Here is a 144179-nt window from a genome sequence, read left to right on the forward strand (position 1 = left end):
GACAGATCAACTTCCAATTCATTACGCGCCCGCTGCGGCGTTCCCCCCGCCGAGCAGCGTGAAATTGATAAACAGATTTCGGATTTCAAAACATACTTTCGTTTTAGATCCTTTACATATTAACAAATATATATCGGAAATTCTATTTGAGATAATCGAAAGTTTAAGCTTACTTTTATAAAATTGCTCTTACAGTCTGCAAAAAATAATAAGCCAGATCCAATTCGAAAATTAAGGAACAACGCAATCATCAACATTAACTGAAATAGATAATTTTAGCTTATACGTCCATTATACATAAAACGCGCACGCGAAAACGTATTCTGCACTTGCGCACACTCATGCGCAGTCGTAAAAGGTCTTACGCGCACGCGTAAGCGCCTATGCGCATGTGTCAACGCGGCGCATGCGCAGAAAGTTTTTAGTTTTGAGGTCCGGATTATAGATCATTCCGAATTAACGACTTTTGACTGTATATGTGAAAATTCGCTTGAGCTTAAAGTGCATCGTTTCTAATATATTCTATTCTCAGGTCTTTGTGGACAACAAAACGTTTTATATGTTAAGAACTGTAGAATTGCATGACCCTAGGTGGTAGAACTATATAAGCCATTTTAGCATAGACTTGTAAAATGAACTAACTCTCGCAAGTGGTTTTACATTAAAACTCTCCACTAAATTTATTTGACAGAGTTTGCTTTGCCAGACGAGAAGTGGTCTCATGTTGCAGAGAGTACTGTTGAACGTTTCCTTATGTGGGTGCAGAAAATGAGTTTGCCATCCAGGGGGACTTCAAGTTAAGTAGTTATACTGGAAGTTTCCAAATTTATAGTACAAACTGAGGAAAGGTACTGAACAAAGATACGACTAATATTCATATAGAAAACCTAAGTCGCAATCCATTTATTTAGTCATAAATACAAATTAAACTGCATTTACATTAAGAAAACTTTACAATGAGATTGAGATCACATCACATCTCGCATGAATTGCCTCATACGAAGAATAGCACCCACAGAACCTTTTATCACTCATTTAAAAAGATCTTGCTTCGAACTATGTCACAAAACGTATTTTCATATTAGTAATTTGCGTAAAAAAACACCGTTTCCGGTAGAGGGCAGTAGATGTGCATCTTAGTAGGGAAAGACGCCATTCGCGATTGTGCTGTCGTCAGTGGGTGGGAGACTTTATGTATGCCGAAGAAACAGGAATGCTTTACATGCAAGGCCACGAAACGGTAACCTCAGAGCTGCGCTATGAATGTATTCCGAGCAGTTTCCGGATAGACGAATGCCGAATCACAGAAGGTTTCAGTGGTTACATAGTGAACTTTGTGAAACACATTATTTTCACGTCACTAGATAGGATGCTGATTGATGATGAACTGTACGCAATCCAAGATTTGAAGAAAGCATCTTGAACATTGTGGTTGATAGACCTGCGTCAAGTAGTACAACAGCTGTTACACATCAGATTTGAGTCATGCCGTCTGAAGAGTGTTACACGAAAATCGCTCACACCTCTTCCATTTTCAGCGAGTACAAGCTTTGAATCCGCAAAACCACTCTGCGTTTAGATTTCTGCCAGTGGCTTTTGCCGCCGGCTTTCACAATTCATGTGTTACTTACAGATGAGGTGACGTTTCCCGCGAGGCTGTATTTAATACACATCTGCGTGCAACTGAGAATGCAAACGCAACGCGACCACATGCATCTCAATAACAAACCAGTGTCAATGTCTGAGCGAGTATCTTCCACGACTTTTTAATTGGCTCATACCTACTGCCGAAGTGGGCCGATGTTATCTTAATTTTTTGGACCAGGTGTTACCAGTGCAAGATCTTCCGATCTCCATTCGTAACCGAATGTAGTACCAGCGTGAAGGGGAGCCAGCTCGCTGTATCAGGTTCTGTGTTCCGCCTTACTTGCTTGGGGAACATTCATGAACCTGACTCGGAACAGGGAGCTTACTAAAGCTATGTTCAATAAATGTGGGAAGTAGACAAGATACACAGTGTTGTGAAACTGATTAGCTGTATCTAACAAATATTAAAAACAAATCTCTTCATTTTGATGTACGAGACACAGATGACGTTGGCTGTCATTGAAGTAGGAAGAAAAAAAGGGTTTTTCCCCTTTTGACCTCGTGACGTGAACTGATTAAGTGTGTAATAACTTTCGGGGCCAGAAAAATTTCCCGACAATTGTTAAAAAATGTATATATTTTGTAGTATAGAGAGAATATAATTAAATAAATCAACATATTAGAGTTTTTATTACAGATTCAACATCACACTACCCAGGTAAGTGAGCAAGTTTTGTCTTTAGTTTTTCTGGATTGCTCGGTATCTGGGATGAGTGAAGGAAGTATTTTTATTTTAATGATATTTAATGATAAGACTATGTTTTAGTAATAACAAAAATTGGCGTCCCGTGACAGGACTCTAAGAAATAAACTTTAAAAAAATTATTTTAATGGTTATAGATAGTTTTTGATGTATTAAAGTATAATTAAGTTTAAATTCGAAACTAATTTTTGTAAAGCAGTTTGTTTTATTTTGAAAGTTAACTATGGAAGCTTTAAAGGCTCTGAAACTTAAAAGGGCAGGTTTACGCACTTCTTTTGCAAAAACTGCTAATATTTTAAAAACGGAGTTAGTAAAAGAAGATTTTTCTGTAGATTTAGTACGAGATAAACTTACTAAACTACAAAATGTATATTCAGATATAAAAAATGTAGATGATAAAATTCTTGATTTGTTAGCTAAAGACGGGAAAACTTTAGAGGATGATGTTACTAAAGAAATCGAAAGTCGCGAGGTGTATTCTGATGATTTCATAACACTAACTCGGCAAATTAATGAAAAATTGCAATTTTCAGATGAAATCAATTTAGAAACAAGACCAAATGATGGTGCTGGTATTTGTTGTAGTAAGATTAAACAGTATAGACTTCCGAAAATCGAACTTAAGAAGTTTGATGGGGAATTGATAAATTGGTTACCGTTTTGGTCGCAGTTTGAGAAAATTCACACTGACCCTGATTTATATGAAAGTGACAAATTTTCCTATTTAATTCAGTGTATGAAGCCCGGATCACGTGCTAAAGAATTCATTGAAAGCTATCCGGTGACTTCGGAAAATTATGATAAAGCTGTTTTAGCTTTGAAGGAACGTTTTGGGAAACCTGAATTATTAGTAGAAGTGTATGTTAGGGAACTAATTAAATTGATTGTTTCTAATGTGAAGGCAGATCAAAAGGATAAATTACCTCTTGATAAACTGTATGATAAAATTGAAGCTCAGTTGAGAGCCTTAGAGTCTTTAGGTCTTAAATCGAGCGAAAACACATCGTGGTTATTTCCGATGGTGGAATCGTGTCTCACAGAGGATGTTTTAAAGGCGTGGCAAAAGAGTTCGCTCTTTAACCAGCCTGAAGGAACTGATCTTTCTCGCCTTACCAACTTAATGAAATTTTTAAAGTCTGAAGTGGAGGGTGAGGAGAGATTAAAATTGGCGCGTAATGGACTCGATGGTGTTAGTCGTAAAGAAGGATATCATGATAAAGCAAAGAGGGAAACAAAAGGTAAATTTAAATTTAAGAAACAGGGAAATGTTCCCACTGCCACAGGTTTTCTTACAACCAGAGAACATGCATGTATTTTTTGTGGTAAAATGCATGATAGTAAAAATTGTTACGATGCGCGTTCATTATCTCTTAATGAAAGGATTCTAAAGTTAAGGAGAAAAAATGCTGTTTAAAATGCTTGGAACCAAATCATATGGCAAAGTTCTGTAAACAGTTTGTTAGGTGTTTTGCTTATGGTAAATCACAATCAGTTATTTTGTGTCCGGACATTAATAATGAAACTGAACTTTCTACAGAAAAGTCAGAAATAGACAACATACATACGGCTACAGCCAGGCAAACTTGTACCGCTGACGTAGCTTTAATGACTTTACGCGTAGGAGTAGCTGGTGTCAAAAAGCATAAAGATGTTAGAGTACTCTTAGATTGTGGTTCCCAGAAATCGTATATTTTGAAATCATTAGCCACTGAATTGGGGTTACCAATTATTTCCAAAGAAAATGTTGCTCTTACTTTATTTGGAGGTGCCAGAACAGAGGCAAAGATGCATAACAAATATTTGGTAAAATTATGTTCAGCCAGTCCGCGTAAGTATTCAGATCTAGAATTTGAATTTTTAGATCAAGACATAATATGTGGGGATATACCTCGGGTACCCAAGTGTCCGATATTAAAAGAATGAAAACGAAACAACATTTGGTTGTCGGATCTGGGAGCAGATTGTCCAAAAATAGAAATGCTCATCGGTAGTGATATTTATGGAAAAATTCTCACGGGATCAGTAAAACAATTAAAAGGAGGACTAACAGCAGTTTGTACAAAACTTGGTTGGACAGTTTGTGGTGTATCGGAGGAATTTGTTAATCACAAAGATAAAGATGCTTCCATTTTGTATGCAAGTTTAGTGGATCACGACTTTAAAATCTCCGATCTTTGGAGTTTAGAAACGATCGGAATATTAGATGCTCACCAGAATTCAACTAACGCTGCTGAGGAAGAAATTGCCCACGAACAATTTTTAAACTCTCTTTCCAGAAACGAAGATGGTCGTTATTGTGTCGGATTACCTTGGTTAGTATATAACGCAGAATTGCCATCAAATCGTCATGTATCAGAAAAAAGATTGTTCAGTGTCACCCGAAAACTCAAGTCTTTACATAAATATGAAGAATATGATAGAATTTTTAATGAATGGATGGAGGAGGGTGTAATTGAAATAGTACCAGACAATGAACTGAATTATAAAGGGCACTACTTACCGCATCACCCAGTATTTAAACCAGACAGTGTCTCAACTAAGATAAGACCTGTTTTTGACGCATCATGTAAAGTTAATAGATCGCCCTCCCTTAATGATTACTTAGTAAAAGGACCAAATTTAATAGAAGAAATCCCTTCAATTTTGTTAAGATTTAGAGAAAAATGCATTGGCGTAACCGCTGATATCCGGCGTGCATTTTTACAGATTGAATTACGGAAAGAAGATAGGGACTTTTTAAGATTTTTATGGTGGGAGAAAGATAATGTACTGAAGGTTTTCCGCCATACGAGGGTAGTTTTTGGAGTAAAGTCTAGCCCTTTTCTATTAGGAGCGGTTATTTCAGTTCATTTGGCACAAGTACCAAAGGAACAAAGTTCTATTGCTCAGAAATTAAATAAATCCTTTTATATTGATAATTGTGTGACTTCTGTTGATAACGAAAAGGAGCTTGTGAATTTTGTGAAATCTTCTACTGAAATATTAGCTGAAGCAAAAATCGACTTACGTATGTGGACCTATGGCCCAGTAGAAAAAGATGTGGAACTAACCCAAAGTACTTTGTGCACTGAGTCCACAATGGAGAATTCTGTACCAGTTTTAGGAATTATGTGCGACAGAATAGAAGATAACCTTTATATTGAAATTAAGACTGTATTGGTTTCGGATAATTTGTCTAAAAGAGAGGTTCTGTCAGTAACGCAGACTATGTTTGATCCTTTGGGTTTCTTGACACCTGTTTTATTGCCTGCAAAGTTACTGCTACAGGAAATTTGGGCGATAAAAGCAGACTGGGATACTCCATTACCAGATAGTATCAAAAGTAAATTTTCGAGGTGGTATAATAAATTACAAATTTTGAATAAGTTGAGAATACCGCGACGTATAGGTTTTGGAGATAGAAGTTCCTGGACACTTCATGTATTTTGTGATGCTAGCCAGCATGCTTATGTCACGGTAATATTTTTGAGATGCGAACGTATAGTGGTAATTTACCTATGCACTTACATCTTTCTCCCTGCGCAGCTAACACTGTCGTATTATCCGAATTATATATGCGGTATTTCCGAAAATACTTCCTAAAAAAATCTTCTGCCACACAGGAACACTGCGCGCCTGTATCCAGGAGTGCGGTGGCTGGGATGTTATTCACCAACACTTCAATCTTCGGAAGAGTCAAATTTTTCACCATTACTGTATTTAACTTGAAGGAAGAGGGGTTTTCTTGGCCTTCGGATTTCCGCACCCTCCCGTCAGCAGAAATCCGTTTTAGTTTAAATCCTTTTTTCTTTCCATGCTTTCCTTCTTTTTCCACTGGCCTTGAGACTTTTTTCCTGGATTGCTATTGAACTGTCGACGTTCGCCGGCTGTTTTTGGATGCTCGGGTTTCCTTGCCCACTGATTCGCTTTGCTTCCGTAGCCGTGTGCTTGACTTTGCTGTGGTCTTGGCTCACCAAATTGGTTTCGTTGTTGATATTGGCGTCTTCTTTCAATGTCCGCCGTTCTTCTACTTTCAAACTGGATTGCTAGCTCAAATAACTTTTCCAGTGTAGTCGGATTCCTTAATTGAATAAAGTCTTGTACTTGGGCAAGTAACCTCGGCAAAATCACTTGAATTATCTCAAGATCCGGACGGTTTCCATACAAGAGTTTGAAGACGTGAATTTTTCTTAAAATAAAGGTGGAAAGATTTTCGATTCTTTGCTGATATATGCTGAAAAGTTCCGTTTCTAATTTCGCACGATCCCTTACGACAGGGAAGGCTTTTACTAGGGCAGTCTTGAAATTTTCGTAAGTATAGGCGGGACTTCCTGCTTGACCCAAGAGACTTCTGCCTATGCATTTGAACCAGTTAAGCGCTTGGCCCCTCAAAGCGCTGGTAGCTAAGGTAACTTTCTGGAACTCGTGCACGGGATACATCATGAAGTGGTCCTCCAATTTTTCCAAAAAAACTGGTTACCGGTGAGTTTCCATTAAATGTTGCTTCTGGTTTCATCGCTGCGCGCATGGTCTGGACGATGTAACCAAATCCTTCCAGGGCGGCAGCTGGCATTTCTGGATTCTGAGCCGCTTCTGCAGGCAGCACAGGTTCTTCTTGAAACTCGGCCATGGTTATTCTTCTTCGTCGGGCGTCACTATCAGGTTCTGTGTTCCGCCTTACTTGCTTGGGGAACATTCATGAACCTGACTCGGAACAGGGAGCTTACTAAAGCTATGTTCAATAAATGTGGGAAGTAGACAAGATACACAGGAAGGGTATACGAAACCCTTTATTTTTCACTCTTTACAATGATTTCCGTACTTCGGAATACAGAGATCAACCACTTGTGGTCTGAACGTAAGAATATAAAAATATTAACTAAACTCTAACTTAACTTTGGAATAATAAACAAGGGCCTACGTGGAAGATTGGCCGTATATTAACAGGAAGCCGTATGTATTACAGAGAACTGTTAACACTACAATACGTTTAAAATTATTAAGAGGATTAAACCTCTGGCCTGGAAGGCAACCAGCAACCGAGTAAACTGCTAAGGCACGCGGCCTGCTTCTACTAACTCCTTCCTCTCTCTCGCTTGGCAAAAAGCCACAACTTAAGTACTTGGCGTTCGCCAGACAAATTTGCATAAATAAGTTAAAGCTTTCAATTCTGTCCGGAAGTAGAAAATAAGAAGTGATAGTAAAGATTTAAAATTAAATAAACGTTAGTAAAACTTAAGATCCTTACAACTTCAGCACTGAAGCAATTACCTGAATGCCACGTTTGGGACACAATGAATTAACCATGGTAGACTAGTCCCTTGGCCACCCCGATCTTCCGATTTATCGAGCTTCGATTTCTTTCTCTGGGGATATCTGAAGAGTCTTGTTTATGAGACTCCATTTGACTCAGCTGAGGATCTCGTTGCTCAAATATTAGTAGCTGCTGCATATGTGCATGAAATACCTGTCATCTTTGCCAGTATAACGCCAGTCGCTCCATCGACGCCGTCAAGCATGTATCGCTGTTGGCGGACAGAATTTTGAACAGTTCTTCTAAACATCTTGTTTCAGATGAAGAGAGACACCCTGTATTTATGACTAAATAAATGGATTGCGACCTGTGTTTCCTATGTGAATATTTATTCGCAGCTTTGTTATGTACCTTCTCTCCAAGTTAGTACTATGAATCTGCAATCACCGTGCTATGTTTAACTAATTTGGGTGGTCTTGAACTATTTATTAGCTTATCTAAGTTTGTTACCATTACCTTTAAGTACCTCATCATTGGATGGTGAAATTGTAAGCACTTAAGACCGTTCTGTCTGTAAACATTACTGTCCAATAAAAGAGTCTTTTACACACTCTCTCTCTCTTATAATTATTTTGTCTTAGCGAGAAGACTAGAAGATGACTAAAAAGACTTTCAAGTAGGTTTAGTAGCAGTGTATGTTAGCCAAGAGGACTAGATCTCACATTGGCGCCCGAAATAAATCCGAACCAGTGCTCCAGGATAATCCCACTAAAGTCGCAGACCCAACCGACTCCAGTAAACCCTATAGAAGGGTTTGGTATCCTAGTGGATACAAGGCTGACCTCCATGATAACCGCAATGACATTTGAGGGTAGAACATGGGTCACCAAATTTTTGAAACAGCTGGAGAACCATTGTTTACTGTACTCGGTTTTCTAGAAGTTCAAAGAATAGCTACAGCTACCACTGCCCTACGAGCTGTGTACTTTAATAGAAATTTACCTATCCCTTGGTACCCTTTAAACTGGTACAAAGGGATCGGTAAATTTCTATTAGGAGAAATAGGCAGCGAGACATACACATTTGAAGGGTTTAAAACCGTCCTGGTAAAAGCATTCTCAGTGGTCAAAGATACAGCAAAGCTAGAAGCCGAGTTATTCAGTAAGTACCAAAGGAGAGTCGAAGAGCTAACCGAGTTTACTTTAAGAAAAAGTAAAACTATTTATTTATTGTACGGTAAAAGGCTCAGTAACGAAGGAATTCAGATTATTTTGCCCCAACTATTGCCACAGGGCTTTGTTGGGTTCAAGCTGTATTCAGGGCTTTGTTGAACTGAGAAACTCCAACACTTTGGAATAGTTGTTTGAGCTGGCGGTCAAATTTGAAAGCAGGAAGGAAGGCGAAAGAACGCGTGAGGTATATTACATGTAGAGATCGAACAAACATCTCGTAGCGGAAAATAGCAAAGATTCAGTGACAAGAAAGACTCTAGAAATAAAAGTTCTGGCGATCGTCCCCAAGGTAAGCCGCAAGATTTAAAAAACAAGTGGCTGAGCAGCAGGAGTTAAAATAATCCAGGGTATTAATGATATGAGGGTGCAGTTACCCCGCTCGTATAGAAATACTTTTAAAATATGATTAAATAGAGGGGTCATAAAATATTTGACCTTGCCGGTCATTCAGGTTTTATATTATCACAGATTTTATATTATGCCCAAAGAGGCCTCTTTTTTTTTTACTGTTTTGTGTGTTACATTTACTTAATGATGTTCTTCTCACTTAAACCATAAAATTCAATTCAACAACAATATCAGAATATAATTTAAAAAGAGCATATCTTTAGAATATCCGATAAACATGCTCTCACGCCAGAGATAAAAATGTTTTTTTCGTACAGTATTGCCATTGCTGGCTTTGAAATCGTTGAGTTTCATAATCAAAAACTCATAACTGGTTTACAAAATGCGAAATGCATAATAAAACAAATTCTAAATTCGTGCTTCCAGATGCCCATATTCGGGTGGAGGATTACGTTATTTAGAATTTGATGGCTCTAGAGGATCCGTGACACTTAGCTGACGGGACATTTAGCCGACACGGACACTTAGCCGACAGGACATTACGCCCACAATGAGTCTCGCTCTTCCCAATGCTTTCAGATTTCTAATACTTTTGCATTTCATTACTACTTTGCTCAACACATCACACTACAACAAATTCAGCAGAAATTTAATCTTATGAGGGGAGTTGTTTTGGATGGGGCCATGAAAGAGTCCTTTATAGTGTAACAATAATTTATTAACAGGTTCAAGTTGCACACGGACATTACATTTAACTTACAGGGCAAGAGTACAATTATTATTACAGGGCAAAATTACAGGGCAAGAGTCTGATACAACCTAGCAGGTTCATCAGTTGGCTTCTCACGAGAGGGCACCCTCGTTGCTACAGTTAGTCCAATAGCTTATATTAGCAGCAGAGTTTATATTAAAGGATTGGTTACAATCTTGAAAATTTTATTTTTAACAATAAAAGCGTATAAAAATCGATTCTAAATTCTGAATGCATGCCTCTTTTTCTTTAGGGAACAAACCCTTAGACGTACTAGGTCGAGACTTTTAAAGAAAAAAAAAAAATGCTTTTACTGCTATGTCAAATACTTATTCTTCAGAAAGTACAATAAATTTATAAAAACGGGTAAATTTTTCGTTCCATCGATAGTTTCTTTCCGTGAAAAAGAGCACCTGCAGACTTCTTGAAAAGGTGTAACCAAAGATGAGAGATGAAAATTTTCACTTGTTGCTTTTTTCTCAGCTAACCCTCGGATTCACAGAAAATGAGTTCTCCTTTCACATTCAGCTTAACTGTTAGAAATATACTGACAAAAGATCGTGGTCAAAATATGTTAGTTTGTTTCTACGCATCATCTATTAAAATATTCTCTTTAGAGCGTTCTCTCTAGTCTCGTTAAGGTTGCTTTAATCATTTTAATATTTTTCATTGGTGTGCCGGAAAAAGAATGATCTTTATTTCTATCATCTCTTGATGTAGTACATTTTAACCAGAAATTAAATTCAACCGGAGACTATTTCGTGTGAAATTTAAATTTTAGTCGGAATGCTAAATAAATCAAGGTTCAGTACTTTATTTCATTATCTATTTAACTGTTTATTTAATACCTTATTAAATTTTTTATTTATTTTTTACCTTTTATTAAATTTTAATTGTATTTATTTAATTTTTTTAATTATTAATTATTTCATTACTCATTTTATTTATTTATTTTATTGTTCTTGTTACCTGACGATCTTCCATAGCGCTTTGGCACTTCTAATTTTAAAAATTAAGGCCTGCCTGTGCTACACACATCAAATTTTACTACAGAATTTCTTAACGCAAACTGATGCTTCCGATTTAAGGATGGGCAACGTATTAACGCAGTTGGATGAAGACAAAGCTAAACACAATCTTACACTTAAGCAAGAAGATTTCAGCGACGGAAGAAAAACACAGTGCAAATGAAAAGGAATGCGCATGCATCATTTTTGTTGTTAAAAAAAATGCACTATTGTTTGGACGGTCCAAAACTTAAGGTAATGACTGATCATAACCCTTTACTTTGTCTAAAAACTAATACAGGCTGTAATCCGCGAGTAATGCAGTGGGCTTTAGCACTGCAGCCATATAATTTTCAAGTTATTCATCGAGCAGGGAAAAACAACAAAAATGTTGAGTCTAAGTACTTCTGCTACTTAATAAAATTTGGCTATTTCTTAAAATTGAAAAGAATGATTAGTATTTTTATAGAATAAAACGGTATAAAATTATATTTTGTCATACCATATAATTTTGTATACTTTTGTTATGTTATCAAACAGACAGACAAAGTAGACAGATGTCTTGTTTTGCACTCGCTAAGTCTTTCTGCTCCGATGGGCGAAAAATCAAGCTTAGGTGCGAAGGAAAGGTAGATAGAAAACGGGCAATTTCATGTTTCAGAGGAGAGAACAAAGGATTTTCGTACTCTTTATACGAGTTCAAAAGGCCAGGAAGAAAAAATGGGACAAAATAAAATTAAAATAAATGACCCAGAGTAATATAGGAAAAAAAATTAAAAAGGGCCTATAGAAAGAAAAGGAAAAGAAGTAGAAAATTTCCTAAAAATACAATTTAGTCCATGCGTGTAGTCAAAAGGGGAGGAGGATGTGTACTGTTATGTTATCATTGTTGTATGTTTGTGCCGCTAAGTTACGGTAAGCGTCAAGAATCGACTGATATTCCAGAAATTTATTTCCGTCTTTCTGTATTGGTTTTTAACTGTAATAAGCTTTGACTTTTACATATTTTATTGTCACTGGCTTTTGTGTAATATCACGGTATTTCTGTATGATTTTTTTAACACGTTCATGCCGGCGCAGGACACCAGTGGCCTGCACTAGTCTGTCTCATCGGGTGGCGCGTACACCGGTGGCCCGCACTAGTCTGTCTCATCGGGCGGCACGTACCACCGGTGGCCCGCACTAGTCTGTCGTATCGGGCGGCGTGTGCCACCGATGATACGCATTTGATTGTGTTATTAGATGCTGAAAATTTAAATAATGAAAAATTAATGTTTATTTATTATAAAAACTTTTTAATAACAGTTATAATCAATAACAATTAGCAAAGCGTACAACTTGTATATAGGTCTGAACAGGTAGTAATCGCGCGCTGCCAGATGAAAAGAAGTCCGTTACAATTATGCGACTACAAACGCTGACGGTTTACGGAAGTTAGCGGGTCTCACGTGACTGGTGGCAACAATACGTCACAATCTATTTGTCTGGGTTACTATATTGGCTGTTTTCCACTTTTTTATGTGAATTTGGAGAAGTTTAGTTTATAGAAAATCCTTAATACCGTGATGTAAACAAACACCGATGGCAAAAAATTATTTGGTAACTACATCTATTATGTATTGATAAATGTTTCTACATGATTACATATAACTGCATTAATAACCAAATAAAACAAACTTAGATTACAAATGTTGGTATTCGGGAGGGCGCTGCGATCACGAAAGCTGGAGGCAGTGTCTAAACATAGCTCCGAAATTTTTTAAATAACTGTTTCAGTAAATATTTTCAACTCTCTAAAAAAGTTTAATTCACCTTTCCTATGCAATGTCTCATTCATCAAATTGAAAAAAGGAAACTTCGCTTCTTCGAAACTTCAGATGTTTTGTTAGCTGCTTACTATCAACACGAGAAATCCAAAAGAGGCCCTGACACGGAATATTCAGATAAGTAACATTCTGTTCTTTATACAATATATGTTTCTCTGTCACTAGAGTGCAATTAAATTTCTTTATTTATTATTTTTCATAAGATTCTAGCATTATACAATAGTTAGTAATAGTAGCAAGTCATGTGGTTCTTTTCTTCGTAACTATTCCGTAGAGACGCCACATTCCTTATCAGTACTCCGTTCTTATCAGCAATTCACACCCTTCGGAGGCCCCCCTCTTCGTGCTTAGGAATTTCTTGAGAGGGAAAAAATGGAGATCTCTTGACCATCGATGAGTATAGATTGTGATTTTTGTAACTAAGATCCCCGACCTTTTTTTTTTTCAGGTATCAAACTTGGAATTATGATCAAATATAAATACAGGGTGACGGAATTTATTAAACTTGTACTATAATAAATTACAACTGTTAAATTAATAAATTAATTTTATATTTAACTAATATTTAAGAAAAATAAACTGTATAATTTATTTTTGTTGATATGCTCTCACACTGTGTATGGATTTATGATTTTGTCAATTACTGTTTTTCTGAAATATACATGAATTTTTTGGGAACGGCAATAGTTAATGTTACTTTAGTTAAAATATTATGTACATCTCTGTGATGATATATGTCTTTTCTAGTTAGGTCTCAAGATTAGGGCATACACATTACCATGTAGGAATTCATTCATTTATTATTTTTTTTATTAAACTTAGCTAAAGTTTGCTTCTTAAAGACACTAAATTTTGCAGATGAACTCCTTAACTACACTCATGGACACATGGACACAATCGTATTTTAGGATATTTTCTACTTCTTTTCCTTTTCTTTCTTTAGGCCCTTTCTTTCTTTTTTTTTTTTTTTTTTTTTCCTATATTATTTCTGGGCCATTTATTTTAAATTTTATTTTGTCCCATCTTTTCTTTCTGGCCTTTTGAACTCGTAAAAAATGTACGAAGTTTCTTTTTACTCTCCTCAAATACGAAATTGCCCCCCTTTCTATATATCTTTCCTTCGCACCTATGCTTGATTTTTCGCCCATCGGTGCAGAAAGACTTAGCGGGTGCAAAACAAGACATCTGTCTACTTTGTCTGTCTGTCTGTCTGTCTGTCAGATTACAAATGCGTTGTGTAATGGAGTATGTAACTAAAACTTCAGAATTGTAGAATCCGGAAGATTTTTTTTTTCCGAGTTAGAAGTATAACAAAATACGAGCAGTGTTCTAATAAATTTTTAAATCTTCATATTCTTTAATATTACTGCTGTTTTTGATAACATGATCATAACATAACTGATAATTAATTATACTGCTGTTTTTGATAACATTAACAACTTTCGTTGGTGTTAAAATAAAATCTAGTAATTCTGCTGAATACTGCTTTTCATGAAAACACGAGAATATTTTAATGGGATTATTAAAGTATCTGTAATAAAGAAAAAAAAAAAGTAGGTTAGGAATAAACAGTAAGTAAAAGGAAGATAACTAATAATATATATTAACAATTGTATATATGTGTAATTTTGTGAATTGTGAAATAATGATATTTGTTCATTTTATAATTTAATAAATAAAAATTGTGAAAAAATTATATTTGTTCATTTTATAATTTAATAAATATTATGAAAAAGCTACGTATTTTTTAAAAAATCATTTGCACTTGTTTTTCATTATTGCATTTAAGTTTTATTCATTATTTGAATCAATATATATAAGAATATAAGAGACTCGTATACATTTTACAAGTAAAATATTATACGCAGTATGAATGGAGATATGTTACTGTAAGATCCTAAAGTCTGGTAAATCCTAGGTTTTACCAGTAAAACCTAGCTTTTACCAAAGTAGCTTGTTAAAAGCTCGAAGTATCCTTTAATATGATTCCACTTCAGCCTTTTAGGTAAAACCGAGGAGTTACCAATGCCTTCTGGTAAAATCCTGAAACGAGGGATTTAAATCAACCTTGAATAAGCCTCCGCACACAAATTCCATCATGACACATTTCTGTTCCTGCCTCTCCTTATTTGCACCATTCACAGTCTAACTTGGACATAATTTTTACAAGTGTAAGCAGCTACGATCTAAAAAAGAAGTTTGGGCGCAAGTGCAGAATCGCCCACTTATCGATGTGCACATGGACAAAGTCAAGGGAGTGCGTAGTGCCAAGTTTGTGTAATTCTCTGATGTTATTTTAAGCAAAAATAGGTCGTTGTGTACATGGACACTGAGTTTGTGCAATTCTTAGACTTGTTATTTTCAAGTTGGCGATTTTGAGAAATGCGCTAAGCAGGGGTGATTCTGCACTTTCCCTGAAGTTTGTTTCCATTTTTACATACTTTGCTTTTTTTATTTTGCTGATGGGAAATGAGTGATGTTATGCGGAAAAAGATTATGACATTTTGTCTGAATTTGTAAAAAATAAGCCTGATAACTGCTTTTATTTAACAAGTGAGAAATGTGTGATGGAGAAACAAACAGTTCATTACAGAAGGTTGAAACGCTGTCGTATTCTAAGTGGAGGAAAGGACAAACTTATAATATCACTATTTTCAAAAATCCTATATTATGTTACAACTGATGAAGTCTTCAACACAGCACTCATATTGCAATTGGCCATGGTGAAAGAACTTGCATGATTAAAGAACTGAATCGTAAGTACAAGAATGTAACAGTAGAACCTATCTTCACATATTTAAGACTATGCGAACCATGTCAGAAGAAACAAAAAACTGTGAAAGAGGAGATTGTAATTAAATCAGTTGTGCATAGTGAAATGAATTCTCGATGCCAACTCAACCTAATAGATATGCAGTCCAATACTGATCGTGATAAGAAATTCATTTGAGTGCATCAAGATCATCTTACACAATTTGCCCTACTCCAAAGTTTACACAGTAAAAGAATTGTTGAAGTAGCATATCACTTTCTGGATATTTTCATAGCTTTTGGAGCCCTGAACATTCTTCATTCTGATAACAGGAGGGAATTTTGCAACCAAATCAAATCGTAAACAGTTTATGTGAAATGTAGAGTGATATAAATATAGCTCACTGAAAATCAAGACACAGTCAGTCACAAAGTTCTGTCGAACGGGTGAACCAAGATGTTGAGAACATGTTGGAAACAAATAAGATAGGAAATTGGTCAGAAGGATTAAAATTTGTTCAAAAATAAAAAAAAACAAAGCATATCAGGAGGGATTCAAATGTTCATCTTAATGAAGCTATCCTGTGATGTCCTGCAAAGTTGTCCTATGAAGCTAGGACTTGCTAACTCAGTTTTGCCACATAATTTGATTAGTAATATGACCACTGAACAGGATTTAGAAAAAAGTTATAAGTATGTATTACTAATGAATGTGTGGTTAATACAGAAAATGGGAAAACTAATCTCGAATCAACAGTTGATTTAGAATCGCAAGATAATAATAATGCATATGAAAAATAATCAGGCATAACAATGGAAGAAGATACTGAAGTTTGAATTGAAATGAAAGAACCAGATATATGCTCTGACACAACGGGTGCAATTATCAAGAAAACTCAAAATGTGAAAGTGTTTCGAGAGACAGTTAAGGAAGGACTTCAGAACCAAGCAAAGAAGCTGAAGACTGTGTCTACTAAAAACTTTCCGAAACCTACATTTGGACAAATACTTTTGGAAAAATGTTAAAATAAAAGTACCTGATATTGATAGATCAAAATTGGATCCAAAATCAATAATAGTCGTTATTAGAGATATTTAAGATGATGAGTTTTTATGTTTTTGATAGTAAGTTTGGTAAATTAAAATCGTTGTAAACAGGAAAGCAGTTTATTTTTTGTAAAGAAAAATTTTTTGAACATTGAAGTTGGTATAGAAGAAGTAAGTGTATGTGAAATAGTAAAAAAAAAAAAAAAAATTTCTTTAGTTGGGGGACAAGGATTTAGAAAATGCAGCTGTTAAAAAAAGTGTACTACGAACATCTGTTTGTGCAAATCAGCTGATCTACTTTGTAAATCCAAATGCCATAACAATCAAACTTGTTGTAACAGGTAATAAAGTGTATTAACACTTTAAAACAAATATAATAATAGAGATACAAGACTGAAATAATGATTTTGTTTCTTACCTGCTTTAAAATGAACACACTGTATGTGAGTGTTAGACTAATATCAAATTATATGGAACTAGAAGCATATCTTCTGTCCTTCATTTCTTTCCAAATTCAGTACCAAGCATCATTTCATCATGTGGTGGAATATGCGAATTAAACTGTTGGTCATACAGGTATAATTCCACTGTGCTAATGCTGCAGCCATTCAAATTTTGATAGGGAACACCCCTGGGGATACATCTGAGTGTCTTCCATTTCTCGTTCCCTGCCACCAAACCACTCAAGAGGACTTTTGGCTCACTAGTCTTTTTAAATGGCCGCATATCACACACATACTATTACACTAACAAACATCCATGCACTCTCTGGAATTTGAACCCAGGCCCAAAGTAGTATACTTTTAATGAAAACATAATTATAAGGTGGCAGATGAAATTTTGGTAGTTTGAATTTATTTGACATTTCCTATGTTATTAATTTTATGTGTTCAATTGTTATTATTTTCACTTCTATGTGCGGTTTTTATTGTTTCTTTTTTGTGCCGAAGAATTCAATGAGTTCATAGTACAACATCAGTAGTGATGCAATGACTTTTTTTTTTTTTTTTTTTCTCACAGTTTACATAAATGCAACTTTACAATGTTTGTAAATAATGCTTTTATATTCAATTATCTGGATTTAGTATTTAAAGTAACAATACTTTTCCATTATGTGCCTGCCACCCTTTTTGACACCTGTGAAAGAGAAGCTAAACACATGTTGAGACCTAATGGTAGCATTATTGGTGGACTGTGTGTATGAACAAGAATAATTAAATACCCACATACTATTACAATAATACCTATAAGATATGTGGCAGATGCATAATGGAAAAGTACTAAAGTAACTTCAATTGAGAAGAAGAGCTATCAAAAGCTCAACATTGGCTGGGAAATTTGTGAAAAGTATGTAATATTGAGAGAAAAATTGTGAGATTTTGCATAAATAACTAAAATAAAATAAATTGATATAGTTCAAGAAAAATAACTGAAAAGGCTGGAGGTAAAAATCCTGAGTTCATGACAGTTACTTCTGACTATGATCCTAGTATAAAGTGACCACATTTTCATTGAGACAAACCGGGACAAATGGAATGAAATGAAAATTGTAATTTAGTTATGAAAGCAGACCAATAATTCAAAAAATATATTTTATTGTATACATTCATATACTTTTCTATAAATATACAAAAATATATTTATTATTAACTATTGATAACTATAAAATATTTGCAAAAAACAATAATTTGAATATTATATTTTTTAATTAATTTAAAATTATATTTAAAAAAAATTGATTTTCATTCACAGTTATATTTTTTATCTGATTGAATACTTTGCAATAGATTCGGATCATTTATTGAAATGTCGTGAAATTTCTCACATGAATTGGTCAAATTATATTTTATCCTTAATACAGATTTTAGAGTTTTAATGTTCAACTGCATTTTTTCAATTGTCCATATTTTATTGATACTAGAAAACACACGTTCTGTTGCTGCATTTGTTTCTGAAAGAGCGCGTGTTCTAAAGTTTTCAAAATATTTTCATAAGGAATATTATTCTGTTCAAAATGAAGGAATAACTCCGTCCATTTTTTATCTGTTTCCGCATTTGCAGACAACCAACATTTCATTTTTTCTTCAGTAACATATCTTTTTACCAATGACACCTCATCAAAAAGACCATTTTCGCAAATATTATTTTTCAGAAAATGGTTACTACTATATTAAAAAGATTTTTCCACATATTCCCATAAAATCTCCTTTTTTAATGTCACCCAATTCTTTTATATTCAATTTCTACGCTTTCACAAAAATCCTTCAATCTTTCAACATGTGCAGTATATATATAAAAATATGAATAAATTTTTACAATAATATTTTCAAGATCCACTGGAAGTAATTCAGATGCTGTTTGAATAGTACAGTCAAAAGTCTTTAATCCGGACTCGTCGGGACTTCGGCGATTCCGGATTATCGATTTTTCCGGATTATAGATCATCAGTTTAAATCTGGTAAGATCGCATGCAGAAATTATAAAATTAAAAATATGAAACCATAATTTATAAAATAATGAGCAATTATGATCGAAAGGGTATCAAAATTTACAAAAAAAAGAAGCTTAATATTTATTTGTTTACTTTATTAAACATTTCTTTCAACGCACGCATGTGTAAAGCATACATTACGCATAGTCGAAATTAGAAAATTGCTACCAGAAAACTATTTGATTTGTATTCGTGATATTTATAATGACGAGGAATTTGATTTAAATCATATCAAAGATGGAGTAGATCGAGATGTAATACAACATTTAGTAAGGAATTATAAGCCGACTAAAATAAAAACATCTGCCCTGAAGATAACGATAGTGCTGACAGATCAACTTCCAGTTCATTGCTCGCCGCGACGTCCCCCCCCCCACGCAGAGCAGCGTGAAATTGATAAACAGATTTCGGAACGGTTAGATAAACAAAGGATATGCCTTTATCCATTTTTTGTAGCAATTCCACTTTTTGTTTGATGGACATTGAAACATACTTTCATTTTGTAGATCCTTTGGGAGCTCCAGCATCGGAAATTCTATTTGACATAATCGAAAGTTCAAGCTTACTTTTATAAAATTGCTCTTACAGTCTGCAAAAAATAATAAGCCGGATCCAATCCGAAGATTAAGGAACAACGCAATCATCAACATTAACTGTAATAGATAATTAGATAATATTAGCTTATACCGTCCGTTTTTAAACGCGCACGCGAAAACGTATTCTACGCTTGCACAGACGCATATGCAAGTCGTAAAGGTCTTGCGCGCACGCGTAAACGCCTATGCGCATGCGTCAACGCGGCCCATGTGCAGAAAGATTTTAGCTTTGAGGTTCAGATTATAGATCATTCCGGATTATGGGTGTCCGAATTAACGACTTTTGACTGTATTGTGTAGAATGTGTGCTGGACAAGCTACTCTAATAATTTTGTGGTTCAAATGTTCGTTAAGTTCGTAAAAACGTTATTGATGCTTCTTCTAGCTTTTCCACCAAAATTTGCATTAGTGTTATCCTCACAATAGGCAATGATTTTATAGTTCAAATTATTATTTTTTAAAATAGTACTTATTGAATCAAAAATTATTTCTGAAGTTTCACCCGGCAGTGAAATAAAATCTAATATTCTAATTTTAATTTCTGTTTCTAGATCAAAAAGTTTAACAATTGTGGAAAATAATTTAAAATTTTTGTGGTTTCAAACATCATAATATATGGATATAAATGTGCATTTAAAATCTAATTGTTTCTGCAATTGTGAAAAGAATATAGTGAAAAAATATTACAAATAATTGCTTCAGTTTTTGTCGTTGCATCTGCAAATTTTTTGTCGTACAATGTTTTGATCATTTACGATGTACAATCAATTGATCTGAAACTTTGATTGTGGTTTATAGTGTGGAAAGCAAATAGCCCTTCAGCTAATGCTAGCTGTTCCTCCATTAACAATAGATATTCCTTGACGAGACGTAACAACAATGATCGAACATCACCGAGTAAATCTAACTCGTTACATCACCTATTTTAGTGTACTCTGCATACATTTTATGTGTTTTTTTATTTATGTATTTTTATTTCTTTATATTTACTATAATAATTAATAAATAATAGGTAATATATTTTAACAGTACATTTAAAATAAGAAATGCAGATGTTTTCTAAAAAAGCGGGACATTTTTAAAAATCTGTATGGCACGGGACAGTCCTCCAAAAAGCAGGACTGTCCCGTCAAAATCAGGACGTGTTATCCTAGTAATTTTGACATTAGTAATAATGAGAGCAATAATTGAATTGCTTTAGCATTTTTCTCTTCATAAAAGAAATTGAGTAATGTACTTCAACATTGATGTGATAAAATAGAATCCTTCTATAAGTGATGGCAAAGAACTGAAAGATCTGCTAGAGAAAGGAGATAATTATTTTATTTTAGAAAATATTCACCAAATCATTGCAACGGGGACTTGAACAATGGAGATCATAATTAATTAATCATAGTGAAGAAAAAAACCATGCATTTTGCTTCTGTTTTAGCTGTTTTTCAGTAATAAAAAATCACTCTCTTATGATGGATATAAGGACTTGGAGCATTTACATCTGCCTCTGAAATGAAATAAAAGATGTCTAAAAACCACCTGAAACCTCATGAGAGCTGGCACTAGAATCTGTTCGGTCACACCAGATGACATTATTTAGAAATAGGAGCCCACCAGCGGCCGAGCGGTAAAGTCGCCGAACACTGGTAGTTCGGTCCGAGGTTCGAATCCTGCAAACGGGCTGGCTGCATGGCCGTTTTCGTGGTTTTACCCATGTGTAACGTGTATCAGTTTCCCTTAGAAAGTCCTCCACAAAGGCATCCCTCCCCTTAGGCAGATAGCCCTCAAGGCTTTGCCATAGTTAAATAACCTAACCTAACATTTAGAAATAGTTGAGATTACAACAAGTGGAAAAAAAATCTAGTGTTGAAAAGGCCTAATCGTGAATCCCATAAGAAATGATTCACTTGTAATCTAAAATAAGAGACAGTAGATTCGATGCAATAAAATTATTAAATGTAGGCTTTAGTGTACAAAAGCATAGCAAAACATGTAATGGCCACTTCCCAAAGTTCAGCAGAACTTTTATATCCAAATTGTTACTGAAAATATCTAAAAGACTACTTTAAATTATTTCAGAAAAAAACATTAAAGTAAGTTGGTTTATTTCATTTCTGGGACTAAATAAAAGAAAATAATTTATGCAGAAAAGCATTAAAATATAATGATTTATTTTGTTTCTGGGAAGATAAAACAGAAGAAAAGTTATGCAGTCTGGAATGCTAAGTATAGCGACATATTTTTAGATAATAGTCATTAAATGATATAAGCAAAATACATTATAAGGTTTCTTAATGTGGATGAAGGTATGTTCCATGTATAAAAATTTCTGAAAATTTCACATATGAAAATATATTCTGAAAATTCAATTTAAACTGAATGTTTATATTAACAAACATTTATCAGATGCAAATATTCTTGTCCCAAACATGTGTGCTCAAAGTCATGACAATAGATACCACATGAAAAGAATACATTTAGGAGTTCCATAAATAATGCATTAGGGATTTGAAGCACAGAGCTGATTTTTATATTATCTCTTTACATTCTCTGAATCATAAGAACTGATTGAATTAAAAATAATGCCTCAACGTTTTCTGGTGAAAGGTCTAGAAATTATGTGTTTTTATAATTATAAATATCAATACATATTTTTGAAGTTACACTGAGGAATTTTTAAAACATATATTGCAATGCTGACTCTAACTAAGTAGAGCATTACGTAGATATTTTTTTGCCTTAAGCAGAGGCATACCCCTATGTTTATTGAAATTAATGATATTTATACGCTTTCATATTCATTGAAGATAAATATTTCAAATCACAACATTCTAACACTTATAATATGTTTAATCATAGCTTTATATATTCAGAAAAATTATGTTACGAATAATGATCTATATTTATAAACTGAGAAATGTTTAAAAAATAGCAAATATCAAAGAAACAATAGCAATGTAAAAAATGCTGTACTAATTATGTAATTTTATATACAGTCAAAAGTCGTTAATTCGGACACCCATAATCCGAAATGATCTATAATCCGGACCTCAAATCTACAAACTTTCTGCGCATGCGTCGCTTTGACGCATGCGCGTAAGACCTTTACGGCTGCGAATATGCGTGTGCGCATGCGCATAATACGTTTACGCAAGCGCGTTTAATGTATAACGGACGGTATAAGCTAAGCTGAAATTATCTAATTCAGGTAATGTTGCAGATTGCGTTGTTTCTTAATCTTCGAATTGGATCCGGCTTATTATTTTTTGCAGACTGTTACAGCAATTTTATAAAAGTAAGCTTGAACTTTCGATTATGTCAAATAGAATTTCCGATATATATTTACTAACATGTAAAGGATCTACAAAGCGAAAGTATGTTTCGAAGTCCATTAAACCAAAAGTGGAATTGCTGCAAAAAATGGATAAAGGCATATCCTTTGATTATCTAATCATTCCGAAATATGTTTATCAATTTCACGCTGCTCTGCGGGGGAAGGGAAACGACACGGCGCGCAATGAATTGGAAGTTGATCTGTCAGCACTATCCTTATCTTCAGGGCAGATGTTTTTATTTTATTTGGCTTATAATTCCTTACTAAATGTAGTATTTCATCTCGATCTCCGTCTTTGATATGATTTCAATCAAATTCCTCCTCATTATAATTCGCTTCCGATAGTGAAGAAAGTGACACAGAGGTTATTGAAAACGAAAAAATTTCGATTGACAAATTAGTCGGTATTCTCGACACAGCAATTATAGGACTTGAACAGCGGAACTTTGTAACTGAAGAAGAAATTATGTCTGTTTATAGAATTAAAGAGAAAGTATTATCACATAAAACAAAGCAACTTGAAGAACTTACATTGAAAGAAATGTTTAATAAAAAAAAAAAAAAAAAAAAAAACAAATAAATATTAAGCTTTTTTTTTTTTTTTTTTTTTTTTTTTTTGTGTGTGTGTGTGTGTGTGTGTAAATTTTGATATCGTTTAGATCATAATTGTTCTTTATTTCATAAATTACGGTTTCATATTTTTAATTTTATAACTTCTGCATGCCATCTTACCAGATATAAACTGATGATCTATAATCCGGAATCGCCGAAGTCCCGACGAGTCCGGATTAACGACTTTTAACTGTATATAATTTAATTCTCCTTACCTTTATAGAACAAAATCATCAATATTTTTTCCAGAAGGAATTTGATAGCTTAATTCATATCCTATACAAAGAATAGATGAAGATGTTTCATAATTTTTTATTATTTTAAGATTATAGAAGCTTCTCTTACCATCAGCAACAGTAACTGGGAATATTAGCCTTATTTCAGCTTCAAATTTCATTATGATTGAACTGGGCTGTAATTAGAGAATTATCTTCAAACGATTTAAAGCAGTCTTACTGTTCAAATAACTGGTTTTTAAAGCTAGAAAGTTGTGATGAAATTTTTATTTGTATATCATTTAGGTATTTAAATGCTAAATTATAAGCTTCTTCATTTGGATAGCTTAAATTTTATTAATGTTAATTTTTCACTGATTAGAAAATGAAAGTCAAAAGATAACTCGTTAAATTTACATATCTCAGTTTTTTTTTTTTTTTTTTTTTTTGTTGTTGTTGTTGTTGTTGTTGTTGTTGTAAGATTAAAACGTATATTACTTCTTTCATTTCTACTACGAGAATTCCCCCCCCCTACAAAATTAGTTCTTTTATCAATTTATTACATTTTCACCTTCTCTTCAGATTAGGTTACTTATATTTAAAGCTAAATATCAAATTTCTAAAAAATGTTTTCAGAAATAATTTTATGTCTTCATTCTAATCAATGACAATCCCTCTTTTTTATATTTATATAAATAATTCAATTCAGTTGTAGATTGTCAGGATTTCTTTGCTATGGGAGATGTGAAAAATTAGCAATGCCTTCTCCGGGACTCGAACCTAGACCTCTCGAATACGCACCGAGTATTCGAGGTTACATGAACACCACGAAAGCATGCAGAAAGGAGGGGGAAAATATCTTAGGGAACCCAATCGCCAAATCCTGATGGCGAAGAATCATCATCCACCATCTTTTAGGTCGGGGCCACTGTAGAGTCATTAGGTTATTTTCGAGCAAGAGGATATGGGAAATGAGAAATACCCTCGTCTGGACTCGAACCTCGTCCTTTCGAATACGAAACGGATGTGCTAACAGTTACATCACGAAGGCATGCTGAAAGGAGGGAGAATAACAAAGCAAAATAAAGGAAATTTTCTCCTGGGAAATTCGAAATAAAATTTAGAATGCAAAAGTGGGCTATTGTGGTAATAATTGGCAATTAAGAAAGCATTTTTAGATTTGAATATAAGCTACCCGATAATAAATAAAGGTACAGCAGTGTAAATAAAAACTAAATAGTAGAGTAAAGCAGAAGAATTATTGCTGATTCCATGGACAGATCCCGACTTTTTAAGGGGAATCGTAATAACATACATATATATTGGGTTTTAACGAAACTTTCCCGCCACCTCAAATATCGTCTTCGCAAACATAATACGCTGGCGTGTTTAATTATATTTTGTCAAATGGTTTTTGGCATTTGAAAAAAAGAGATTTATTTTAGAACACTCATAGAGATATTAGGTATTTTTTGGAAGCAGGTCACTAGTTACCAATCGACGGCAAATAGCTCTGGTCAATATTGGAGCATGCAGGGTGTCTTGAACATGCTGCAGAAAGGAGGTAGAAATGACATGCGAGTGCACCACCTCCTGTCGTCGAATGCGTCGGTCCATACGTGCTGACGTCACTCTGGCTGCACCGGTACCCGTCGAACTTGGCACATTTTCTTGTTCCAATCATCGTTGCCACAGTTGGTACACTGTGGACGCATCAAGATGTGTGTCAGCTGAGGTTTGCCGTATGGACCAACCTGCCTTTCTCAGTCCGATCATCATGCCTCTCTTAAATTCTGCTGTAACTGCCTCCGTTGACGGCCTGGCATTCTCTGCTATTAGACGCGTCCTCTAAGATAAGAACAGATTTTGTACGATGATTTCCCTAGCAGAAATAACGGCACTAAAGTTGAATATTCTGCAGGTTCCTTCCCTTATATCTTTTTCAACGTGCGTTGGAGAGCTGCACATCTCACATCATTCGCATAATTCGGTGAGGTGCGTCTACCCTGAAATTTGCGTAATTTTTAGGCCTGTCCTGCTTGGTGTTGCATTTTCCAATGTTGGGTAGTGTATTTTCTCTCATATCCTTGTTTTAAACAGTGCAGAATTTTTGTACCGTTAGATAGGACGAAAAATAATATTCCAAATTAAGAGTTTTTGGAACTTCTAAAGTAATTTACCAAATTTGTACTTAAAAAAAAAAATCATTCAGTTTTTTTTATGGCGTTATTCTTGATTGTGACGAATTTATGATTCGAAATATTTGATCCTTCGTTTTCAGCAACGTACAGTTTCAAGTGATGGGCATTTAATTTGCACACAAATGTAGATTTCAGCAGGTAAATTAGGTACTAATTATGTTAACAGATGCGGGCTTAGAAGAGTTTTCCGCGTTTTAAAATATTTTGAATTTTTGGAGAGAGATTATGTTGCAATAAGACATTTTTAATCATCAAAGCGTTCCCTCAAAGCTATCGGCAAATAATGTTTACTTCTTAAATTTTATTTGAAATAAAACAGAGCCTGGTATATAACGCAATTCGAAAAGGAAGAATTTCCATATTAAAAATTAAAGGACCTGAAATAAAAATAGAATTTTTATCTTATACAAACATACACATATACAAAGTGGTTAAAATATATCAGCCAAAAATGAAAGGCAGATAGAGGGGATGAAATAAAGAGATTTTGTAATGGAATATGTGCGCTTAGAGGGGATACAGGCCGTTGTTGAGCGGTAAATAAAAGCGTTTAGCTGGCGAAAATCATCGTTACTCTTGCAGATTTGGAGCGGCATGCATCCCTAAAAAAACATGAAATTCGGCGGTAAAGCTCAGAACCAAGGATACTGCCTTGCGGGATACTGGATCTTATAGGTCTTGGAGTTGACTTTTCATTTCCTTGTGCAACGAAGAATGTACAGTTTTGCAAAAAAAGAGAAGATCAGAAGAATAAGTTCTCTAGGATCTAGTTTGATAAGCTTGAAGATGAGCCTCTCACGGCAGAGGCGGTCAAATGCTTTTGCCACGTCCAGCATAAGGAGCGCAACACTTATTGTGAAATGCAGATCCGACGAATTCAACAATTCTCACGAGTTGGCAAGTCATGCTAAGATTTTTTCTGAAGCCTTATTGATCGTTAGGTAAAAGATGAAAATATGGCTCGATTCTTGTAAGTATAATTCGTTCCTAAATTTTTCCTAGGCTGGATAACAGACTGATAGGTCGATATCCGTCAGGTTTGTGAGAAGAAAGGTCTTTGCTTGATAACAAGGATCAGGAAAATAATTTAGTGTGAAACAGGCGTTAAGTATGCTGGCAAATTTACTGATAATATTTCTGGGCAAGTTACGAAGCATTTTGTTGGTATCTTATAATGTCGTGAAAGAAAGGAGTGGCACTTAAAAACAAAGGCCATAAATTATTGATAATAATTATTGGGTAATTTCTTTTCATCCCCCAAACTTTTTTTTAATTTATTAAATGAAAATAAAACAAATGCATATTGAACTATTATTATGTATAGGAAGCATATCCAAAATGATATAAGGGAAAAATTGTCTGAATAGAGGAGAAACGAACAGTGCGTTTCACAAATGGGATGACAACTCTACGCTGGAAAAATAAGCTTGATATTTTCACGTTGATTCATATGCATAATCTAGTGGTTATACACTGACTACCAATAAGTATTTGGACACCTATGCAAATGATGATATCTGCGGTCCTAAGGTACGTCACGGACTCCGCCGGTATATATCGTGTAGGAAACAGCATCGGCTTTAGTCGCGGGCAAGATGCCTCGCAGTTCGGAGCTCTCTGATTTCGAGAAAGGTATAATTATCGGGTATCACAAATGTGGCCGATCCTTAAGGGACATATCTAATGATCTGAAGTACCCAAAATCGACAGTGGCCTATGTGATTAAGAAGTGCAAGGTGTGCGATGATTGTCGGAATGTGCCCCGAGTCGGCAGACCAAAGAAACTGAAAGATAGAGACCAAAGAGAGCTGTTCAGAGAAATTCGGAAGAACCACACCCAACCAATGTCCCTCATCCGCGAGGAGTTTCTACAGGTAGGCGGGAGTATTGTTTCAATGAATACCATCCGTAAGGAAGCACATTTGCTTGGTTTTCATGGTCGTGATGCTGCCCATAAGCCTTTGATCACAAAGTCCAACCGCGCTGTTCGGTTAATGTGGTGCAAAGCACATCGAAATTGGAGCGTAGATCAGTGGAAACGGGTTCTTTGGAGAGACGAATCAAGGTTCATCCTTTACCGTTCGGATGGCAGGGTCTGGGTCTGGCGTCTACCTGGAGAACGTCTCCTGCCAGAATGCATTGTGCCAACAGTCAAGTTCGGCGGAGGTGGAATTATGGTCTGGGGGTGTTTCTCCTGGTATGGGCTGAGACCCTCAGTCCCCATTCATGGTAAGCTCAACTCCGATGCCTACTGCACTATTTTGGATGATAACGTGCTTCCTACGTTGTGGCAGTTTTACGGGTTGGACCCGTGTTACTTTCAGGACGACAATGCCAGTTGTCATGTTTCGACGTTAACCAAGGCTTGGTATGGTGCCAATGGAGTTCATCTAATGGACTAGCCTGCCAAGAGTCCAGACCTGAACCCTATCGAAAACCTCTGGGACGAGTTGCATCGCCGAATTCAGGGGTGCAATACCCGTGCAAATTTGGCGAAGGAACTTCGATGTCTTCTCCAAGCCGAGTGGAAGAATACACCACTAGCTGTCATACAAAGACTTGTGAAAAGTATGGCCTGGAGGGTCCACGCTGTAATTACCTCTCGTGGAGGCTCTACCAATTATTGATTTTGAATAAAATTATTTTTTCTTTTCTATCACAGGTGTCCAAATACTTATTGGTAGTCAGTGTAGCTGCTGGGAAGTCAAAACTCGAAATTGCAGCTTGTTGCTTTTTCCTCGTGTCTAACGTGATTTATAAGCCGCTTTCTCTCGAAGTCTTCGACGAACTTAAAAGTTAAATTAATTAATTAAAGAAATTCGAGGACTATCTGTGTGGGAAGAGATGCCGTCGTAGAAGACTTCCTAAGGAAAGCAGGCACACATTCACGTTTTATATGAGAAAGCCATGAAATCTTTCATGTTCGCCTGAATTTTAACCCCGGTTGACCTACCAGTGTTCAGCGATCTTACCACTCTTTCGCTGGTGGGTTCCTCCACAAAAGTATCCATATTTTAGGCAACTAGCAATGAACTTCTGAAAACTAATGAGCAGATTTTAACGAAATTTGCTATGAATATACATTTATAACAGAGAGAGATGTACTATTCAAAAATCATTTCATACATGCGCTATTGTCAATAAAGTTCACGATGCAAGGATTTCGAAAATCCACGTTGTGATATCGAACTAAAAATAAGTGTAATATGGGCTATGTGTCCCTCTCACAGCCAGACAGGTCGCGCAAGGTGACGCCATACTGGACATGAGGCAGTTAAGGAATCCCTGTGTCAGGCGATCCCACTTCTACAGCAAGGCAGTTTTCAACTTCGCTTTAGTTCTTGGAGGGGGAAATGGCGAGATTAAACTGGACTACCAAAAGCGTCGTCGAAGACATGTTTTATAGGATTAAGGTGAGGACATCTAGCTGGCCAGTCCATGTTGACAAATACACTTTACTTTACAAGTAATGGTTGACTAGCTGAGCCCTTTATAGACAACCGTTATCGTTTATTAACAGGAACCCACCACCAACTGCGCTCCTGGAAAGTCGAAAAGAGAGCTCTAAGATCTCTCTATACCTTGTAATAGTCTGGAAGCATTTGTCAAACACATGCAGGGTGTGTGGCTATTCAACATAATGCCTGTTCAAACCATTACACTTCCACAACCATAATGATCTTTTTTCTGATGAAGAGGGGGTGGTATCTTGTTGCATACTCTCTCCAGATAACAGAGGCGTAGCTAGGTTTTCAGCGCCCGGGGACAAATGAAGATTTTGCGCCCCTTTCTCTGTGCCAAGAACTGAAACATTTCATTCTAAAATTTCGTAACATCAATTTGGCGCCCCCTGAATGCTGCGCCCGGGGACAGATGTCCCCCCTTGCCCCACCCTAGCTACGCCACTGCCAGATAAAGATACGCTAAGAATCAGTGCCCCAGGATGAATCGCGGCTCACCTGTGAAAAAGCACGCTGCTCCGCTGAAATCTGGCTCAAGGCATGTGTCATCTATACTATGCTAAACATGCTCTCTTCCGTGCTGCAGTGAGCAGAACGCAACCAGAGATTTTCCTGGCATACAGCCCTATCTCACGAAGCTTTGAGGCAGACCGTAAAACTCGAGTTACATTGACAGCACACATCTCACGTAACAGCTGTAGCGGTCCTGTGTCGCCGCCCTGAATGTGCTAAATTATGATTCTTTCATCATTTTAAATGTTTGTGGACCTTGTCCAGGTCTTCTTGATATAGATCCATTGTGTACTTCTCGGAAGTGCATATAAAATAGGAACGCTATAGATCCATTGTACTGAAACTACTTCCGGAAATTGCAAATGACACTGGACTTTACATTGCAGCCATCTGCGCTTTTGACTGTCCTATCTCCAATCTACTGACAATCCCCCCTTATTCCATCATCTATACATTCTTGGCTACTAATTTTACCTGATACGTCATAAAATTTACCCCCACTCTTGCGAGAAACACAGCAAATGTTGTGAAGAAGTACAAGTACACAAATCACCGAAAACTCTTCGTGCGGCCTAGATCCCCTCCGCAGATATGCGTACGCTTTATATTCGACATGTTTCATCATAATTCTTTAGAGCCATAATTGGTATCTTTGGTTCAATACTTTTTGTAAAAATAGACATAATTTGCAAATTTTCTTTATTTTGCACTTCAGTGTAGTTATGCCAAGGCCATCTTAACGCATGTGTCCGCTGAGGAACACATGCGTAACCTCAAGTGCATACGCCCTATAGCCCCAAGTGCGTACGGGCCCTATGCTTATGCGTTTATATTTCACTTACATTTCATTTTTCTGAGCAGTGGCTAGCTACATATCTCTTCAGGTGTCAAACTGATGTTACGAAATTTTAGAATGTTTTTCATTCTGTAAATTTTACTACTTTCATGGGGAAGGCACAAATAACCACTATAATGGTTTGGTTTATTAGATTACGGCAAAGCACTCGAGGGCTATCTGCCTTAAGGGAGGGATGCCTTCATGGAGTACTTTTTATGGGAAACTAGTTCGTATAAACGTTACACATGGGGAAAACCACGAAAACGCCCATGCAGCCAGCCCGTTCGCGGGATTCGAACCTCGGACCGAACTACCAGTGTTCAGCGGCGTTACCGCTCGGCCGCTGGTGAGCCCCTATAATGACTCTTCTCATTAGGTAACGGTAATAAAGGAGGGCAGAAAAGTGATTTGGATCGTGCCTTTCTAAAGGGCTTTACAACCTTTTTTTCGCTGTTCTAAAGGATGTTTTCCGCGAAAAAGCGCGAATTAGGGAACTCAACAACATGTTTCAGCTGTTTTTAGAATGATGTCTGTTTGTGTGTGAAAATTTTTTCATCCACAATAACGCTTGCTGGAACTTCCAAAAATTCCCATTTTCCATATTTAAGCTTTCTACATTCGTACATAAAGAGTTGATTAGATTTTGGGCAAAATTGGACAACTAGAAGTGGTACTTTGCTTGAAGCTCATAAGGCCTGTTTACACTACTTATACTCCAACCTAGAGCAAAACTTGTCAGCAGTCAATGTGTGAATGACATTTTTACAAATTTGAAAATGTGCATATAAAGCATATTTTTATTACCCATTTATTAATTTTTAATTAAATCATTAATTGTAATCCATTTAATTAGATTAGCTTAAAATATCTCTCTATATAAAATTGAATAAATAAAAATCTTATAAATTATATGCATATTTTATTAGAAATTTTCCTTTTATTAAAGCAGAAATATCAAAATTTACTAAAACATTATTGATGCAAATATTTTAAATCACAAATAATCATAGAGAAAATTAGAATCCATAAATCATATATATTTAGGTTTCTGAATTCTGATTTCTACAGAAAAATAAAGTTTAAAAAAATTGAATTTTAGATACAGAAGAATAGTACATATAATGATAATAAAATTACTTATAATTTCTTTACAAATAATGAATATAAATATTTATAGGTAGCATGCTTAGTAAGATTAAGCTCTAAATTATGGAATTTTTTAAATAAAGTTTCTTTTCTCATTATATTTAACTTTTCAATTAGAACTGCTTCAAGTTTCATGCCTAAATATAGTTAAAATCTGGTCTTATCTTTTTTTCTTTTAATGGAAAAAAATTCTTTTGCAAGCTGTATTGGAACTTAGTATAAAAAAAAGATATAAAGTAAAAAAAAAAATATATGAATGGGTGCATTAAATACCAAGTAATGCTTTTTGCTTTAATAATAAGCAAAAACCACTACTTTGTATTTAATGCACCCATTCATATCTTTTTTAATTTTACAGTTTTTCTCCATACTATATCAAATCTGCATCTCCTTACTTTCCAGTTTTGGCATTTAAGACTTTTATATCAATGGGAACAACTAGATTTTTCTTAATATTAATACACTGGAAGTGATACTTTTAACACTTGGAACAGGCTTTTGTAAAAAGACAAGAGAAACTTCTGAAATTTGGTATTTAAAATAGGTACATGATTGAGAACAACATATTTATAATTATAAGCGTTAAATGTATTTTGGAATTGTGCTGAATGCTATGAGAATAAATTCATTATGAAGCAATTAAATGTATTAGCCTTAGTCCATAATTTCATATTTATTTCACTTTTCCAATAAAAGAATGCTTCCACCAAATGTTACTGTTATGTGTTATTTTTAAGGATACAATTTAGCCACTATACAAAGAAATGGACTGACATAGTTGACACTATATTGAGAATACTAAATATTAAAAAAAATATATGATTAAGTCATTGATTTGTGAATCCGAAACCATATATGACCACAGGATGACTTCCGCGAAAGTCATCCTGTGGTCATATATGGTTCGAGTCCACAGGATGACTTTTCATGTATCATTATTTTTTTTTTATAATTGATAGGAGGAATGAATACTAAAAAATGACTAGTGTTTATAATTAAGACTGAGCCATAAAGTTAACAAATTAATTAGATTTCATTTATAAATGATCAACTAGATGCTGATAGTTCACTTAAAGCTCGTTACTATTCTGTCAATTCCACGTCTCAAAATGGTTAGAGATGTGCTGGCCACATTTCTTAAATCTGAGGAATATTTAGTTGCAATATTTGAAAATAACAGAAATCTGGAATAAAAACAAGTGAAACATATCATCCATCTTCTGTGAAATATACCATCTGCTTTCTTAACAATTAAGTGGAATTCAAATGTAACTTTACCAGATGTCCTTTAAATTCTATATGGGGAACATATTTTTATATGTCCTAAAAGCAATTATTTTCTGAAAGCTTTATAAATATATTGCACAGTCAATCACAAAAACAATTGCCATTGGGACTTAATCTCTTGTTATACTGGCATGACATCCATCCATATAAGAGATCATTCAGCTACCATGCAACTAAAAAACTTATTTCAACAAAAAAGTGTTTTAAAGCATAAAAAAATATGTTACATAAAGACAATAAAACTTAAATTTATAATTTCACTTTTAATGTTACACAAAATTTAGATCCTTAATAACAGCACAATCAAGATTAAATATCCTGTTACATTAAAAACTTCATTAATATCTAATTCATCAATCATCTGTATATTTTGTATGTAATCAGCCTTTATGAAACCAGTCATACAAGAAGAAATTCCCAATAAGTTATCGAAAAATAGAAATCTGGTTTTCATATAAAAAGCAGGAAATTATGCTTCATTCTTTTCAGTCATTTCCTAAAATATATTTGAAAATTCGAGAACAAGTTAAAATGGGTTCCCGGATAAAAGACCACTGGACAAATCCCATTGTGATACTTGCCGTGCAACAAATACCTATGTGGATAGCAGCCAGTGACACACTTATGAATATAATTTACTTAAATATTTATTAAATACAGCAGTATTATATATCCATAACATTTAAATGTTAAAATACAGTAAAAGCTGGACTATCAACTAACTGGAAAATTTTTAATTTCAGAAAATTTAAGTGACATATAAAGCAGGGACAGGCCTCCAGAAACCCTGCTGATAACTTCTAAATTGTGAACAGATTTACATTTACACACCTTTCTTACATTCCCTCTGATGATGGATATAGCAGTGGGGACACTGCTATATCCATCATACTGTTCTAAGAATTCCTCCAGAGAATAGGCCTCACCCAAGGCTAACAGTAACTATAATAGTCCTTATTGTTGGCTCTGATTCTTCTCACCAGTTGTGGGAAGTTACACAGTTTAGTTCCCATTAGAAGTCCTTTGTTACTACTAGAGGGGAACATAGATTTCTTGTGGTGAGCAAACAGGACCAAGGTCACTGCATAGAGTGGAAATTTGGAAGTGCACTTGAACACAGGTGTTCTACCAGAAATTGTTTTCACCTGTTTTACTAACAGATTTTTCATTAAATTGGTCCTCAAGTTGAATAGGCTATAGGTAACAATTTCTAAACATCTTTTAGTGTGACAGGAAATTAATATTGTAGCTATTTTGATTAATTATCTATCTACTGACTGAAAATCTTTGCCAGAACTTGACTGCAAAAATGGAAGATTCTTCAACATATAAAAAAACAAAATAATTAAGTTTTGAAAAAGGTGAAAACAAGCAAAATTTAATGAAAGACTTTAGCATCGGATTAATTATAATTTATGACATTAAACTAGGAAAAAATGAATGAACAATGGTGATACAAAGTGAAAAATTATCATACAAAATTTAAGTTTTTGATATGCTATATCCTTAACTTGAATCATGATATTAAATAAAAATTGGCCATTTTCTTTAAGCTCCCACTAGAATGAATGGTGCAAATTTGGCAACATCTCCTTTAATTTTCATGATGACATTTAATAAGAAGATATTTTAATTTTATATGCCAAAAGCCTAGCAAATACATACAAATTTATGTGTGAAGTTTTTTTTAAACGTTACATAATTAATTGTAGGCTTTTGATTAGAAGCTGATAACAAATAAGAAGACAGTTTTTATAGTATTAGACCTGAAATTTCTTTCTCCATTAACAGGACTTTTCTGCCAATTGCATTTTATATATTATTATCCGGAAATTTTATTTATCAAGAATTTGCATATCCCAAGCATTTCATAGTCCATCTCTTACTGTGTAATATATACGAGAGTCAAAATATGTATTATTATTGCAGTAAATGTGTTAATGAAATAGCAATAAAATCATACAAACTTAATTACTGCAGTTAAACCGAATTTTACCATTTCATTGAAATTTTATTATCATTTTCACATATTCCTTTAGTTAGGGATAGATAAAAGAGAAATCTTAAAAATTGCATCCCTGACGCTTACTGAATATACAAATTTTTAGTAAATGTGCAAATAAAATAGCAATAAAATCATACAAACTTAATTACTGCAGATAAACCAATTTTTAACATTTAATTGAAATTTAATTATTTTCACATATTCCCTTAGTTAGGGTTAGATTTTTTTTGTTGCCTACATAAAAGAGAAAGCTTAAAAATTGCATCCCTGATGCTTACTGAATATACAAATTTTATTTCATTTATGCAATGAATTTTTTGATATTTCAATCTTTACTTAAGTTACATGCTCAGATTTATTTTGAAAGGAAGAATGCCTGGAAGTAAATAATTTTACATTTTATTCAAGTTGGCTCAATCTTGAAGGAAATAATTCTTAATATTTCTTCTTTATTACCTATTGCTATGTAACACTTTAAGAAGCGTTTTTTTGTGATTCTTATTTTAAAGTTATTTTGGAAAATGCTTTCAGTTTACTTACACAGAGCATATTTCTTCATACCCTATGTATACATGAACTGATTTATTAGCTTAAAAACTGATCCAATATACATTCTTCCACTTATGGAATTTTTCAAAATAAGATGAAGACTGACTCCAAGACATTGAGGATTTTGATTAAAAAAATAACTTTTTCTATAGCTCCCAGAGAGAAAAATCTCCAATCAGCAAAATATGCACTGATCTGTTAAAAAAAATTCTACCTATGTTCGAACTTTGCAAAAGTTAATGTTTAATTGATTAACAGAACAGGGCATTGTAAGGGCTTAAGCTATATCGAAACATTCTGAGAAAAAGAATGGCGGCTTTGAAAGTTCCCACGGACAGAGCATTTCTTAACGAATTCTCAGAAAGAAAGTGACCAGCAGCCACAAAACAAACTCAAGTTTTTGTTCCTCTTATAGTTGTCTGAAGGGAGACATTGTTCTGTTCCCTTTCATCAGTTTATAGGTGCGTTGTCTCAGACCACCTGGTTTGAGTCCCCAGCATGGAGGTAGGAAAGGGAGGAGGGGCCATTCCGCGCTAGAAGTGAAGCACTGCTTTGAAGCTTGGGTCACCAGACGGGGTGTTTTTTTGTTTACATTCAGAAGCTCGCTTGACAAAATTCTGATAGTATTTCGACACACGACAGTTCCATAGAAATCGAAAAAGGGACACTCGCATGAAAGAAACATTCATAGTGTGATGGATAATAGCAATTAATATAGTTTACTGACATTTACGCAAAAATCACATCTTGGTTATTTTTCGATAACTAACAACAGCGATTTTGATTATGAATTTATTTTATAAAATTCTAAGCTGTTGCACTTCAAAAATATAGATTTTAAGAAAATTGCTAAAAGAGATCTGCCAAAATTTATTTTCTAGAAGATTTGAAAACTTTGAAACTTGATGGCTGAATGTAAATATAAAATTATGTATGTTAAAATATTTGTAATTAGGCACATAGGTCAGATTAAGTTTTTATTAAATAGAGTAACGCATGCAAGGGCTATCTGCCTAAAGAGAGAGATGCCATCGTGGAGGAATTTTGAAGAAAAACTGACCTTTGAGTGGGATTAAAAATAATGCTTATAATTTTCATTCAAATTATACTCATATATATTTTTTATGTAAAGCTTTCGGGTGTATGCTAAATTAGTGTAAATTACTTACACGAAAAATATAGTGAATGCACAGAAATTAAAGATTTGCACATGCCGGAAATGATAAATAGGAAATATGTATGGGTATTTATGCATGTGCTTGCAAAAAGCATGTATCTGCCTTTGACAAAGTACTTAAATATTCATTAAATTATTTATAAATGTATTTGAAATGAAGAATTTATTCACTTATAAACAACTGTGAAGAAATCTAACGATTAAATGTATCTAATTTATAATGATTATAAATTTTACCTAAATATATAATAACCTTAATATTGAATTGTAAACATAAATTAAAATCCTGTTGACAAATACGTTATAAAACTATTTAAGCAAGAATTGTTCGTATTGGAAAGCAATCTGTTAAAAGGTATTGTAACGCAAATGCTATGAAATGTGCACTTAAGAACGTAATAAAGAGTTTTGGAATATGTATTGTTGAAATGAAGGGTAAAAAAAAAATCTGATAAGTATAATTAAAAGAATTATTCCCTTTACATTTTATAATAACTCAGTTACAAGTTTTTAATAATACTTAAAAAAAAAAAAAAAAAACTTATTTTATTCCCTTTCAGAAATGTTCAGAGTCAAATACTATTTAATTCCTAATAATTCTCTAATTTAAAATGAACCAAATAGAGCATTAATTATAAATTGACTTACATTTTTCGAATTAAAAGAAGCCAAAAAATCATGTCATATTTAAGAAAGTATTTTAAGAAGAAACTGTATAAATAGAAAAGAAATAATGCATAATTTTAATATTAAATACAATAAACTTTGCTCTTAATTTCTGTACCTTAACCGAATAAAATCGAATTACCTTAATTTTTTTTTCTAATGTAATTAACGAAAACTTGTGAAAATATTTCATTCAAATTAAACCATTCTGAGAAAACTGTCCTGTGAAAAATATAGCATTTAATTCCGTTCAGAATGAAATGTTGTTTAAAAATATGTTGTTTTCACATACTTAGGACTCTGAAGTGTTGTAGAAAAAGAAAATATATACATTTATATGTATATTTGCGACGTAATTACAAAATATTTACACCCGAACGCGTCAAATCCCATAGAACTCAATGGTAAATGACCCAATGTTTCGGTCACCACGTAGGGATCGCCGGTGCTTCAGAGCAGGGTACGGAGAAACTTGTTTAGGGCGACTCCATCTTACTTCCTACCTCCATGGTCCCCAGGCTGTCTTCATTATATCCGGTTTTTAATCAAGGTTCTCTTGCCAGTCAAGAGGCACTCTTAAAATTACGAACAAATGAGGATCCTCAATATTTTTTCAACATGCCCAGGACAACTTGAACAAAATCATGGAATGCAGTTTTAGAGAAGGAGTGAGAGTGAGTTACAGTAAGTGAAGAGAGAAACCTTCTCTTGGTTTTTCCAAGGCCCAAGGCGATGTTTTCCGGAGTACCTTTGCAACTTAATGCAATTACCTCCACAACTTCGTTAAGGAAAAATGAGGTGATTAAGACAAAGCACTGGCTGAAGGGTAATGAAGGAGACCATTATGGGCTTACGGGGAAGGAAGTGAATAAGGAGTCCATTCTATGGACGATAAATTCTTTCTGCTTTCAACCTGTTTTACTAGGTTGAAAGAGAGAGAGGTGACGGATAAGGGCGGATTCCTGAATGCATTGCATTAATGGAATCGCAAAGATTGAAAGACAATTAGCCGGGAATCATAATTTTCCAGGGCTCGGGAAAGGTGTATTAGGTAATACGGAAAACCGCAGTAATCGCTAATGCCTTGGGGGTGGGCTGGGGGGGAGAGAGTCTTACGACTAAAGCAGAGCAAGGGAAGGTGGAACGAAAAGAAGGGGGAAAAGGATTCAAGAGTAGAAAAAGTTCTCCTACCGCCCGTGGCGAGAGAAGAATAGGAGCAACTTTTGGAGCGGAAAGAACCGTGAAAAAGTTAACTGTAGAAAAGACGGAGAAGTTTTAGGATAGTTAAACTTGGTTTTTCCAGCTTAGCCATGCACAAATTTTATTTCGCTCTGCGTAGAGTGACATTAATATCTCTGCAAGAGTTTACAGTGAGGTAGCCAGGCTCGCGTTACCTTACCAGACAGCATCCAACTCAGTCCGGGAACCACTGACTTGGAGAGACGATTAATTCTAAACAGCCTCGTCTTGAATTATTTTGAAACAAGAGCTTTTATCTAGAATCAGTGCTAAATGGAAACTTTATTCACAATGTCTGGTTGTTATAGTTCCCCCTCACCCTACAGTGAGTTTATTTATTTTTGCATATAGCCTAGAAAGAACTCCAATAAATTTATTTACACTACCTCTTGCCTTCTGAATTCGTCACAGCATGGAGGACTTTATAAAGACTGGCTCATATTTACATACACAGTATGAGCAAAGCTATAAAAGCAGTGTGAAACTAGCCTCTTCGCCAGCATTCAAACCTTTGTTAAGTGATAAAAGTTTAGAGCTGTTTTATTCACTTAGCCACAGGTGAAACTGATAGGGTCAACTACCCTCAGGATGTTTGTGACAGCAGTCGTATGCTTTTTTTTAAAATCAATTAACTGAATATTAAGAAGTTTTTATTGTGAAAACAGTACTTATTACAAACTAAGAGTCATCCTTTTTGAAAGTCGAATTCCTTGAACTAAAATTTTTGGTAAGCTGGCCCTTTCTTGAATTGCTTTATAACTGTTTTCTTACCTTCCTTTCTTGCTAAGTCAAAATCAGACAATATCCTTTTGCATTAGAGGTCATATAATGTCCTTTGTGAAATTTTGAAATACGAAATACCGTATTTATGCGAGTCTAATGCGCCATCGAATCTAATGCGCATCCCCATTTTAAAACTTTAAATAATAAAAAAATTGTTTGTCGGCGAATGTAATGCGCATCAATGATATGAGGAATTTATTGAATCTTATTTTATACAACAGTGGATTTGTATATAAACTATCAATTAATGGTATGATAATTTTATTTAAATTTAGATACCATATTTTATACAACAATGGATTTATACATAAAGTAGTAGAACATAGAATTAACCTATTAGTGGGCAATTGTTATGTGAAACAATCACTGTTAATTACCACTACCGTATATACGGTACCTATCGTAAAATACGAACATGAAATAAATCGTAACATTTCTATCTAGCTAACAGTTTCTACAATTAGTGATTAATAGTAAACGTCTTTATTCACTGTTTTCATCACTGGAATCCTCGCAGCTCTTTTCGTCAGACGCAGATTCATTTCTTCTTTCCTCATCATCATCATCGTCATCCTCGGCGTTCCAGAGCACGTCATCTTCACTGCCATTCAATGAATTTGAAATGCAGCATTTCTTGAAAGATTTCACAATCTTTGGTGCTTCGATGCTTTTCCAGGCAACAGAAATTCAGTGCAACAATGTGCGGTGCAGCACGCTTAATTTTTCCTGTCGGGGTCAATTCTCGGTCATCGGCGAACTTTGCACTCGAATCTAATGCGCACCCCAATTTTGAATACTACATTTGGCCAAAAACGATGCGCATTAGATTCGCGTAAATACGGTAGTTTATCTTGTGATCTTTTAAGAGAAGCTGCATGCCTTCTGGTGGCAATTCAAAAATGTATTAAAAGGTAGTTTTATAAATACAATCTACATTTCCTCCATTTGGAACACCATGAAAATTAACTATTTCAAATCTGCATTTTTATCCTAAGCTCTAAAACATTAATGCCCTAATTGCCAAATTTTTTATCTTAATGATAATTTCCAACTCTATGCAAATACGAATACCTTATTGTATTTTATTAAAATTAAAACATTTAAAAGTTGTGTTTTAGCTTCACACTGCTGGCAGTTGTTTCACTCTATAGATAGCTACTGATAAACATATATTCGATTACTTGCTGGGTTTTAATGGTTCATAAAAAAAAAAAAAAATAATAATAAATAAATAAATAAAATAAAATTAAAAAAAAATTGAAACTAGTATATGCATTTCTGATATATAACTAGAAATAATAGATTTGATTAACAACTTGTCTTAATTTAAAAATGTCAACGAAATAACATCTGCTAATGAGTAAAGAAAGTATATCTGACAAGTGAAAAATTAAGACTACTCAGTCAGTTTAGGACCACCGTTGTCTCTCCCAATATTAGTAATAATAAAAATTAAATTGAGATATTACGAATTTTCTCAGGGGGATTATTGAATACATTTTCTTCTTTGAAAAATAAAAATAGTTAGAATTCTATTAAAAGGAATGAATTTACTCATTAACATATTTAAAATGGAATTAAAAGCGAAGTGCAATCAACAAACCAAGTAATTATTGTCCTGACCAGAAATTAGTTGACTTTTATAATTAATAGATGCAAAAGAGTTTCGTCTTTTTCTCCAGTAAGAATCAAGATTTAAAAAGCTGTTTCGTAAAATTATTCAAATTGCTCATAAAAAACAGAAACTGGTCATTCTATCAAACTTGAAATGCAATCTTTAAATTACAAACCCGAACACTGGAAACTAAAGAACGTTTCACAACATCTGAAAAGAGTGGTTTGGAAACAGAAGCACCAAGATTACTACCCAAATGAGTACTCAGAACAGAAGGAATACTGGTTAATGCTGGGAAACTGCTAAGGGATGTAGAACAAAATGGTGCACTTACCTCTGCAACAGTCAAACTTCTCCTGATATCTTTTACAAAAATTTTGCCTAGCTGCTGATTACCTCTCCGATTTAGGTGTAAACCGTCTCTGGATAAACAAGTACTCCAAGAATAATCAAAAGAGCTGCGAAAGAAAAACCCATCTTTACCTTCGTATGTTGAGAGAAGTCTTGAATTTATGTTTAGTATCTTCCTATTAAGTTCTTGTAGGTGATACGTGTTACAATCTCGATATAAATCCGGGCATCGTGGGAGAACACCTGAAAACAGAATGACCTTCGGGTTTAATCGTTCAATTCCCTTATATAGACAACCATATTTACGATGAATTTCATCTAAATCGTCATTTAAATTATTGGTACCAACGTGGACCAAAACTAAATGAAAATGGTTGTTCATAAAGGCAATCTCACGTGTCAACCTTTCAATCTTAGCTCCTGGAAAGCAACGAAAATCAACTTCGTAATCAAGTAAATTCGCAGACAAATATTCTTGTAAATATTTAATCATAGAATCCTCGATTATGAGTATTTTCATCTTTTCAGATTGCTTAGACAAACACATAACTAAAATAAGATAAAACTCAAAATATCAGCGCTAATACTACGTACCTTATTACCACAGCAGCACGTGCAAGAAAAATGGCGAAAACCTGTATTGCTTACTTCCAAAAATTACATTTGGCTTCATTTTTCAATTTTGGCGCAAATTACGGTAACCTCTTAGTGTTGCCATCGGTCACGTGAGACCCGCTAACTTCCGTAAACTCTCAGCGTTTGTCGTCGCATATATCTGCAAACCTCGATGAAAAGCGGCAAAAATTCGATCGCCGTCTCACGACGAAGAACACAAAAATTGACTCTGGTGTGAACGTGTTAATCTATGTATCCAAACATAGAGTGATCGTAATTAAACTTGGCCGGTTTAGAACACTCTGTAGCTGTAAGCTAAAATGCGGATTGATTCAAAAATTTGTTTCAAAGGCTGCACAGAAAGATTAAAAAAAAAAAAAGTTTAAAACAATTCCTCCAGGAAGCGCATTACAGATAAAATACTTGAAATAACATTCAGTAAATAACTGTGCGCTAGTTTAACATTTTCGAAATCAAGCGAGTAGCATTCTTTCAATTACGATGACTATCACTTAGCCAGAACATGCATTACGGAAAACAAAGAAATGCTGTAGCAGGTCTTCGTGAATTAGGTCGAAAGAAGTTACGCCAAGAGCCAACGTTTCTAAGGCGTGAAAGACATGATATCTCGATTAGGAAAACCTGGAGCGATATGCCTTCAAGTTGAACATTTTATCCTTGGACCATTCTTCTTTGAGGAAAATTACGATAATGGCACTGTAACATGCTCTGTTACGACTCTCAGATATCGTGACATGCTCAACAGTTTCGTCTTACCTCAATTTCAGCAGTAAAAATGCCTTGCGTCAACCACTTTTATGCAGGATTATGTACTCCTCCATGTAATACCATTCTTTGAGGAAAATTACGATAATGGCACTGTAACATGCTCTGTTACGTCCCTCAGATATCATGACATGCTCACCAGTTTCATCTCACTTCAATTTCAGCAGTAACACTGCCTTGCATCTACCACTTTTATGCAGGATTATGTACTCCTCCACGTAATAGACTCTGTGTGCAGATGTTTTTGAGGCAGCATTTTACCGATGACAGGCTGATAGTCGTTCATTTCCCACTCCTTTGCCAGCTCGTTCGTGCGATTTTTGGTTATGGGACCATTTAAAGAGCGTAGTTTATCGGGGAAATTTTGACCGACTTGAAGATCCATATATCGCTGCAGATCAGCTGTTAAAAACCCTGTTTATTGCCTGCACATTTTACACTTTAATGAGGGGGAACAATATGTTTCACATTGCTTAAACAGTCTGTAACTGATAAACGATTTTGTACTGGTTTGGTTTATTTAATTACGCCAAAGCACTCGCCGGCTATCTACCTAAGGGGGCAGAGGCCTTCGTAGATGTCTAAGGGAAACTGGTTCATATACATGTTATACATGGGAAAAATCACGAAAATGCCCATGCAGCCAACACGTTCCCTGGAATTTGAACCCTCAAAATGAACTACCAGTGTTTAGCAAGATTACTAACATGTTTATATTGGAATTCGTAACTTGTTTACATTTCGATACAATGCGCCTCTTAGCGAAAATTTTTTGAATTTCTTTTTCGGAATCTTTCAATGTATCCTTTGAATTATCTATTAACAAACTTTTAAATCACTCCGCATTTTAATTACATCTACTGAGTGCTCTGAATAGAATCGTCCTGTATATGCAAAACATTCTGAAGGAGCAAAATTTTTTCCTTCGAAGGGCGAAGACAGACTGAAGCGTAGCCAAACAATCAAGACAGAATTTCCATTTCTAGGCTGAATAAATTTAATAATATATAAAAGAATGTCTTCTGAAATAAAGAAACAAACAGTTGGTACATTCGTTAAAACCAATGAACTGTGACAAGGTCATGGTTAATCCCCTTGAATATATTGATATCAAATACCACCTAGATATATACGATTTGGAAAAGAAAAACATTCCTGATGCAATATTAAAATCGAACACATTATGTATGTTATATGTAAATAATACCCTGAACCTAAATGGATTAGAGCAGGGGTTCTCAACCGCTGGTACGCAAGAGAAAAATGTGGTATGCAAAGAAGCAAAGTATTTTTAACTATTTAAATTCAAAAATTAAAACCCCCAACATCCTGATCGAGTTTTTTCCTTAACACTCGTAAATTTATGCGATCTGAGCTTTGTTTAAGAGTGGTGGTGGTAGTAGTACTTTCTAGTGGTGGTATTAAAGGTTTTAAATGTTTGTTTAGATGGTGCATGTTAGTCAAAAGATTGAATTAGAAGAGGCTGGTGGCTCTAAAATACAAAACAACACTGGGGCTGGTGTATACAGTAAACTTTTTTCCCGATGTACTCCCGTGGGACACTTCATGTCAAATTTTGATACGAAGATCCTTGCAATCTCACTGGCTCTGGAAAACCTCAAGATAAAGATTGATTGTTTCTCTAAAGCAGTTATTCCAGTCGAAAGCAGCCATCCAGGATGCAGTTATAAATCATAATACAGATATCCAGTTTACCTCATAAATAAGACAAACCTTGAACTTTCTTTATAAATACAACAAAACAATTGTTTTTCAATGGATCCCTTCACATGTGGGTATTGGAGGTAATGAAAAGGCAGACTCACTAGCCAAGAGAGGAAAACTTGTACCACAAGACAGCAAACCACTTCCTCCAGAGTCACTTAAAAAGCATATTTTTGAGAAATTAATGGCAATCCTCTTAAATCTGACCAGGCAGCAAAATCAATAGGCAAATCCGGGGCTAACATTCAAGACACATAAAAAATGTTTTGTCAAAAACCCTGTTAAGAGACTGTGGCAAACAGGTCAAGATTGCATGGCATATCATCTTCATAAAATTGGCATCCTTCCATCTAGTTTTGCTAAATTTGCAATTCGGGCATCATCAATGCTGAGCATTTTCTTATATGCCCAGAACTAGATTAAAAAAAAAAAAAAAAAGTCTCAGAAACGTGTGGTGAAATAAGTAAACTATATTGGAATGCCAGAGCTTTCATGAACTCCTTGTAAAGACTACATCTCTTATATTCCTTTCCTTGTTGTTTAAATTTTTAACTTTTTACTTTTGTTCCCATGTTCATTTATTCTGATTCTTACTTTATAAATGTTTATACTTTATTATTTATCATTGCACTTGTGAGACACTTGAGTTTGTTGTATACATTTGAATTGATCTTTCCAATAAAGCCGTATGTATTTACACAACATATAAAACTATGTACATTAGTTACATGTACGAAATTTTAAAATACATTTTCTCTACAACGGAGCTAGTGAAGCCTTGCATTCGTGTCTTTTTGTTGGAATCAACAATCTTCCCACCTATGAACTAGGAGAAAAGCCCTCACCCTTCTGGCAGAGGCCTCATTTTGCTTAGATTTTTTAAGGAATGAGTTTTACAGTAGTATGTACTATTCTTTCAAGATATTAAGTATATTCATACTTTTTTTTTGTAAATTTCTTTGAAGACAAATAACACTGATACAAAATGTATGATATTCAAATGTATGAAATTCAAAATGTATGATATTCAAATGTATGAAATTCAAAATGTATGATATTTAAAAGGGAATTTTAAATATATTTTTCTATAAAATATTTACCTCTTTTAAATGTAATCTAAACTATTGAAAACATTGTGGGTCACATGTGAAACAACAAAAGTCACCAAAATCAGTTTTCAGCTACACCTGTATGCTATTAGACATTTGCACACGCACAGTGTATATGTGTACTATATGAAGAAAACTGTATGAAAGAAAAAAAAAAAAGAAAGAAAGAAAGAAAAAACTCAAATTTAAGGCGCCAATTACTTAACCCTCCAAGTGTTCAAGTCATATTTTATTATTATCAAGTCATATTATATTTTATTAGTTATTATATATACATTGTTATGTTTATATTGGTTCATAATGGATTGAATGCACACAGAACTAATGAAAACTGATAAATTTTATTTTTTCAAAAACACTTTATTTTTGGAACTTCTCACACAAATGTAATTGTACAGCTCTTGTCAATATCACAGAGCACAACCAGTAGTTAACACCTCAAACTACTAAGAATGTTGAACACGAGGCAATGCAAAAAGCCTCAAATGCATAAGCTTGCACAATAATTCCTCAATATTTTGACCTAAACTGAAAACATGCTCTGTTTGGTCTGTTAGTTTTCCCCCATCTGCCGGGATATTTCCTGTACCTTCGAATTCTCAGAATTGCTGGAAGGCTTACATGGTTACAGTGTATTACAAGGTTTAGCAACACAGTTACATAGGAATTTTGCCAGCTTGGGGCTATCTCACAAATTTGGCGAGATAACCATCTACCTCAATGTTAAATAGACTTATCCTTGTAACCTGATTTTCCGGCAATGCTTCACATTCTGACGCTTTTCATACTACTTATACAAGTAAGACTACAATTTACATATAATTTTTATAAAATCATTTACCTATATACTAAATTCATAACATTGCTCCCCTTCCCAATACTACACATCCCGAAAAGTACAACCCCCATACAGGAAGCCACACTTAAAATTAAGAAAAATCAATAACTGGTCACTAAATGCAATATTAAAATAATAACTTCCATAAATAATATAAAACAAATCCAAATACTAAATAAATAAATGCATACATTTAGTAAGGGGCAAGCCTGTTGCAATCAATGACTTTAGGTTTAAAATTTGATGACTTACAGGTCCAAACTATGCTGCTGTTTAGCTTGTTTAGTACTGTGTAAGGACCATCCCAGGATATCTGTAGTTTAGGAGTCATTTCCATTTAATTAGATTCCATAACCACACCTTGTCACCATCATTGAATCGCATAATTTTTATGTCATATCGTCTCATCTTCTCTGTTGTCAAACTGACTCATTCTTCTGCACAGTTGTGCATCACTTCAAACTGCGCCTAGAGATTTTGAACGTATTCTTCAGGTGATGAAGGCGCATCTGGAGGGTGACCAAACAAGAGATCACAAGGCAGATGAAGATCCTGGCTAAAGCAAATCTGGGATTGTGATAGGCCAGTAAGAACAAAGGTAACTTCTGGCCCCAGTTCTGCTAGTTTCTAGAAACCATCAGTGAGATTTTATTAAGGATGGTGCTGTCTGACTGTTAATATAATGGTGTCATTCAGGCTTTGTCTCTTCTGAGTAGTTTACAGTGTTCTCTAATTAAAGCTGAGATAAAATTCTTTCCTTGATCAGAACAACTGAAGAAGCACTCAAAACCTGGAAGGCCATTATTATCCCAAGTATGATGAAAGCCTCTTAATTAGAGACTAAGCTTTAGTCCCTTTTGTAAAGTAATCATTATTTTGATTACACTAATGCACGTAATGCATCAGAAAATCTATAAATGAAGCTAATTTACAATGTGATATAAATTTTATTCAAAGATATGAAGATACAGATTTTATTAACTTGTCAAAAATTAATAGGTTAATTTAAGAATTTTTGCACTAAGATTATCTCTTTGTTGGGAATACATTTATATATGAACAGCATTTTTTCACGGTTAAAAATAAATTAAAAAAAAACTTGATTGACTGATGAGCATCTATAATCTGTGCTGAATGTAAGTTCTACTAATTTCTCTCCCATGCTACAAACTTTTATCAAAATTGAAACCCTTTTTGTGAGAAAATTTCCCTTTTTTGGGAGAGAATTGGATATAGTGAACCAAACTTCTAGTCTCATGAAGTTTGTTACAGCTAAATTAATTATATTTTTAAATTAAAAAAAAAAAAAAACTGAAATGTTTCAGATTTTAAATTATGTCCAAAGGGGAGTTTTTTTAACGTTTTGAGTGTTACTTTTATTTATTAAATATCATGTTCTTTGCACTTAAACCATAAAATTCAGTTCAAGAGCAATATCGCAAAATAATGTTAAATTAAGCATATCTTTAAAATTTCCGATATACACAGTCTCGCGAGCTGGAGATAAAGTATTTTTTTTCTATATAACGTTGCCATTTCTCGCTTTTAAAGCATTGAGTTTGTAAATCAAAAATTCGTTAAAGTTTTACAAAATATAAAATCTATAATAAAACAAATTCCAAATTTGGGATTTCAGATGCCCATATTCGCAATAGGAATTCGTCATTCAAAATTCGATGGCTCTATGTACCATTGTTTTATCACAATGCGAGAAATAGACAATCATTTATGCAGATTTTTCATTATTTAATTTCTTCAAATATAATGCAAGACTCTAACATTTTGTGGCAACAGTTTGAAAAGTGAACCGACGTTTATGAGTCCGACGCAAAATCGCAAAACGAAAACAATAGTCCTTCAGGGACAAAGCCCCTTTGGACTAAAAAAAAATCAAATTTTTTTATTTATTATTTTTATTGTGGCTATAGATAAAAAAATGATCAATGAAAACAATTTTTAATGCCTACTGATGGCATCAAAAATATGAACAATTCATTTTTTAAAAATAAATATTAAAATAACAGGCAAAATCAAAAAAGCTCTATTTTTGCCAGTTAAGACAAAGTCTATTGTACTTATTAGTTGTTTTGAAAGTTTACTTAAAATGTTTAATTTGTGACACTTTAATACCGCTAAATTAAAAATAGAAATCCTAGCTTTCTGAAGTCAGACAAATAAAACTTAAAATAGAAATTAATTCTACAACTAAAATTTAAAAAGGCTTTGATTTTATCAGCGGCCGAGTGGTCATTTATAATTGATAGTTCAGTCAGGGGTTTAGTTCAGTCCCACCTATGTATTACTATTCATTTATAATTGATAGTTAGTCAGGGGTGCCATGGGTGTTTTTGTGGTTTTCCCAATGTGTAACCTATATATGACCTAGTTCCCTTAGAAAGTCCTCCACAAAGGCATTTTTCTCTTAGGCAGATAGCGCTCATGTACTTTGCGATAATTATATAACCCAAACCATAAAAAAGCTATGAAAAATTTTAAATTGTACAGCTTATTTGCTTTCAACATCACTTAGCATAAAATACATAATTAATAAAATAACGAAATTCCATAATAAAAGTTCATGAACATTACAATTTATCACATAAATTAAATATGTCTGTATGAAATCAGTTTTGTAGATCTCTTCAGCCTTATAACAATGAATGTCATTAAATTTTCAGGTAAAAAAATTTTGCAACATAAAATTTAATTTCAACATCTATAAATTTATTTAAATAAAATTGTTTTATTGGATATAAATAAATATTTGAGGTACTTTCAAAAAGCATGTATTTACAATCCATGAACATGTAAAAATGAAATAACTGCACTTTTTCTTTCATTTATACACATTTGGTATTTACAAGTTTAAAATCTGAGACTTTACGCTGAAAAAACAAACACACCAAAATCTTTCCTTGGAAAAAAATCATTTCGGGAAATATTATTATTTGTTGTCATTGCTCTAATTTCTTGCCTGCAATAAAAAAAGAAAAATACTTATTATAGTTATCAGGAAAAAACTATATATATATATAAAACAATGAATCAGTTATCCTCAATATGACAGTTTACATATATAACAAAAAGCAGGACTTTACAATTAAATTTAAAGATTTAGGTAATATATATGTATCCAATTTATTTCACATTGGTCAATAAAACAGCTTATAGTCCATATAAAGATTATTTATATATACCCATAAATCTTACTGAAGACTTTTCCATATCATATTGTAAAAATAATTAAAAGTATTTACGTGATTACTAATTTAAAAATTGATTTAGAAAATTTTTGCAAATAGAAAAAAGTAAAAATAATTAGACACTTTATAAGAATATGAGAATTCTAACAGATATTCTAAGCTTACAGCTAAGGAATACCATATTTACTTGGGCATTTCTCCCCTTTTCTTTGCTACTGGAAAACCAGGAGGGGAAAAATATAGTATTTTTTAAGAGATGGCTTATATATATAATTATTATTAAAAATTGCACACATAAATTATTATACTGTGTATTTAAAAGGATTATTATATTATGCATTTCAAAGAACTTATCAAATTTAAATTACCATATATTCCCACATATAATTTTTATTTTAATTTCTCCTGCCAACTTAACTTCAATTATTAGGCACAGAGTATTCTACATCCAACTTTAAACAATTATTCTTATATACAAAATAAATTAATAATAATAAAAATGCAAAGTTTTCTTAGAACCACAGGACTGATGTCTTATCATAAAGCAATTGATATGAGAGTCATTATGAAATGGCATTCACATCATCATGCTTTAACTGCAAATTCCAATCTCTTAACAAACTCCTGTATCCCGACGAAGTACATGCTCATCATAGTGCATTCTCAAAATAAGGCACAGAGTTTTATGAAAGTAGTTTCAACATTAGAGGAAGGAGAGTTCCATAAATATAAAAATCTAATATTTTTGTGGCTCTCGTAAAATAAAATTTCTACTCAGTAAAATATTTGCTATGATTTCATAAATTCAAAAAGTTGTTTTATCTTATGTCCAAAATCAGCAGATATATGCATAATTTGCTATTTTTATAAGGTCAGTTGCAAATTTTGTTACAAAATTAGTAACGAGCATAATCAAATTCTGAATTGTCAATAAAAGTAATTTTAGTTTTGTAGTTGCTCTCTATATTTGGTAAAAAATCTTAAAACTTTGAATACAACAGATTTGGTAGATTTTAAAAGAATATTATTTTCTTAATGTTTATATTAAATTTCATAATTACATATTTATTGAACCCTTTATGTGTATTTATTTTTTAAACATTTCCTTTGTAACTTGCATATTAAAAAATATTAAAAACATATTTATTAAATTTAATTTAAATATGCATACATTTAATTTCATATTTTTTAATACTTACATCAAAAATCTAGGAAGGCGATTGATATTCAGTTGAAAGTCTATTATTTTCAACTGGCACAACGTTTTCAATGATGGAACTGTAATTAAATTTTGAATTATCCATCAATTAAAATACACAACTTTAAATCAGTATTAACCATGTTTAACTACCTTTCACTTAATTTACCTTTTACTTAATTTACTTAATTTTGCTGAATAAAATATATGTGTTGTATTTACAACATGCTAAAATGCTTATTCTCTAATTACAACCAAATTAAGGAATTTCGAAAAGTATTGCTAATTTAAGAAATCTCATGTGGACACCACGACTTCCTTGCAACAGCCTATTAAATAATACACATTTTTTGCTGCATTTCATTTAAACTTATTTCCTTGAATTTCATTAGAGATAGATTTCTCATTAATTTAATTCAGTTCTCAAATTGCGGCAAAGCAAACATACATACAAACTCTAAACATCTTCCTTAAAAATTGTAAAATACGGAAAAACATAAACACAAAACATGGTTAAAACAGTTAAAAAAAAGCAATTTTTACAATTAAAACTAGAGTTTCTACACAAAAACACGCAATTTGGCCAGCAGGCAAGAAGGCAGATTTTTTGGTGCACAAAACTGAAAATTTATTTTTCGTCCAACTCGGCAGAAAGACACTAAGGGTGCAGAAACTGACTTGAAACTCACTATTCTACTGTTTTAAATGTAAAAAAATTGGCGGTTCATTAGGCTTAACTCGCCACTTAAAGTTCTAAATTGTTGATAATTCTACAACAATTGCATGCAGCTTAACTAAAAGCATAAAAACCTTAATCAGAACATAAAAACTACATAATTCAATCACTTTTAAAGCAAAAAACACACAATTTACCAATTCAACGAGCCAAGTAACACAGTGGGTGTATATATATAACATCCAGACGTGAGTGGTTGATATTTTCATTGAAATATGATACCCGAAATTTTTTACAATTACAATACTTCCTTTACTTTATACAAAGAAGTAAAAAGACAAAAAAAAAAAAAAAAAAAAAAAAAAAATCTACGATTTGGGCACAATTTTAACATTTCACTTATTTAATTTAAATATACAGCCATATAGCTATACCAATAAATGAATTTGCTAGAAGATACCCATTTATTTTCACTTAAATGCCTTAACAAATATATATATATATATATATATATATATATATATATATACATATATTATGTAAAATGAAATCTGTTGATTCTATATGTTAGTGCAAGCTAGCTTTCAGTACATTGTGATTGAGAATAATTTATCCCAGCATCATTTAATAATGAGAAAACTATCATTTAGGTTATATTTGCAAAGTTTTACATTAGTGGAGTTTGATGAAAAATGTGTGAAAGATTCTAAATTCAATAAAGAATAGGCTGGTTGTTTTATTTTGTGAATATGCTGCATCTAGGGTTCACACACTTTGCACTTTTGTTATTGAGAAATATATAAAATCTTTATAATAATATTATAGTATAAGGTATTTCTCCCGCCTTCGTAGTGTGGTGGTCTGCACACTGGGCGCGTATTCCAGAGGTCCACGGTTCGATTCCAAGCGAAGGTATTGCTTATTTTTCAAGTCTCCTGCTTCCAAAAAATACCTTATGTTTCTACAGTGAAGCCCGACTAAAAGGGTGGTTGATGATGATTCTCCACATCCAGGATTTGGTGATTAGGTCTCCTAAAAAACTCCACTCACCCTTTAAAAGGAGTATATATGGTATTTCTCCCACCTTCTTAGCATGCCTTTGTAGTGTGGTGGTCTGCATGCTGGGTGCATATTCAGAGCTCCGTAGTTCGATTCCCAGTGAAGGCATTGCTCATTTTTCAATTCTCCTGCTTCCAAAAAATACCTAATGTCTCTACGATACATTTAAGGGTCTTGTTGCTTTGCCTATAACTTATACAACACAATCAAATCTTTGGATGACTGTAGAGCTACTTGAAAAACGTTTTTCCCAACATTTTGTACATAGTTGTTAAAACAAATTCTGAAATGCTTGGCCATTTAAAGGACATTAAAGCCGTTCTGAATATGGTCAATTGTAGGGCATTATGGCTTCTAAATTGTGAAACATTACTGGGTCATATCTTCCACCTAAAGTAATAGTTTTGATCTAACTTGAGGTGTTGTTTAAGGCTTTAAATGCAACTGCAGGATTTCATTTATGCAAAATTTATTAAATTCTAAATGCAGCATTAATAACTTTCAAACTCAGTTCAATTAAAAAAGATGCAATTTGCCTGGCTTACAAAGATTAAACAGTAAAATGTCATTAAATGCATAGTGAAAATTATGGCCAAATGCCCTGAATCAAAATTAAATCAATGAAGGTAAAAAAAAGTGAGGATTTAATGATTGAACATTCTAAGTTACTGAGGAGAAGTGAAAATCTTTTCTTTGAATAATTAATTAATAATACTGAATGAAATTACTGAATATATTGAAAGTGATAAAAATTACCCAAAAGCTGGGTGAAACATCAAAATTCAAAGCTGGCTGAACCTGTAGCTATCAAAGGAATGGAAAATGATGAAGAAAATTCAACCACGTCTATTTGGTAAAAGATTGGGGAGATGTTATATATATTTCTAAAATTCATTAAAAAAATACATAATTATAATAGAGAAATAATGAAAATTAGCATTCTATAGAAAAAATTTTTAAGAAAAAGAGTGAGATTTAATCCAAATTGCAGAAACTTGTTATTTTGCTTATAATCCCAGGGTATAATGGCAATCATCTGCTTGGACATTAGAAGGTTCACTGCAGCCACAAAAACTTATATTTCATATATCTTGAGTAAAGACCATGTTAATGACTTTGTTTGACTGCAAAGGGATAATAGGAATTTATTACTTCTGAGGATAGAGGGTGAATTCCACGTTTCATAAAAATATAGCAGAATGATAAACATCTCATTCAGTAACACCCCAATGAATGAACCACAAGATAACATGAAGGAAAGCATTATATATGAATTTAGTCAGGTATTCAGGTATCTTGCCCCCAGTGCTTACTTCCATAGGCATCTCAGCACTTTGTTCTTAAAGACACAGACACATATAAAAGTTTTGTTATTGGTGACAAATATCAGAATAAAATTTCCTTATTGTTATATTTGTTTTGTTACCAATGTGTTTATACAAACATAACCATTCAAAGAATATAATATTTCTAAAAATATCTATTCTTAAAAAGTAATTGCATGAACATAGTCCATTCCAAGGCTTTTTTTAAAAAACCAATCAAATTCCTTTCATGGTATAACATTTGTTTGTTGTAAAAGTTTAACAGTATAATCAAATGCACGAAGAAAAATGGGCATAATATAATTGGGAAAATTAGGTTTATATCATGCTATGATAATTTGGCATATATTTTTCATGTATAAGCTGAGAATTTTCAGAAAATGTTTTATTGCTGAAGTTTGAGAGTTGGTTTAAGTACAAGTTCAAAATGATTTACATATCATTCAATCGTAAAAACAATACACTCAAAAGTCGTTAATCCGGACACCCATAATCCGGAATGATCTATAATCCGGATCTCAAAGCTACAAACATTTTGTGCATGCGTCAACGCATAATGCGTTCACGCATGCGCATAGGCGTTTACGCATGTGCGTAATACTTTTGCGCATGCACATAATATGTTTACACATGCGCGTTTAATGTATAACGGACGGTATAAGCTAATCTAAAATGATCTAAATATCTATTTCAGTTAATGTAGCAGATTGCGTTGTTCCTTAACCTATAAATTGGATCTGGCTTATTATTTTTTACAGACCTCTACGGCTGCGAATTTGCGTGTGCGCGTGCGCAAAATACGTTTACGAATGCGCGTTATGGCGGCATAAGCTAAGCTAAAATTTTCTAATTATCTATTTCAGTTAATGTTGCAGATTGTGTTGTTCCTTAATCTTCGAATTGGATCCAGCTTATTATTTTTTGCAGACTGTTAGAGCAATTTTATAAAATTAAGCTTGAACTTTCGATTATGTCAAATAGAATTTCCGATTTATATTTACTAATATGTAACAGATCTACAAAGCGAAAGTATGTTTCGGAGTCCATTAAACAAAAAGTGGAATTGCTGCAAAAAATGGAAAAAGGCATATCCTTTGTTTATCTAAACTTTAACGTTTGTTTATCTTTAACGCTGTGGCTGGCGCGCAATGAATTGGAAGTTGATCTGTCAGCACTATCCTTATCTTCAGGGCAGATGTTTTTATTTTATTTGGCTTATAATTGCTTACTAAATGTAGTATTTCATTTCGATGTACTCTGTCTTTGATATGATTAAAATCAAATGCCTCGTCATTATAATTCGCTTCCGATAGCGAAGAAAGTAACAGAGGTTATTGAAAACGAAAAAAATTCGATTGACAAATTAGTCGGTATTCTCGACACAGCAATTATAGGACTTCAACAGCGGAACTTTGTAACTGAACAAGAAATTATGTCTGTTTATAGAATTAAAGAGAATGTATTAGCACATAAAAAATGAAACAACTTACATTGAAAGAAATGTTTGATAAAGTAAACAAATAAATATTAAGCTTTTTCTTTTGTAAATTTTGATACACTTTAGATCATAATTGTTCTTTATTTCGTAAATTACGGTTTCATATTTTTAATTTTATCATTTCTGCATGCCATTTTACCAGATTTAAACTGATGATCTATAATCCGGAATCGCTGAAGTCCTGACGAGTCCGGATTAACGACTTTTGACTGTATAAACATAATCTTTTTAATGTAAGCCTATATTCAGTAATGAACAGATAACTCAATCTGGGAAAAAAATATATATATATAATGCACACAAGATAGATTTGTTAGATCTCCACAATACACAGAAATCTACTCTTCCACTACTTAGATAAGTTTAAATTGACTAATATGATTAACGCAAATCCACAAAAAATATACTATGTCTGTGAGAACAGTTAATATCCTCTACTGCAAGTAGAAAGTAAAAATCTAAAGTTAATATGCAAGCATAAAGTAAGGCTTATGTTTATAAACTTATAATAACTATACTGGTTATCATAAATTAAGGAAAAATCACAAAAATAGCAATAACTCCCTCAAAAATAAGGCAAACCGTGTAAAATTTGAATATGTTGCCAAGTAAGAGTAGCTGAGTAAAACTCCAAAATGCAAATTAGTGGCGCTGTACTTGGAATACGTCATCTGTGAGGAGCATAAAAGTCCACGTTTGACAGCAAGTCCACATATTTCACTGTGATAGTGACATCAGAAATCTGAGATAGCCAATTCGTAACAATGATCTCCAAGCATCATTTGCCTGCAGAACTACGACAAAAAGCCATTGGGAAACTAGAGGCAGGCCAAAGTCAAACAGAAGTAGCCAGATGGGCTAAATGTGAGTCCTTCTGTGGTTCATAGACTTCATAGACATATGGAGAGGACAGCTCGATCCCCGGACTTGAATCCTATCGAGCACTTTTGGGATGCTTTAGGGAGACGTCTAGCTGCTCCCAATCCATCCCCTTAGACCCTTGCCGCGCTTGCAACTGCTTTGCAAGAGCAATGGCTCTCGCTTCCTATGGAACTGATAGACCGCATAATTGAAAGCATCACACATCGCTGAATGTGCTGTATTGCTTCTAGAGGCAATTATATTCCATATTGAAGGTACTTTTACTATAACAAACTGACATCTTTGATTTGTTCATTTTATACATGTGCTAATTTCTATACTACCATAATTGTCTGGTAATTTCTTTTTATATTATTTGACACCTTACTATGTGTTGTATATTGTGGGTAAGTTTCATAAAATTCTACATGTAACTTTTTCTGTAATCGTGATTTTTCCTTAATTTATGATAACCAGTGTACATAACATCACATTCTATAAATATAAAATAAAGTCAGCAGTAATTTCATTTTTATGTTTCATTTATGTTCTGACAAAATAATTTTTATAAATAATTAAAAATTATAATTCTGACAAAAACACAAACCAAAAATATATTATTTTCAATGTACACTAATGAATTCAGCAGATACTTACAGAAATCCAGCACATATAAATCAGAATGATCAATTAATTTTTGGAAACCTTCACTTATATCTAAAAAGATTGATTCATCACTGGGAGGACTTCAGTTAAAAAGAAAGAAAAGAAAAATATAAAAGTACATATAAACAAAACACTGAAAATATAATTTAAAGCAATATTTCTACTACTGATTATACCATCACTATGTAATTGATAATTTAAATTTTCAATTTATTGGAATATTCACATTTATATTAATTATTACACTCAAATTTACAGTTATTTTGGCACTATTCTTAATTGCTAGAATTCTATGCTTCATGAACTTGCAAATATTTTCTGAATCGTTGTGAATAATTCAACCAGTTTTTCAAAATCCTTTGATTCAGCTTTGGAAAATTAAAAATAAATAAATAAATAAATAAATAAATAAACCACTAAAAACACAAAGCTAAGTATTCACTATAAATTAACAAACAAAAAGAATACTTTATGAAATGTTTTCCAATAACTGAATTGTTTACTTCATAAACTATCAAATAACAGTCTAAAAATTGTTTCTTGTCTAGTTATAGCCATTTTCTAACACAAACAGCATATGTTACTGGCATTCTCAATTTCAATAAAAACCTGCCAAACCACAAAAAAAAAAAAAAAAAAAGTGTGCAGATGACCTTCATAAGTAATGTATCTGCAAAAGCCTGATATGAACCTCTAAAAAATAAGTAAGAAAATTTCCATTTAAAGTTCTAATTTACCTGCATGTTACTCAAATCAAAAGTAATTTATGATTGTTAGAGTATATTGCAGCTAAACCATAACATATGAGTACTCAAATAAAAAGTCTGGGGTTCAAATTTTATAACATGTATTATTTTAAGTTTGTTCATTTTGCATAAAAATATGACAGGAAAAAACTAAGAATACTTGACTCCCTTTTTCTTTTTTAAGTTTATCTCTTGATGCCAACTTTGTAAAACATAGTTTAGTTTTATAGCAGGGAAAAAAATAAAGAGTATTAATGAATATATTACTTCAAAAAAGAATGCAATGAGGATATGAAGATTTATTCTTTAATAAATCCTGATTAAGTAAATCCCCTTCTTCAGGAAGATTAAACATACATAGCTCACTCACATCAGGATTAGTAGCAGAAGTGGACTGGATTACAAACTTCTGTAATTCTTTTGTGAAGGGACTACATTGCTTGGAATTACAGCAAACCATTCTAAGGTTGCTTAGGATGCTTTCGTATACACCATTTAAAAAAAACTGGGTCATATTCAAACTATACACGAGGAAAATATTTAAAAAATGCCTGGTTATTCTTTGGATTATGGTAACTTGGCGATTTTTTGGCGAAAATTTGGTGACCAACCCTGCTACAGCAACCTGCTAGTTTTTGTTTGGACGCCATTTTGTTTTCACAAAGTAAAAGCTTCTTTTTTTTTTTTTTTTTTTTTTTTCCCCCCCCTCAACATTTCCAACATTTTTATCCAACAATCTGCTAGCCGAATTACGCTTATGCTACAACTTTTATGGAACAAAAGTGCTTAATCATGACGAAGATTAGGTGCGAAATTGGGACAGTGCAGAATCGCCCACTGCTTGCCGCGTTTTTACGAATTGCACATACACGGTATCATCCATGTACACGTCGACCTATTTTCACTTAAAAAAACATCCCAGAATTGCACAAAAATGGCATTGCGCACACTCTTGACTATATCCATGTACACTGCTAAAGTCCTAGCTAGTAACCTTTATCGCCTTACCAAAATGTCACCAAACTACCTGTTACCATATTCCAAAGATTAGGCAAATGTCCATGCACATAACTTGTTTGCCATGATTAACAGCAGATAGATGTTTATGGATTTTAAATCAAAATCATCCAAAGAGATATTTAAACAAGTTGAATGTATTCATTCTTAGATTAGATGCCATTCCTACTATTCTTTGAAATTCTGTTAAAGTGTCAATATAAATCTTATATAGACATTTCACTATTTTATTATTAATCAAATATGAGCAAGATGATTATGATAGCTAAATTTTTTTAAGTTTATTATTTAGTATATTTATCCCTTTAATGGCTGCAATATTAAAGGATTCTTTTTTCCCAAATATATGCAATATCCATCAGTTATAAACTTGTAATGTGAACTGTGTTTGCTCGCACCCACTGCAACAATTATTAATGATTACTGCATATATTATTAATGATTCCTTTAAATAAGCATGGAAGTTAATCCTTTTAATACAAAATACAACAAAATACATGGTATCAACTTTCTTTTAAGGTTTTCTAATCAGTCTGATGAAATACGAGGACGTTCAATTCACTTAAATTTCAATTTTGTTTGGAAACCCAATTTCATCATAACTTAAAATGAGCTATTAAAAATCCATGCATAAAAAAATTATATATATTAATAAGAACAGCCAGTTTGTGTTTTGATGCAGGCATGAAGTGTTTTACAGATAGCATTTTTGAAAAAGATTGCAAAATTTATCAATATGATGTTTTCATGCTATTGATTGCTTATCACAAATGCAGCCTTCTGAAACGGCATTGCTTGAAAATATTTGCCAGGCTAACTAAAGCTCACACTTATAATCTCTTTTAGGAGGATTTTGATAAATCACAGAATTATCCCCAGACATTGGTCAGCGGCATCTGTGATTTTCCTGCCAACACATCAACAGAAAGATAATCTCAACTGGGTTTTGATCTTTAGTGGTGCAGCAGTTCCTTTCAACGATGGATACAAAAAAAGATATGGATTCAAATGACAGGACTGATAATTTAAGACATGACGTGGATTTACTTGAAGCCGAATTTAATGACATCAATTCAGAAAAACTCGGTAATATCATTAATGGAATATATATATATATATGATTGGTGCAATAAATTGCAAAGAAAGAAGAAGGTGTACAACTAATCTTATAGCAGTCCCATATATAAAATTTCAACCTTCTATGACTACTCGTTTTTGAGTTTCGTAACATCAGTACATATGAAAAAAATCTTTTCTAAATCCATTTTAAATTCATTTCACAATCCGTTTTCGAAAAAAGAGTCTTTTATTCTGTTTGTACATATAGATATCATACAAAAATATCATTCAAAGGGATTCAAGCGTGGTTAAAATGTAAATTTTCCTTGAAATATGATACCCACAATTTTTCGCAATTACTATACTTCCTTTACTTCATACAAGGAAGTAAAAAAACATAGCTAAATTTCAGCTATGTGTGTGTGTAAAGAATTTATTATAATAAGGAATTTTTTATCGAAAAGATTATCCTACTCTATAAAATATTGTTTAGGATAATAATTTAAACTATTGTTAACTGGAGAAATTTTTTTTAAAAGGGGAATTAAAGTTAGAACATTACACTTATGGGAGAAACAAACTAAAAACTATTAATTACCTTCAGTTTAATGTTTCAAATACAATTTTCAAAAGCTAGTAAACACTAAAGCCTGATGATCAATGAATGCCAAACACATGTTTTATTCTTCATGCCACTATCAGTTTTAAATTGTTGCTAATTGTCCATAACTGCAAATTAAAATTTCTAAAAATCTCATATTAACAAGAACTATTCTTACATGCACTTGGGACTCTACTAGTTTAAAACAAACAATAAAGTAAATCTATACTCAAATTAAATGCAACATGTATTCTTCCCTAAATAGGAAATTCAAGGAAGAAGAAAAGCAAATTTAATAAATACTAACCTGCTGCCCCCAAATAAAAATAATCGGTTTCCAACAACGCACGAACAGTGCCGCCTGCGAGGACAAGGTCCATCACCTTTAGCATGCATTTCAATCCAAGCATTCTTTTCTAATAAAAGATATAATTAAATGCAGAATATAAATGATTACAGTTCATGAAGTGTGAATCAGTTAGAACTGTAAATAAACTTCAGCTCCTTATCAAAATATTAAATGTGAAATACTAAACAAATTTAAATACCTTTAATTGGTAAATGGTGAAAAGTTGTAGTAAAATACTTTTGGCAGATTTTTTTATTACAGAAGGAGAAGATATATTTTTCCCCAATGCACAATGCCTCTTACTTGCTCAGAGAATAAAAGCCATCATTGTCCTGTGTGTTGATCCTCGTTTAGAATTATTCCACATACAGCAGAATTTTTAAATTGGAATTAAATTACTTACAGATAATTATTGCTTAATTTTCTTTAAACTTCATATCTGTAATTTTGTTTTCCTGTGGATAATATTTGTTTTCATATGTATAGTTATAATTTTAGTATTTCACATATTTCATTGATGTAATATTCTTTATATTATTACACATTTAGAATTAATGTATTAAATACTTAACTTCAAATACTGAGGTCATTATATTAAAATGCTGATTTTATCTGAATTTTTTTGTAAGATTAGGCTTAACTGCTGAAAATATGCGGGCTCATGGCAACACTCCATTTCGGGGGTCCCATGACTGCGCTTCATTCTCCATGTTCTGGTCCTCGAGGGGATAAGAGCTAATGTAAACACATGTTGCTTCTGAGCAATCATGCCAAATAAAGGGATATGTAAAGTTCTAAACAAAACAAATGTAGAGAAATAACATATAAAAATTCACTTTTCATTTGAAAAAAATTACATGTGCATAAAAAACAACCACTGAGTAATGCATGACCCTGTAACTGTCTAATGCTTATCTGCTTTCAAGACAATTGTACAAACTATATTTATGTGGTATTTAAATACAGAATTTATTTTGCTCTGGGAAAAAAATTCAACACACAGACTTTAGCATAATGTTGAAGGATGTTATGGATCTCATAGGCAAAAATAATTATAAACAAAATAAAAATCAATAGGTTTTATTTTCTACTTTAGTCATTATTTTATATATAATAAACAACTAGGTTATGGCTATTTATATTTTAAATAAAGAATATCAACAGGGTTCATTCAATACTTTCATATAGGATATCACTTCATAAAAAAAATCTACTATAAACACAGTTTTCCAGAATACATATAGCAACAATTACTGCAACAAGTTGTAAGCCAAAATTACCCATTTAAAAAATTAAAGCATTGCTCAATTGAAAATAAAATTCCTGTATAACATTATAAGCAGTACAAAAACAGGAACTGAACATAAATATGTAAAAAATATCTCCCACATCGGTAATATCTTTCTGAAATTCTCCTCCTGAAAAAATGGCCCTCTTTCTTGAGTATACAGCTTATTAAGAGTAATTATGTCGACATAGTGTTCTGTTAATGCAGTTTATCTATTATGCTTTTATAATTCCATCACTTACATCCAGATCCATTCTGAACAATACACGAACAGAGGTAATATTCTCTCTTATGTTTCAGAATTTCAAAATATTTATATAGATAATAATACTAACATTAAAAACAGCACCATGTAATTGTTAAGTGCTATGCAACATCTACAAAGCACCAATCATAGATGTTATAGATGCTGATATGCAGATGTATTCCAGTGAGATCAGAACAACTCAAAATGGACATTTTAGCACAATAACTAAGGTTAAATCAGCATAACAAATGATAGGAAAAATCATCACCAATAAATGCATGAAAATATATCTTGCAAGAGAAGGTTGTTCAAATATCAACATGTTATTCCAAAAAAGAATTGAAAGCTATTAATATATAATTAAATGAATTTTTTCAGTGATGACCATAAAAACCATTACAATTAAAACTCCATATAAGAAACCAGGGACAACTGGATTATTATATTTTGGATACCTAATGCAATCTTTTGATTCTTTGTATCAATAGAAATTTTGGTACTATTCCGTTTTGAGGACCGTAAAAAAATTGCAGCGAAAATGTATGCACAAAAGTGCCAAATCTAGCAAATGTGGCCATTTAACAGCGCGCCAAATCTAGCACACACGCTGATTTCAGATTGCGTAAGTTTATATAGTTCTATGTTTCTCAAGAGGCCATTGAAATACTAGTTTAATTTTAAATCCTTTTTTGATATCGTATGGATTTTACAATTTGGGAATTGCCCATGACGAAAAGTCTGCAATAGAATTTTTGGTAAAGTGCAGAATCACCCACTGCTTGACGCATTTTTAAGAATTGCACATACTCGGTATACATGGATACATCGACCTATTTTCACTTAAAAAAAAAAAAATATCCCAGAATTGCACAAAAATGGCACTGCACACACCCTTGACTTTATTTATGTACACCTCGACCTATTTTCCCTTAAAATGTAAAAGAAAATTGACAAAAATCCAATTGTTTTACCCTTGTAAAAAGCGGCAAACAAATAAGTGGGCAATTCTGCACTTTGCCGAGAATTTTTTCAAAGAAAAGGCATAATTCCTTATAGAAAATTATGTTTGAACAACAAACGAGATGAAACTATGCTTTAGCGATAACTTGGTAGTGAAATAGCGATGCAGGCATCCATTCAGTTATGTTTAGCAATTTTTATATAAATTATAATAATGATCTGAAATAATTATTTACTCTTATGCTTCCATTCAGTCATGTTTAGCCTTTTTTATATAAATTATAATAATAAAAAAGTATTATATGAAATTAGCCTTTATCTAAATTAAAACATCAATCTTAGATAGTTATTTACTATTATACTTCCTTTCTTGCGTTAGGGTTGCCGCAATTATTTTTGGCAGCACTGGCATCAACAATAGTTAGCAATTTTATACAGCCCTCAAAACCGAATAGTACCAAAATTTTTATCTATAATAATAAAAGCAAGTGTAATGTGTCTGTCTCTCTGTCTGTCTGTCTGACCGAGCTCTCCAGCCAAATCTATCGCACGCAGGGACCTGGAATTTTTTATACGGAAGCACAAAGGGGCTGGCCACCAGACCTCGAAGCCCGATTTTCAATTTTTGAATTAGAAAAATTTTTTAAAAATTATTTATAATTAATTAATCACGGTTTTTTTGACTCACTGATATTATTATTTGTTTTCAAATAACGTTCGATTGTAACAATTGATTTCTTTATTCTAGCGTTAGTTTGCTGTTTTGACGATACATTAAATCGATTAATTACAATTCATTTCTTTTTTGTAGCTTGTGGGGGGGGGGAAGAGAGAGAGACAGTCTACATGTCCTACACTACTATTCCTGCATTTTCACATTTATCTGCATTTTCTAAATGCACGGGCAACGCCGGGCGGGTACAGCTAGTATCCAATAATGTCAAAATAAGAACAGCCAACAGATTACACAAGAAAAGAAAGAAGTCATGAGATGGATTATCATTCTGTTTTATGCCAGTGAAACTTGTTTTTGTGAATAAATCACACAAACAAGGATTCACTGTAAACAATGCTGCCTACAAGCAAAAATAGCACATGTAGCCACTAAGGATAACACATTTTTTAGGTTATCAATGAAGCTGTTCTCACATATAATCATTAAATAAAGGTATATTTGCTTTCAATTATTAATATGCTTCATTTATACACAGCATCAACTCTGCTAATTGCCCAGGAGGTTAAAAATGTTGGAGACAGGCCTGAATGAAATTTTAGCAGTAGTATGCTTTACTGAATATGAACGATTTTGCAGTTCTGTAATGACCTGACCTACCATACTCAACTGATATTACTGGAAGGAATACTGGATGCTACATGTTATCTTTCAGTCACCAGGATTACATCTAATACGCTTTTTTTTGCAATGCATGCAATCTTCCCATACACCGAAAATGTACAACACAGGGCTTACAAAAGTAAGTTAAATAAACATTAAATATTACGTGTATAAATAAAACGATCAAAAACAGAGAACAGCAGTCTGGACTTCACGAAAAGAGATAAATTCTCTGGCCAAATCAAGCTGATCATTTTCAAATCATTCTGCACGTATAATCTAGGGCCATCAAAGGCAGGAAAAGTCAAATGTTTTAGCAGAATAATGCTACCATTTAGCAAATGAGATCATCCAGTACTTTGTGTCAATGAGTCAGACACTGGTGACTATCTTTTATGTCCATCCTAACTTACAAGTATAAATGTTAATATGAGAAGTAGGTACTTTTTTGCCGGCACAAATTTCGCCAAGCAGACTTTATTGGCAACAACATACAGTACACACATAAAAGTGTTAACAAATGTTAGTTCTACGATTTTTTTTTTTTATTTTGAAGGCACAAACATTTTAACATCATTTAAAATTTTGTAAAAGAACCAGTAAATAAAGACAATAAATTTGTAAAAAGACAAGAATTTACTATGCTTTCATGGCTCGACATACTGATTCGCCGGTTCATATCACGTGAGCCCAAGTGATCTCAGCTCACGTAAACTACGCTACAAAAATCTAATTCTCTCAATAATTATCTAGATTAATTTCAAGTTGAATCTTAATTTGGAATACAAGTTTAAATGCAAGAATTATTTCAATTTGTACGAATAGCATATTCAGAAATTGTGTAAAACTGCAGTACTTTACTTCGTTAGTGCATTCTCATTAGAACTGATGAGTTGACTTTGCTTTTTTGCCCTTGACTTTGCTTTTCTATATTTTCGCCTTCGGGTGAGCGGTGTGATTGCATCCTAATTGACTTAATTACCGTGAATGGCTTTAGGGCATAAAATTGAACTATCTAGTAAAAATTCTATGTAATTGTAGGCCAGCATTGAAAAAAACAATCAATCTGGTAAAAAAACGGCTGCGACTTGTTTTGAAAATATGGCGTAAAAGGTTACCAGCGAGGATATTCTGTTTGGCATCAGCTGTACCATTATTGGCGACTTGATCGCCTGCACCGGCAAAATGGAAAAGTACCGAGAAGTATCCTCTTTTCTATGACCATCTCAAATGATAAATGTTAATCTCATAAGGTATAATTTTTCTCACTTTCACGGATCGAAAGCATGTTGATCCAATTTCTATCAGACGAATAATATATAATTCCTAATTAGTTCTCAGGAATGATAGGTTTATCTTCTAAGAAGACAGTCAGTAATAGATACTCCTACTTAACCAATGTCATATTGATAAAATAATCATGCTTTTGTGCCCATTATATGTGCATGGTATTAGTAACTTTAACTGATCAAGAAAAGATAGCTTTATTGCCAGATAATACTGAAACACAAATTATAAATAACAATTTGCTATTCCATAAATTTTCAATGAAAATCTCTATTTTCAAGAAAAACTTTGTACTTACTGTATAACATTGTACTTACCAGGACTGAATTTATAAATGTCATTATGATGTTCCTGGGTAAGAGCATTATAACCACCAATGATGTATAATTCATTTTCATATACAGCTGTAAATTAAAAAAGGAAAAATAATCAAATGGAGAAAACTATCCAATGAATAGCAATTGATGTTTTTAATATTTATGACTAAAAATGGATAAAAACACATATTTTTTCAATAACTCATAATTTTATATAACTCGTATCAAAAAATAAATTATACATCATTATAAACACCAGAAAGAACCAGAATCTTAACCAGAAAGAGCATTATAAACACCAATGATGTATAATTCATTTTCATACATAGCTGTAAATTAGAAAAGGGAAAATAATCAAATGGGGAAAAACTATCCAATGAATAGCAATTGATGTTTTTAATATTTATGACCAAAAATGGATAAAACCACACATTTTGAAATAACTCATATAATAAAATAAGACAGCAATAATTTAACATAATTAAAACCTCAAACTCTTTTAAACTAAATCACTTTTGTAAAACATTTACAAACATATCATAGATAGTTTAAGCATTTTTCAATTTTTAACTGGCAAAGAAATTACAGAAACTATAACAAAAAGATGTTTACGTATGCTAAATCTACTGAATGAGGTTAAATGAAAGATAGTTGGCAGCTCCAGATCAACATTATCTTGTAATCCAGTGGGATTCACCTTCACACACAGAAATACACACATTTTTTACCTTTTCTTTTCATACATGCGAAAGAGTGAAAAGAGGTGCTTTAGATTCTAGTTTTAAGAACTGTGTGAACAGCTGGATAAAATTTTCACAAGTGGAAGATGGAACATGTTGCTTAGAAGGCATCTGACAGATTGTGAGAAATGGCATGAAAATATGGAAATGGAAGCAGGACAGACACTATCACAGGTCTATAATGACCTAAAAGTAGCCAAAAGCATATGCCAGGAAACTGAAAATACTTTAAAGAAACTTCTGATGTATGCAGACAACCAGATAAAGGTTGAAAATGAACCACAACAAATTCTCAGAATTGTTATTAGAGATGCTGAAGCAACAAGTGTAGGTTGCCTAAATTTGTAGAACTAATTTCGAAGGCTTGAACAGAACTTTCTTCTTCAGCTGCAGTCTTTGAAATTTTGCATTAAAGAGCATAAGCCATCTGTTAAGAAAAACAAAATACATAAACCTTTAACTGATGGTTAATAAATCTCACCTTCCATTTTCCTGAAGCAAAATTATTCAAAAAACATTGCCTGTTTGCGAATTAGATTTCATATTCATAAAAATCTTTCAGTTTTTGTTATTGATCCCAATTCTAATCTACCTTTGGCTTTTAAGTAAATTGTGTCATTTTTAACTTTTTGTTAACAGATGGTATCAGTCTCTTTATTTCTTTCCTTAAGTGAAGCTTTCTTGAATTTCCTGGTCTTTGTTTTCGCATGAGCACAGGCTTGCTTCTCTGCCATTTTCACTCTTGCAGCTGAAGAAGTATGTTCTATTCAAACCTTTGAAACTAGTCTTAGAAATTTTTGCAACCTAACTTTCACAGGTTATTTTGGATAATCTCAGTTATTATTTGGCAACAATTTCTAAAAGAAATAAACAACTGATATCAGCTGATATCGCAAGGGAATCGCTGCAGTTATAAGAACTTGACTATTCAGATATACCATGAGTGACATGGTTCATAAAAGAGGGCTGTATGTAAGGAAATTCATGATTTCCACTCCATTAACTCCATTAAAATGTTGCACGGTTTCAGAAGAGCAGAGGTCACTGTGATTGGAGACCACAGCCTGGAGTTGAAATCAGTTTGCTGATGAATCTTGTTTTTGTTTGAAAAGTGATTTCAGACATGTTACAATTTAGAGAGAGTAAAACTTGTGCAATCGGTCTGTAAACATTCACGAAAGACACTGACAGAAAGATGGCAGAATTATGATACAGGTGGGACTCATTGTGAATGGATGCACAGGCTTACATATTTTTACCAGTGCAACTATGAATGCTAAAATATACGGATATGAGATTTTTTATCCTTATATTAGGTTGTTTAGGAGTACAATCTGTAAGAACTTTCTCCTAATACAGAATAATGTTCTTTCTTATCATACTGCACTAGTGGCCAATTATCTTAAGAGCAAATGGATCCAGAAGACAGAGAGGCCCACATACTTTCTGGATTTAAATCTGACTAACATCACTGCGCTCCTCCCCCCAAATCACACTCTGCAGCAGCTTCAAGGCACTACCACCATCATAAATGCACTTTGTTAACATAGGAACTCCTGATCAATGTACAACAAAGCATGGTAAATTGCTAAAAACTTGCACTTTGGTCAGAGGTGACCGTGCATCCTATCATTTCTTTCTATGTACATATCTAAAAAGGTGTAATATCGATTTTTCCCTACCCAAGACCTACATCACGCTGCCCATGTTCTTATTTATTTATTTATTTTATTTTTTCAGAACTAGGCAATTTTGCATTTTGAATACATGTCAAGCATAGTGAAATGAAGACTTTTTAAGTGTTCCCTGTTCATAGCTGCAAAATCATTAAAGTTAGGCGAGTTTTTACAGTTGTTCTTTTCATTTTTTCCATCAAAATCTCAAAGATCATACAGAAAAATTTTCATCAATGGTTAATTTTTTAGAATAATTAGAAGAATGGATGGTAATCTAATCTAAATTTTTTTGTAAGTTAAAATTCTTTTTTTTTTTTTTTTTTTTTTTTTTTTTGAGAGAGAGATTCAGCTTCATTAAAAATCTCCCTTCAAAAGTTAAATATGTTTGTTTTTTACTGTGCTGCTGACAAAAGTAATATTTAAAGTTAGAAAATCTGAAAATATACAAAAAGCAAAGTGAAACTAATTTAAAACCACGCGAAAGTGAAAAAAACCCAATAAACGCTAAGCTGTGTAAGCAAAAATGCGAGGAATAGTTTTTTAGTATAATTTTGAAATGCTCCCCAACTGACTACTTTTGAATATGAAGCAGGAAATTCCTTTGCAGTGACAGAACAAGTGTTCAGTTAATCAAGTTCATCATTTTCTTTGATTGTGTTGAAACTTCTAAAACAGAGCAAATTCTCTTTAAGGCAATCACCCACAGAGAGACATGGTTTGGATCTTCTCTGGATATGACTGTCTCAGAAAGATGATGCTCAATACTAATACTTTTTAAGATATACTGATCCCTTTCAGATATGGTCTTCTCAAGGAGGTAATCGCCACTGTGTTTTTAGACATAGTATAGAAAATTTTGATATTATATGATAAAAATGCATCAAATTGGAGTTTTACTAGTTAAAAGTACTGCAAAAACTTATACTGAATTCTAGAGCAGATTACTGAACCTTACTGTGTTATATCATGCGAGATGAGGGAAAATAAAAAATGTAGAAATATATATAAAAAAAAAAAAAGGTTTCATTGTAATTCATGTATGTCAAACTCGAAGCCACTGACTCATTTTTTTGTGGCCTTTAGTTCACCCCAGAAAATAACAGATAATGTACAGTTATAATATATTAATAAAAATTGGAATTCCAACAAAAATTGAGGCATATATATAACATTAAATGCTAAGAAGGATAGTCTTTTTACAAAAATATTTTATCAACCAGCCCTGAGAATGTGCCAACTAATTTACAAATGGAATCAATGGAATTTCTGTACAACTAAAACAAAAATTCAGTGAAGTGGGTATCTACGAATTTTGCAAGTACTTTTGCATTATGCATATGTTCAATATTAAGTATCAGTATGAACAACTTTCCTTCCTTATGGAAGGGACCAAGTCCCCAGCAAATTCAGGTTCACAGACATACAGACTTCTGTATGTATTCTTATTCTATTTTCGGACTTCTGTTCTGAAAATCAATAATATGAGCAGTATATCTCCAGACACTTGAAAGCTGGCTGCAAGAAAAAAGATCCCAAGTGTTGGTAATGAAACAATATTAATTCAGTTACCAGAATTTCTCATGTTTCTTCCATTTCTTACAGAACTACAATATGTATTAGATAAGATTTCATACACTTTTTAAATTCTTAGTTAAATATGAAAATGGTTTTTGCTTTCCTTGCAGCCTGCATTGTTGTACCCTCATGACTATTTGGCCTACTTGAAATACTGAATTTGACATGCCAGCGGTAATTACATAAAACTAAAAAGCAATCTTTGCACAAGACTTGTGAAAGCTCCTGTTTAAGAATAACGAATTAAATAAAATTATTGCAATAGTATAATATATCAGTAAACTTTATCACAAAATTTGATTTTGTGATCATTTGGCTTCTTTGGTTTTAATTACAATTAAATTTTCACACTGTTGATCGCCAGGTTAATTTGAAAAACCAAACAATATTTATGCTTTGGAACTTTTGACAAATCTCAACACCTTTTATAAAAAAAGATCTTGTTCTATCATTATTATAATTAATCTCTACAAAAAGTTAAAATCTTACCAGCTGAATGACTTCTCCTGCCACACGGTGGGATACCATAAACTTCTGGAGTCACCCATTTCATTGACTGAGTATTTAAATATACAATCTTATTGCAATAAAATTCGGGTTCAATCTGGCCATTCAACATGTTTTCTGAGCTTCTGCCTCCAAATATATATATACAATTTCCAATAGCCGAAGCAGTATGGAAATCACGGCTCGACGGAGGATCACCCTAAAATGGTACATTTAAGATCAACTAGATAAAACTTTGAAAAAATTATAGCTTGTAAAAATTCTAATATGCAAAGCCTATATTAAAATTACAAAATAAAGCCAATAAGAGCTACCGTTCAGTTCATTCTCTTATTTCTAGCAAATTAATAAAGATTAGAACTACTTTTCATCATGAATATTTTTATGTTTCTGCTGTATATAAGTTGTGCAAATGCAATGCCTTTATATAGTAAAATAATTTTATAAATTTTTGTTAAATTCTTCATTTATACTCTGTGCATTTTGTAACAATCTACACTTCTCTCCTCCCACAATATTTTAATTTTTTAATAAGAAGAGTGTGTATCAGGTTCTTACAAAATATATACAGTATTCCTCTAAAATACATGGCTGCCTATTAAAACTGCAGCACCATGAAGGAACATACAATAAATCTGAAATTTGCATGAAAGGTATAATATGCTGGGCTACTCAAATAATTAGCATTTCCCAGCATGCACACAGTACAGACAAAAGTAATGACACCTTGAAATAGCATTAAAAAGGCAGACTAAAATGCTAAATTATTAATCAAAAACCTCCTTTATTTGTTTTGTGTAGGAGATTACCTTGTGTTAGAAGAAGGAACTCCTACCAGTACATCTCAGAATTCAATCAGGGAAGAATTGCACTCTACTGCGTCTGTGAATTATCACATAACACAACTCCTTTTATGTTGTTTGAGATCCAATGATTGATACGAGCATTTGTAAGTGATGGATCCTGGAGAGCCGCACAAAATGAAGGACAGGTTTTCAACAGCTCCCACTTAGCAATGCCGAGACAATAAACATCTTGTCTGTATTACTGTTAGACATCAAACAGCCATATCACATGTGGTCGAGAAAATGATATGCTGCACAACACCAAATATTCACATACTTCAGCAACATTAACAATACACGGACTTTAGTGACTACTACTTAATGAAAGAGATAACAGACATTTCATCTATATAATTATTAGGCATCACAAAACTATGTCACAGATAGTCAGGAAAGTGGATGCATTGCACTATGCTAAGCATTCACATGGTATGATGATGTCTGCAACACTGAAGATTGTCAGCATTGCTCCAGCTTCCTTTAATGCTACAGCATAAAAATCTGTATCTACAATAGTACATTCAATGATGCACGTGGATGTATCAATGACAAGCCTGTATTTCTAATGAATTCTGGTTTTATTTACAGCATCATGGTGGATGTATTCATTAGAGTTATCAAAAAGAATAAATAAATCAAAAGAAAAGTTATCAAAAGAATAAAGCTTGCATTCTTCATAATCACGCTAATCCAGTATTTGGATGATGGTAAGGCTCCCGTTCTACACACATACCATTCAGCTCTAGTCTACATATCTGATATTTTGACCAGCCACTGTTACATTATTAAAGTTTTAACACTCATGCTGCACCACAGTTTCAAAACCTCTATTGTTTTAATAATAGCTCTAAAATAAACTTTTTAATTGTTATAATCATATTTGTTTTGATTTTTTAGCAGACTTAAAAAAAGTGCATGTCCTTTTACTTTTCTAGCAAATTCTAAACAACTTTCTTTCGAATTAAAATATACAAATAATTTAGTTTTTATAAAGTTCTACCACTATTTCATTCATTAGCTGACATGGCACTAAATATGCTTTCAAGGTATGCTGATGTTGCAGGAATTGAAAAAGCATACAAAACTATTTTAAAAATATTCATACATTTATAAACAGCACCTATAAAAACTTTGTGTCATACGCTACTTGATGTTTTGGATCTTATAAAATGTTCAGAAATTCTCAGCACTGCACGTGGTTATAACCGGATTTTTAATCAGAGTTACACTGGCCGCCTACTTTTACTGAGCCAGGCTATCTGATCAAACATGTAACACAAAGGACAAGAAAAATTAGTGAAGTTAAAAATAGGGAGCGAGGGGCAACTGCACCTTCACGCTCAAAATCTGAACTTTGAATAATGATTTTGATTGTCACATTAGCGTGTTTCTCTTCTAGTCTACAGCAAAATATACTTGCCCAATTTTTGGCATGTGATTTTTTGCTGGGGGAAAAAACAAAGAAACTCCTTTTTTGAAACAGCTCATTGTTGGAGATGAAAGGTGGATACTATACAATAATGCTACATGAAAAAGATGACGGGGTAAACCAAATGAACCTCCTTTAGTAATATTGAGAAAAGGACTGCATCTCAAAAAAAAAAAAAAAAAAAAAGTGCACTGTGGGCTTGTAAATGAATTGTGTGCTATGAATCATTGTCAACAAATTAGACAATAAATTTGGAAAAAATACTGTTCCCTAATGCCAGTTTTAAAAGCAGAAATTGAAACAAAGTGCCCAAAACTGACCAGTCATCAAGTTGTTATGTTTCATCATGACAATGCTCGGCCCTACAACTTAATGAATATCAGACAAAAATTTATTCTGTCTTAAACATTTTGTATCACTCCTCATATTAGACCTTGCTCTCTTGGGTATCCATTTCATAAGGTCACTTCAAAACTCTCTTCAAAACATTCACACATTCATTTCAGCATACAAACAATTTTATGAAGAATAATAAATTAATTGAATTGAAACTTCCATATAAAAATATACAATTAACAACAGCGAAGTTACATTACTGTGCAAATAATCCTAGAAGTATAAATAATTTGATATGAAAAGAAAAGATATTTATTTACTCACAAATGTTATAACTTCCTCCCAGTTAAATGTGTTAAAGTTCAGCCTATACAGTGTCTGTACTAATTTCTCTGCTTCTTCTTCATAACCACCAAAAATATACATGTAATCTCCAATTACACATGCTGAATGGCCATCTACTGATTTGGGAATATTACCACCAGTGACAGGTATTGACCATGAACGATCATCTGAGTAAAATATATATAAATACATAGTAATTTAAATATGTGTACATTGAAAGCTCAACTATCCGGAAAGCTTGGGGAATATCAAATGACAGATAAGTGAAGAATTCCGGATAGTTGAACATATTGAAAATTAAATTCATAGTAGAACATTTATATGAATAGGAAAAGAAATGTCCAGGCTAAAACTATAAAAACAGAATTCTTATCTGTTATCAGCTTGAATATCAAAGGCCTTACATTTAATATTACAATGATTTAAAAAAATTCGGACATAAAATCTAACAAATTTTTGTATGCTTTAAATAAAAAAAAAAAAAAAAAAAAAAAAATGCATTCAACATCTACAGATGTCATTTGAAAATGAAAGTCCATCTCATGCTACTGTATTTAGATGGTTTACAGAACTTCACAGAAACTGTTTGCGCAAATGATATTGTGCTATTGTGGTGGCAGGAAACTTTCGTTATAATCCAATATTCCGAAAGGTTTGTTGAAACATTTAACAATGAATCAAGAGGAATCAATATGAGCCAAGGTCAGTGCAAAGATATATTCAATTAAAGAAGAGTTACATGAGCACAATCAAGAATGTTGGGTACGTGCTCAGTGATGATTACAAGATGTACACAAACATCGTTTATTCTACATTACTCATCTACTATTCTATATTACAGTTATGGTTAAAGATAATAATAGATACAGTTACAGTTACATATATAACATCTCCCTTTTTTATAAAAAATAATAATAGTAGTAAAATTAAACATATTCTTTTAAATAATAAGGTTTCTTAACAGTCCTACCAGATAGAGTGACGTAGTTATGTCCATTTGAAAAATTTGATGATACTATACCTCTTTCACTATTTGGTGACACAACACTTCTGTTAGATTTTGAAGGACTTACAGGCACATCTAAATTTGTAGTGCTCCTACTATTTTCATGTATTTCGGGTTCATCTATAACTTCATTCTCATAGTTGTTTTGTATTGCAAACTCTTCTTGATTAGTTCCTTTAAGAAGGTCTCTTCTGTTCCTTTCTACAATTCTTCCATCTGTTCTTATAATCCTATATGAACGTGGTCTTTCTGCTTCTTCTATAATTTTCCCTCTTTCATTTAGTTTTTTCCCTTTCTCTTTTATGTAAACATGATCTCCTGTTTTCAGTGGTTTTAATGGTCTTGCATTCCTATCATAATAACTTTTTTGTAAGGTTTGTCTCTTCAGTAAATGTTGTTTATGGTCTTCATATCGTTTAGCCCGGACAAAATTCTCTTTTATAGGCATCAATCCATTTACTTTTCTTCCAAACATCAATTCTGAAGGTGACTTAATTTCATCTGAAATAGGAGAGTTATGATATTCCAGTAAAACTAAATATGGATCTTTGTTGTCAACTACAGCTTTTTCTAACATTCGCTTGACAGTTTGAATATGTCTTTCAACCATTCCATTAGACTGTGGGTATTTTGGACTTGAAGTTCTGGTTTCAAAATTCCATCTTCTTGCAAAATTTTTATATTTCCTGCAATTATATTGTGGACCATTATCCGAATATACTATTTTCGGAATACCATGTCTTGCAAAAATTGATTTCAATTGCTTTATCACTGCTACACTTGACAAATCTTCCAAATGTCCAATTTCAACATATTTGCTAAAATAATCTATAACTACTAGATAATCCCTTCCTTGAAAGTAAAAGAGGTCTGTTCCCAATACTTCCCATGGACCATTAGGTATTTCTTTAGATATCATTGGTTCTTTAGTATTAGCTTTTTGTAAACTTAAACATGTTTGACAATTCAGTACCAAATCTTCAATTTCTTTGGACATTCCTGGCCAATATAATATTTCTCTTGCTTTGATCTTGCATTTTACTACTCCTAAATGACCATAATGAATTCTGCTTAACGTATCTTTTCGTAAACTTCTTGGTACAACAACACAGGAATTTTTAAATATTAATCCATTTGCTTCTATAGTTCTTCTCTGAAGTTAAAATATGGTTTTGCCAGTTCTGGAACCATACATTTTTCATCTGGCCATCCAGTTTTAATTAATTTTCTTAAAACTTGTAGTTCTTCATCTTTTTCTGTCTCCAGTTGAAAAACTTCCATTTTACCATTAGACATTGGTATACATTCTACAACTAATCCAACATGAGCTTCTATTTCTCCTTCAAAGAAATCAGATCCTTTATCAGTGAATGATCTTGATAATGCATCCGCTATAAAAAGTTCTTTTCCTGGTTTATATTTTACCTTAAACTGATATGGCTGTAATCTTATACGCATTCTTTGTAGTCTTACAGGGCATTTATTTAATGGCTTTTTAAAAATTGATTCCAGTGGTTTATGATCACTTTCCACAGTAATATTTTCTCCAAATATATACTGGTGAAATTTCTCACATGCAAATACAATAGCTAAAGTTTCCTTTTCAATTTGAGCATAATTCTTCTGTGTATCTGTTAATGCCTTAGATGCATATGCCACTGGTAAATTATTCTGCAGTAAGACTGCTCCTAGTCCTTCTTGAGATGCATCTACAGATAAAACTACTGGCATGTTTATAACATAATTCTGTAAAACTGGTTTATTTACCAAGACATCTTTTAGTCTTCTAAACGCTTTTTCATGTGTTGCATTCCAGTTCCAGATAACTTGTTCTTTCAACAAATCTCTTAAACATGATGTCAATTCTGATACATTAAGTATAAATCTAGAAACATATGTAATCATTCCTAGGAAAGTTTCTAATTCTTTCACATTCTATTTCATTCGACAGAAAAATATATGTCTATCAACACTTTCGTTTGCTTTCGGTATGCAAAAATTTTCGAAAGCTTCAATTACTTTGTCAACATCCTTCTTATCTTCTTCACTTAAATTAAAAGTATTAAATTTTTCAAGTGCTTCTTCACCAATAATATGCAACAAAATAGCTACTTTAATTTCAGGTGATTTAGTAATACCACCAGACGCTAACATATAAATTTGGAATTTTTGTTTCCATTTCTTCCAATTTTCGCTTAAATTTCCTTCGAAACTTAGATTACTTGGTGGCTTTAATCCATCCATATTTAATTTAGGACTTTAAATAGTTTATATATACGTATTTTTAGCCACTTCCAATAAAAATAAACAACGCACTTACCAGGGATATAAGTTTCGATTTCACAGTAAACAACTTCCCATGATGTTTTTGTTTAGAACATCTTTACGGAGGCTGCGTGGTTCTTCAAAAAAGATTTTCTTTTTTAATCAAGGACGAGCTGCGCCATGTGTTGTATTTTATATGTGTTGGGTACGTGCTCAGTGATGATTACAAGATGTACACAAACATCGTTTATTCTACATTACTCATCTACTATTCTATATTACAGTTATGGTTAAAGATAATAATAGATACAGTTACAGTTACATATATAACAGTGGGGAGATTGAGAATTTTTTGGGGGTCACATTAAATGTTTGCTGTGACATGTATATGACATGCGACATTCACATCTGCATCACAAAGTGACATCTCTGTGACACTGTATCATGATCACAAATAGAACATGAAGAAAATGTAACACTGGAATGTTACTGTAATGTCACAGCTACTAAGTGTGCTGTATGAAACACTAATGCTATTTTGGAAGAAATTCAAGACAAAACCCTGCACAAAAGTGATTAAACTTATGTGGGAACAATGGAATTTACCAACATTGAAGGCTTGCTGGCATCAACTCTTACTAGAAGTTGTCAACAATTTTAAAGGCTTTCTAATGATTCAAAATGAAGCCAATGAATTCTACAAACTGCAAAAGCATTTGGTGCCAAAAGATTTTCAGATATGGAAGAAAGAGAAGTCAAAGAATTAATCAAGAAATGATGAATGAGAATTGAATGATCTCTTACAACATCAACCGACAGTGAAAGAAGCAATAATGAATAAGATAGAATGCCTTTAATTTTCTAGTTAAATGAATTGTTAAAAAAAGGGGCAGGGTCTGTCTGGTTTAGCCCAAGACCCAAGTGAAGAAAGAAGACGGTGCTTTATGAGAGAAGCTGAAAAACTAGGCACTCCTTACCACGCATTTTTAAAAGAACTACATGTAAAAATCACCAGCTTAAAATTATTGTATCAAGTACCAACTTATTACAGTCATAGAAGTCCTTTCAATTAACATTTGTTTTGTTTTACTCATTTAAATACAACAATATTTAGGTTTGTTTAGAGCATACATGCTTTCTTAATCTGAATTAAATCTAAAATCTTTTCCCTATAGTTAACTTTGAAGAATGCAATTCTGTTATGCATGCAGTGTATTGATGATGTAACCCCTGCATTCAGCAAGGGTTTACTGTATTTAATTTACTTAAAATTTACTTAAAACTTTTATAATTTCATCTGTGTTGGCTACTATTTGGTTTTATTGTTTTTCAGGGTAACTTTACAGCTGTTCGAGTATCACTTGCTTACACTGCTACAAAGCTAAATATGATGCTCTAGCTAATTTGTTTTTACATTTCTGGAAGATACAGCTAAGGTACTACCGGCAATATAAGGGTTCACCAAGTAACACACAGCATTCATCCATTGTGCTAATTTTTGAACTTAATGCTCTGAACTCACTATACTAGGTTTCGAACTCATCTGCAATTCTATATCTTATTAATTAAGCATTTGAGATCTGGCAGAAAGAAACTTGTTAATCTTTTTTCACTAGATGACATGGTTGCAAAGATAGGCAGAAATTTATGAGCACATTATTGCCATTTTAGCAGGACTTAAATTGCACCAGAGGCCACTGGAACCCCACTCTGGTACTTATTAGTTCTTAGGATAAATTCTAATTCTATTCTGGGTGCACCGGAACCCTAAATAAGAAAGCTCAGGCACTTCTTTTAAGTAACTGAACAGCAATTTCAGTAGAAATTTGATGTCGCAAATTTTATTTTTAGCAATAAACTTGTATTCAAAATTGCTTTCTAAATTTTATTTAATTACTTTAGTAGTTAACAGTTAATTAATTATGCATTAATTAAACACTAATTATCAATTACATAATTATTAATTAATCTGATAACAATTAACTATTTAATTTTAAAATTATTATTGATTTTAATAGTCATTTTATTTATTTATTTTCATTTGTTCCTCTTTTCTGATGGTCTTCCATACAGCTCCACTTTTAGAAATTAAGCCCTGCATTTTAGATACATTTGGGATCAGTATAATTAAACATCATTCAAATGCCAGTCACTTATTATCCAGTTAGATTATATATGATTCTCTTATAAAAAGACAACATGATAAGAGAACTATGTCACCTAGTATCTTGTCTTAAGTAAATATCACAGCTTAATGAGCTAATAATAAATAAAACTATAATAAAAGCTATAATAAAAACTATCAAAATCGTGAAACATGAAGTTCAAAACTTTTATCATTAAATTATTGTTCAAACGATAAAATTCATTCCTTTCTATGAAGAATAATTCTTGATCAGATTGGCAAACATTTCTCTGTAATTATTTTCTCTACATTTATCTCTGTATTTCTCCACATTTTGTTTTCATTATAGATGGCACTATTTCTATAATTCCTAATATCTGAATACTAATACTTATTTTCAGTGCTGACATGCTAGCACAACCACCTTGGTAGAAGTCACCAAATTTTCATATTATGCCAAACATTGGCAACCAACTGTGTAACAATTTTTCACTTTTAATAAGCAATACTATTATTTTCCTGTGTGCTTTTTTTGTTATATTCTAAGTGTCCATGGCTTATTCACTTGTCAGTACTTGTTAATTGATTGAAGTTTAGGATAAATACTAATTTAAAATGTAAAATATGCAAATTTTCTTTTATAACTTATCATTATTTTGTAAATAATAACCAAACTGCACCAGAAAGGTTGCTTCTACTATGTAAGTACCTTACTTTTATAAAAGAAAGATTTAAAAATATGTAATTATACATAAATAAAAACAGATATGAAGCATAGCTATATTTTAAAAGAATTCCTTACCAACATCAAAACAGTGCAAAATATTAGATGCATTGAGATCATTCCTTCCACCCCAGAGATAAATTTTTCCTTTGTATTCAACAACTGCATGTCCATAACGTTTGAAAGGTGCTGCTTGTGCTTCAGTATAGTGAACTGGACACCACCTAAGAGTATCTAAAAAATAAAACAAACAAAAACAAAAAAATGGATACACTATTTTTCAATAAAATAGCACATTTTGATATAACTTGTAATGATTACCAGATTAAAATATTTAATATAACATCATTATTAATCCAAAAGAAAACATTTATTTGAATAAACATAACTTTCACCTAAATAAAATTCTCTTTTCATACACAGATTAATATGGACATTTATATGAAAATTTTTCACTCACTATTAAATTTTAGAGCACAATGTTTTAACAGTAAAACAAATTCTCAAGACAATCACAATTTTTTAAAATTAAATGGAAAAAATGCAATTATTAAAATTATTTATAAAAATGAAACCATCTGCTGCTTTATTCAAGAATTTCATTTTGTAATTAAACGAGGGCAGAAAAAAAAAAGGTGAAATGTGCAAAATATTAGGCTTCTTAACATTTCATGCATTCTAATACATATCTTATCATTTGCTGATTTCACAAGAAATTTATTTGAAATTCAATTTATTTTTAGAAAGGTTTGGATTTCCATGTTAATTCAAGTATACTATTTAGATATCAATAATCATATGAAATACACTGACCACTTTTGGGGCAGATATCTGCTAATCTTTAGAAATGATGAGCTAATCAAAACATCATAAATTTTATGGCAAATACCAACAAATATATAAAAAGAAAGATTCTCAGTTTTCAGGTTCAAAAATCAAAATAGAATGAAATACAGAAATAAAAAATATGAATTTTATATTTATTTAATGCTTTATGTGCTTATCTTACATATTTCTCATTCATTCATTCGTAAATATACATATTAATTTCTAACACTTTTATATTTAATATTTTAAAAAATTACACTCTAGTCAGCTCGATTTTAAAATGTGCTTGATTTAATATGTTTCTTTATTTTCAGAATACAGCCTATTTCTTTCAATGTTACACTGTTTGTTTCATCATACAGAAAATAAGTAGTACTATTGTATTTAATAACATGATTTTTAAGACTTTTCACTGTAAAAAGCACATTTATTTTATGAATTTTATTTAGCCTTATTTTTTTATTCCTCTTTCCTTAGCTTTGTTAATGAGAAATATCATGTAAACCCAAGTTTCCATGTGGCTTCCAAAAAACATTTGGTGGATTAGGTCTCTCAACTGAAGCAGCTGTTACTTCTTCCACGTTATTTTATTATGTTTCCAATTTTATATTTCTTTGTTTCATACTTTGGAAAGAATACTAGTCTCCAGTCAATAATGTTAAATATTACAAAAGATAAATCAAACAGAAAGTAAAAGTTAAAAATACTCTATATCTTAAATTGCAAGAAGAAATTTTATTTTTACTGCAGCAATCAAATGATAATGAAAGGATTTTAGATGGTGATGCTTTGTGGATTTCTTTTCTGAATGAAATGAAGTAAACTGCCCTAGTGATGGCCCGGGTTTGAATTCCAGAGAAGCAATGGATGTAACTGTCCGTCCCTTCATAGGAGGCAACGATGGCCACCTTTTAGGTGTTTTCATAATGAAATGGCCATCACTTTTCGCCCTTGTAGCAGAACAAGGCCTATTAAATAAAGTGCCCAGCCACACACACACAAAAAAAAAAATAATAAGCAATTTAATTTTCTGAAATCTTCCAACTTTAGCCATTGGAAATATGGAAAACTATATACTTACATTAATAATTAGAATATTTAAGCTCTAAAAAAGAAATAATTATTACACATTTCAAAATGATGAATTTTTAATTTTCTAGAAATTAAGCTTAGCAAAAAAATTCTCTCATCCTTTGGATTGAACATGTGGCAGTGTCTATTCCAATAGTTACATAAGTGAAACTATTTTCCTTGTCTGCAAAAGGTTAACAGAATGAGAGATTACTTAGATCTCAGATATATATACAGTCGATTCTGGTTAATCAGACCACATAGGGAAGCGATTGTTTTGGTCCTAATAACCGGCTGGTCTGATTACACAAACATGTCCTATATTGTAAGACGGTGCGTGCTATATGTAGCAAACAGTAAATGTACATGCAAATCATGTAGTAAAATTTAATTATTAATTTTATGATGTGGTACACACGTACGGCGAACATACATGTACAAATAAAAAATACAGTTGAACCATTTTCCATTGAGAGAATTACTTTAGAAACAAATTCTAAGAAACAATCTCCACGATACTCAACATGCGAAGCACAATAAAAACAATTTCTAACCTAGTTCCAGTCAACATTTGAAGAATTTATCCAGTGTGATCTGACTCTTTCTCTTGACGGATTGCACGCAAACAAAATCGCCACAAACATCTAATGCAGCAATGGGACTGCCTTCATTTCCCTCCTGCATGAAATACCAATGCAAAGTTTCAATGCATTTCCTCGTATCCTGTGTTGTCACTTGCACCAACTCATTAACGGCATCAATATCATCACTTTCTTGGTCTTCCGATGCTGTTGTGTGTTTTACTGCAACTCGAGCAACGATTGCAGCATCGTAATCTTCATTTTCATCGTAGCATTGAAGTTCGTTGTCAGTAAATAAAATTTTGGCTAATCTTTGGAATATGGTAACAGGTAGTTTGGCGACATTTTGGTAAGGCGATAAAGATTACTAGCTAGGACTTTAGCAGTGTACATGGATAAAGTCAAGAGTGTGCGCAATGCCATTTTTGTGCAATTCTGGGATTTTTTTTAAGTGAAAATAGGTCGACGTGTACATGGAAACCGTGTATGTACAATTCTTAGAAACGCGGCAAGCAGTGGGCGATTCTGCACTCTCTCCCAATTTTGCACCTAATCTTCGTCATGATTAAGCACTTTTGTTCCAAAAAAGTTCTAGCATAAGCGTAATTCGGCTAGCAGATTGTTGGAAAAAAATTTTGAGTAAAAAAAAAAAAAAAAAAGCCTTTACTTCGTGAAAACAAAATGGCGTCCAAAAAAAAAAAAAAAAAATAGCAGGTTGCTGTAGCAGGGTTGGTCGCCAAATTTTCGCCAAGTTACCGTAATCTGAAGATTAAGCAAAAATTCTTCACAATTTGGTACCTGTTGAAATTCCATGTGCAACTCATAATTTTCCTTTTCACATCCATCTCCAAAACCTGCCATCCTTTGGAAATAAGTGCTTAAAGCCACATTGAGAAAAACAGTTCTGAACTGTCTTACTGCTCACTTTTCGCCAGCTGTCAGCCACAAATGTAACTTGCCTGTAAGATGTTGACCTTTGCACTGACTTTGCTGCCTTTTGACGATAAGGTCAGCAAACTTTCTTCAATTGTTTCAAGCATGTAATTAACCAACCTTGCACGATAAAGGGTCTTCAAATTTTTTATGATGCCTATGTCCATTGGCTGGACCAAAGCTATGGTCCTGGTAGGTAGAAATTCCAGTTGGACGTTCATCAAGCAATTTGAATGAGGATGTGCTGCACAATTGTCAAGAAGAAGCAGCACTTTTTTCGACTGGCGTTGTAGCTCTCTGTTTCAATCCTTCAGCCATTCTTTAAAAAGTTCAGAGGTCATCCCCACATTTCTGTTCTCACGATACACAACTGTAATTTCCTCTTGTCCGTTCCTGATGTGTTTGAGCAGCACAAGACAGTTACGCGATCCATCGCTTTTTTTGGACTCAGAGAATGCAAAAAGTTTGTAACTTAACGAGCCGTCCGGTGTAGCAGGATAATACAGCCCAGTCTCATAAGCATTGTAGATGTCATCTGCTGAAAAATTTTCAAGAAGCTAGGAGAGTTTTGCTGATTTCCATTCTTCAGCATTTGCACTATCAGCACTTTCTTTATCGCCATGTGCTTTATTGAATTTTATGTCATGTCTAGATTTCCATCGAGACAACCAACCGTCCATACAGTGTTATTCCTAGGATTTTTTTGGAAGAGTAAAAATACTCCTTGAGTTTTTTAGGAGGAGTGAAATACGGAAATAGCATAAAGTACATATACAGAAACAAATTTTCTATTTAAAAAAAACACTTTTTAATGGACAAAATGAAATAGAAAAAAAAGGAGGCAATTTGACAATTATAGCATATGTTAAGTATTAGTAGAAAATATTAAACATTATAAATAAAAGAATTTATTTTACATTAAACATTCTAAATGAAATATTTAATATTACAAATTTAATATCCTTTTTGTCTGATTTTTCCACAATTTTGCAGCTGATTTCCTTACAATATCAAAACTCTTTCAAAATTAAAAGTTACAAAAAACATTTATTCTTGGTTACATTACAATTTTAATCTCTCTTTTCCCTTATTTCCTTACAATATCACAGCTCTTTCAAAATTAAAGTAGCAAAAAACATTTTTTCTTGGTTACATTACAATTATAATCTCCTTTTCCTCTGATTTTTTCCACAAGGTTAATGCTCTTTCAAAATTAAAATCACCAAAAACTTTTCACCTTTGTTCTTTGAAATCTGGGCTTTGCTCAGATATTCTCCTTGGACTATCCAGTTGTTTTTCCTCCAATCTATTTCTCCTACTTGATTTGATCCTATTTTGAGTAGAAAACCCTCTTTCACAAATAGCCGTCGACAAAAGTATAGTCATAACTATTTGTGCCAGGGCTGTAAATCCTGGATATAAGAGTTCAACATCTAGACTCGATGAGAACAACAAAGTGGCAAACTGTTTAAATTTGAATTCTCTGTAGCGTGCATAAAAACACTCTATTTCAAGGTGCTCTTGCTTTAACTCTTCTGCTGAAACACCCAAAACCGAAATACAATCTGTCCTATCATAATGTTTAATAACATTACTAGGGACTCCAATCTTGATGATTCTGTTGTAACACAAAAGGGATTCAACAAAACATCAAAATCCTGCAAAAGATGCATCTGCTGCAAATTAAATCTTTCTTGCAGATTCTCTATCAGTGCACTCAAAAAAGCATTTTAGCACTCATGAAATCATTTAAAGATTTAGTAGAAACAGATAATTTAATATCTTGAACTCGATAATACCCATTATTAAGAGCAGACTCAAAAATTTCCTTTAGATGAGTGCCATGACCTTCCTCCTTTTCCATTTCCTGCATGCGATTAATAGTTGATTCTAGACTGTTAACCAACACAGAGAAGTCTACATCATTGCTCTGAAAAATTCTACTGACTTTGTTCATAATCAGTAACACATCTCTCAAAAATGACACGATGGCTGCAAATGAAAATTGTGAGCATTGTTTAACCCTTAGCCTGTCGAGTGATTTTCTACAAATACCTTTAAAACTGTCACTAATTTTAGACCGAGCTTCCCTTAAAATGTCGGGAAAATAACCCTAAACCTCTGAAAAATGCCAGCTACTGCTATTGTTATTTCTTTCCCCTCCCGGAATACTAGATCAAGGGTTCCGACTGTAAGTGAGATGGATTACTACCATAAATATTAGTACCTGTAGATGTGAGTTGTCAGAAAGTTGCAAATGACTATAATAGCTTCTCCGTGATGACCGTCTGAATGCCGCAGGGTACAGGTGCAAATACTATCTTAAAAGTTTTCTTTCCTAAAAGACTCTTATTTTGAAATAACTTGGTTTTAAAATTTACCCGCTCTTCTTTTATTATTATTATTATTCATGTTTAATCTAAAATTCCTCAATCTCTGGGTCATTGATTATCATCTGAATTTCAATGCAGATTGGTTAAACTGCTATTAATAAAATCCATATTAAAAAATATCTGGTGCAATATTCATTCCTTCTGTGAGATTGCTGAAACATTTGAAAAGCAATGTTTATAGTTCGACTGCATTTGATATTATTTCTGATTTTCCATATTTCTGTCATAAATTAGAAATGCATTTATTTACATGCAGAAAATAATTATTTTAAATAATTTCTTTTTACTTAAATATTACCTATAATTCAAGATATGTAGCATAATATTTGAATAATTATTATGAAAAATATCTGTTTTATTATTTCTGCCAATTTAAATCAACTTAACTTGATGTTACTTTTAAAGTTGCTTTTTAAAGAATCTCTAGTTAAATATTAAGGAGATTTCAAAATTTTAACTTTTAAGGCATATTTAATGCTGAAATTTACTTAGTTTTTAAAACGGATGTTATTTTCTGAAAAGATTTTGTTTTTTGAATGAACATTATATACTTAATATTTACCAAATATGTTCTTTTAAGTTAATTATTCAGCGAGATAAGATTTGGTAACTGAATATCTTAATTTCAAGAGTAGAACAAGGTTTTCATGATTATACCTGGACAGCTAGCTGATTTGAAAAAGGGATGGGTTTCAAATGTGACTTTTTCATCTGATTTATGAAAACAAAAAATTAGGTAATTTCAGGATATAGCATAAACATTTGTTTTAAATATCTTCTCGATCTCAAAGAAATTAAATTTGCCCTAGGTATATATAAATAATAATGCCTCTATTTCTGCTTTTTCTTTAGCAATAAATTCAAGATTTTTTTAATACAAACATTATGGTATTAACTTTTAAACACCTGATCTGTTTTAAGAGCAATAAACGAAACATTTAGGAGTTATTTAAGGACTGAAATGGTGATAATATCAATGTTAAATTTGCATTTCACTTTTTTTTCACAAGCACTTCTGAAAGAGAATTTTAACCTGAAATAGTTTTTCTTTATGAATTTTCAGTTGATCATGAATTTATTGACTGAATTTAAAATTTCTTGCCTTCCTGTCTTTGAAACACCAGTACACTTTGCTGAAATAGGATTAAAAACATTATCCTATAACAGAAAGCTGAAAAGAAAAGATGACACATAGTTAAGAAGAAACAATGCAATGTTGTCATTTTATTACCTTACAGCAGGGGTGTTTGCGGGACCCCAAAAAATTCCCTGAAACTTTTACGGACTTACTACCGACATTTTGGAGTTTCGAGAAGGGGGGGGGAGAGAAATGAAAAATTACAATTATGAAGTATTGAATGGTATGTGGTGTATTTAATTATGGCAAAGCACACCAGGGCTATCTGCCTAAGGGGAGAGATGCCTTCGTGGAGGACTTTCTAAGGGAAACTGGCTCGTATACACGTAACACATGGGGAAAACCACGAAAACACCCATGCAGCCAGCCCGTTCGCGGGATTCGAACCTCGGACCGAACTACCAGTGTTCAGCGACTTTACCGCTCGGCCGCTGGTGGGCTGAAGTATTGAATGACCTAATTATAAAAGTTCAATGAATTACTTTTTTTGCAAAATTAATAACCATAAATTTTCAAACAAACTACTACATTTTATGTAAATATTTTAAATTACCTGAATTAATTCTTTAAAAAAAATTATCTAATTTCTGCTGCTTTTTTTTTATTTTCTGATGTTTGTGGGCTTGTCTTTCTTTTGTGGTGAACTTCATAATTGCAGGAAGGTTGACTTTTATTTTCCTCATTTACAGTTGAAGAAATTTCCTCGAGAACTGCACATGCAGAGGTAGAAGCAGTTTGCTTTTCTGCTAATGTAGAAGGTTTTTCAGAGACTTTTATAGGTGACTCATCTGAAATACATGTTTTAAAGTCCTCTTGATATGTTTTCCAACTTCTGTTCATATTCTGTAAGAGATCTTTGTGAATTGGATCAGTCATTGGATTTTTTTAGCCATATTTTTCACATGAGGTTTCTTTAGAAGCCATTAAATCATATTTAATAGTCTGCACTGCATCTAGGGAATCAATCTTAAGAGAGGTTCTATAGTCAGTGACAAGTGTATCCATTAAACTAGACTAGAAGAGAAACACGCTAATGTGACAATCAAAATCGTTAAAAAAAAAAAAAAAAAACAAGGTTGCTAAATACAAGGTTGTTTTTTTTTACGATTTTGATTGTATCCATTAAGTTGAATGCACTTTACACTAATGGGCCATGGAAGCAGCTAAGGCAGGCTTTGACCAATTTAGCCAATGTAGGACACTTATAATCATTTGTGAAATCATCTTTTAAATTAAAAACTTTAGACCAATATTTATCAATTGTACACTTGACTTGATTTCCACTTTCATCAGATGTGTAGAGAATTTCTTTGGTGATATCAATATCACTCTGGTATAACCTTATTTTAGCTTCTACTTTTGACTTTTCATTATCACTAAAAATATGGGACATAAAAGATGATAATTTTTCAAAAGCTAATATTGTACTGGTTTTACCTCTTAGCTCTGGATCTAATGCTGTAAAACTAATTAGATATGAATTTTTAAGGGGTAATTTCTGTTTCATATGCTGTGCTGTATTAGTATAAGCTTTCATCAGAGAAATTTGGAATTCTTTTGCTATTGGATGATTTTTTGATAATTTCTTCAGGAGAGTGGAAGCTTCTGCACCAGTAAATATTACTTTGCTAGGTAGATGGAACTCTGGATTTGTGACATCAACCTTTAATAAATCATTAAAAGATGTGCACTCTATATTTTCTGGCTTCATAAAAAAAGAGAAAAAATTTGCCGTCAATTTATAAATACTGGAATGCATTAAATGAAGCATTGGTTTTTTTGTTTCAAATAATTTAATATATGTGTTGAACTCTGGTTATACTGTTGAATATAATGCCATATGCAATAAAGTTTTGTTTTGCATAACAAATAACCCATTTAGTATCCTTTTTTTCCGAGCTAAAGCATCCTTTGTGAGTTGGGAATGCAAGCAAGAATACACCCCTTCAACAATTTTTTTCTGAGCTGCAGAAATATTTCTTTTATTGTATACAGTTTCAACATAAGAAAAATAATCCCCTTTATCAGTTTTATCCAAGTAGTGAAAATAAAATGCAATAAGAGCATCTCACAGATCTTTGAATCTTTCTAAAACACATAAAATGTACACCCACCTATGGTCTGGTCTCTTCAAGGGCTTAAGTTTTTTAATGGCAAGGGATTCACAGATTTTGAAAAAATTTTCTCTTCTACTGCAGCTTTTCATATCAAAATAGATGTCATCAAACAAATCTTCTAAGTATCTATCAAAACATGAAGCAAATTTTTTTGCACAGTTATTAGCTGTGTGACATGTGTCACCATCAATATCTAATAAGTGGGGTGCTTTGTTTGATCGTAGTCTGGTTTCAACACCCTTTTTTTTCCACGCATGGTGTTACACGAGTCCATTAATACACTAATTAAGTTTGCCCATGGAATATTATTATCTTCAATAGTATTAACAACTGCTTTAAAAACAGCTTCTGAATAGCAAGATTCCATCTTTAGAGATGCAAAATGATGAACTACAACTTCATTTTGATTGTTGTCATAAAACTGCACCAATATTGCCAGTATACTTTCTTGAGCATTGCTAGTACTTTCATCCAAATTTAGAGAAAATGGAGTCTCCTTTAAAGTTTTAATGATATTTTCCTTAATAAATTTTGCGAGCCCATATTTCATCTTATAACATGCAGTAGTCCTGGACATTTCCAACGAGTTTAGTGCCGTCTGATCGCGGCTCAACTGTTTGCAGAGTTCAATTAAATTGGGAGCTACATTGAAAGAAAGAGAATTCTCGGTGATAAACGAAGTTATTAATACCTCTTGGCGTGCTTTTCTTGTCACTATATCCAATGGCCAAGCATCAGTATTTTTTTAATTAGCATAATTACTTTAAGTCATTGAATGTCTAATGCACTTTGAATATTTTATGTGCGTCACAGTTTTAGAATGATTTGTGAAAGCCTTGAATCCTTCCCCACCATACTTCAGCAGTGAGTTACAAAAAACACAATATGTTTGTCCAGCAACATTTATTTTCTTGCACCATGTGCCGATGGTATCCCCATTACCACCTCTCCGTTCAATCCAATTCCACCTAAATGCATTCCAGGCACCTTCTTCTAATTGTATAATATCACTATTTATATCGAGAAATTTCATAGTGAAATTCTCTTGCGTACATAAATAAAAAAATATTTCAATAAACGAAACGAAAAATTTACACGTGCATCAATAAATGAAACGAAAATTTTACACAGCGGAGAAAAAAAAGTTGAGAAGCGATCAATGACAAATAGCTAATACGGTGAAAAATCCCCCTTCTCTACTTATTCGCGCCATGCCAGGAGAGATAAGACCTTTGAACCAAGAGTCACGTGATCGCACATCTGGTCGAACGAAGTCTCTCCCTTTTTTTTCTGCCGCGCCTACTTGCCGAAAAGAATGCAGAAGAGAATGTCTGAGAACCGGGGGAATGAGTCATAACTCGCAATAAGGAAAGAACAAAAAAAGAAGTTTTTGCCCCCTTTTCACGCATTATCACTGCCTTTGGAGAAAGAAAGGAAAAGTTTTCACCACACATACTGACCTAGCGTTTTCTGCTTTCAAAGCAAACAAAATTACCCAGATCAAAATAAATAATTCATTATTATTCCTACTTCCTTTTGAATGATGATAGCCGGATACCCCGGAGCACAAACACCCCTGTTACAGTATAGTTGTTAAATATGGTATTTTTGTAAATAAAGGGTATTATTGCACATTTTGTAAAAATTAAGTAATCATTATATTTAATAATTATAACAATCATTAATTATTTAAGAAGTCGTTGTAAGAATATAATTCAATATTTTTTGTGTAATATATTTTTTGAGGATATTTTCTTCCCTAGGAATCCCAGCATTCAATTGTTTGAAGCATTAAATTCTAAGAAATTGTCTTGCTTCAATGCAGAATTAATTATTCACATGAAGTCCCTAACCAAAGAAAATGCCTTACAAGGGTATATTATTAAACAACAATTTTTATTAAAATAAATATTTTTATTTTAATGCTACTAATAATATACAAACAAATATTTCACTTAGTGTATAAGAGTACTGGATGTTGATGTTTAATCTGGATTTGTCGCTAGCAACCAAACAAGTTAGCGGCTTGGTAATTTTCCCCATGTGTTATGTTGTTATAATTATTAAATATAATGCTTACTTATTTTTTACAAAATGTACAATAATACCCTTTATTTACAAAAATACCATATTGAACAACTATATTGTATGCTAATAAAATAACAACATTGCATTGTTTCTTATTAACTATGTGTCATCTTTCCTTCCTACTATGTGCTGACACACCTTAACTATGTGTCAGCTTTCTGTTATAGGATATTGTTTTTAATCCTATTTCAGACAAAGTGTACTGGTGTTTCAAGGATGGGAAGGCAAGAATTTTTAGATTCAGTCAATAAATTCATGATCAACTGAAAATTCATAAAGAAAAACTATTTCAGGTTAAATTTCCCTTTCTGAATATCTTGAATGCATATAAAAAAGTGAAATGCAAATTTGACATTGATATTATCACCGTTTCAGCCCTTAAATAACTCCTAAATGTTTCGTTTATTGCTCTTAAAAACAGATCAGGTTTTTAAGTCAAAAGTTAATATCATAATGCTTGTATTAAAAAAAATCTCAAAATTATTGCTAAAGAAAAAGCAGAAACAGAGGCATTATTATTTATTTATTCAAGCCAATTTTATTTTGAAACTTTTCCAAGAAAGTATTCTCTTAAAACAGATATTCCAGGTCTATTTTAACAACTGTAAAAAATAATCTATGAATATTTTTTGTTATACGGCAACACGAGCAAAATGATTTTCTCTGCAAAAGCATATGTACTGCTTATCGGCCGCCGTTAAGTCAACTATATCATTCTTATTCTTTGCAATACTATTTTTTTTCAAAGAAATTTTCGTCATTAAAATGCACTATTTATAATCTGTCATTTTATTTTGTTTTTCTGTTATGTAAATAACCAACTTAAAATACATATTTAGTAAGCTGAGAAAGCCCAATAGCGCCCGAGCGGTAAGATAGTTGAGCATGGTAAATCCTAGCAGCTGCTTGGGAGTGTATCGCGAATTACCAGCCTCTTTCCCTCAAAAAGTCTCTTTCTTTAGGCAAGTAACCCCTGTTTGCTTTTCCATAATGAAAAATCGTAAGCTTAGAAACCTTTTATCCTATACGAAAGTTGACGATAATAAATTTTCTGTTTGATGTATGGAGTTAGCATCCTCGTTTGTTTCTTTCTATTCAAAACTGTTTAGCGCATGTTACCTTATTATAAAATAGCGTACAAATTGGTTTTTAGCTTAAACATTATTTTCAGTATTAAATATAACACCAATGACGTCAATAGTATTCAATATTAATCATAGGTTTGTATTCATAAATATAATGTACACAAAAGGGGCAGTACAATAAATTTATATGAAATTTTATATCATAAAAATTTAGATTAGAATTGTTCACAGCACTTGAAAATTATATGCCTAAAAGGAGTTGCGTCTCATAAAGGGCGTTTAAAGGGAAAGAATTCGTATTACGTTCACATGAAGGAAAACCAAGAAACCCCCCTGCAATAAACCCATTTGCCAAGATTTGAATTCCTTCAAATTACCAGTCTTTAGCGAGCTTACCAATCTTAGTGCTCAGGGGTTACTCATATTTAAAAAATTGCTTATGTGTTATAAGAAAAGAGGAACAGAAAAATTTAGAAAAATGTAATAAGAGCACAATAAAAATTTAATTCACTTAAAACAGCTTTTTTTTTTTTTTTTTTTTTTTTTTTTTTTTAATGCACAAATGATAGAAATGTGTTTTCAGCTGAGTTCATTTATCAGAGAAAAACTTTCCATATAAAGCTGTTTTTTGAAATGTTTCACTATACAAGTAATACAAAATGCAGGATAGAAGTTTTCACATGCACCCAAATGCACATATTACCCTTTCCTGGATTTGAAGAACTCACAGAGAGAGAGTATAAATATTGAAAACTATGAGGGGCAGGGGGCTCCCGACCTGAGGTACTGTGCCAAACGGGATTAGTGCCACCCTACCCACGAAACAATCTACCATGTTGCGACCCCACAGAGCATGGGCAGACAAATTTTATTGGTGTCTGACTGATTGCTTTGAGAATAAATAGTCTTTCAGTCACTCAAGCTCTGACACATTCAAATGCGAATGGTTCTCCGAAGCTATTCGAGCAAACAGGGCCAACGGGTTTAGTTATACTACATTACAAAGCAGAAGATAAAAGTGATGTCCACTATGTTAGATGAAAGGCCTTTTTGTGGTAAAATCTATCAATACCTACATCAAGGGTTGGCCTCTTATCTGTTGATCTACGTCTGTAAAGAAACACCACTGAAACATGTGTTCAAAAAGACCAGTTTTGTACTTCTAAATACTTTCGGTCTGACAGCAAGGTTAAAAAAAATTAAGTTGTTTTTAATAAAGAAAAAAAAAAAAGTAATAAGCTAATTTAAATTGTTTTTCACAGAATCAAGTAGAAAGATAAAATATTATTTTCTTAATACAGTCAAAAGTCGTTAATTCGGACACCCATAATCCGGAATGATCTATTATCCGGACCTCAAAGCTACAAACTTTCTGCGCATGCTTAGCGTTGATGCATGCGCGTAGGACCTTTATGGCTGTGCATAATAAGTTTACGCATGCGCGTTTAATGTATAACAGATGGTATACGTCTAATGTATAACAGAACCTTTACGGCTGCGAATATGCGTGTGAATATACTGCGAATATGTGCGCAAAATACGTTTACGAATGCACGTTTAATGTATAACGGACGGTATAAGCTAAGCTAAAATTATCTAATTCAGTTAATGTTGCAGATTGCGTTGTTCCTTAATCTTCGAATTAGATTCGACTTATTAATTTTGCAGACTGTTAGAGCAATTTTATAAAAGTAAGCTTGAACTTTCAATTATGTCAAATAGAATTTCTGATATATATTTACTAATGTGTAAAGGATCTACAAAGCGAAAGTATGTTTCGAAGTCCATTAAACAAAAGGTGGAATTGCTGCAAAAAAAGTGGATAAAGGCATATCCTTTGTTTATCTAAACTTTAACGTTTGTTTATCTTTAACGCAGCGGCGCGCGCGCAATGAATTGGAAGTTGATCTGTCAGCACTATCCTTATCTTCAGGGCAGATGTTTTTATTTTATTCGGCTTAGAATGCCTTACTAAATGTAGTATTTCATCTCGATGTACTCAGTCTTTGATCTGATTTAAATCAAATTCCTCGTCATTATAATTCGCTTCCAATAGCGAAAGAAGTGACAGAGGTTATTGAAAACGAAAAAATTTCGATTGGCAAATTAGTCGGTATTCTCGACACAGCAATTACAGGACTTGAACAGCAGAACTTTGTAACTGAACAAGAAATTATGTCTGTTTATAGAATTAAAGAGAATGTATTATCACATAAAAAATGAAGCAACTTAAAACAACTTACATTGAAAGAAATGTTTAATAAAGTAAACAAATTAATATTAAGCTTTTTTTTTTTTTTTTTTTTTTTTTTTGTAAATTTTGATACCCTTTAGATCATAATTGTTCTTTATTTCATAAATTACGGTTTCATATTTTTAATTTTTTAATTTCTGCATGCCATCTTACCAGATTTAAACTGATGATCTATAATCCGGAAAAATCGATAATCTGGAATCGCCGAAGTCCCGACGAGTCCGGATTAACGACTTTTGACTGTATATATATTTCCTCAGAGATAATTTTTCGAGTAATGTTTTTCAAGTTGCGAAAATCTCACCTTAGTGCATGCATTTTCAAATCAGATTTATTTAATGTACATGGATATACTAAACAATCGCACTTTCGAACATATAAAATATACATTAATACATACATAAAAATGAAATAAAATTTGAAAATAATGCAATTTAGGAATTAGTGAATTAAAAATAATTTAAAATTTATTGTGATCTTACTTTTTACGTTATATACATTTAGTTTAGTTTTGTAATATGCATTTATTTTATTTTATTTCGGTATATGCATTTATTAGCCTTTGTTGTCAAATTTTGTCCGATTATTTGAATATGGCAAAACCAACAGGATCTGTCTGTCTAAGGATAGACAAGTCCCCGGGGTAGGCTATATAAGTAAAACTCGCTCATATCCATGTTACACATTGAGAAAAACTTTGAAACCCAACCATGCAGCCAATTTGTTCATTTTGGTTTCAGTGCGAGTGGAATTAGTAGTAATCAGCGGTCTTAGCCGGGTGGGCCATTGGTGGAGTCTGATAGAATTTAAAAACCTGATAAATCGTATTTAATAAACATAATATTAGTAAACGAACCAGATTTATAAAACAAAAATAAAATGCTTATATCGGACATAGCTAACTCGATATAACACATAATTACACTGTTAAAGTGGAGTGTTATATCACTGAATTCAAATCCTAAACAAATATACATTAATTCTATATATAGAAAAATTTTAGTAAATTTTGCTGGAAATGTCTGTTGGCAAAATGCTTATTATTTACATCCTTATTTTAAATTCATCGCATATCTCGTATTTTTACGCTTACCTCAAAACGCATTTAATTTACAAATAACTTTATTTCCCTATAGAAATTTCTCGTGATCTTTTCAGTTATAGGATAACACACACGAAACAATTTTCTCTATACAAATATATGCGCTAGTAAAAAATGCAATTTGACAGCAACTCATTTCGATGATGGTAAAATTTTTCTAAATATAAGAAATTTGTTACTTAGATTCATTTTTTCATTAAACAAAAAACGAAACAGAATGAGACATTATTAAAAATGTTTCATTGACATTTCATATTCTGAAAACAAGAACACTGCTATAAAAGCAAAGGAAAAAAAACAGCATATTTCATTTAACGGGGACAAACTTTGATGCATAAACTTTTTAATCACAAAACATTTTAAGTATGTTATGCTATAATCGTTTGGTTTATTTGATTATGACAAAGCACTCGAGGGTTATTTACATAAGAAGAAGGACGCCTTCATGGGACTTTCTAAGGGTAACCGGCTCATGCACACGTTACACACGAGAAAGACATGAAAGCATCTATGTAGCTAGCCCTTTTGCCGGGATTCAAACCCCGGATAGAACTACCAGTATTCTATTTTGGGTAGCTCGGATAACGGAAAAGATCGAAATCTCATAACAGGCAAAATGATAGCCTGCATAATACGAAGTTATTGCCATTTCAATAGCATAAAGTGACTTTCGCGATATTGTATTTTATTTTATTTAGCTCGTGACAAAATACACGAGGACTATTTGTTGTATCTTTATATTTTGTTGTATCTTTATAAAAAATATTTGCAAAGTAATCGCAAACACATAGTTATTAGTTTTCAATTTGGTTTAGTTTTATGTGATTACGGCAAAGCCTCGAGGGCCATCTGCCTAAGAGGAGGGATGCCTTCGTGGAGGACTTTCTAAGGGGTACTGGCTCGTATACACGTTACACTTGAGGAGAATCCCGAAAACGCCCTTGTAGCCAGCCTGTTCGAGGCCTCCCGAATTGCCAGTGTTCAGCGACATTTACTGATCGGCCACTGGTAGGCCACAATTATTGAGTACCAACAGATTAATTAAGTTAGGAATTTAATAACTTTCATTCGTAGTGTTGTTATCAGCATTGACATTTGGAGAGGTTATTTTCTAACGAAATTATTTTAATGTAATTAATTTAATTTGTTAACTAATTGTTCCTCTAACTAATTTTTGTGTGCAGTATATGTAACGCTTCCATACATTAATTGTTTTACTTAACTTACACTCCATTAATTTTAAGTGATTTTATACCGGTAAATTACTTTCCAAAAAAAGTTCCAAGAAATGCATACGAGTATTTTTCCCCTAGATTTTAAAACTAATTTGTATTTCAAATCTTAATAATAAAATTTTTAAAAACAAATATTTCTAGAAATTCCTTTGGCATATGAATTTATTCGATTTAATTGAAGTTTTCGAGTAGAATATCTTCCTTTCGACATCCAAGAAATTTTTATATGTCAGTTCGCGTTTATAAGGAACACACAGCCACATATATGAGTACAAAAATCAGGCATGCTGAAAGCACAGTTTTCATATTTCAAAGTGTAAAGAGGAAGAATATACCATTAAAAACTCCGGCACTTGAAATACGAGGGCAAACAAGATAGTTTGCAGCATTTTATATTTTTTCCTGTTCTTGACGAATCAGAAATTCTAATCAACTTTTAAAACAAAAATAAAGAATTTGATTGTATAATTTATTAAAAATGCGTCTTAATTACAATTATTATTTTTTCCTGTTTCTTCTAAATTTCCGTAATGTACTGTAACAACGAGCATTCTGTTTGACTTTCATTTGTATAAATAACCACAAGGCAAACTGTTGTAAAACAATTTATCTTCATTTACAAGCATGCAGTCGTCAGAAAGATAACACACACCTGCTGTCTGACAGTGATACTTCACTCTCAGAACTCTTCCGTAAAGTGTTCTTTTCAAGCAGACTTCACACCCTATTAAGAGCTTTGTGTCAACTGACAGCCGCCTGCAGAAAAGTACGGGAAAGAAGACCAGATTGCATCGTCTAAACACGTCTTAAAGAATTTTGGCGAAATTTCGGCTTCGTGTATACACGTCTTAAACATTTTTCGAGCGATTTGAAAGTTGCGTAAACATGTCTAAAGCATTTTTAAAGGAAACTCTGAAAACGTTTATACACGTCTTAAGCAGTTAAAGGGTTAAGTAGTCCTGAGCCTTTTTCCATAGGATTTCTTGTTTTCCTGTTTGCAATTATGTCTGTCAGGGCAAGGATCACAGCATCATAACTGATATAACATGCATCAATTGCATTCCCAAGTGACAACCACCGAACAGCATTTATGTCTTTGAGAGTTATGTTTGGCTCATTTAACACATCTTGCATCAATTTCAGCTTTTGAATCCTAATACTGGACGTGTGAAAATAAGCATACAATGAACCTAAAATTCTCTCGCAGCTTTGAAATAGGGATATTCCATCAGCAGCTTGGGAAACAGCTAAAGCTAAACGGTGAGCTATGCAGTGATAGTGCAACAAACCAGGTATCACATCCTGAACTTTTTTGCTAAGTCTGTTATTTTTTCCTATCATAACAGCAGCACCATCTGTTGAAAGACCAAAAGCTTTTGACAACGGTACTTTTTTTTCGTTGAGAAACTTTATTATTATTTCTTTCAGTGCATCTGCACTGCATTCACCCGATAGTTTTAAATTTGCCCAAAGACTGTTCTAACTTTCATTGTTTTTCAAGTATTTTACATATATAATTAATTTATAGTCAACTGAAATATCTGTTGACTCATCTATCATTAAAGAAATATAGGGCTATGTAAAACATCCTCATCCAAATTTGATTCTAATACTTCCGAATTAGCTCTAGTTATGTCTGTAACTGAATTTTGAGATAAATTCAAGTGAGTCTCTTTCACAGTCTCATTTCCACAGGATTTCATAAGCATCATTAAAGGCTTACATGTCGTTAAAGGAAATTCTTTTCCAATAGTGTAAACAATTTTGAACACTGCCAAATCGCCATCTGTTGCTGTATATTTTTCCTTTTTGATGATATTTTCAAGAGCTTTAGTAACTTTCTTGGCAATTAAAGAAAGCCTGTGTTCTGTAGTTTTTTCGTGGCGAGACAGAGTACTTCTTTGGAAACATGATGAACCCATCACACCCACGCCATTCTTCATATTGGCAGAGTGACATGTTTTACAAAACATTTTATTTTCCTCTTTATTGAAGAGGACAAGGAAATTCTTTAAGCTACTTACTTAAAAACTTATCATGTTTAGAAGTAGTTTCTTCTGGCTGTTCATGAATCTTTGGTTTCTTAGCTGACGGTTCTGACCTGGTTGACACTTGGCTTGACAGTTTTTTATAAAAAACTCTTTGACGGATTTAGAACTCATATTTAAATATTTAAATTAATATTTTTCTAGGAATAATTACTTTGGTCTCAAGGGGACCATCCTATTAAAAATAGTTTTAAAAAATCAGTTAGATAGAAATTAAAAAAATATTTTTGATGTGCTTCTCTTAAAAGCTGATCAATTGTAGAAACTTTCGTTTCGTTTTGCAGACTGTATGGAATTTCTTAAATTTAAAATTTTCTTCATATGCGATCTTAATTTTCTTAAAATATTAATTTTTATATGGAAAGAATTTATCTTATAAGCACGAATACAAATTACAGTCGTTTTAAGAGCAACATTTATTTAAAATCAGTAATGAGTTTGGCGATCTTGTGCCATCAAATTAAAACAATAATAATAATTCAAATTATACTTCTCTCCTACAGAATTATTCAAAAAGGCAAGAGTATTTACAGCAGGGTTTGTACAATTCGAACCCAAAATTGGTAAAAATCTCAAAATTTACGCAAAATACTTATTTTTGAATAGATAGATGTGAGCTAAATATTGATTTTCATATGAGGTGACTCTTAGACGAATTAATTTCATATAACCAGGACGTTAAGTCCCGATTTGCCCACTAGAAAATCACAAGGAGATGTCTTTCTATCAAAGCTGACAATTATCGATGCGATTCCAATTTTTGTACCGAAAAACGTGATAAAATTGCAATTTTTTTAACGAAATAGCAATAAAACACCCAGATTTGCACTGTAAGACTAGTGAAGATCACGACTTTTTAAAAAGAAGATTGGAATTAAAATTTTATTTTTGTACTGGTAGTTTTCGGTAAAATTTCAACTTTTTTCCTGACTAGTGCAGAATAATGAAAGAATTAAAAATGCAAACACTATAAACATAAAAATAATTTAAAGGCATATTAGAAATCATGCTAGAAAAATTTGAAAAAACTTAAATTACCTTTATTTATGCTTTTACTTCACCTTCAATTTTCTGAAAAGAGTGCAAAAGATTTTTCCAGATCGTAATGTGAAATTTCACCGAGCTCCCAAACCATGTGTGTTGATAACCAATTCTACTATTCGAATGACCATTCAGTAACATGGAACGTGTGACGAAATCAGTGCTCGAAAATATACAATGAAACTTCAATTTCATTAGTCAGCTTCTTTCTTTTACCCTCTGACCGTGATCGCTGAGTCAGCATGGCAACGTGCAGTGCCGCGCCTATATTCCTTGTCGCGGAAAAGTCAGGCGATAATATCAGTGGTGTTTTGAGTAGAAAAAAAATATTATTTGTTGATTTCGATGGGCGCTATGCATATTTTAAGCTAAACCTTTGTTAAAAATTCAATGCATGAAAATACGCCTGGCTAGTTTTTTAAAGCGTATTTCCATTTTTCAATACGTGAAATATGCTCTCAGTGGTGTTAAAAATATCTTTGCATCCATACCTTCAAAGTCATCATGGCCTAGCTTTTTAGCGAGTTCTTCTGCTTTGTATTTTAACATTGGGCCGCTTACTCACCCAGATCATTCAGTAACAATGGCAAACCATTCATTAAGGGCCTCATCGACATCTGGGTCCTTGCCTTCATGCTTCCGTTTTTTGAAAGCTCCTCCTCGTCCTTCACATTGTGCCCATTCTTCTTGCAGCTCATTCTCTTCTTTTACCAAGCACGAAATTGTAGTCTTTGCCAATTCGGTTATTTCCACCACCCGACGCTGACTAGTGTTTCGTGGTTGTTGCTTGATCTTATCTAGAAAACCAATTTTTTCAAGCTAACATCAAGTCCCGTCATGGCACTTTGGCAGGGGAGACAAGACATGTGCACAGTTCACTGACTAAAGTGGTCTTAAGAAACTTTGGTGTTTTCAGGTTCAAGATGTTGAGGTCAAGAGGGAGATAAAATGCTTGCTATTTAAAGCTTTGGCACTAAAATCATCCCAAAAGGTAATAAAATTATTGCTTTCTTGTGTAAACTTTAATCATGATTGACAGGCAGGAATTCCTTTCAGGTGGAGCCAGACACTTTATTGTTCATTTCCTTGAAACTCGGAGGCGCAGGTCAAAGAAAATGGTGCGCGTGTTCACCTCCAACCGATTTTGCTTTTGTCATGCACTTTAAGGAATTCCTGACCTTTGATAAAATATTTTCCTAGGGAGCCGCAACTACAGATCCTCCCATATGCATAGACTCCAACCTTCAGCAAACCTTGTCAGTAGTCAACGCGCGAACGACATTTTTACAACTTTGAAAATGTGCGCGTAGCGTATGTTGTAATTAACCATTCATTAATTTTAAATTAATAATTAATTGTAATCAATTTTATTACATTTAAAATCCATATACATATAAAACTGAATAATTAAAAATATACCTTGTAAATTATATGCACATTTAATTAGAAATTTTCTTTTAACTCCTCAAGCATTCACTAATAAAAAGTACTTCAAATCACTACTAATCATAGAAAAAATCAGAAGCTATAAATCATATCTTTATTCTGGATATGATTTCTACAGGGAAATAAAATTTAAATAACCAAGAATGATACATATAAGTATTAAACAAAATACGCATAATTTATGAATGCAAAGATTTACATGTAGCATGCTTAGCAAGCTTAAGTTCTGATTTTGAGAATGTTTTTTTATAACAAAGTTCTTCATTTGCCTGCATATTTATTTTTTCAATCAAAACTGCTTCAAGAGTTTTAAGACCTAAATTTGGTCGAAATTCCGTCTGATTTTTTTTAACAATAGAAAAAATTCTTTCGCAAGCTGCATTTGAATGAGGTATTATTAAGACAGCAAGCATTACAGAAGGCAATACTTTGTATTTAATACACCCATTCATATTTTTTAATTTGGCAATTTCTCCCCATGCTATATCAATACGCAAATCTACAATTTCTTTCAAATCATCTACTTGATACATGGAAAATTCAATTTCTACTTGATTAAGACATTTTTCATCAATAATGGATGGAAAAGTATTCATCAAGTAAAGAACAGATGAAAATGAGACTTCAGTTCTCAAGTTGATGTCAGCAACTTCAGCATGTTTTAGAAATGGATCACTCAGTGGAAATTTATCAATTATATATGAACATGCAGTTACAAAAAAAAGCTCGCACAGAATTGAAAAATGATTTCACTTCACTTTCATTTAACTTGGCATTATTTAAATATAGTCTTGTTTCCGCACCAATCACTAAATTTTCATTTTCTTTTTGTTTACTATACTTCTGAAATGGAATAGACGTTAGAGTAACATCTTCATTTTCTTTAGAAATTACTGATGGTTTTACGAATCTAACAAATAAATTCATTAAAAGTTCAAAAAGTTCTCTTCTCAATTTATGTATATAAGGAGCTTGTTGTTGCAAATTAATATTTACTGTTATAAACAAAGGCAAAGTATTTTTCAAAAATAACAAGTACAATTTGGTGGTCGGTGACTGTAAAATTTTTTTAATGTTTTGCAATTTCTTTCCTTCATTCTCACTGTTATCTGGTTTATCTCCAAAAAAATTTATCACAGCATCCCACTGTTCCAAAATCCTTGTTATAGATTCTAAAAGAGACAACCATCTCGTACTGCAATATTTCAAAATTTTATGAGATTTTGCATTCTGTCCCAAAATTTGTTGAGCAACTTTGAAGCTATGCTTCCGTTTCGAACTTTTCTCCAAGTAAAAATATATATCTATTATCAACATTTCAATTTCTGAGCCAATTAATTTTTCAGTAGCTTTTTTTGCAGCTATATGCAAGAGGTGGCACGGACAACCTCGGGTGATTATACTTGGTTGATGCATTTTGATAAATGATGCTACACCTTTAAACTTTCCAATCATATTACTAGCATTATCTGAAGAAAATGATAAGCAATTTTTCCATTCTAAACCTTTGTTTTTAAAGTTTTCATTTATACAATTAAAAATACCTTCTCCTGTATTATTCGTGCATTCTAAAATAGAAATCAATGAAGTAATTATCACTCCCTTTTCTTTACTGTAGTATGTTATAACCAATGGGTACAGTTTGTTATCATTGTTATCATTACTTCCATCAGTACTTAGAGAAAATGATGTACTGCACACTGATTTTATAATATCAGCAACAGTATTTTCTGCAAGCGTTTTCACAATAGCAGCAGTTTTGGTATGACCGCAGCTAAATTTTTTTGCTATGGCAGAATCCGGAAACATTGCTTTGAAAAGCTCTTTGGAATGATCCGAAACAGAAAGCGGTAGATTATGTTCAATTAAAAAACGAACAAAATAGCATTCGGCTTTTATAGGATCTGTTTCATCATCTTTTATTAAGAAATTTGTTATTTCTTTAGATTTTACGGTGCCAAGTTCTATATGCTTTTGAGAAAACACATGCCGTTTACAGTCATCTTTTCCGCCATGAGCAGCTGAGAAGTCTTTGTTGCATACACTGCAGTGTGCGTGATTCACAGAAATTTCGGACGCTTTAATGCATGGAAATTCTGAAGAATATGAATCTTTAAACTTCTGCTTTGATAATTTTGGCTTCTTCGTTCGAGGCAGCATTATGATTAAAAATCTTTCACCTGATTCACAGTTCACAAGACACACGCTCTCGCCGTAAACTACACAATGCAGCCGAATGCAGCCTAAACACGCATCAGTGAGGAACCTGGGAGACAGACAATTGGGTGGAACTATTGATAAGTCGTTAACGATTGGAGTTACTGATCTACGATTGGCTAATTCTTCAAAACTAGGAACACACTCAACACGTGATATATGATAACACGAGTATTCAGCCAATCATCGGATGAATTAGTTGGTTCCGTTTTGCGTACTGGTTCTCCTGCTCTTGTTTCTGTAAAATCTGTAGTTTTTTCCATACTTTTCGTAGCTCGTAGTTTTTCATGAATTTCCGTAGAAACTACGGAGAATCCGTAGTAGTTGGAGTCTATGCATATGTAGCAGACCACCTGTACATCCGCTCTATGCGGCCAACTTGTGGCTTCTGTTTCTTATTCGTTCTCACGTTTTTTGGTCCGATTAAATGGAATTTTGGTCCAAATAAACGAATACTATTAGGCTTATGTACATAGGATTTGCTTCAATTCATTAGGATTTGGTCTGAAAAGTGGCTAGTCCGATTATCTGATGGTCTAATTAACCGGATTCGACTGTATATATAGAGAGAAGTATTAGAGGTTATTATTATTAACAACATATAAACATGTGTTTTAAATACTGCAAACAGAGTTTGAACAGAATATTTTAATTAACTAAAAAGTGAGATAAAATAAGAAGATGGAAAAATCATCAGATAAAAAAAATAAACAAACCAGTATCTAAAACATGGACATCAATTTTCCCAATCACTTCAAAACCTTCACCACTACAGTATCCACCAAAGGAATAAATTTTGTGACCCACTGCAACAGCAGCATGATTTACTCTTTGAGGACCTCCTTCTAAATGCACTGTCCAATACATACCTAGAAATTATACAGAATACCAATAGCATATTTTATCACATATAAAACAGAAATAGAAAGAAAACAGTTTTCTCTCACAAACATTAAAGCTTTGACACATTAATGCCTTAAACATTTTTTCTTCAAGCGTGTAGCTGAAAATCATGAATTTATACAGTTTGTCTCAATCTAACTTCAAATGAACGTCATCCCTGGAGCTGATCAAAATGTGTTATATTAAGTGCAGTAATTTCTAAAGTAGAGGTTTTTTTTTTTTTTTTTTTTTTTTAAAGTCTTAAATTTATATTTATATTTTCCTCCTTTAATTTGAGCTTTCATAGACAAAGAAATATTTTTTTCAATTTTACTATTTTCTTAGTTGTAACCTATGATTTTTAGTTCAAATTAGCAGTATTTGATATTGATTATTAAAATATTTTCAAAAATTGGCAGGTTTTTAACTAACTTTAAGGTTAACTTTTCATGTACTTCAAAGATGAATTTAAGAATGCATAGCCCACCTATTCCAGTTGTGTCCATTTAAAAATTAATAATACACTCAGCGTCAAAAATTCATACATATAGAAATAATCTAACACTCTCAAAACTTAATACGCAGATTATTACTTAGCCAAGCATACAGATGATAGAAAACACATAGCCAATGAATGCACAAAGTGGATCATTAAATTAAGTTAAGGGTAATGTGATATAAGCACATAACAGTAATGTGTGACAAATACATCTGCTGCATATATGGATTGATAGTTATCCAATTTAACTACTTCTTCATCTCCTCACTGTTCAACTTGGCTTTTCTTCATGGTCAAACAATCTTTCTAAACAAGAAGTACTATTTTTTGTTTCTCCACTTTCTAATTTTTAATTCTCCACTTGAATTAATCTTATCTAAGAAAGATCCATAAATCTGGCATTATTGGACATTATACATTCTACAAGTTATATCACTGACTTTTTTTTTATTTATTTATTTAGAGAACTTAGTCACATTACTGAGGTCCATAAAACATATAAAAATATAAAAAATGTCTTCAGCTAATTTTTAGAAATATTTTTACTAACTTATATATCAACCACACAGTTTAAAAGCTACTAAAGAAATGCATTTGTAGTAAATACTGTTCCTTAACAGTTAATTTGCTTCTTTAACAGATTCCAATAAACTGGCTAAATCCAACATGCATACTCAATCACCATCATTAATAGTCGTCCTCTCTTACACCACTTCCTCTACAGAAGAACAAAATCATCTGATGATCATGGACAGGATTCACTGTATATATAATATTATGTTATTTTACAGTATCTTGTAGTAATTCATAAAAATGCATTCAAAATGTGGCATAAATACACAAAGCAAATTTTCTCCAAGACCATCATACTATGTGAAATTTTAATTATAAAACTGCAAAAACCAGTATCTTTTGTAAATTCAAGATGTAAATATTTTTGTTTTTTAAGTTTCTCATGAGTTTTTTTTTTAATCATACATTTTCTGATATCAGAAAAAATCATTTCTTTATGATATTTTTCCCACTTACTAATAATCTCCTCGGTATATGACAATAATTTTGAACCCCTGCAAATAATTCAACAGAAGAAAAAACTAACAAAGAAACAACCTCCAACAGTAAATATGCATATTTATTCTTTTATGAAGCAAGTTAAAATGAGTTGATCAGGAATCAATTATTAAGAAAGTTGATTACCTATTTGTTCATCTGTTTCTTCAGGTGATACACAGATTTTGAAAAGAGCATGTTTTCAATTAAAAAATGTCATTAATTATTATTTAATTAGCACTTGCATTAGTTAAAATTAAGAAAATTTTACTGTATGCATACAGTATTTTTCAAAAAGAAATCTCAACACAAAAAATATTACGATGAAAGTGCAGAATCGCCCACTGCTTGGCATGTTTTTAATATACTCGGTATCCATGTACACATCAATATATTTTCACTTGAAAAACATCCCATAATTGCACAAAAATGGCAATGCGCACTTCCTCGACTTTATCCACGTACATATTGACCTATTTTCACTTAAAAAGTCAAAGAAAATTGACAAAAATCCAAGGTTGATCTTTACATTACGGTAACTTGGCGTTTTTTGGCGAAAATTTGGCGACCAACTCCCCTACAGCAACCCTCTATTTTTTTTTCCCCGCCGCCATTTTGTCTTCACGAAGTAAAGACATGTTTCTTTTCTTCTTATCTACTGAACACTTCTTCCAACAATCTACTAGCCGAATTACACTTATGCTAGAAATTTTATCAAACAAAACTGCTTAATCATGACAAATATTCACTGCAAAATTCGGAAAAAGTGCACAATACCATACACTTTACACGTTTTTCAAAATAACACATACACATAAACCATGTACACGCCGACTTATTTTTACTTAAAAAAACATCCCAGAATTGCACAAAAATGGCATTGCGCACACTCTTCACTATATCCATGTACACTGCTTTTTTCTTATAAATTCGAAAAATTTCACAAAAATGCATGACAATTTTCTCAATCTTTAAACCCGGTAAAAAGAACATATATGAAATTACCTGATCGCGAAAAAGTATTTACCCTTTACAAATATGAACATTTCCACATATAAAATAAAATATCCAAAAACTTTTACCTCTAAATCATCTATTACATTATACACGTCACCAACAAATTCATACATGAAGCATTACAAATATTTAGTATCAAATATTTAAATTATTTCCATGCACGTTTATTTCAACTTAAACGTAAACCAAATTCCTACAAGCATAAAATTCACAAAATAACTATCATTTCATTAAAATATCACTGAACCATGTACACGTCGACTTATTTTTACTTAAAAAAACATCCCAGAATTGCACAAAAATGGCATTGCGCACACTCTTCACTATATCCATGTACACTGCTTTTATCTCATAAATTAAAAAAATTTCACGAAAATACATGACAATTTTCTCAATCTTTAAACCCGGTAAAAAGAACATATATGAAATTACATGATCGCGAAAAAGTATTTACCCTTTACAAATATGAACATTTCCACATATAAAATAAATAAAATATCCAAAAACTTTTACCTCTAAATCATCTATTACATTATACACGTCACCAACGAATTCATACATGAAGCATTACAAATATTTATTATCAAATATTTAAATTATTTCCATGCACATTTATTTCAACTTAAACATACACCAAATTCCTACAAGTATAAAATTCACAAAATAACTATCATTTCATTAAAATATAATTAAATTCAAAAACACCACTTAAAATATACATGAGCACATACATTCAATTAATAAAAATTACCTTACAATCCTAATTACTTTAAACTAAATCATTGCTAATAACAATTTTCCCAATAATACCAAATTTCTTTCCACCTTACATTTCCAACAATGCATAAAAATAATTAAAAATACTAACTTACCTAATCTCCTTCAGAATCTTCATTACGTGGCGGATACACTTTTCTTCATTCTCTTTCAGAATCTTTAAAATCATACTTATCTTTCAAAGCAAGATACCAGGTAAAATAAATAACATAATAAAACATGTTTATTTCTCTCTCACACAACCTTAAAAAACATTTCTTACTACCCATTTCGAATTCACTTTACTTACGGCCATGGGATCCAAAAATTCACAAACACTATTTCACACAACACAGAATAAAGCCAAATACAAAATTTCCAGATTTTTTCCCGATTTCCCCCCTTTTCCGATTAAAGAACCGTAATTCGTCCATTAATATCACATGACATATCCCATGATCTCTCATTTCCCCCACACAAAATAATGCGTAATCGGAACTCAGTACTGCTCACATTATTACCAAAGTCCCAGGTAGTAACCTTTATCGCCTCCAAAATGTCGCCAAACTACCAGTTACCGTAATGTAAAGATCAACCAAATCCAATTCTTACTCTTGTAAAAAGCACCAAACAAATAAGTGGGCGATTCTGCACTTTACCTAATATTACAACACACAAAATCATGGTTACGTAGGAAAAGCAAATTAAATTATTCAGTTTTTTTCAATTTTCATTTTAAAAAATATTGCATTAAATTACCAACATGAATAAAATGTTCAAACTGAACAAAAATTCTTCGCGTGAACTGACTCAAAAAAATATTAGTTTAATAATCACTACTGAAACATATAAAAAGTTTACAATAAGTGGGTAGAGGTACCCCTTGTATTATGGCGAAGTTGTTGTTTGGTTTATCGCCAAGTTGTTGTTTCATTTATGGTAGCCTGAGTAGTTGATTGTTATGAAAACCCTATAGTGATGTAATCGGGTGCATGATTCTGAGAAATTTTGAATCATGGGATGTTTTGTAAGCGTTTTCGTGGTGTGTGTTGGTTTGAGTCTTTAGACGGTAGAATGGCCGAATGTAGTAAGATTAATTTGAAGTTTCTGTACGATTTGGAGTGAAAGGGGAAACGAGCTTTAATTGACTAGTGTGTAAATGAAAGTTTACTTAGTAGCCATTATAAGTGTCCTGTATGTAGGAAGGATATGCGTCTAGTTGAACGTAAAAACTGTTTAGATGGATTTGAATGGGTTTGTAAGAAGAAAGGTTCAGATGGTCACTATGTGAAGCATTCGATCAGAAAGAGTACCTGGTTTGAAAAAGTCATTTGAGTATGATTGATATTTTGATTTTTACGTGGCTCTGGGTGTACGAAGCGAACTTGAAAATCATGGTAAGTGAATATTTGCTTTTGGTAGTGCTTAAATACATAACATGTTTTCCCTTTTTTATGTTATTTTACTGTTTGGTTTAAAATGTACTTTATTGAGATTATGTATTTTTTGTTTGCCTATATTGTAGAATTTGGTGTTCCTTTGACATTTTAAGTGAAAATATATCAATGTGTACATGGGCAAAATAAAGGGAGTGCGCAATGCATGTTTGTACAATTCTGAGATTTTGTTTTAAGTGAAAATAGGTCGACATGTACATGGATAAAGTCAAAGGAGTGCGCAATGCCATTTTTGTGCAATTCGGGGATTTCTTTTAAAGTGAAAATAAGTCGATGTGTACATGGATACCAAGTTTGTGCAATTGTTTGTCTTGTTATTTTGGCTTTGTGTAGCGGCGCCGCCAAGTTTCGCCAAGGGGTACCACCCAATAAGTATTAAACATGTTATTATTATCAGAAAATGAGATAAAAATTTAAACTCATCTTGGACTTATCAAAAACTCATTTTTAAAAATTTTTTACTTGCAAAATGTTTGAAAACATTATTTACCATATATTCTAACGTATTATGCATATCTTTAATTTCGAACTACAGTTTGAAATTTTTAGGTATATTTGCCGTATGACACACATCTTTTCCTTTACAAAGAAACATGAAAGCTACATTTTTTTAAATAAAGAGCACTCAAGTACACGGAGAAATCTAATTTTTGTATGCTCATCTTTTCTTTTTTAAATCTATCATTTCTATATAAAGCGCACCCAAAAATTTCGATCTTTTTTTTTTTTTTTTTTTTTTTTTTTTTTTTTTTTTTTTTCCCATTAAAGATGCGCGTTATACGCCAAACTATACACTACATTTAAAACCTTATAACATTTTAAATAATTAAAATCATGATCACTTATTTTAATTTCTACAAAAATCTTACTTTTCCTTATATATAATAATCCATTCAATAACTCTTCTAGAGTCAGTAAAACTTCAGAACCTACATATAAAAATAATTTGTATATTATGTTACTTAAAAATAACTGCACAGCCTTTTAAATATAACACATATTTGATATACATATATATATTAAAAAAATTACGGAAATCGTGTCGTAAATATATACATATCTCTCTATATATATATATATTTGAAATTTTTTAATGTCTCAATAAATTAAGACAATGAAACATTACCTTACAAACGTAAAAATAATCATAGGCAGGCAGTACGCTTACGAAGAAAAACAAGGAAAAAGAAGTACGAAGAAAAACAAGGAAAAAGGACTGAGACAAATAATCATTGCCAAATTTAAAGAATCGAAATGTTTGGAAAATATATTTGCCTTTAAGAAAAGACTTCTAAACTATGAGAATTTCTTATTTTTATATATTTCGGTATAATATGTTCTGCAGTATTTCAAGAAAAATTTAATTGTAATTATTTTACACATTTTTCTATGAAATGTTATCGTAAAAATGTTAAAATAGCGATTTTCTTATATATTACTGCATTAGACGTTGAATACAGCTCACTGAAGTTTATCTGCATGTTTGCTGCCCGAAATGAAGCGCATATGAATATAAGACTATAATTTTACATATAGATATTTTAAAAGAATTTTTTTTTTATTTTCTTCTTCATGAATTTGAGTTCCTTGGAAACCTGTTCAAAGCTAGTGAATCAACCTTTATGGTTATTATCATATTCTAACCTCCTTGGTTATCATTATGGAATTAGTTGCTCTTATATGGCAACTTAATGTCCGATTTGTTTATGTTTTTAGATCGTTTTAAGGTTAAGTTTCCAGTATGAATTCTTTAATTTCGACCGTAAGAAACTTCCGTCATTATATAAATCGTTTTTTACGAGACACAGTAAGCAGAACTTACCCTTCAGAAGTCCCAGGTACAGAACTTCTTTTAACTGTTTTGTCTAAAGTTTAGCGAATTTTTTTCAATAACATTTTTCTAGCGTGATTAGACGCAAAATATGAAATTTAATGAATGTTACTGTGAATACTTCTTTAATTTTATGACAGAAAGAATATATATATATTTGTTATAAACTGTATAATTTCGTCTATTAGAACAATATATTCACTATGAACATCAATATAAGAACAAGAAGTTTTCTTATATTATGGCCTAGTTTATTTTTATTATTTTTTAATGGAATTTACATATAATTATGTTAATATCTATAGTAGTGCGAAGGTCGCGTTAGTAATTGCTTGCAAAAATTACATAAATCAGTGTGGTATATACTGCTTTTGTATGCATACCATTTGATTTAACCACGACTCTTTTAATACCTATGGCACCAAGCTATGAACAAGGGGGAAAAAAATTAAAAAGTTGTGACGTGCAGACATGTTTTTTGTGAGGATCTTTTCAATTATAAACCCTTCACCAATGATTGCATATCACAGCCTTATACTTGCATAAAATGGTTATTATCATCGAGGCTTTTATCTCGCTCTCAGATTGTACGTAATATATAAAGTAGGTGTTATTTTATTTCTCTCTCTCTCTCTCTCTCTATATATATATATATATATATTTCTCAAGCATTTCACTAAAATAAACAACCAAGTATCAAAGTAGTTTTATTTTCATTCTCATAGTCTTATGTTTATTTTTACCGCATGTGTACGTATTTTACATCATTTTTACATTTTCAGTATAAATTTACTTTTTGAAAAAGATGCAGCAAGTGAATCTTGTATTTTTCTTTGTGCAATAAATTGCTGATTTTTTTGTATTTATTTTAAAAAAATCTGTCATAATGTATATATTAATAGTACCTTGTAAAAAAGTGTTTTCATACCTATTATGCATTTTTATTAAATTAAAATTACTAAATTTATTTTCTTCTATCTTACAATCAGTGGATAAGTAGATAAAAAATTCTAAATATTGGTGTGGTTGATCCTCATTATAATGATGGCACACATTTTATAGCGAAAAAGATGTTATAATAATGGATTTTTGGAGGAAAAAATAGATTTAATATACTCTTCTCAGATGAAGATTTTTTATGGTCACTTGATAGAAAGATTACCATTGTATCAGCTGTATTTGTAGTTCACTCCTGGCAGACTGGTTGGTGCATGCACGAATATGAACCAGAGAGCCTTAAAAGACCCTCTCAAAGACATACTTCCCCTTAGACAAATAACTTTTGTATGCTTAGCCAGAATCTTTTATTTCTTTTCAAATTTCTAATTTATGTTGTTTATTTTTTCAGATTTGTGTATAATTACAAATGGTTGCAATGGTGGCCTCATCTCGACATCAAAAAAGGCAAATTCAAAATCCATTTTAGATAGTGTAATTAATTCTGCTTTTCTGTGGGCTGTACCAAAGCACAGAAGATCCTTAGAACGTCGTATGACTCGAAGAATGGGTTTGGGTAAATTATTGCTTCCAAAGAAGAACCTTATAGTTTGTGAGGCATGTGGGCATTTTCATGCAGTCCATACTGTGTGTGGTATGTTTTCCATTTTTTAATTTATTATTTTAATTACATTACATCTTTATTCTTAATTTTTTGGAAGAAAAAAAGCAAGTAAAAATATATTTACGGGTGCCCCTTGGCAAAAATTGGTGATTTTTGTCGGTAGATGGATACCAAGTTTATGTGGTTCTTTGACTGGCTTTGTGTAGCGGCGAATTTGTGCCAAAAATTCCTGCTACGTGAAGACAAAATAACAAGTCAAAGAATTGCACAAACTCTGTATCCATGTACACATTGACCTATTTTCACTTAAAAAAACATCAGAGAATCGCACAAACTTGGCATTGTGCACTCCCTTGACTTTATCCATGTTCACATCAACCTATTTTCACTTTAAAAAAATCATCTTACCAGTTTAGCCCGGAATGTTCTCGAACACAAGCCGAAAGCTATATAAACACTGCTGGTACGCAGTCAGTTAGTGTGTCTCCGTGTATGTGCCTGGCATAGAGTGCGAGTTGGTGTCTCGTCTAGCAAGTCAATCTCTGTGAAGTCGATCGAGTTAACAGCCGGGCAGCGAGTGTCAAGTGGGTCGTCGAGTGCATCGAAAGAGTCTCGTAGTGTATCGCGGTTAGTGCATCATCGAGAGAGCGCGTTGAGCTCCAGGAGCAACTGAACCGAAGAGTCAGAGAGTACGAGGAGTTCCGAGAACAACCAAGCAGAGTCGGGTGCTTTGCAGGAAGCTGTCTCCAACGTTATTGCCTGACAGTGTGAAGGCTGTGTCACTGATTGTTCCAGCTTTTATAGTAGATCTTCGACGACTGTAAAAAGTGTTATTGGAGGCTGTCCTGATTAATACCGGCCAATAAAGTGTGTTTCGATACTTCGTCAAGTGTCGTCATCTTTTACTCTAAATCCACATGAACCCCGTTCGAACGTAAAGGAAGAAAATAACGTAACAACTGGTGGCAGAAGAGAAAAAAACGCAACAATGTATGTTTATTTTTATCGTATATATAGAAAAAAGTCTAAATTCATTTTGATCTGCAGGGATATGCTGGTGATATTTAGGTAGCAATACTCAATTGCAATAATGTATTATGAATATACAGCAATATGTTACGTTTATTATTGCAAAACTATTATGGACTTCAAGTAAAATACCATTTCCAGTTGTCCAGTTTTACCCAAAATCTAGTCAACTCTTTATATGAATGCCAAACAGAAGTTTTGGGGAGTTTGATATAAGAAATATCAGAGATAAAAAATGGTCTCTCACATACACAGACAAACATCATTGTAAAAATAATAAAAACATGTTTTGCACATGCTAATTCATTGAAAACTCATTGACAAATTTTTTGACCAAAAATACTACCTCCCTTAGCTATGTATAAAAATTGGTAGGAGGTAAAAAGCTAGCAATGCTGTTTTTACATACTTTACATTGTCAGAGGTTTGGACGTTGAAAGTTTCTTGTAATGAATGCTAAAAGTGGTATTATGTAGGTTCAAGGGCAGAAAAATAAGCCAAGTACAGTAAAATTTCCCAAGCAAGGATAGTACTTTCGGTTGAAGTACTTCATGATTATAATGAAAGATAATATGGCTGATCTTTGGAATATGGTAACTGGTAGTTTGGCGACATTTTGGAGGCGATAAAGGTTACTACCTAGAACTTTGGTAATAATGTGAGAAGTACTCAGGTCCGATTACGCATTATTTTGTGTGAGGGAAATGAGAGATCATGAGATATGTCATGTGACATTAATGGACGAATTACAGTTCTTTAATCAGAAAAGGGGGAAATCTGGAAAAAATCTGGAAATTTTGTATTTAGCTTTATTCTGTGTTGTGTGAAACAGTGTTGGTTAATTTTTGGATCCCATGGCCCTATCTAAAGTGAATTCGAAATGGGTATTTAGTGGGATTGAAAGGGGTAGTAATAAGTGTTTTTTTTAAGGTTGTGCGAGATAGAAGTAAAGCTTGCTTATTAAGTTTTATTAAGTCTGTTTGGAGGATGAAGGTTTTCAACATCTTGCTGTGAACTATAAGTATGATTTTAAAGATCCTGAAACAGGCGCACATACGATTGCTTTTCATTTAGCGGAGGAAATAAGAAAGGTGTATCCGCCACGTAATCAAGATTCTGAAGAAGATTAGGTAAGTTAGTATTTTTAATTATTTGAGGATATTATTTTTATGCATTGTTCTAAATGTAAGGAGTAAATAAAGTAATATGGTATTATTGGAAAATTGTTATTAGCAATGATTTAGTTTAAAGTAATTAGGATTGTAAGCTAATTTTTATTAATTTAATGTATGTGCTTATTTGTATTTTAAGTAGTGTTTTTGAATTTAATTATATTTTAATTAAATTATAGTTATTTTGTGAATTATATGTTTATGAGAAAAAAGCAGTGTACATAGATATAGTGAATAGTGTGTGCAATGCCATTTTTGTGCAATTCTGGGATGTAAAAATAAGTCGATGTGTACATGGTTTAGTGATATTTTAATTAAATGATAGTTATTTTGTGAATTTTATGTTTGTAGGAATTTGGTATATGTTTTAGTTGAAGTAAACATGCATGGAAATAATTTAAATATTTGACACTAAGTATCTGTAATGTTTGCGGTATGAATTTGTTGGTGACGTTTATAATATAATAGATAATTTAGAGGTAAAAGTTTTTGGATATTTTATTTATTTTATACGTGGAAATGTTCATCTTTGGAAAGGGTATATACTTTTTCGCGATCAGGTCATTTGATATATGTTCTTTTTGCCGGATTTAAAGATTCAGAAAATTGTCATACATTTTCGCGAAATTTTTCTAATTTATGAGAAAAAAGCAGTGTACATGGATATAGTGAAGAGTGTGCACAATGCCAATTTTGTGCAATTCTGGGATGTTTTTTTAAGTAAAAATAAGTCGATGTGTACATGGTTTATGTGTATGTGCTATTCTGAAAAACGCGCAAGGAGTTTGCGATTGTGCACTTCTTCCCAATTTTGCAGTTAATATTTGTCATGATTAAGCAATTTTGTTACATAAAATTTCTAGCATAAGTGTAATTCGGCTAGTAGATTGTTGGAAAAAGTGTTCAGTAAATAAAAAGAAAAGAAACATGTCTTTACTTCGTGAAGACAAAATGGCAGCGAAACAAAAATAGAGGGTTGCTGTAGCAGAGTTGGTCGCCAAATTTTCGCCAAAAAATCGCCAAGTTACCATAATCCAAAGATCAACCGATAATACCTTTGCATCTGATGAGCACTAGGCTGTTGGATCTTAAATCTTTCAGTCTGTAAAGTTGTTTGTAGTAGCAGCTAATATCAGCTCACACTTGACGACTAAGTAATAAATCTTGTAGTTAGATGTGAGCATCTCTTAGCAAATAATTTTCTCGACATCCCACCATATCCTAGTAAAATCATTTTGGGGTTATAATCTTCCTTTTGAGGTCATTAGTGCAGGCAGAAAATTTTTTTAAATGTCCATAATGCAACAATGCTAAGAAAGGGGTAATGTATTTTATTCATTAAATACTATTTGTTATGAATTTTGTATCTATGTAAATAATTTTAGTGAAATTATATTTGAAATTGCAATATATTTTGTATAATATACAGTACAAAGTCCGTAATGCGGATGTCCATTATCCGGAATGATCTATAATCTGGACCTCAAAGCCACAAACTTTACGCATGCGTGTAAAGAATGCACGTACGTTACGCATGCGCGCGTTGAAAGAAATGTTTAATAAAGTAAACAAATAAATATTAAGGTTTTTTTTTTTTTTTGTAAAATTTGATACCCTTTAGGTCATAATTGCTCTTTATTTCATAAATTACAGTTTCATATTTTTAATTGTATAATTTCTGCATGCTATCTTACCAGATTTAAATTGATGATCTATAATCCGGAAAAACCCCTAATCTGGAATCGCCGAAGTTCCGACGAGTCCGGATTACAGACTTTGTACTGTACCCTGAAAAGTTTGAAGAGATGAAGCTGTGCCAGAAAAATAAGACTATATGGGCAAGTCTATTTGCCAATTTAGCGAGATGGTTTTGTCACTAAAAGTCATCAAATTTGAAAGAATTCTGATGCGGTCCCTGTATAACTGTAATTGAACCATATGTGTATTTATATTTACACATATGGATCAATTACAGTTTAACTATATCTGGCCCTTATATGTAGCTTTAAGCTTATATGCTTTTCAGTAATTTTGAGAAATAGAAGATACTGGAGATTTTTCAGCAACCAGGGAAAACTATATAGGACCAGAGAGAGCATCAGCTTTTAGTTGTTAGTTCAGAATATTGAGATCTCTATGAGAGCTTTGCCTTTTAGATGCACTGTGTGTTGTTAACACAATGTTAAACAATGATCTTAATAGTTTGAAGTGCTCTGTGATACTGAGAGAAGAGAGCTATAATGAGATACTAAGAAGAGCTGTACGAGTGTTTTTGTAGAAAGTTCCAAAATTGTAAAGTGTTTCTTTTGGGAAAATAAATTTTATGAAGCTACCATTGATTCGCATTCAATTCATTACGAACCCATATGCACGCAAGACTCAGATAGGCTCATTAGAGCCAAGCATAAATTCATGGAAATTCGGAAGTTTGACCTGTGTTCATATCCCAGCAAATGGGCAACTGTATAAGAATTTTCATGGTTTCCTTATGTGTAACATGAATATAATCTAGTTCTATTGAAAAGTCTTCCATAAAATTATCCCTCCCTATAGGCAAACAGTTCTCAAATCGCTTTACCTTGTTCAGTTAACCTTACACTAACATTACAATATATAATTAAAGATATAAAATTCTATATATGTATATGAGGTGTGAAAAAAAAAACGAGACTAAGTGTGTAGCTTGAAATAGGACTGGAGCTGACAATAACTGTTTTGGTGACATCATTCCACAAGCCTCCTCTATCTATGCGGCCAGTTTCGACTTACTGATCACACCAGTTGGGAGTACTATGTCACTGAGTGAGCATGTGCAACTGCATTCTGCCGAAAAAATGTCTAGTGTAAAAACTGCACGGCGAATCAACATCAAGTTTCTTTTGTGAAGCTTAAGAAATCAGCCACGGAAACATTTCAAATCTTAACTGAAGTTTATGAAGATAAAACTTTGTCTCGTGCACGTGTGTTTGAATGGCATGAACGGTTTTCAGTGGGGGAGGGACAAAAGCACGCATGTCAAAATCAAAATTCAAGGCAATGTTAATTGTCTTCTACATTAATGGAATTTTGATTGAATTAATGGAATTAATGGAATGATTGAGTGGTTTCTCAGTGTTCAGACTGTTAATTAACGTTACTACTCTGAAGTACTAAAAAGACTTAATGAGAAATATAGGGAAAAAAGGCCACTGTTGTGGAGTGGTGAATGGCTGTTGCACCAGGACAACGCATCTGCTCACACATCCCTAATTGTCAAGCAATTTGTGACCAGCAGAAACATTACTGTGATAAGGGCATCCTTCTTATTCATCTGATTTGGCTCCATGTGACCTTTTTTTATTTCCTAAAGTTAAATCTTGCTTAAAGGGAAGCAGTTTTACCTCAGTTGAAGACGTTCAGGCAAAAACAGAGAATCTTCTAAGTCCCTTCTAAACAGTCCCTTCCAAAAACCTCTTACCAGTAATGGCAGCACCGAATGCAGAAGTGTGTGAATGAAGGGGATTATTTTGAAGGTGAAAATGTCACAGAGAACTGATCTTTTTTTTTTTTTTTTTTTTTTTTTTTTTTTTTTTTTTTTTGTGTGTGTGTATGTGTGTCACACCTTGTAATAACACTGTTTATAATTGAAATTTCTGGCAAAACATATTTTCTTTACTTCTATGAAAAAAATCTTGTACCTCTAAGGTGTTTTTGTAGCAGTTACTTGATTAGTTCATACAGAACCTTGTATTTTATTATTTATTTTACATTTGTTATTTATTTTTTATATTTATTATTTATAAGGAATTTTATATTTATAAAGAATTTATTAATTATATGTAGTTAATGACTTTTTTTTCTTTTTATTTATAGGTAACTGTTACAACAAAGTAAAACTTGAGACAGAATTAATGCAAGATGCTATCATGAATGAATTAAAACTGGATCCTATTGATAAAGAAGTTGTAGTTGTGTATCAGAATGAACCTAAGGACAGTAAATATTATCAAGGTAAAAGAATAGTAGAACTACCCAAAACAAGACCATCGTGGTTTAGCAGAAATCTTTTAGCTAAAGACAGTGAAATACCTCGGAAGGGAATTACAGCTGTAAAACCCATGAAAATTTCTTCTGTAACAGATGACACCAATAAGTAATTTCTTCGTTAAAAGTGTATGAAAAATAAAGTATAAAATTTATAATTAGAAACAACTTAATATTTGATCCTGTAAACCTGCTAACAAAAATCCTTCTATATTTTATTTACATATAATTATGACTGATCAAAATTACCTGAACGGGACATTAAATACTAAAACAGGACCAGTCAGGCCCACAAGCAGCAGAACAGCCACCATACTGCTTTAAATAACATTAAAAAAAAAAAGAACTACTACAAATTTTAACTTCTTCACTAAAGACTGGTGAGATCTAACAAATTTTGTAATACAAAATAAAACACATGTTTACTTACATGTACGAAGAAATAAATAAACAATATATATGTGAATATTTTAGTTTTAAATGAAACAGACAGAATATTCTGAACTCATCCAATATACAATTATATTTTGTTTACAGATACATATTTTATGAAATTTGACAATCTTAATTTAGGCACTACATTTTTACATAAAATTTAACAACATTTAGTAACATAATTTAGTAATATTAAGGATAAATCTTTGTACAATATTTTTCATAGAGGAACAACTAAATAACAGGTACTCTTAATTAGTATTTCTTATGCCACAAGGACAAACATAATTTTTAACCGAGAACCTTTCATAGTAAGATGGAAAATGTCCATGATGAGTCAAGGCTTAATTCAGATACTTGTCGCTCATACACCTTCTTGCACTTATTATTGAAATTAAATTGTAAGTGAACCTTCCTTTGGAATCAGGTTCATTCCACTTTCCCTGCCCAGAAGTCATACTTCTGTTTTTCAGCAAGAAAGAAGACATATATTTTTTATTTCAGGCAATCAAAAGAAGTTTTTTCAAATCAAAATGTATAACTTGACTTCCAGTCTATTGGCTAGCTCATTACTGATGGTGCCGATGCGGCTCTTCGTCCAAAACATCTCTAAAAGAGGCAAGAAAGATGAGCATGTCCTTTATCTGCTTTATTGCATAGTTACTAGGATAAACGTCCATAATTGAAACAATAGCACAGCACAATTATTTCAATTCTGACAATCACTATAGATCTCAACAAGATCTTCTGTGAAATTTGAATTGAGCTAATAGGGCCTTCCGTAAAACCACTAGCTAACTTTACGAGGCCTCCCATAAAACCACTAGCTCTGCCTGATAGACAGATGTGTTATCAGATAATCTATACTTTCTTTGTATACTTGATGTGTCACGAGAAAACGTGCAAAAAGCTGCCCCCACATGACCATTTAATTTAGAACCATCTTTAAAAAAGTATAATCTGACATATTCAGGAAGCCCTTATATCAATTCAATTTCTTTGATAAGGTCGGGTGATAGTTTGATACTTTATTTAGCTCAGAGTGTCTAGCAGAGAAAACATCAATGAAGCAATCAACAGTACCATTGCTTGCTTTTAATTGGTAAATAGCATACAGCCAAAATATCAACCGGAATACATTCAGCCAAAATCTGAAGAGCCTCTGTCGAAACAGTTTTAAAACACTTAATAATTCTTAAGAGAGCGATTCTTTGAATTTGTAATATTTTCATGCGCATTCGGACCGAACCAATCCACCATGGGTCACGTATTATGTGCATGCATAAATGCGTAATGCGTTTACGCATGCCCATTTAATGTATAACGGATGGTATAAGCTAAGCTAAAATTATCTATTTCAGTTAATGTTGCAGATTGCGTTGTTCCTTAATCTTCGAATTGGATTTGGCTTATTATTATTTGCAGACTGTTAGAGCAATTTTATAAAAGTAGGCTTCAGCTTTCGATTATGTCAAAATGAATATCTGATTCTGGAGCTGCCAAAGGATCTACAAAGTGAAAGCATGTTTCAATGTCCATCAAACAAAAAGTAGAATTGCCGCAAAAAATGGATAAAGGTATATCCTTTGTTTCTCTAACCATTCTGAAATCTGTTTATTAATTTCACGCTGCTCTGCGGGGGGAACGTCGCGGCCCGCGATGAATTGGAAGTTGGTCTGTCAGATATCCTTATATTCAGGGCAGATGTTTTTATTTTATTTGGCTTATAATTTCTTACTAAATGTAGTATTTCATCTCGATGTACTCCATCTTTGATATGATTTAAATCAAACTCCTTGTCATTATAAATATAACGAATACACATCAAATAGTTTTCTGGTTGCAATTTTCTAATTTCGACTATGCGTAATGTAGGCTTTACGCATGCGTGCGTTGAATGAAATGTTTAATAAAGTAAATAAATAAATATTAAGCTTTTTTTTTTGTAAATTTTGATACCCTTTAGATCATAATTGCTCTTTATTTCATAAATTACAGTTTCATATTTTTAATTTTATAATTACTGCATGCCATGTTACCAGATTTAAATTCATGATCTATTATCCAGAAAAACCAATAATCCGAAGTCCCAACGAGTCGGGAGACACTTGACTGTATTACTTTTTGCAATACCCAAGAGAAAACTTTTCTTTGGATCAAACTTAAGCTTAACTTGAAAAGACCACTTCTCTAGCTCTTGGACTAGAGAAGTGTCATATCTATAGTATGACAACCACTTGCCGTGACCCATAAAAACAAAGTCGTCAGCATAGGCTTGTACAGCAACATTTTGTTGTATTGTAACACTTAATGCTATATTCACTATGATATTCCATATAAGTGGGCCAGATATTGATCCTTGGGAACAACCCTTTTGATACCACCTGTTGCTATTATATTGTTGCGTTCTATGGGATTGTGGATTTCGAGCGACTGACGACAACACTTAATGAAGTATTAAAACACAATTTATTTGCCAGTATTACTCAGGACAGTTCCTAAATCACGTTATCAAATCTCAGTTATTGCAACTGAAGAGAAGAAACCTTTTATCTGGAAAAACACGCCTGTCCAATTAACACCACAATTATTTCATTCATTAATAAATCAAAATATTTTCAGTTCTGTATTTAAAAAACTTTTGTTCCAGTTTTCATCTTCTCTCTCACCTACAGATGGTGCCAAATACAGCAAATTTGAATATTCCTGTGTATAGTATTGTTGCGTTTTTACGGGTTCGTAGATTTAGAGTGATTGAAGACAAGACTTGATATTGTCGAAAAATTACAACACCCTTTTCAGCAAACAATCAGCAACACAGCCTTCAGGCTACAACAGTGAAGGCAGCTTCCCGGCTAAAGACTAAAGTAAAGCTCCCGACTCCATCGATCGCGGAGCTCAACACACTCAAGATAAAACTCGACGATACTCACTACTACTCCGTGTACAGGCAGGGTTTATATTGCTTTTGGCCTGCCTTCGAGAACATTCCAGGCCAAACCGGTGCGAATTCGTTCTAGAATATTCTCCATCCGTCTATGGTACATTGCCAATTTTGCCGCCTAATGAGCGATTTCCCTTGCCATTCTCTGGGAATCCTAGACCGCTTTGCAGGGAAGCTATCTTACCGCGGCTGGATATTTCGTAACAATATTTCAAAGTTTATTGTGCCCAGCACAAGCAGAGCAAGAGATTTTGCCTCTGTTCCTCCATTTAACGCATTATCCAATCCAGATATTTGTTGGAAACCATGAGCGAGAAATGATTCAGGATTGCACGGTTAAACCTTTTCACCATGCCATCAGACTGCAGATGTAACAGGGTCATCCGCGTTTTCTTGATTTCCATTAAATCGCAGAATCCCTTGAACACAGTCAAAGTGAAGTTTCTGCCTTGGTCGGAATGAATCTGGAGGGGGGTCCCAAACCTGGAAACCCAGTTCTGTAACAGAACTTCAGCTCAGCCTCTTGGTCTGGAATTGAGTATGCTTGGGGCCACTTCGTAAAATAACCCATGTCAAAGAGGATGTATTTGTTGCCATCCGTCGTGAATTCGCTCGAAAGGCGTTCTACATTGTATCGCTACAGCCTTCCTCGAGTACATCCCTTCGGTCCTTTCTTGGCTGCGCAAGCATCACAAGATCGGCACCATTTCTCAACATCGATTCTCGCCGAACTCCAGAAGAAGCGCTCTCAAATCTTGTTTAATGTCTTCATATAGCCAAAATTCCCTCCTGTTGGGCAGTTGTGTATTTCCTTCAGAACATCAGGTATTCGGTTTCGAGGAAGCAGTAGCTGCTATCTCTTATTAGTTCCATCGTCGCTTTCCCATAGTCGATATAAAACTCCGTTTCGAAAGTGGAGTGAGTCCCAGAGAGCCCAGTGCCTTTTATTTATAGGACTGAAGATGGAAATATCCTGCCACATTGTAGTGGATGATTTCTTCAGTTCTATTATTGGCTTAATGCCAGGATCCGTCAATTGGTTTTCTCTAACATTTTTTTTCATCAATCCACGGATCTGGATCGGCGGATGTTGAAGATGTCATTTGCCGAATGCTAGGATTCGCTAACCGTGCTTAGCCTTGGCTCTTGAACAATGCCTGCAGTGTGCGGAACAAGGTTCCCAAGGAAATTCAATAGCCAGGTTAGGGAAGCATGATCGGTCCTCAATAAGAATTTTCTACCATTGAGATAATGATGGAAATGCTCTATGGTCCTTACGATAGTAAGCAATTCTTTATGGTTGACGCAAAAATTCCTTTCCGATTTGGACAAGCACTTACCCCAGTAAACTATTACTCGTTTTTGACCATGAATCGTTTGGGAAAGGACAGCTCCCACACTTTCGTTGCTCGCATCTGTGTCTAATATAAAATGTTTATTGGTCTAGGGATATGCGAGCACGGGCGTAAATGTTAATGCCACCTTCAACTGATTAAAGGACTTTTCGCACTCCTTAGACCATACGAATTTTTGTTTACTCTCTGTTAATTTATGTAGAGGCCTTGCGATGTTGGAGAACCCCTTCACGAATCTTCTGTAATAGCAGGAAGCTCCTTAATTGAAGAAAATCCACAGGGCGTTCCCAGTCTTAAAACTGCTGACACCTTCTATGGATCTGTGCGGACACCTTCGGCGGAAATGACGTGCCCTAAATAGGTGACTTCACTGCGGAACACTTTGCATTTCGAAGGACTCAGCTTGAGGTTGGTATCTTTCGATTTCTACAATACCTTCCTGATATTTTCTAGATGTTCCTCGAAACTAAGGGCCAATATAATTGTCATCTAGGTAGACCACATAAGATTTGCAAGATAGGCCACGAAGCACTATCTGAATCAGGCGTTCGAATGTTGCATGGGAGTTAAAGTGTCCGAATAGCATAACTTTAAATTGCCAGAGCCCTTAACTTGTAGTGAACCCACTTTTCTCTCTATCATCGAAGTTAATTGAGTAATATTGTCAAATAAATTGTGTTTTGATACTTCATCAAGTGTTATTGTCAATCACTTCAAATCCACGAACCCGTAGAAAGCAACAACTGGTGTCAGATGTGGGATGTTGCTTGATCAAAACGTGATCCCCCGTATCAGCTCGATTTTGCGTTAGTTTTGTGCGGCCCAACATTTCTGGATGTTCTAGAAAATAGATCTTCAAACTCTTTGTTTTCTTTTCCGCACGTCTTTGTTCGTTGGTTAAGTTTGCACTCTGCAGAAGTTCTTTCATTAATTTACTAGTTGCCTCAGTCGGAATTTCAAGTGGGGCTTTGTAAACGCAAGTAACTGGAGTGCATGTTGCTATAATTTCACCCTTTTTGATGGTTTTCGTCTGTAGCTAATATTCGCCTTTCTCACAGGGAAGAAGTCTCTCAAAAGGTCTACTAATGTTGAGGCCGCTAATACAACTTTTGGGCTATTTTTCAGGGTATTCAATTATTCTAAACCTGAAGCTATTGTTTTCTATTGAGCCGGTTATTAATAATTCTGTCATCGGAGGGATGGTAACATCTGTTTTTCTTATTACTTGGTGAGCTGAAGAAATCTTCTTTTCCAGAGTACATCTCGCTGTATTTAAAGTCCAGCGTAAAGTCGAACTTCCGCAAAGTCAAGTCCGACTATTAATTCGTCTGCGATGTTAGCGACGAAAGCCAAGTGCTGGTAGGTCTCATTTCCGAAGGTAATGGTTATGTTAATATTACCTTCAATCGGAATTTTATCATCTGTCACTGTTTGTAAAGTCACACAGGGTGGAGTCCAGCGCAACCTTTCGTTCAATTTCCGAGCTACATCTGTTCTAACGATGGTTGCATTTGCTGCCGTATGCACATAAGCATTCTGTACCACACGACGCACATAGGGAAAATGCATCCTCGCAATTGGGTATGACTTCCGATGAGATCATTTCCTCTGTGCTTAGAAAGCCTTTGCTTAGACTCGAGAGTACACCTCCATACTATTTGTTTACATTTTGATAACAGTATCGAAAAGAATATTACTGTTAAGGCCCGTTTCCACTGCTGCGTATGCGTTTCTCCAATCAGTGAGCGAATTCACTTTGATTGACATCTGCAATCCGGTCGGTGTGCGGTGACGGATGACATACGGATGGAGTTCAACAATGTTCAACTTCTATCCGTATGTCTGCGGTCACGTTGTGAAAAAGGAGCAATCAGGTGCAGTCACTAAAAATTAATGGCGGCAGAAGTAGCGATGAACTCTCGCTAATAGGAAAAGAATATTTTGCTAAAAAATACTTATTTCTGAATTAACGTTATAGCGAGAAATCTGCGTGCTGAAAAAGACAGCAATCAGCTGAATTTAGTTAAAAAGAGATAAGAAAAATAAGATAACTGCAACTACAGTACTTGTTCGCAGATAAAATCAGGCGTTCAAGAAATTCGAACCATCGTTTAGTGTCGGTATCAATAAACATGGCGATTTCTGCTGGGGGGCGCTGTGATCACGTACGATGGAGGCAGGATCTTGGAAGAGCTCCTGAATTTTCAAAGGTACTTTCCGGAAAATCTTCATTTATTTAAGAAAATTTTCGCGAATATCCTCTGCATTGTCTCGTTCTCAAGGCCGTGAGTTCTCCTGTACCTGGGGGTCTTGTCTTCCAAGGCCCAAGGCGTTTGACTTCCGGAGTACCTTTGCAACTTAATGCAATTACCTCCACAACTTCGATAAGGAAACTGAGTTGGATAAGAAAAAGCATTGGCTAAAGGAAAAATGAACAAACCGTTAAGGGTTTACTATGAAAGAAATGAATAAGGAGTCCACATAAGGGACGAGTAATTCTCTCTGCTTTCAACTTGTAATTCAAGATTGAAAGAGAGAGAGGTGTTGATTGAGGCGAATTCCGGAACGCATTGCGTTAATGGAATCGGAAAGGTTGAAAGAGAACAGCCGGGAAACATGGTGTTCCAGGGCTTGGGAAAGGTAATATTAGGTAATACGGACAGCCGCAGTGATTGCTAATGCCTTGGGGATGAGCGGGGGGGGGTCTTGTCTTCCTTGTAATCTTTTACAGCGTTCAGATAAGTAGAACTTCTTTTCTCTAAGCTAAATCAAATATTTGTCACTAAAGTAACTTTAAATTCATTTATTTATTATGATCATTATTATTATTATGCTCATTTTATTATGTTCTGGCATTAAACACTTAGTAATTGCTTTAAATCATGTGGTTCTTTTTTGGTTACCATCTCGTAGGGAAATAAATAAAATGCTTATTTTTTAAAAAAATTAATTAATATTAAAATAAAAAAGAAAACTCCGTAATTTATTTACTTATTTATTTTTGCTGATATGTTCTCGCCTTGTTTTGGGTTTATGATTTTATTTGATGGTGTTTTCTGAGTATATAAATATGTTGGAAACCACAATAGATGATGTTACTTAGTTAATGTATAACTTTGCATGATATTATATGTATCTTGATCTTATGTGTCTTCTGTTACTGTGTCTCAAGGTAGAGGCTAATATTGGTTTCCATGTTAAAAAATAAAAGTTTAAATTAAAAAATTTTAGTTTCCCTGTTATAGCAAAAGTTAGCTTCTAAACTTGACTTATACTGTTATGTGACTGGACCCCCAATATTTACTATTTTATTATTAATTTTCCCTCATCTTTACATCTATTCAGCTTAACAAAACACACTCATTACACACACCTGGAAGACTCTATTTAATGTAAATGGTAACAACTTTGACTACACTCATAAACACAATCGTGTTTGTTTTTTTTTTTTTTTTTTTTTTACAAAATTCTCTTACTTCCTTTCCTTTTCTTTCTATAGGCCCTTTTTTTTTAATTATAAATATTTTTTTTTTCCTCTCCATTACTTTTGGGCCATTTATTTTTTATTTTATTTTGTCCCATCTTTTCTTCCTGGCCTTTCGAACTCGTATAAAATATACGAAGTTCCTTTTAACTCTCCTCTGAAATACGAAATTGCCCCCTTTCTATATATACCTTTTCTTTCGCACCTATGCTTGATTTTTCGCCCATCGGTGCAGAAAGACTTAGCGAGTGCAACAAAAGACATCTGTCTAAAGCGCCTGGACCCAGCCACCACCCCTGTTCTTATTGGTTGCCGTTTATGACGTCAGGCTGAAAAGATTCCATTATCTGTTTCGTTTGAGTTATGTCAAGGGGAACTTATAACTACTTTGGATTTGATTCTTTCCTGTGTTAATGTGAATTTGTGCAATGTAACAGAATATTTGCAATTAAAACGAACCTAACAGTATAAGAAAATATATCGGCACTTTTTATATAAATTGTTTAATCATGTTAATGGAATAGATAAAACTTTATAATGCGTAAATAGTGTGTGGCTATGCAATCTGTATTCAATGCAATTCATAGCGCTATACTGATATTTAAGAAATGTATTTTATAATTTCATATAAAAGGAGACCATTAACAAGATTTGCTTCGTCAGCAATGTCAAGAAATAGCACTTAACTCTTACTGTGTAAATAATGTCTGCCGCAGTTTTCATGAATTAGCGGTTTATTTTACAGAAAAGTGCTTTTAAAAGTGATATAAATGTAAAATTTAGTTCTTTCTTTATAAAAATGAACTGTTTGATAAATAAATAACCTTCCTTTCATTTATTGCTTGTTATATAGAGATTGTGTTTGGTATCAAAATTGTTCGTTAGTCAGATTAATTTTTTACTTTCTAATCCTAGGCATTAATTTCTCCTCATTTATGGTTAAAAATAAGATAAAGTGATAAGATACTTTTAAATCGAAAAATACTTATAATATCGTTTATTTGACTTTATTAATTGGAGTTATCATTCTGTTTTTTTTTTTTTTTTTTTTTTTTGTATTATTGTTTTGTTTCTTAACTTTTATATCTTATAAAAAGTGTTTATTCTCAAACGACTTCGATATTCGTCTAATGACCAAAATACTGCTAAACGGTTATCGACTGCACATCGAATTGCACCTTTTTTCTAATATTATGTATATTAACAATATATTTCTGAAGCTGCTTTTTATTTTTGTAATTTTTTCGCAAATATGGCAAATTATTCCATTGCTTCGTCTGTTTCAGCGCTAAAATGATCTCGAGCTCAAGCTTTTGGCGCACAAAAATGCTGCAGAGAATTCTTTTCGTCACTGTATGACATCAGAAGTCGTGTCCAATAAGAGCTTGGGGTGGTGGCTGGGGCCAGGCGCTTGTTGTCTACTTTGTCTTGTCTGTCTGTCTCGTTCAAGAAATTCAGTTCTCGAAAATCAGCGGCAAAAATTTTATATTTCCAAGTCCATGAAATAGCAAAATTTGTCCTGACAATTATTTCCTAGTTCTGCATACTCATTTACCTTTAATGAAAATGAATGTCTGACTATATCAAACTGCTATAGCAAATTAGATATGATTAAAAGATTTGTTATTTTTTTCTTTTGAAACAGGTAAAAACAAAAAACGTTAATTAGAAATTAAATTTGATAGCCTTTTAAATATTCCTCTGCATTAAAGAGTATGTTAAATTTGTTTTTCTCTTTATAAATATATCTTTTTGGCCAACATATATTTGTAAGCACCTGAAATATATTTTTAGCAGCCCGTTTAACTTCAATCGGAACGCCACTTTAAAAGATAATGTTTTCTGTAAAACATGTACTAGAAGCTGAAAAACAAACTCTGGTGAATTTTTCAGACGATAGCACACTGAAATAGAACCAAAAAATTTAGTTTTAAGAATTGATTTACTTGATAATGTATATAAGCCAAAATATGCATATGTCTATGGTGTGGTGCTAGCTTAGTGGTAAAGCTGACGTTAATAATGATTAGTTTTGGGGGTCATGAGTTCGAATCCCATATGCTCTTTGCACCCTGTCTGCAACTTTCTCAGCTTTTTGTTCCAATTTGATCTATATTCGTGTTTTATAATTTATTTCTATTATTATATGGGTTAAATATATTGTTTTATTTATGCACCTATTTATTTAAATTTCCTCCCGCAAAAAAGTTTGAAAATTATATAATACTAATTTAAAGCATACTCTGTACATATATACAGGGTGATTATAATTAAAGTTTAAGTTTCAAAACGCTATAAAAAAAGAACCACTCATGAAAATGACGTCAAATTTGAAAGGAATGTTATTGAAGAAGGCGGAAAGCGTATGGCAGAAGAAAAAATTTAGTTTCAAAAGTTAGCAACAGATGGCGCTGCAAGCGGAAGAAGACGTAAATTAAAATGTTAGTTAAATTTCAGTATTATAAAGCCGTCAGGTACCAGGCTGTTCCTCATTTTGCGTCTCAGACGTTCGCCATGGGTGTTTCACTGCAGGATCGCGCTCTGCTGGTAAAGCTGTATTACAAGAATGATGATTGTGCAAGAGTAGCTCTGCAAAAATTCAGGACACTGAAGGGTATAAAAGAAGGCATTGGTCCAATGAGTGTCCTAGGTCTAAAGAAAATGATGCAAAAATTCGAAACGACAGGTTCGTTTGATGTGCAATCTGGTAGAGGGAGAAAACGAGTGCATTCGACGGTAGTTGAAGAAGTGGCCCCAGCATTACAAGAGGGGTCGGCCGGTGGTGTGCAGCCGTGCAGTGCACGAGGAATTGCCCGAACATTGGACAGGCCTACGAGCACGGTGCTGAAAATTGTACGAAACATCCTGCAATGCTATCCGTACAAAATTGGCTATGTGCAGGAGTTGCTTCCGTCTGACCTGACAGCTAGGGAGACGTTTGCGTTAGAATTCCTGGCTCGCATGGAAGTGGATAATGAATGGCCGTGGAAAATTTTGTGGACAGATGAAGCCCATTCCTATCTGACAGGATACGTGAATACCCAGAATTGTCGAATACGGGCAACAGAAAATCCATTGGCAACGCACCCCGTACCACTTCATCCTGAAAAGGTCACTGTATGGTGTGGCTTTATGGCATCATTCATCCTACAACCTACAACCATATCTTTTCGAGCAGACGGATGCTTCTGGTCCTGTTACCGCAACCGTCACTGGTCAGAGGTATGCGTCTCTTTTGCGCAATCACGTGATTCCAGCTCTGCAACAGCATGGATGTGTGGATGAAATCATTTTTATGCAAGATGGCGCTCCTCCGCACATTGCACATCCCGTGAAGCAGCTGCTGAGGCGCCATTTCGGAAATGCTCGAATTATCAGCCGTCATTTCCCTACAGCCTGGCCGTCCCGATCGTCTGATCTTACTCCGTGTGATTTCTGGCTGTGGGGATATCTGAAGGATGTTGTGTTCCGTGCTCCAATTGCAAATTAGCGGAATTAAAGGCACGCATTTCACAACACATTCTGAACATCACCCCGGAGACACTGCGATCCGTTGTGGAACATGCTGTTTGTCGCTTTCAACTTGTTGCACACAATGGTGGACACCATATTGAACATTTTTTGCGCCAGTCTCGTGACAGTTCCGAACTTCTTTGATGAAAGGTTCTTATGCTGTACGTCGCCGCAAAACTCTTGAAACCGATTTGTCCCTTTCGATGCGATATGTACAGTCATGCAAATAAAATTATTCAACAATTCTAATTTGTCAATACGTTTTAATGTGTAACTTCCACCTTAGCCGTTGTTTTACGAATCATTTCTCGTCGTGATTCTGCCGCTTACAGCGCCATCTATGGCTAACTTTCGAAACTAAATTTTTTCTTCTGCCATACGCTTTCCGCCTTCTTCAATAACATTCCTTTCAAATTTTACATCATTTTCATCAGTGGTTCTTTTTTTATAGCGTTTTTAAACTTAAACTTTAATTATAATCACCCTGTATTTGAATTTAAGAAACATTCTCTATTCGTAAAAAGCAAATTTAAAGTTAATTAAATTTAAATGAAATTTAATGCAAACAAAGAAATGATTAATTATTGCTGCGAACTAATCTACAATATCATTTAAATTCTGAGAGCATATGTAAATCAAGTGCAAGTATCAAAATCCATGAATAAATATATAATTCCAAAAATTTATTAATCCTAAAAAATTTATAAAAATGCATAAGTGAATAATGGGATAAATTATTAATCCTAAAAAAATTATAAAAATGCATAAGTGAATAATAGGATAGATTATTAATCCTAAAAAATTTATAAAAATGCATAAATGAATAATAGGATAGATTTAATCCTAAAAAATTTATAAAAATGCATAAGTGAATAATAATATAAATAAATTTTTGGAATTATATATTTATTCATGGATTTTGATACTTGCACTTGATTTACATATGCTCTCATTCATTTATTTGTTTATTTAATCATTTATTTGTTTGCATTAAATTTCATTTAAATTTAATTAACTTTAAATTTGCTTTTTACGAATAGAAAATGTTTGTTAAATTCAAATTTCATTCCTTGCAGCAATGGCGCAAGAGATTTATTTAAATTTAATTTATTTTGAAACCCTGCATATATATATATTTTCGTTTCACTTTTATGTGAATGTATATACGTGTGCTCAGACTTTGGGATGTTTACAACTCTAAATTTTCATTCCAATTAACATGAGACAGTATTAATACCCTAAACATTTTTTAACAAAAAATTACTATAATAATTGCTTTTAAATTCAGTCCTCTCCAGCAGAAGCGCAGGAATTAATTAATTAAATATTTCCATTTTCTTTACCTAATGTGTGTATATATAAAGAGAAAAATCTTATTTTTATAACTTCTTTTATAAAAAGAGATATGAATTAAAATCATGTTATTTAAATCATGTCTCATGTTAATTGGAATGAAAATTAAAAATAATATTTTATGGATTATGCATAAAATATAGCTGCCCATAGTGCATTTTAAAACAAACGAGATTTCTAATAAATTATCCAGCTATGACCCTGAAGTCAGCGGTATACAAGCATAGCAAATTTTGTGTAAATATTGTGAACCTTTCTTTACAGTTGCTCTATACTTTTAAAGTACAAACTATTTTTTAATTCTTTTAACATTTTTATTTATTTATTTGTTTAATTTTTCACTAAAAGTACATTTTAGTTTTAATAATATATATATTATTTCATAACACTTAAGGCTTCTAGAAAGACAAAAAAAATTTTTTTTTTAATTTACTTAAGCTTCTATGGAATTAGTGATGTTCATAATATGCATTATAACCTTACTTATCTAAAAATTGCTAGCGTACTTTACTTCAACAGTTCATAAGCAGAAATAAAAATTTCCAATAATATGGAATTTAGTAAACAAAACTTTTCTGCGTTTTACGTCAGGATCTATATCAAATCCAAAACAAACAATAATGGCTTAAGCGGGAAAAATTCAGATGTTCAGCGTTGTAAGTCGCGAACTGCTTGTTTGGCGCCAAAATATTACAGTGACACCTAGCGGCGGAAAATGAAAATATTTTACGGATACCAAGGCCAACTTATAAGTTGGCCTTGCGGATACGCAGCAGTGGAAACGCTTGTACGGATGCCGTAGGCGTGTCTTCAATTGACGCAACGCGTTCGTACGCAGTAGTGGAAACGAGCCTTTAATGACGTGCGCTGTATTTTTTATGCCATGAGATTTACACTTCTTACGGCATTGTAGTGTGGTGAATTAAATTTAAAAATTGTAGTGAAGTTTCCCCCTAGAGAGAAAAAGTATTATTTTTTCTAGTGCGCTAAATCCGTAAATGTGTATTAATATTAGATGCAGAGATTTTCAATAAATGATTTTTAATTTAAAACCGTTCATACTAAACATGTGGTGATTATTAATTCATTATTTCATGTTCAATATATACACATTCTCTTCAGATGTAAACTCCGAAAATATGAGAAAAGTAAGTTTTCGCAGATAGCAAAAATGTTGTAAGTTAACATAATGCACAGTAAATTCACTATATTTGTAGTTAGTCAGGAAAAGTAAAATTTATTTTTGAAGTTATACTACTATAGATTTGGATTACAGAAAAAAAAAAGATACGTATGTTTAAATTGAATAATATTACTTTATAAATAATGCCCATTTTAACGTGTAATATCTTTCGTACCTTTGTGTAAAAATAGTGTTTATTAGAAAAGGAAGCTCTTTTCCTTATACATGTGTATTAAATTCAGCGACAATACTAAAAGCACTTTTTTTCTTTCATTCAGGGCAACATAATATTAGAAATGGGAAAGACATGGAAATAAATGCAGTAGAAAAGAAAACATTTTCTGCAATGTGAAAGGAAACGAACGCAACAAAATTGCAATAATAATATTTGTTAAAAAAAAAAAAAAAACGATAATTTTAACATTTCCGTGTCACTCATGTTCTTCATTCAACGAAAACAAAACCGTAAGAATCTCTAACTTCAATACATCCAAAGAAAGTGATGTCATCAGAAAATAGTCCAATCACAAGCACGGATTTTTTCCCATGCGCATGGCGCGGTACAGAATGCTTATATGCGTCCCTTATCTATGATTATCTTACAAGGATGCTTATTCACGTATCCTTCTGCGAACAGTCCGTTATCTCCGCAAGTTACTGAAGAGATTTGAAGATCTTTCGGAGGGGCTGCATCTCTGCCTGGCAACTTCCAAAAAATAATACAGTCAAAAGTTGTTAATCCGGACTCGTCGGGACTTCGGCGATTCCGGATTATCGATTTTTCCGGATTATAGATCATTAGTTTAAATCTCGTAAGATGGCATGCAGAAATTTTAAAATTAAAAATATGAAACTGTAATTTATGAAATAAAGAACAATTATGATCTAAAGGGTATCAAAATGTACAAAAAAAAGCTTAATATTTATTTGTTTATTAAACATTTCTTTCAATATAAGTTGTTTAAGTTGCTTCGCTTTATGTGATAATACTTTCTCTTTAATTCTATAAACAGACATAATTTCTTGTTCAGTTACAAAGTTCCGCTGTTCAAGTCCCGTAATTGCTGTGCCGAGAATACCGACTAACTTGTCAATCGAAATTTTTTTCGTTTTCACTAACCTCTCTGTCACCTTCTTCATGTCTTTATCCATTTTTTGCAGCAATTCCACTTTTTGTTTGACGGACATCGAAACATACTTTCGTTTTGTAGATCCTTTGGGAGCTCCAGCATCGGAAATTCTATTTGACATAATCGAAAGTTCAAGTTTACTTTTATAAAATTGCTCTTACAGTCTGCAAAAAATAATAAGCCGCATCCAATTCGAAGATTAAGGAGCAACACAATCATCAACATTAACTGAAATAGATAATTAGATAATTTTAGCTTATACCGTCCGTTATACATTAAACGCGCACGCGAAAACGTATTCTGCGCTCGCAGTCGTAAAGGTCTTACGCGCACGCGTAAACGCCTATGCGCATGTGTCAACGCGGCGCATGCGCAGAAAGTTTTTAGCTTTGAGGTCCGGATTATAGTTCATTCCGGATTATGGGTGTCCGAATTAACGACTTTTGACTGTATTTGCGAAAATAATCTTTTTGATGAGGTGTCATTGCTAAAAATATATGTTACTGAAGAAAAAATTAAATGTTGGTTGTCTGCAAATGTGGAAACAGACAAAAAGTGGACGGAGTTATTCCTTCATTTTAAACAGAATAATATTCCTTATGAAAATATTTTGAAAATTGTAGAACACGCGCTCTCCCTTCCAGGAACAAATGAGGGAACAAAACGTGTTTTTTATAGAATCAATAAAATATGCACAATTGAAAAAACGCAGTTGAACATTAAAACTTTAAAATCTCTATTAAGGGTAAAATATAATTTGACCAATTCATATGAGAAATTTCATGACATTTTAATAAATGATCCGAATCTATTGCAAAATATTCACTCGGATAAAAAATATGACCGTGAAAGAAAATCATAATTTTTTTAAGTAAAATTTTAAAATAATTAAAAAACATAATATTGAAATTATAGTTTTTTACAACTATTTTTATAGTTACCAATAGCTAATAATAAATATAGTTTTGTATATTTACAGCCAAGTATATGAATGTATACAATAAAGTACATTTTTTTTTGGAATTATTGGTCTGCTTTCATAACTAAATTACAATTTTCATTTCATTCTATTTGCCTCGCTTTGTCTCAACGAAAATGTAGTCACTTTATCCTAGTCACTCTTCATTTTAGCCATAGGGTTAAATATTTCTTCTTAAGATGATAGTTCTTTATATAATTATAGGTTATTGGTAGCATTAATTCACTGGCACACTATATGTTAAAAAATCTCTCGGCTAAATCGCAGAATAGGCTGCATCAGTGGATGCTGTGTTTACTTCTCTTATGCTTGGACACGCCTTTTTATGACGTAATATTGGATACGCCTCTTCTTAAAAACAAGTTATAAGTATGCTATAGCTTCGTACTTAAAGAAAACTTAAATTATATTTTACCTGAGTTGAAATGGTAGGTTTATAATGTTCTGCGCGAGATTTTTTTAATTAAATCTACTTTTATGTGTTGTGTGGTAGTGTTAGCATTTAACGCAACGAATTATCTCTCACAGATGTATTATTAAGATACCAAACGATTGAAAACGATCATTACCAAACCATTGAAAATATTGATTGCATGAGTTAAAAATTATAACCCTAACTTCTGAAAATACAGAAGAGAATTCTTTTGCTTAAAGAATGTTTTGATTATTGATGAGTGTGTCAAAATCGGTGCTTACTGCAGAATAGATGAGTATCTGAATCTGGATTTTTTTAATCAGTTGGGCCGAAGAAGTAAAAAGAGCGTTATTGAGTGGTGTATGTAGAAAAGTTTGATTGCAATATCCTATAAGTGCCCAATTTGTGGAACAAATATTAAACTAGTAGAAAGATGGTTTTGAGACTTATAGACGGTTTTGAGTGGTGTGCAATGCCGAGTTTGTGCAACTCTGGGATGTTTTTTTAAGTGAAAACAGATCGATGTGCACATGGGCAAAGCCAATGTGGTGCGCAATGCCGAGGTTGTGCGCGATGCTGAATTTGTGCAATTCTGGAATGTTTTTTTAAGTGAAAATAGATCGATGTGCACATGGGCAAAGCCAGTGTGGTGTGCAATGCCGAGTTTGTGCAATTCTGGGATTTTTTAAGTGAAAATAGATCGATGTGTACACGGGCAAAGCCAATGTGGTGCTCAATACCGAGGTTGTGCACGATGCCGAGTTTGTACTATTCTGGGATTTTTTTTACGTGAAAATAGATCGATGTACACATGGGCAAAGCCAATGTGGTGCGCAATGCCGAGGCTGTGCAATTCTGGGATGTTTTTTTAAGTGAAAATAGATCGATGTGCACATGGACTAAGCCAATGTCGTGCGCAATGCCGAGGTTGTGCGCGATGCCAAGTTTTTGCAATTCTGGGATTTTTTTAAGTGAAAATAGATCGATGTGTACATGAGCAAAGCCAATGTGGTGCGCAATGCCGACGTTGTGCACGATGCCGAGTTTGTGCAATTCTGGGATTAATTTTTTCCTCAATACATTCATTAACATGAAAAAATTATTTTGTGGCTTTATAGAATTTCAATCCGATGCTCCAGCACTGACGCAATCTGGACACTTGCTTATTTTGCATGGCCAATAACGTATTATTTTATGAGCAACATTTTCTAAACACAGTGCTTTAAAATATGTTGTAAATTACCCATTTATGGTAATCTTATATCTGGAATTTTCATTATGATCTGAACAAAACTGACTTGCAAGTAAAAGTATCTAAATTACTCTTCAGTGCAATAACAAATTAAAATATTTTCCCTAACTATGATGAAGTACTACTAAAGTTGTCAATTTTCTTATTAATTATATGGGTAAAATGTACTAGTCATAAGATTGTAAGTAGTTGAAAAATAATAAGTATGGCCAACTGCCTAAATTTTGCATGTAAAGAACTTAAAATTTTGAAATATGCTGAATTTGAGAAAAAACACTTAATCGAAGGTCGTATGCTTCTCTCGTAGGGATAAATGAAAGACCTCACTTCAGTTTTCCTTAGGTTTTGCATCAGGTATACTGCTAAAAAAAGGGGGGGGACAATTCTATATCTTCCGATCTACTGGGCCGGTTCACAAAATTCAAATTGCATTCTTCATGTCTCGAAAGCGCGACTTACGATATATACAGTCAAAAGTCGTTAATTCGGACACCCATAATCCGGACCTCAAAGCTTAAAAACTTTCTGCGCATGCGCCGCATCGACACATGCGCATAGGCGTTTACGCGTGTACGTAAGACCTTTACGACTGCGCATATGCGTGTGCGCAAGCGCAGAATACGTTTTTGCATGCGCGTTTAATGTATTACGGACGGTATAAGCTAAAATTATCTAATTATCTATTTCAGTTAATGTTGAAGATTGCGTTGTTCTTAATCTTCGAATTGGATCCGGCTTATTATTTTTTGCAGACTGTAAGAGCAATTTTATAAAAGTGAGCTTGAAATTTCGATTATGTCAAATAGAATTTCTGATGCTGGAGCTCCCAAAGGATCTACAAAACGAAAGTATGTTTCGATGTCCATCAAACAAAAAGTGGAATTGCTGCAAAAAATGGATAAAGGTATGAAGAAAGTGACAGAGAGGTGATTTATTTCTCTAATCATTCCGAAATCTGTTTATCAATTTCACGCTGCTCTGCGGGGGGATACGTTGCAGCGCGCAATGAACTGGAAGTTGATCTGTCAATACTATCCTTATCCTCAGGGAAGATATTTTTATTTTATTCGGCTTATAATTCCTTACTAAATGTAGTATTTCATCTCGTTGTACTTCGTCTTTGATATGATTTAAATCATTCCTCGTCATTATAAATATCACGAATGCACATCAAATAGTTTTCTGGTTGCAATTTTCTAATTTCGACTATGCGTAATGTACGCTTTACGTATCCGCGCGTTGAAAGAAATGTTGTTTAATAAAGTAAACAAATAAATATTAAGCTTTTTTTTTTTTTGTAAATTTTGATACCCTTTAGATCATAATTTATTTCATAAATTACGGTTTCATATTTTTAGTTTTAGAATTTCTGCATGCCATCTTACGAGATTTAATCTGATGATCTATAATCCGGAAAAATCGATAATCTGGAATCGCCGAAGTCCCGACGAGTCCGGATTAACGACTTTTGACTGTATTAGATTTATATATAGCATTATTCTAACATAGGTATTTTGACCCAAAATCGGACTTTTTCTGAAATAACATACCAATTTTTTTACATATTTCAATTCTACGACCCAAATTATGCGTAAATATTAAATTTTGTAAAATTTGGTGCGAAATTTACGGAGAAATTCAACAATTTATGTTGGCGCGTTTTATTCAGTTTGCGCCAAAATTAGTTCCCTTGGCGAACTTCTTAATATGCGGCAACCTATTTTCATTTCCATTTTTACATAGTGCGTGAGAGAAAAATAAAGCCTCAATGGTTCCTTCTTTCAAATAATGTTCTTTATATTATATTTTTAATTATAATTGTTATAATTTTAAGCAATTTTTTCTTTTTCGAATTTCATTTTAATTGTTTACCTTGCATAGTTTCCTTGGAATAACTGTTTTAAAAATTTCTATTTACTCATTCGAACTGCGTAGTTTAAAACAAAGGTGCATCGTTTATTTATTTAATTTTTTTTTTCAAATACTTTTCCTTAAACTATAATTTTAGTCATAGTTACTATTTTAGGTAATTTTTAAATTTTTAGTCTTTTATTTTAATTGTTACTGTTGCATTGTCTTTTCAGATAATTATTTTAAAATTTTCTATTTATTCATTCGAACCGAGCATTTTAAATATATTTATTAATATAAATTTTCCAGAGTTTGATTTAATTTATTTGAATTGCCTTTCTTTCGGAAGAATACTTTGTAACCCAGACTACGATGCATTTGAAAATTGCATATATTAAAAGAAAAAATACAGTAAAGCACACTTAACACACCTTTCAATGTTCCGTTCAGAAAAGATATACAAATAAGAGAGATGTATAACCGGCATTTTGCATACACTGCTTTACACAGTTTTTCTTCGGGCATTCTGCTATATTCTTACTCTTTTTCTTCAGGCATTCTTCAAGTGTATTAAAAAGCATCCAACTTTTCGAAACATCTTGATATTTCTGACAGTCATTTTAGATAAAGTTATCGCCTCCCATTTCATAAAGGCCTAACGGTAAAATCGCTGAACACTGGTAATTCACTCCGGGGTTCGAATCTCGGTAAACAGGCTGGTTGCATGGGCGTTTTCTTGGATTTTCTCATGTGTAACGTGTATTCCAGCTTGTTTCCCTTAGAAAGTTCTTCACGAAGACATCCTTCCTTTTAGGTAGATAGCCCTGCTTTGCCGCAACTTAATAATCCATTTCAATCCATTTCACCAGTACACTGGTGTGCAAAAATTAAGGACGAAACGGTTTTTTCAATATAACTTTGTACAAAAGCTTTCCAAATCAACACATTTAATACCGTACGATCCCCAATACGTAAGGACATGAGTAATGTAAGCAACACTTACTAAAAGAGAAATCAGAGGGATAAAAAGAAGCTTTATTGAAAAAGTAGCATGGATCGCAATGCGACTGAAGGCCGAAACATCCCTGTGATGGGTGTCCAGCAAGGAACATCCGGTCTTTAATAGGGGATATGATCTCCCCTGACTGCTAGGCAGGTTTCACAGCGTCTGCCCATGCTGAGAATGAGGGTGTCAATGAGTTGTTGAGGCATTGCTGCCCATTCTTCTTGCAGCGCCAATCGAAGCTCCGGAATCGTTACTGGTGGTAAGGTACGAGCTGCCAAGCGTCTGCCAAGAAAATCCCATACATGCTCGATGGGATTGAGATCCGGAGCTCGTGCCGGCCAATCCATACGTTCAATATCCTCACTCTCTAAGAGCTGTTCGGCAGCTACTGTGCGATGACATGGTGCATTGTCGTCCATGAAAAGGAACTGCGGACCCATAGCGCCTCTAAAAAGACGCATATATGGAAGAAGAATCTCGTTAAAATAACGGGTTCCGTTGACTGAACCTGCGTCGAAGATGTGAAGGTCTGTACGACTACCAAGCATGATGCCTCTCCAAACGAGAACACCGCCACCTCCATACCTGTCCCTTTCAATAATGTTCGAGGAATGATTGCGGCTTTCCCGCTCTCTCCAGATGAGTATGCGATGAGAATCACTACTCAGACTGAATCTGCTCTCATCTGTAAAGAGTACTCGTCCCCATTCATTGTCTCTCCAATTCCGGTGTTCCCGGCACCACAGAGAACGCCTTCGCCGATGGGCAGACGTTAGAGGTACACACCGTACAGGGCGTCGTGCAAACAGATCACCACCGTGCAGTCTTCTGGCCACGGTAAACCGCGATATCGGTCGTCCAGTCGCCTGTGTCGTGTGTCTAGCGATTTCTCCCGCTGTCTGCTGCCTGTTTCTTCTGGCCTGTAAGGCAATATACCGGTCATCTGCGGGTGTGGTTCCTCGTGGACGACCACTACTAAACCCCCGGATAGCTGTTCCTGTAGTTTGAAATTGTCTCCAAAGTCGTGAAACGATGCTGTAAGCAATTCCGAACTCTGCAGCCACACTTGTCACACTGCGGCCTTCCTCCAACTTCCCAATGATTCGACCTTGGGTAAAAGCATCCAGATGTCGTCTAACAGATTGATTATTCGCCATTTCTCGCTGAGGCAGCAACTCGGTGTGATTTTAACTGCTATACGGCGTGCAATCTCTTTGCCAGAAATACTGATCTTATACCGACAACATGCTTTATACTACTCAGACACTCCCCCATTAGGTCTACCTGCATATCTGCGCATATGCTACCGTACATCACCTCACTTAATCTCCTGATTGGTCTTTCTGTCCGCTCTGCCTCTTCGTTCAGCTGATATGCTAATTTTTCGACTTTGTCCTTAATTTTTGCACACCAGTGTATTTCAGAGCCCTTAACAATCTTTAGAGGTTAGCATTTTGAAGGTATGAGATGAAAGGAAAGGCTGGTTTCATCAAGAGGTTTTGGTTTATTTAATTATGACAAAGCATACTAGGGCTATCTGCCTAAGGGAAGGGATGCATTCGTGGAGGTCTTTCTAAGGGAAACTGGTTCTCATACACGTTACACATGGGAAAAACCACCAAAACGCTTATGCAGCCAGCCCATTTGCGGGATTCGAACCTCGGACCGAACTACCACTCTAAAACCGAACCATATAGTCTAAAACCAGTCGTTCTTCACTCTAATCTGCAATGATATCGTTTTTGCCTTTTCTGTTAACAAAAGCTGAATGGATGGTATTTGCTGGTATACACGTACAAGTGATTTCTCTTTGAACACCTAAATTCTTTAAAGTATCCTGAAAGTATATTTAAAAGCGTCCAACTTTTTTAAACATCTTGGTATGTCTGAAAGCCAAATTTCCCTTCAAATTTTTGCTTACTTTTCTCCATAATTTTCTTCTTTTCTTCTACAGTTATTTTCAGTGCTCACACAAGAAAATTAAGATTTTTCAATAGCATCAGCTGCGTTTCAGCTGAAGACAGCTTTTCATTTTCTAGACATTTTCACTATAAATAAAGTATAGAGCAAAGTCCAAAGGATAAATATTTTAATTAAAAGATTTTTTGCTAAATGAAAAAGAAATAAAACAGTCCAGCAGTGTTTATTCTGTACCACCGAGTAACCCGATTCTTATATCGGCTGAAACAATCTAAATCATATTAAAGATCATGTTTTTTTATACAATCTATAACGCGAGAGAAAAATTAGCTTCTTAAAACATTCTTTATAAGACAATTAATATAAAAATTTATATTTATATATATATATATTTTTAAAGCTGGGACTTGAACCAAACTGTCAAACTTTTAAAGTTTAATTTACATGGTGGTTATAATTAAAAGTTCCACTTTGAAATGGTCATAAAAGAAAAACTACCGGACCAAATGTTATCAAACTTGGGAATCGTGTAAAGGAGGTTATGGGAATTTATTTTCCGCGGGAAAAGGAAAAAAAGAGTTCAAAAACTCACCACCAGGAAAAAATGGCACTGTATGCAATATTGTTAAATGAAATAAGACATGCAAACATCGGTTTAAAATGTGTTTAATCGTTTCCGAAACGTGTTACAAAGCATGTTCAATGTAGCGTCCATTAAACCCGTGTAACAAAAGGTTAAGTTAAATATGTCGTTTAACAATATTGCATACAGCGCCATTTCCCCCTGGTGGTGAGGTTTCGAAACTTTCTTTTTTTCGCGGAAAATAAATTCCCATGACCTCCTTTACACGGTTATTAAGTTTGATAACAGTTGATCCAGTAGTTTTTCTTTTATGACCGTTTCAAAAAGGAACTTTAATTATAATCACCCTGTATATTATTAAATTTTAATTTGAAACTATGCGTTATATGTATACCATGCGTAAGATTTTCGCTTTTATGGAAAAAATAAAGAATCGAAGCAAATATACTTAGGATAAGGGACCAAAACTGAAAAAATTTCCTCTCCCTCAAAATAAAATATTGAAACTTCGACCTTGAATTTATTGGATTATCGAAATATTCAATTTGACTTTTCTTCTAAGTCCTAGTTCCGACAACAATTCCGTCAAAAATTCCGAATTACTGAAGTAAAAGGTTTAGTATATATTCACTGTATGTTAATAAAGTAATCAGAATGTAATATAGATTATAGAATTTACGCTGATGCAACTTTTTGTCTGAATGCACAACATGTAATGGAAAAGAAGGCTTGTAGAGATCTGTTTTTGACATGCCTCTAAAAGTAGATGTCATACTCCTTTTGTCTCTTCAATGTCAAAAAACTTTCCTTTGAGAGGCAACTTTAGTTTTTGGGAAAGAAAAAAAATCAAATTTGAAGAACATGCAGGACGACTGAGTACACATACTTATTTTCGGAACACAAGCGGTTCTCCGATTGGTTATTGAATAATGAAAAGATGTATTGTTATGCAATACAAAACATTTGGAACACGTGTTCTGACTGAATAACGTAAGATTAAAAGTCATCTGCTTAATTCACAGCCATTTACAAGTCACCTACTCGGGCATTTGCAGAATCGTTTTGATCCTGAGCTTGTAAGACAAACCTAATATCACTGAATTTAAACACTTCTTTAATCTTCCAAGAACATTCCTTCTTTAGCTCATATTCCAAGAATATTAAGTGAATACAATTATTGCAAAAGAAATTGAATATTCATTTGCACACGGCTTGGTAGTTTACTAACGAGTTAACAAAACTTAAATTCTGCTTTTTGCGTCTAAGAATAAAACAATATTTTAAATACTTACAAATAAAATATTAAATTGGAGCCTCACTAGTTACCTAGCATTTGAAGATTGTTAAATACTAATTGTTTGTTGCGAAGTCTAACTCAGGCTTGCATGGTTGATTTTCGTAGTTTTCTAGGTTCTCTTTACAAAGGTTCTCTGTGAAAGCATCTTAACCAAATAGCTCCCATGTTCTTTCTATGTTCAAATAACCAACTAACCTAGTTTAAGCGCGATTTCCAAGTGAAGTTACTAGCAAAACCCGAATACTTATTAAAAATCATGTAGCTTGCCAAGCGGGAGTAACATGAAAGATACGGCGCCAATAATTAAATTGCTGTTATGGTACGCTGTTTCTAAACTTAGATGGTCATTCCTTAATTAAATATAATTGATTTATAACTTCTACTAGAGCTTACGGTAAGAATTGAAGTGTAAATAAATAATATCGTGTGCAATCTTGATTAATATATAATTAGAAATATTTGCATTCAGACAAAAAGTTTTTTTGAAATATTTGCAATTACTTTATAAGAAGGATTTATTAATAACCGTAACAATTACTTATTATATTACTGATGATTAGAATTCAGTTCTTGACAATTACATTCCAAATTAGAATTTTAAGGATATAATGAAAATACGCTACGCATAAAAATACATTTTAGGATAAAAAATGAGTTGATTTTTTATG

The 144179-nt window shown here is 33.0% G+C and overlaps 2 protein-coding genes across 6 annotated transcripts; one reads left to right on the forward strand and one right to left on the reverse strand.

The window, feature by feature from the left end:
* Positions 1–49393: 49393 nt before the first annotated feature.
* LOC118179586 (kelch domain-containing protein 3) lies at positions 49394–110417 on the reverse strand. 5 transcript variants are annotated; one of them, XM_085827677.1, is made up of 12 exons: positions 110322–110412; positions 110065–110124; positions 106113–106130; positions 104251–104403; positions 80036–80191; positions 73817–74004; positions 70865–71081; positions 66385–66471; positions 60908–61016; positions 57169–57260; positions 51094–51172; positions 49394–49665 (listed from the first exon to the last, which is right to left on the reverse strand). In XM_085827677.1, the coding sequence occupies exons 4-12, from the start codon at positions 104399–104401 to the stop codon at positions 49572–49574; spliced, it is 1173 nt and encodes a 390-aa protein (XP_085683803.1). In that variant the 5' UTR covers positions 104402–104403; positions 106113–106130; positions 110065–110124; positions 110322–110412; the 3' UTR covers positions 49394–49571. The 5 variants fall into 5 exon arrangements, with proteins under 5 accessions (XP_085683803.1, XP_085683804.1, XP_085683802.1 ...); XM_085827678.1 differs by lacking the exon at positions 106113–106130 and having other exon boundaries at positions 57169–57257; positions 110322–110417; XM_085827676.1 differs by lacking the exon at positions 106113–106130 and having other exon boundaries at positions 110322–110417.
* A 444-nt stretch (positions 110418–110861) lies between these two features.
* On the forward strand, positions 110862–118984 carry mRpL32 (mitochondrial ribosomal protein L32). Its single transcript, XM_035349667.2, has 3 exons — positions 110862–111033; positions 112375–112617; positions 118641–118984. Exons 1-3 carry the CDS (start codon positions 110937–110939, stop codon positions 118922–118924), a joined length of 624 nt encoding a protein of 207 aa, XP_035205558.1. The 5' UTR covers positions 110862–110936; the 3' UTR covers positions 118925–118984.
* Positions 118985–144179: the final 25195 nt, after the last annotated feature.

Source organism: Stegodyphus dumicola, chromosome 12, assembly GCF_044657685.1.
Source record: "Stegodyphus dumicola isolate Sdum_Otavi_A_Nest chromosome 12, ASM4465768v1".
In the NCBI taxonomy this organism is placed as follows: Eukaryota; Metazoa; Arthropoda; class Arachnida; order Araneae; family Eresidae; genus Stegodyphus; species Stegodyphus dumicola.

Bases quoted from the DNA above. Each gene is read 5' to 3' on its own strand.
- LOC118179586 (XM_085827676.1), bottom strand. From the start codon at position 104,401: ATGTATTGGACAGTGCATTTAGAAGGAGGTCCTCAAAGAGTAAATCAT. The intron at 80,192-104,250 runs GTTTGTTTATTT...TTTATTTTTTAG, and splicing joins TGTCCATGTTTTAGATACTG to ATACTCTTAGGTGGTGTCCA. The intron at 74,005-80,035 runs GTAAGGAATTCT...TATTTTACTCAG, and splicing joins TTTGCACTGTTTTGATGTTG to ATGATCGTTCATGGTCAATA.
- mRpL32 (XM_035349667.2), top strand. From the start codon at position 110,937: ATGAATTCTTTAATTTCGACCGTAAGAAACTTCCGTCATTATATAAAT. The intron at 111,034-112,374 runs GTACAGAACTTC...TTATTTTTTCAG, and splicing joins TTACCCTTCAGAAGTCCCAG to ATTTGTGTATAATTACAAAT. The intron at 112,618-118,640 runs GTATGTTTTCCA...TTTTATTTATAG, and splicing joins TGCAGTCCATACTGTGTGTG to GTAACTGTTACAACAAAGTA.